This window comes from Solanum dulcamara, chromosome 2, assembly GCF_947179165.1.
Source record: "Solanum dulcamara chromosome 2, daSolDulc1.2, whole genome shotgun sequence".
Classification (NCBI taxonomy): domain Eukaryota; kingdom Viridiplantae; phylum Streptophyta; class Magnoliopsida; order Solanales; family Solanaceae; genus Solanum; species Solanum dulcamara.
Window position 1 is genome coordinate 69,743,320 of NC_077238.1, and position 144,179 is coordinate 69,887,498.

The 144,179-nt window shown below is 35.5% G+C and overlaps 4 protein-coding genes and 2 pseudogenes across 9 annotated transcripts; 3 read left to right on the forward strand and 3 right to left on the reverse strand.

Moving 5' to 3' along the window:
• Positions 1–28,087: 28,087 nt before the first annotated feature.
• LOC129880663 (tRNA-specific adenosine deaminase TAD1) lies at positions 28,088–46,111 on the forward strand. 6 transcript variants are annotated; one of them, XR_008765470.1, is made up of 12 exons: positions 28,088–28,313; positions 28,421–28,541; positions 32,541–32,717; positions 32,809–32,954; positions 41,453–41,566; positions 44,106–44,275; positions 44,360–44,436; positions 44,523–44,642; positions 44,935–45,022; positions 45,334–45,448; positions 45,588–45,809; positions 45,890–46,111. XR_008765470.1 is itself a non-coding variant. In XM_055954797.1 (11 exons), exons 1-10 carry the CDS (start codon positions 28,145–28,147, stop codon positions 45,445–45,447), a joined length of 1,296 nt encoding a protein of 431 aa, XP_055810772.1. In that variant the 5' UTR covers positions 28,088–28,144; the 3' UTR covers position 45,448; positions 45,578–46,111. The 6 variants fall into 6 exon arrangements, 4 of the variants coding, with proteins under 4 accessions (XP_055810772.1, XP_055810771.1, XP_055810773.1 ...); XR_008765471.1 differs by having other exon boundaries at positions 45,588–45,804; XM_055954797.1 differs by having other exon boundaries at positions 45,578–46,111.
• Positions 46,112–50,827: 4,716 nt separating this feature from the next.
• LOC129880662 (uncharacterized) lies at positions 50,828–57,227 on the forward strand. Its single transcript, XM_055954795.1, has 6 exons — positions 50,828–51,004; positions 52,160–52,698; positions 53,310–53,502; positions 54,967–55,031; positions 55,123–55,333; positions 56,780–57,227. Exons 1-6 carry the CDS (start codon positions 50,828–50,830, stop codon positions 57,140–57,142), a joined length of 1,548 nt encoding a protein of 515 aa, XP_055810770.1. The 3' UTR covers positions 57,143–57,227.
• A 978-nt stretch (positions 57,228–58,205) lies between these two features.
• LOC129872583 (uncharacterized) lies at positions 58,206–62,994 on the reverse strand (annotated as a pseudogene).
• Positions 59,581–61,972, forward strand: LOC129876595 (actin-depolymerizing factor 10-like). The gene is made up of 3 exons (XM_055952075.1): positions 59,581–59,823; positions 60,530–60,795; positions 61,668–61,972. Exons 1-3 carry the CDS (start codon positions 59,821–59,823, stop codon positions 61,675–61,677), a joined length of 279 nt encoding a protein of 92 aa, XP_055808050.1. The 5' UTR covers positions 59,581–59,820; the 3' UTR covers positions 61,678–61,972.
• Positions 62,995–65,296: 2,302 nt separating the features above from the next.
• LOC129880665 (putative threonine aspartase) lies at positions 65,297–88,081 on the reverse strand. Its single transcript, XM_055954800.1, has 11 exons — positions 87,878–88,081; positions 87,583–87,633; positions 80,255–80,375; positions 80,001–80,085; positions 79,383–79,464; positions 70,938–71,064; positions 69,507–69,676; positions 67,792–67,955; positions 66,744–66,864; positions 66,534–66,638; positions 65,297–65,768 (listed from the first exon to the last, which is right to left on the reverse strand). The coding sequence occupies exons 1-11, from the start codon at positions 88,028–88,030 to the stop codon at positions 65,679–65,681; spliced, it is 1,269 nt and encodes a 422-aa protein (XP_055810775.1). The 5' UTR covers positions 88,031–88,081; the 3' UTR covers positions 65,297–65,678.
• A 16,842-nt stretch (positions 88,082–104,923) lies between these two features.
• LOC129872590 (uncharacterized) lies at positions 104,924–112,091 on the reverse strand (annotated as a pseudogene).
• Between the last annotated feature and the right edge of the window lie 32,088 nt (positions 112,092–144,179).

Here is a 144,179-nt window from a genome sequence, read left to right on the forward strand (position 1 = left end):
CGATTAAGACTCCTTTCATAATGTTAATGCATATGGGACATATATATATATATAATTGTTGATTTGATAATATGTCCAATTGTACCGTTTAATTATAGTTCTCTTGGGAATTTTATTTTTATTTTGGTAAGTTAATATATAGGACACATATAAATAATTTATTATTAATATCTTGTTATTAATTATATTAATCTTTTATTGGTACATGAGAAAATTATAAATTTCAATAATTGGTCTCTTTTATTTATAATATTGATTTAACTTTATTTGTTTGTACCATCTCGCATTTAAGTAGATAAAAATCAATATATACATATATAATTCATAATTAAATAAATAATTTAATTATATTGTATTTCTTACTTTAGCTATTAAAATAGAGCATTGCAATCATTTTTTCTCCCTACCTAAATCATTATTGATATGTTCATCATTCACAAAAGCTCAAAGTTTTGTAATAAGATTAACAATTCAGGACTAAAGTGTGACTACAACATTAATGTGTATAATTTCTACGGTATGTCGTTGCTATCAATATGATCGACACTTATAACTGTTGACTTCCAATTTTGTCCCTCCACAATTTAGTTACTTTTTAAGCTTCTTTACTTTCCAATGATTTGAAATAATTATTTTTAAAAATCAAAAATATTTTTGAGATCGTTTTCATGACAATTTTGCCATTTTTCCAATAAAATATATCTCTATATATTTATTAATTTATGTATTTATTAGTTTTAATAAAATTTGGAATTATCCCTTTACCAAAAATAAAGTTTAAGTTAATTATGCATTTTATTTTATTTCGTTTAAAACTATCTAATTAATAAATAATTTTTTATTTCGAAATAATTATTTTGTGTTGTCGAAGTTAAGAAGCTTAAATAATTAATTAAGTTTAAGTTTGTCGCAATTCCGTTTTATCAAATTATTTTAAACCAGATCATTTTTAATTGTCGAAGAGGAAAAGGACCAGGTCCCTTAACCCCTTTATTTTCATAATCATTTCAACTAAAGTAGCCCAATTTCCTAGCCCAAAATTACCTCAGACCCGACGCAATCTCCTTATTTCCAAATCAAAAATCCTATTTACTCCTCTATTCTCTTCCTCCTTCATTCAACAACAAACAACACCAACAACTCTTTCCCTAAAAAAATCCCCCAAAATCCGTAGGATTCCAAGGTCGTCCATCTCCCTCAAGTCAATATAGGAGCAGGTAATCCCATCCCTTTGTCATCCTTATCCTCCTACTTTTCTTAATTTGTGGAATTTTGAATTCAAACAAGATCTTAAAGAAGATTTCCCCCCTCTCTCAAACTGATTTTTTGAATTTCAAGCACTATTTTTTGGCTATAAATTGTCACTTATTTCCATTGAGTAGAGGGGGGCACAAGATTTTTACCATAAAAATAGGTTTTTAGGACGGGATTTGGAGGTCTAGAACAGAGAACACCCCGTAAAGTTTGGGAGTTCTTAGTCTAATAGCTAAAACCTCTTTGATTTGCAGCTATTTCAAGTCGAAGTTGATGGTGGAATCGTCTTCTCAACTCGTCGTTCCGGTTCGCTGCCCAGAACCAGGTAACCTTCTTGTCATTTTATCATTTTTTTTCAAATTATTCTTCTGTTATTTAGTTTTTTTTGTTTGGTAAGCTATTTTGGTTTATATGAATTATTTTTTTTGTCTTGTATTCTTCAGGATGTGTGTTTTCTTCTCAGTTCTTTCTAGTAGCAATGTTCACCTTATTTTCTCTGTTGTTGCATAGTCTGTTGTAGCAATTTTCACCAATATATAATAGTCACTGCTTACAATTAGAAAGTTTAGATATCGTTCTCATTTGATGCGTGAATTCATGTTTCAAAATACTATATTTCTTCTCACGTGCTCATGCTCTTATATCATTTATAAATCCAATTGGTAACTTTTTGTTTGAAATGGTCTTAAGCATGATTAAATGTATTTCTTTAGAATTTAAAGTTTAGTTATGAACTATGGAATTATTTATGATTTTATTTTCATTTTTCGTAAAATGAGTTGACATGAATGGTTCTTTACTTTTGTGGTTGAAGATAACTTCTAGTACCTAATTTTGTTTAGTAAGTAGTAAGGGTTATTGTTATTCTACAATCTGAATGTTGTTCATATCTTTTCTTGGTTTCAACTCGCAATATTTTGGTTAAGGCTTATCTCATCCCAGTCCTATGCCTCTATTTGTAACCTTATTATTAAGATTTCTTACTCATTCTATGCCTCTGCTTGTAAGATCATAATTAATTAAGAAGAGATTTTATTTGATGGATGAAAATCTTTACAACTTGTTTCTAAAATGGGTCTCGAGTCCTATGCATTTTGGTTCGATAACATGACTATGCGTAATACTAGTTTCCAACCCATTTGTTTGTTTTCTCTTTTGTCATATATGAGAAATCTTATTCGGAATTTCTGATAAGAAGCTGCTAGTGTCTCAAAGGATGCTTTATTCATAAATATGTTCTTGTTTTGTCTTTGTTTCTGTCATGAGTTACTGTGTCTAGTGTCTCATGTGATTTATTGGTCGTCATGCATCCAATGGTTGTCGTGAGTTCCAACCTAAGTTGTCTGCTTGGTTTACTGGTCTTTCAAAAGCCACTCTAGTTTACCTAGGTTAGAGCTAAGCCAAGTCCATCATTTAGGTGCATTTGCCTAAGTTGGCCCAATACCCAAGGCGTATTGGGTTTATTAGAAGACCACATTGAGTCTAAATGGCCCACGGCCGAAAACGACGATCATCCAACTATTTGGTAATTTGAAGGATATGATATGTATGTCGATTTGTACGTACCATGGTCCCTTGGATTGGGTTTTTATTTTTATATATAGTTTCTTTTGTTGTAGCAAAGGAAGACCTTCATTCAAAGTATGCTCGGAAGCGTAGTAGAAGCTCAAGAATAAAAACTTCATATGGAAACTTAGTTTATAATTTGCTATTGTAACCCTGCGTGGGACTAATGTTTTCCCCCTTTCCCTTATGTGTATCCCCATTTGGCTTATTCGTAAAGTTTGTATAAATTTATTTTTTGGGGGGCAATGGAACGTATCGCAAATGATATACACATCCTTCATACGTTAGGCTTACCTTTGGCATAAAAGGTCACATATATAATACGACGCGTTATATATTATTTATGTGCTAAATGCTACATAATTTGCTTTGTCCGTGTTGTTTGACTTGTGTGTTCATATACATTTATTTTTCTTTAAATATGATTGGTCCATTTTTCGACTCCAAAGTCTTAGAACGTTACTAGACATACAAATTTAAATTTTGAGTTTTTCTAAAAGTACTCTTTGAGTGTATTGTCAAAATATGTTTAAAATTACTGAAGTGCTATGATCAAATAAACTCTAAAAATTATTTAGTCATCACTCAAGTTCACGTTGACCACATTATTCTTAAAAATATTTTAGCCAACGTTGCCAAAATACACCATCAAATCAAATTGTACAAATCCGTTCTTCTCAATTTATCCTTTCAAAAAATCAAATGGTGAACATTTGAACCTTTAAAATTCGCGTGGTTTAATTTCCTTATTTTTAAAATTTCAGTCCACAAAATGGTCAAATTTCTATTCATATGTGGGATTTCACTGGGTTGTTGTTGTTGTTGTTGTTGTTGGTTTCCCTTTTTTAAAGTCTTGTTTTCTTCGAATTATGGACCAATCTTGTTTTAAGAAAAATAAATATTATTTCTTTTATATGTTACTTTGATTAATTATTATAATTAATGGACTAACTCGTTTACCTTTTGAGATTTGCTTTTCTTTTTCAGATAGAGAGACTGATTTGTGTTGGTTTGCTCACTTTACATAAGACTAAAGAAAAACCGTTTCAAGTATCCGCTGGCAGAACATTCGTATTTTACACGGTCTAAAGTGAAGAAAGTTGCTACGGACTCATCACTCCTTACTTGGACTACTAAGAGGACTCGTTCAAAAATGGACTCCAGTTTGATCAACGCAGTGGTTTCATTTGAACCAATTCCCACTTCATCTGTCATGTTCAATCCTAGTTCCTCTACCGGAACAGAATCATACTTGGAAGTCATTGCTCGTTTAGAGAAACAAATTGATGAAATGAGTCTCATGGGAATACAATAACAAGCTTCTTTTCAAAACCTACCCCTTAATGCTCGCCAGAAGCGACCCATTCCAACTTCAAGTGAGTTTGAGCAAAGAGACCATTTCACTACTTCTTGGCAAACTCAAAGAGCTTCTCTCGTTCGTCCAACTCAAGATGCTCCTTGTGTACACATTTGCTCCTCCAAGAGCTCCAATGGTGTCACTGTCACATCATGCTCCAACAACGTACACTTATTTTACTACTACACCTGTTACCAAGACTCAGGGATTATATTGTCAGGATGTTGATCACTACGTTGATATTGAAAATGATACAAAATCAGTTGATGTTGAAATGAGAATAAGAAGATGAAAATCTTAGAAGATGCTATGAGAGGTCTTCGCGGGTTTGATAGTAACCACAGTGTGAAATATGAAGAGTTGTGCACATTTCTTGAGGTTGAGCTGCCACCTTACTACAAGATTTCGAAGTTTGAAAAGTTTAGTGGATCAAGAAATACTTTCTTCCATTTGAAAATTTATTATGAAAAATTGATTGGTGTTGGAAACAATGAAGGAATAAGAATCAAATTATTCAATCAAAGTTTGACCGGAAAAGCATTGGAATGGTACTCCAAGAAGGATGTGACTAAATGGCGTACTTTGGATGATTTAGCGAATGCTTTCATGGATCACTACAAGTTTCATATTGAGATCGCTCCTGACAAAATCTCTATTACAAAGCTAAAACAAAAGTCAACGGAATGTTTTCGAGAATATGCAATACGTTAGAGGGAAGAAGCGTCTAGGCTACACCCACCTATGGAGGAATCAGAGATGATTACCTACTTCATTCAAGCCCAAGATTCAGAATACTACAAATGAATGGTGACAATGGAAAGACATTTGCTGAAATTATCAAAGCTGGAGAAATGATTGAAGATGGTCTCAAGACTGGGAGGATAACGAGTATGACCACATCTCAATTCACGAACAGAGCCTTCCAAACTAGTCCTTTTGGAGGTGGAAAGAAAAAAGAGAAAGAAGTTATGATGACAACAACTTGGGGATCTACCTCATATAACCGTCAACCACCTCCAGGTTATTCTGCTTCACAATATCATGTCTATAATACACACGCAACTTATCATGCTCCACGACTGATGCAAAATTTTTGCAACAATGCACCTCGTCCAAACTTCGAGAGAAACCCTCCTCGAGTCTTCACTCCATTGGCAAAATCACTAACTCACCTTTTTGAGCGGTTGAAAGAGGCAGAAATATTTCATCCAATAGAAGTTAAGAATGTGAATACTTCAGATGATTAGTATGACCTAAGTAAACGTTGTGCCTATCACTCAGGAGTCGTTGGACATGATACCGAGAAGTGTATGACACTCAAGCGCAAAATTCAAGACTTGATTGACAATAAGGTCATTAAACTTGCAGAAGCTCCACCAAATGTGAACAATAACCCGTTGCCCAAGCACAATGAGTAGTCGTTGGTATAACCAGTCGCAAAGAAGAATGAAGTTTTCTAGGAGTCGCACTTTTGACGTCTTCAAATTAAGCATTTAGAGTTTGTTGCTTTCTTTCCTTGTAATCGCACTTTATCGCTTTGTTTCATTTGTAATCGCACTTCTTTGTTTGTATTTGAACTACGTTTGACCTGAATTCTCAAGAATGAGATACGTAGGCGATCTATGTCAGCCTCGGTCATATCCTTATCAAAAATTCCTATTTTTTTTACCTCTCGAGGGGAACTACGTTTGACTTGATTCCTGCCTCAACAGGATACGTAGGCGCCACACCGGCTCGGTCATATTTCCCAAAAGATTTTCATTTCCCTTTATAACGAAACCTGGGGAACAATTTTGAGAGGATCTCCAAAATTCTAGAAAAGATGGATTTCTTCAACATGTCAGAATCAGAGATCTTATCGAAATTGCAACTAGGGCAAACTTTTTGAGATTCTCTCAAAAATTCAATCAGAAACTACGAAAAAGTTCAAGAATTTTCATATATCTAAATTGGGGCAGAACTTTTGAGGAGGGTCCTCAAAATTTCTATCAAGCCTACACTTTGAGACCATACAAGCTTACAAGACAAATGCCAGAGCAGCATCAGGATGGCAAAGCAAAGCCAACATGAATCAGTTTCTCAAAAACTAAGAATTTTTCTTTGGATGCAGGAACTATAAAGTCACAAGGGATCGTTAGACCCACAATGGCCTAGTCATAATTCAGATGATTTCTACTCGTTATCATCTTCTAGATTTATTTCTATTACTTTATTGAGATTTATAATACATTCTTTGAATGTTGGAGGTAAAATAGTCCAACACAATGACTAAAATGACAAGATACCATCCAGATCGATATTGTCACGCCCCGGGAGGGTACCCTAGACGTAACCGGCACCCGAAGGCCATTTCTAACCTCCGAGCGAACCACCTGGTCCAGTCACTCATTCATTCATTCATATTCTCTTAGCGGAACTCAATTAATGAAATACTTTTCATACTATAAGGGCCGAAGGCTAAACATTTACAACCCAACAAGAATAGTAAATTAAGACTCCTCAAGATAACAGTTCAATCCTCCCCACACTCCAGCCTATGAAGCCTCTATTCAAGTCTAAAAGGTGCCAATGACAAGCCCATGGCTACCAACAATCTAAATAAAAGAAGAGACAACAAAACTGTACAAGAAGGCCCAATATCCTTCGGGAACTAGGAGGACTCACCGACTGGCTGGAAGTGTATGTGGATCTTCAACGGAGCGCCGGTTAATGATCTCTAGTACTTGTCTCTGCATCATGAAACGATGCAGGCCAAATGGCGTCAGTACATGGAATGTACGAGTATGTAAAATGGCCGAATGAAACCACATTAAGAAAACATCAATATCAACTCAGGACCTCAACTCATACATGTATACATCACAACTCACTCAATGTCCTAAGTCCAACAAGAATAGTTTAGATAGGACTAACTCATAAGCCACTTAACTCAACTGACTCGGAGCACTAACAAGGCCTAAATGGGAGTTTCTCTTAACCGACAACCATCACCTATGAGCCGGTGATAGTACAATAATCCGACGTTGTTGCCACGTCCGTCCATACCGTGCCAGGGTATGAACGCCTCTCTAATCATGAGTACCATCGATTAGTCAAGTCCTATCATTTCAGGACAATACAAATGGGAAACATCCAACTTTAACGGTTCGATCCCACGGGAAGCATCCGACTTTAACGGTTCCAATCCCTCGAGAAGCATCTGACTTTAACGGTTCCATCCCTACCTACGTTGGCGGCGTAGTTTCTGGGGTTCGAGTATGGACTATATTCTCACCCGTTTCGGTGCTCGATACTCCTCCCATGACTCTATGCTCATAAGACTCCTCAAATCATCTTAAACAAGCCCTCACGACTAGTTTTATGTGGTACAATACCACCTTATCAACTCGGTTCTCATTTGCAATTCAATGGAGGCACAATGACAAGTCTCATTTAGGACCTTGTCCACTTGTTAATTCCTTCCTCATATCAACTCAATCAAGCCTCCTCTATATGAACATTTATGACATCTCCTCAAGATTTAACACAACTCTATGACTTCAACTCAACCATTCAAATAGAATAACACATTTAAGGAAATTGACTTAAACAACATATTCACATGGCTAAAGAGGTCAACAAAACATAAGAACAATTCATCTCCATCAATTCATACTAATCATAAAGGAATTTTAAGGACTTCTTGGCTCAACAACATCAACACATATAACATTATATAAATAGGAGACAAAGTTCATATAGACATACACCATACCAAGAACTCTATTTTTCATGAATATCTAACCTCAAGAAATAATAGGGCACATGGGTGAACTTAGCCCATATTTTGGATAGCCTTACATACCTTGTTTGAAGACTTTGAAGAAACTTTGATGTTGGGTCTTCAATGGGGGACTCAAATCTTGAAGCTCTTGGACTCTTTTTGTTGGAAATGGAGAAGATGAAGAAGAGAGCGAGAGAAGCTCCTAGGGCTTTTTAGAGAGAGAGTGGGGGCTGCAAAATGGGTTCCCAAAAGACCAAGGGTTACATATATATAATTTGGGTAAGTTCCCAAATTGCCCCTCCTCAAAAGTTCTGAAAATAGGCTAAAACGCCCTTGGCGCGATAGTGGCGCGTCGCGCCCTTACAGCGCCAAGGCCAATCACGCCTAAAACCTGCACAACTTTTAGTGGCGCATCACGCCAGGGACCAAACTACTGAGGCATGTTTCTGGCGCGATAGTGGCGCGTCGCGCCTTTATAGCGCCAAGCCCATTGTTCCGAATTCTGGGAATTTAGCCTGAAAAACCCTGCATAACTTTTAGTGGCGCGTCGCGCCAGGGACCAAACTACTGAGGCATGTTTCTGGCGCGATAGTGGCGCGTCGCGCCCTTACAGCGCCAAGTCCATTTCCCCAGCAGTTGCAACTCAGGCCAAAAAATGAAATTCCTATCGTGCTAGTTCATCTTAGGATCGTCATATCTTTTGACTCTGTACTCCAAAATTTACATTCTTGGTGGCGTTGGAAAGAAGACTCTACGACCTTTAATTTGATAGGTCGTGGGCCATCCAGATTGACGCCTTTCAAAAGATAGGGTCGTTAAAAGTCGACCCTTACATGAACTCGTCCTAAACTTAGCCACAACGGATCTCTTGGACTTAACTCGGTCCAAGGGGTCCTCAATGACCCCACATCACCTCCAACGCTCCTAATTTCTTAGGGACTCATCTTAACTTAAGCACATACTTCGAAATAAATACGATAGGCCCCACAAGTATACAAAGAAGGCCCGAATCTTAGGGAAAATTTTGAGGGGTATCACATTATCTCCCCCTTGGGATCATTCGTCCTCGAATGACGGGTAACCAAGAATGGACTCGGGTTACAAATCATAATCAAAACTCAGTCATTCAATCAATCAAATTCTCAATCAATTATTAATCAAGACTCAAAATGCACAAATGAATTCAATATTAAGAAAAGGGACATTACCTTCGACATCCTCCTCGGTAGGCATGAATAGATGTGGATATTTAGATTTCATGGCTTCCTCCGCTTCTTATGTGGCTTCCTCAACAAGTTGATTCCTCCATAGGACCTTGACTGAGGCGACTTCTTTGTTCCTCAATTTGCAGATTTGGCGATCAAGAATTTGGACTGTGACCTCTTCATAAGACAAGTTATCCTTAATTCCAACGCTGTCAATGGGGACTACCAACGAGGGATCGCCCAAGCACTTTTTCAACATTGAAACGTGGAACACCGGATGAATAGAAGCTAGCTCTGAGGGTAAGTCCAACTCATAAACAACACTCCCGATCCACCTCAAAATTTGGTACGGACCAATGTATCGGGGACTAAGTTTCCTCTTCTTTCCAAACCTCATGACTCCCTTCATGGGTGACACTTTCAAATACACTCAATCATCCACCTCAAACTCTAAGTCTCTCCTCCTCACATCGGTGTAAGATTTTTGGCGACTTTAGGCTGTCTTTAGCCTCTTTCGGATAATTCGTACCTTCTCTATGGCTTGGTGAACGAGGTCAGGTCCAATCAACTCGGATTCACCAACTTCAAACCACCCAATGGGCGATCTACACCTCCTCCCATACAAGGCTTCATAAGGAGCCATTTGAATGCTTGCATGATAGCTATTGTTATATGCAAACTCTATGAGAGGTAAGTGATCATCCCAATTTCCCTTGAAGTCAAGCACACACGCCCTCAATATATCTTCCAATATCTGAATTGTGCGCTCTGCTTGGCCATCTGTCTGGGGATGGAAGGTTGTACTCAAGTTCACCCTCGAACCTAATCCCTTCTAAAAGGATTTCCAAAATTAGAAAGTGAATTGAGCTCCTCTATCTGAGATAATAGACAAGGGGACCCCATGCAATCTGACAATCTCCTGTATATACAACTTTGCATAATCTTCTGCGGTGTCAGTAGTCTTAACCGCCAAGAAGTGAGCTGATTTCGTCATTCTATCCATAATCACCCAAATGGAATCATGTTGCTTTCGGGACTTCGGCAAGCCTGTAATAAAGTCTATGTTGATCATCTCCCACTTCCATTCTGGAATTTATATGTTTTGGGCTAGACCACATGGCCTTTGATGCTCAACCTTCACCTGTTGGCAATTCGGGCACTTGGAAACAAATTCCGCAATATCCTTCTTCATCCCACTCCACAAATAGATTTCCTTCAAGTCATGATACATTTTCGTGGAGCCTGGATGAATGGAGTACCTAGAACTATGCGCTTCGGCCGTAATCCTCTCTCGAACATCATTGACATCCGGCACACATAATCTATTTTGGTACCTTAACATACCATCTCCCCCTTTGGTGAAAACCATTACCTCTTGTTTGTGAACAATTCCCTTCAATTGGAGAAGGATGGGATCTTGGTCTTGCTTCTCCTTTACCTCTGCCACAAGTGAGGACGTAGACCCATCCTGAATAGTAATTCTGCCTTCATTGTTCTCTTCCAGATGAACTCCCAATCAGGCTAATCTGTGTACCTCTTTCGCCAATTCTCTCCTTCCTTCCTCCACGTGGGCAGTGCTACCCATAAACAATCTGCTAAGAGCATCAGCAACAACATTAGCTTTACCTGGGTGGTAGAGGATGCTCATATCATAGTCCTTGAGTAGCTCAAGCCATCTCTTTTGCCTTAGGTTGAGTTCCCTCTGGCTAAAGACGTATTGCAAACTCTTGTGATCGGTGAATACATCGATATGCACTCCATACAGGTAGTGGCGCCAGATTTTAAGCGCAAACACCACAGTCGCCAGCTCAAGGTCATGAGTTGGGTAATTCCTCTCGTGAACCTTAAGCTGTCTTGAAGTATAGGCTATCACCTTCCCCCTTTGCATCAACACACAACCCAAACCAATTCTGGATGCATCACAATAGATCACAAAACCCTCTGTACCATCGGGCAAGGTTAGAACAGGGGCAGTGGTTAGCTTAGTCTTCAATTTCTGGAAACTCTCCTCACAAGCCTCGGACCATTGGAACTTAGCCTTCTTGTGAGTCAGCTTAGTCAATGGTGATGATATGGAGGAGAATCCCTCTACGAACCTTCGATAATAGCCAGCCAAACCCAAGAAGCTCCTTATCTCTGTCGGGGATATGGGTCTGGGTCAACTCTTCACTGCCTCAATTTTCTGAGCATCAACCTGAATACCATCTCCAGATATAATGTGGCCTAGGAAGGCCACTGATGCAAGCCAAAATTCACATTTGGAGAACTTTGCATACAATACCTGGTCTCTCAAAGTTTGCAAGACGACTCTAAGATGATGGGCATGCTCCTCCTCATTCTTGGAGTATACCAGTATATCATCTATGAACACAATCACAAACATATCAAGATATGGCTTGAATACTCGGTTCATGAGACCCATAAAAGCGGCGGGGGCATTAGTCAACCCAAAGGACATGACCAATAATTCAAAGTGGCCATAACGAGTCCGGAAAGTAGTCTTTGGAATATCGCATTCTCTTACCTTCAACTGGTGGTAACCGGATCTCAAGTCTATCTTTGAGAAGCACGTGGCACCCTGAAGCTGATCAAATAAATCATCTATTCTGGGGAGAGGGTATTTGTTCTTTATGGTGACCTTATTCAGCTGCCTGTAGTCAATACACATTCTAAGGGACCTATCTTTCTTTCGAACAAATAGGACCGGAGCTCCCCATGGTGAGACACTCGGCCTAATAAATCCCTTATCTAATAAGTCTTTCAACTGCTCCTTCAACTCTCTCAACTCGGATGGGGCCATTCTATAAGGAGGAATTGAGATAGGCTGGGTATCAGGAAGAACATCAATCGCGAAGTCGATCTCTCTATCAGGAGGGACTCCAGGCAGATCTTTAGGAAAGACATCTGGAAACTCGTTGACAATTAGAACCGACTCAAGGGATGGAGACTCAATATTGTCACCTTTCACTCGGACAATGTGATAAACACACCCTTTTGAGATTAGCTTCCTGGCCCTAAGGTATGAAATAAACTTACCCTTAGGAGCAATCGGACTACCCTTCCACTCTATGACAGCCTCATTCGGGAATTTGAACGTGACAATCTGAGTTCTACAATCAATAGAGGCATAACAGACATAGAGTCAGTCCATGCCAATGATCACATCAAAGTCAACCATGTCCAACTCAACTAGGTCGGCCAAGGTATCCTTGTGATAAATGGACACAGTGCAATCTCTATAGACTCTCTCAGCTAAGATAGAATCACCGACAGGAGTGGCCATACTAAAAGGCTCAAGAAGACGTTCAGGCATTTTATCAAATTTACTAGCCACATAAGGAGTCACAAAAGATAGGGTGTCACCCAGATCCATCAATACATAACAATCAAAAGAAGAGACTCGAATCATACCCGTCACGACGTTTGGAGAGTTCTCCTGATCTTGGCGACAACCCATGGCATATAGGCGGTTGGTAACTCCGTTGGTGCCTAAAGTAGTGCCCCTCTAGTTACCTCTAGCCGGCGGTGCGGTGATAGAATGCTGGGCTCTATTTCCCCCTGTTGGACACTCCCTCTGAAAATGGCCCATTTGGCCGCATTTATAACAACCAACCCTTCCCGCTCTGCATTCTCCAAAGTGGAGCCTACCACACTTACTGCATGATGGCTTCTCCCTCGCACCTTGACTTGCACTGACCTGGGATTGAGAACCTTGGGGTCTGAAACTCTAACGACTCTGTTTCTTCCTATCATACTTGTTCTACGGCATCGGTGCACTGGCGGTAGATGAGGCATAGTTGGAAGGCCTCTTCTGGAAGAAGGACCTGCTGCCCTTGCTTTGCCTCTGCTCATTCTCATGCCCAAATGACCTTTCCTTTTTGCTCAGGTGCTCTTCTCTGTCTTTTCTTTTCTCCTCCTCTACCTGTTGAGCATACACCATTAATCTGGAAAGATCCATATCCGAGATCAACAATGCTGCCTTGCACTCCTTCTTCACATGCCTCCCTAATCCGGAGACGAACTTCCTCATCTTTGTCCTCACATCAGGAATCTTTCTGGAGCATACCTGGACAGATGGATGAACTTTAGGCCATACTCCTTAACCGACATACCTTCCTATTTCAGATTAACAAATTCCTCCACCTTCGCTTCCCTCAATTCTCGGGGAAAGAAGTGGTCATCCCACCTAGCAGGTTCAGCATCCTCACCCCTACTCTGCTCCCATTGGTTATACCAAATATTTGCCACGTCTTTGAGTTGATAAGACACCAACTCGACCCCCTCAATTTCCGTAGCATGCATAGCTTTCAGAATCTTCCACATTTCATCAATAAAGTTCTGGGGGTCTTCATCAACCTTAGAACCCGTAAATGCCGGTGGATTCATCCTCAGAAAGTCTCTAATTCTAATGACAGCAGATGGCTCCTGGGAACTAGAGTTGAGAGTCGGCGAACTCTGGTTACCATTTCGGGCAGCCATTAGTTGCGTGAGCATTGCAATTGCCCCTTGAAATTCAGCCTCTGATGTGGGTGCAGGTGGGGTAGACGGAACTTGGGGTGCTTCCGCATATCTCGCGGGTCGGTCTCTAGCCCTTGTTGGGCGGGCCTTTGACTGTGGCATCCCTGCATTATCAACATTCCTCTGACTAACAGTACGTTTTGGAGGCATTATCTGTAACGTATAAACGCACGAATTAGAAGGGAAGTTTCATAGAGTTTAACTCCATCGCACGAATTCAGAGTATGAAAGAAGTGAAACAATTTCTAATGTCCTATAGCCTCCTGCTTATAAGTGTGGTGCACAACACACCCATAAGCAAGACTCTACTAGACACGGCTTCATAGACTCCCTAGGACACTTGAACTCTGTGCTCTGATACCATGTTTGTCACGCCCCGGGAGGGTACCCTAGATGTAACCGGCACCCGAAGGCCATTTTTGACCTCCGAGCGAACCACCTGGTCCAGTCACTCATTCATTCATTCACATTCTCTTAGCGGTACTCAATTAATAAAATACTTTTCATACTATAAGGGCCGAAGGCTAAACATTTACAACCCAACAAGAATAGTACATTAAGACTCCTCAAGATAACAGTTCAATCCTCCCCACACTCCAGTCTACGAAGCCTCTATTCAAGTCTAAAAGGTGCCAATGACAAGCCCATGACTACCAACAATCTAAATAAAAGAAGAGACAACAAAACTGTACAAGAAGGCCCAATATCCTCCGGGAACTAGGAGGACTCACCGACTGGCTGAAAGTGTATGTGGATCTTCAATGGAGCGCCGATTAATGATCTCTAGTACTTGTCTCTGCATCATGGAACGATGCAGGCCAAATGGCGTCAGTACATGGAATGTACGAGTATGTAAAATGGCCGAATGAAACCACATTAAGAAAACATCAATATCAACTCAGGACCTCAACTCATACATGTATATATCACAACTCACTCAATGTCCTAAGTCCAACAAGAATAGTTTAGATAGGACTAACTCATAAGCCACTTAACTCAACTGACTCGGAGCACTAACAAGGCCTAAATGGGAGTTTCTCTTAACCGACAACCATCACCTATGAGCCGGTGATAGTACAATAATCCGACGTTGTTGCCACGTCCGTCCATACCATGCCAGGGTATGAACGCCTCTCTAATCATGAGTACCATCGATTAGTCAAGTCCTATCATTTCAGGACAATACAAATGGGAAACATCCAACTTTAACGGTTCGATCTCACGGGAAGCATTCGACTTTAACGGTTCCAATCCCTCGAGAAGCATCTGACTTTAACGGTTCCATCCCTACCTACGTTGGCGGCGTAGTTTCTGGGGTTCGAGTATGGACTATATTCTCACCCGTTTCGGTGCTCGATACTCCTCCCATGACTCTATGCTCATAAGACTCCTCAAATCATCTCAAACAAGCCCTCACGACTAGTTTTATGTGGTACAATACCACCTTATCAACTCGGTTCTCATTTGCAATTCAATGGAGGCACAATGACAAGTCTCATTTAGGACCTTGTCCACTTGTTAATTCCTTCCTCATATCAACTCAATCAAGCCTCCTCTATATGAACATTTATGACATCTCCTCAAGATTTAACACAACTCTATGACTTCAACTCAACCATTCAAATAGAATAACACATTTAAGGAAATTGACTTAAACAACATATTCACATGGCTAAAGAGGTCAACAAAACATAAGAACAATTCATCTCCATCAATTCATACTAATCATAAAGGAATTTTAAGGACTTCTTGGCTCAACAACATCAACACATATAACATTATATAAATAGGAGACAAAGTTCATATAGACATACACCATACCAAGAACTCTATTTTTCATGAATATCTAACCTCAAGAAAGAATAGGGCACATGGGTGAACTTAGCCCATGTTTTGGATAGGCTTACATACCTTGTTTGAAGACTTTGAAGAAACCTTGATATTGGGTCTTCAATGGGGGACTCAAATCTTGAAGCTCTTAGACTCTTTTTGTTGGAAATGGAGAAGATGAAGAAGAGAGCGAGAGAAGCTCCTAGGGCTTTTTAGAGAGAGAGTGGGGGCTGCAAAATGGGTTCCCAAAAGACCAAGGGTTACATATATATAATTTGGGTAAGTTCCCAAATTGCCCCTCCTCAAAAGTTCTGAAAATAGGCTAAAACGCCCTTGGCGCGATAGTGGCGCGTCGCGCCCTTACAGCGCCAAGGCCAATAACGCCTAAAACCTGCACAACTTTTAGTGGCGCGTCGTGCCAGGGACCAAACTACTGAGGCATGTTTCTGGCGCGATAGTGTCGCGTCGCGCCCTTATAGCGCCAAGCCCATTGTTCCGAATTCTGGGAATTTGGCCTGAAAAACCCTGCATAACTTTTAGTGGCGCGTCGCGCCAGGGACCAAACTACTGAGGCGTGTTTCTGGCGCGATAGTGGCGCGTCGCGCCCTTACAGCGCCAAGGCCATTTCCCCAGCAGTTGCAACTCTAGCCAAAAAATGAAATTCCTGTCGTGATAGTTCATCTTAGGATCGTTATATCTTTTGACTCCGATTTCCAAAATTTACGTTCTTGGTGGCGTTGGAAAGAAGACTCGACGACCTTTAATTTGATAGGTCGTGGGCCACCCAGATTGACGCCTTTCAAAATATAGGGTCATTAAAAGTCGACCCTTACATGAACTCATCCTAAACTTAGCCACAACGGATCTCTTGGACTTAACTCGGTCCTAGGGGTCCTCAATGACCCCACATCACCTCCAACGCTCCTAATTTCTCAGGGACTCATCTTAACTCAAGCACATACTTCGAAATAAATACGATGGGCCCCACACGTATACAAAGAAGACCCGAATCTTAAGGAAAATTTTGAAGGGTGTCACAGATATAAGCTGAACGACTTCATTTTTTAAAATTATCATCTGTTATACCATTTATTCTTATAATTTTATTATTCCTTACGTTTGAACTTCACATGTGTCGTTGTTATAATTGTAGACTAAATTTCAAAGATCCTCCCAAAAAATTTGAAGAATTAAGCAAGACGTTCTTCCAGAATCTTACGTTCTTCTCGGTTACCAGATCACCATGACATGTTTTAAATGTTTTGACATATGTTAAATTCTTTGTTTTCAAAAATAACAAATTCTTTGTGAGCGAAGGGATGACAAATTCTTTAATTACAACCAGGTATGTTACCGACTTCTCAAACTACGAGAAGAAATATTGTGTTCGGATTGTCTCCCATTCTTTTTAAAAAAAATTAAAACTCTCTTGTTTATTAATAATTAATAAGAACTACAAGAGAGGGGGACATAAGGCTAAACACCTCTTCACATGTAACACCAAAAGGAAACAACTAAGCTAGGCTAAGTTCTATAACTAGGAGTTTCCATAGAGACATATTAAGCCGTCACCTCGACATGTTAAATTATTACCAGAGCGTCACTTTCTTCAATGTGACACGTTATATTATTGGAGTATCACTTCTTTCAATGTGACACATCATATCACATTGGGACGTCACCTCCCCAAAAAGTGACACATTGGGATGTCACATCCCTAAAATGTGATACATTGGGACGTCACCTTCCTAAAAAGTGATACATTGGGATGTCACCTCCCTAAAAAGTGATACATTGGGACGCCACCTCCCTAAAAGTGACATATTGGGACGTAACCTCCCTAAAACGTGACACGTGGGGACGTCACATTCTTAAAAAGTGATATATTGGGACGTCATCTCCTTAAAAAGTGACACGTTGGGACATCACCTCCTAAAAAAGTGACATTGGGAAGTCGCCTCCCTAAAAAATGGCACACTGGAATGTCAGCTCCCTAAAAAGTGACATAGTGGGAAGACACCTTCCTAAGTGTGACACATTACGTTATGTTCAATTGATGCATCACTTTGGATCACCATTTCCTTCAAGAGCAGTATACTTGAAGTTGGATCGTCATCTCCTTCAGTAAAACATGTTAAACCAGGTTTGCACAAATTATATTTGTATTTGTATTTCATTTGCTACTAACAAGTTTTTTTCAGATTTTGCACTACATAATGTGGACTATGTCAAAAATGACGCAACACAATGTGAAACTTTTTCTTAGCAGCGAACTGGGACATAGATCGAAGAGGAATATCAAACTCTTTGGATGCGAGTTGAGGATCGACTTCCACCATAATCAAACGTGTGGGTATTTCTTGGAGCTTAAAAAGTTTCAGTTTCGCATCTAGTGAAATTTTCAAACTCTCACTAGAAGCAAAATTTTTGAATTCGAGTGACAATACATCAAGAGCTTTGGAAGTTATGTCCATGTCAGTTCTTACCTATGGTTGTGAAGGGCCCCACATTCATAGTTGAGATGTTTATAAGACTTTTTTCCACGCTCAGCTTATTTGTCATTCATCCTTAAGTTAAAGGTTATTCCCGCATAAGAGATTTCCTTTTCAACCGATTGAGTCGAACTACAAGTAGTTTGGCTTCCATGTATAAAAATATATAGGCGTGCTCTATGTTTAAAACTCGTCTGTTCTCCAACAAACCTCTCCTTCTTCCATTTCCTAGCTTTTCGATCTCTCCATAATTCAACATCGGAATAGCTTTTGAAATATTTCAGAATCATGCTTAAAATCAAGAGTTTTCGAACTACAAGTGGCCTGAGTTCTCAGGTAACCTAAGATATATAGGAGACCCAATACTAGGGTTCGACCATACGTCCTTAGAATCCTTATCATTCACTATTCGAACGAGATGAATTAGTGGATGGACAAAATTGGATTTGCCAAGTTCATTTGCCTCAGATCTCTTTCATCGACCCAAGCCAAATGAGGGGAAGTTGTTGACACCCAATTTTGGCCCTCCACAATTTAGTTACTTTTTAAACTTCTTTAATTTCCAACAATTTGAAATAATTATTTTTAAAAATCAAAAATACTTTTGAGGTCATTTTCAAGACAATTTTGCCATTTTCCTATAAAATATATCTCTATATATTTATTAATTTATGTATTTATTAGTTTTAATAAAATTTGGAATTATTGTTTTACCAAAAATAAAGTTTAAGTTAATTATGCATTTTATTTTATTTCATTTAAAACTATCTAATTAATAAATAATCTTTTATTTTGAAATAATTATTTTGTGTTGTCGAAGTTAAGAAGCTTAAATAATTTATTGGGTTTAAGTTTGTCGCATTTCCATTTTATCAAATCATTTTAAACCAGATCATTTTTAATTGTCGAAGAGAAAAAGGACCAGGTCCCTTAACCCTTTATTTTCATCAACATTTCAACTAAAGTAGCCCAAAATTACCTCAGACCCGGCCCAATCTCCTTATTCCTAAATCCAAAATCCTTTGTACTCCTATTCTCTTCTTCCTTCATTCAACAACAAACAACACCAACAACTCTTTCCCTATAAAATTCCTCGAAATCCACAGGATTTCAAGGTCATCTATCTCCCTCAAGTCAATATAGGAGCAGGTAATTCCATCCCTTTGTTAGCCTTTTCCCCTACTCTTCTTAATCTGTGGAATTTTGAATTCAAACAAGATTTTAAAGGAGATTTTCCCCCTCTCTCAAATGGCTTTTTTGAATTTCAATCACTATTTTTGGCTATAAATTGTTCACTTATTTCCATTGAGTAGAGGGCGGGGGGGGGGGGAGGGGTACAAGATTTTTACCATAAAAATAGGTTTTTAGGATGGGATTTGGAGGTCTAGAACAAAGAACACCCCGTAAAGTTTAGGAGTTCTTAGTAGCTGAAACCTCTTTGATTTGCGGCTATTTCGAGTTGAAGTCGACGGTGAAATCGTCTTCTCAACTCGTCGTTCTGGTTCACTTCCCAGAACCAGGTAACCTTCTTATCATTTTATCATTTTTTCGAATTATTCTTCTGTTATTTAGTTTTTTTTGTTTGGTTATTAGCTGCTTTGGTTTATATGAATTTTTTTGTTTTGCATTCTTTAGGATGTGTGTTTTCTTCACTGTTTTGTCCAGTAGCAATGTTCAGCTTATATTCTCTATTGTTTCATAGTCTGTTGTAGCAATTTTCACCAGTATATAATAGTCACTACTTACTACTGAAAAGTTTAGATATCGTTTTTATTTGATGCGTGAATTCATGTTTCAAAAACTATATTTCCTCTCACGTGCTCATGCTCTTATATCATTTATAATTCTAATTGGTAACTTTCTATTTGAAATGGTCTTAAGCATGATTAAATGTATTTCTTTAGAATTTAAAGTTTAGTTATGAACTATGGAATTATTTATGAATTTATTTTTATTTTTCGTATAATGTGTTGAGATGAATGGTTCTTTACTTTCGTGGTTGAAGATAACTTCTCGTCCCTAATCTTGCTTAGTAACTAGTATGTGTTATTGTTCTTCTACAATCTGAATGTTGTTCATATCTCTTTTTGGTTTCAACTCACGATATTATGGTTAAGGCTTATCTCATCATAGTCCTATACCTCTATTTGTAACCTTATTATTAAGATTTCTTACTCATTCTATGCCTCTGTTTGTAAGATCATAATTAATTAAGAAGAGATTTCACTTGATGGATGAAAGTCTTTTCAACATGTTTCTAAAATGGGTCTTGAGTCCCATGCATTTTGGTTCGATAACATGATCATGTGTAATACTACTTTCCAACTCATTTTTTTGTTTTCTCTTTTGTTATATAGGAGAAATCTTATTCGAAATTTCTGATAAGAAGCTGCTAATGTCTCAAAGGATGCTTTATTCATAAATATGTTCTTGTTTTGTCTTTGTTGCTATCATGAGTTACTGTGATTTAATCATATCTATTTATTTTGTTCATTTGGTGATTTGTTCTCTCCATAAAGGTTCTTTCTCAGTAAAGTTAAGATTATCTCATTTGCACTTCTTAGTTGCATTCTCTGGATTGATACAGTTGGATACTCTTAAATCTGATACTTTAAAATATCATTATGTGTTTCATTAATTAGCTTTGAATGAGCAAGGTTCTTATATGATTTTATCTTTTCTTTTACATGTGACACCGATCCGAGTCCCTTTTTGACTCAATCTCACCCTTGCATTACCAAATGGACCATGGAGGCCATATCATCGTTTTTTTGAGTCTGCCTCTTCATAATTGAATCGACGTAAAGTGGAAAGGGAAGCTAATACAAAAGAGAAGCTACTATTATTGGGTACCCATGAGCAAGGCAGCAACAAGTGCAGGGACCAAAAATGACTAATTTTAGTCTTAAAAGCCCAACTTTAGTATATTATTTGATTTTCATATTGTTGGTTTCGTTTCTTTGTTGTGTTACTGTGATTACTTCCTTTTGTTAACTTAGATGAATCCTCAACGTTTTGGGTTTTAAATGGTTATTTCAGTTTCTCATTATTCATGTTATTTATGTAGTCATTTTTAATGTAAGTTTTCTAAAATTTAATTTAGTTTGACTTTTTAGACGAACTTTGGGACTTTGTAAGAATAACGAATTTTCTATATCCTTTCATAGTTGTTGAGCAAGGTTCTTTTAATCTACATTTATGAGTTTGAACTAATAATTTAGTTCAAAAGCTTAACTATGGATGAAATTGTTAAATTAGAATTATTTTAAGACTTTACAAGTGTCAAAAGAATTTAAATTATTTCTAAATAAAAAAAAGTTTTTTCTTTTTAGTAATTTAAATTTTCTTTAAAATTAGCCAAACTTTTAAATCCGCCGGTCAACAACATGTTAGCAGATCCTTTAAGGTGCCGTAAAACCTTCCTTAGAGGATTGCTTGAACCCTAACCCGACTTTGGTTTATTTAAAGGTTTCTTTTCAAAATTCCTTTTTAAATGGTTTCTTAATTTTCCTAAAATTAAGTGGCGACTCACTTTTATTTATTTTCAAAAATAATAAATAACCAAGTTATGAAACAATTTTGAAACTTGATTTTCGAAATTGGATCATAACAATAACTATATAATTTTTTTTTAATATTTCTACGGTATGTCGTTGTGTATCGTGTAAAAGTGTTTTGAGTTTGACAGTTTTTATTGTAATATTTTAAATTTTTTTAAAAATATGTAGTTAAATTTATTTAAACATAATAATTAATAAAATTACATATAGAGAAATATAGGTAATGAATCGAAGGTTATCAAATCGGTGTAACATAGGGACAAAAGACTATAATGTTAATGTGTGACTCTTTTGGATTATTTTAAGTAAGGTCGACACTTATCCACTATATGAATTTTATGATTCGTACAATATATTGATGTCTATCATGTGTAAAATGTTTTGAGTTTTGACTGTTTTTATTGAAATATTCTCAAATTATATTTAATTCTTTTTAAATATGTAGTATAAATTTATTTTTACATAATAATTAATAAAATTATTTAATTAGAGATCATATTAATTGTAAATATAAGTAGTGATTCACAAGTTATTAAATCGGTGTAATATAAGGGCACATGATTAGAACATTGATGCGTGACTCTCTTCTATTGTTGTTAATTCGGATCGACAGTTATGAATATTATGTTTTTTTTGTTATTATATTTCTATAACGTATCGATATCTACCATATTTAAAGTGTTTTGAATTTTAACTATCGTTATTGAAATATTATCAAAGTATATTTAAAATTTATTTAAATATATAATTTAAATTTGCTTAAACATAATAATTAATAAAATACTTAATTAAATGACATACTAATAACAAATATAAGTAATGATTCGTAAGTTATCAAATCGAGGAAGACTACAACATTGTGCAACTTTCTTGAATTGCTATTAGCTAAAATTGACACTTATAGAGTATAATTCATAATGACAATCGAAGGTTACTTGAAATAACTATTATCTGGATTTTTAAATGATAGTTATTTCAATTATTCAATTGATCCCCATATTATGTTTCGCAATATGGAAAATGATTTCTGAAAGACTGTTTTGACATAGACCATCGTGACATAGGAAAGAAGTACACTATGATTATAGCTCAGTTTCTTTTATATGACTTGTCATCAGGATTACGCTATTGAGTCTCTATAAATGTTTTTATATTTTAAATTGCATTTAGTTTCTCATTACTCTACTCGTGCATACTGTAACCATTCCTTCACTGAGCCTGGACCAGGATACGTTATCAGCACGAGGCTCTGGCTATTTGTTTTTGAAGGTAACAAAAAGCGATAAGAATTTTATTTAATTTTCTTTTCATAAAATGGCAAATATTTCAAAAATTAAATTTGTTGCTTTGGATATCTCTGGAAAAGATTACTCCTCATGGGCACTAGATGCCGAAATTCATCTTGAATCGATGGGTCTGGCAGACACCATCAAAGATGATAACACGGCATCTAGTCAAGACCGTGCAAAAGCTATGATTTTCCTCCGCCACCATCTTGACGAGGGTCTTAAATTACAATATCTTACATTAAAAGATCCCTTGAAATTGTGGAAAAATTTAAAAGAAAGGTATGACCACCTGAAGTTGGTCATGCTTCTACAAGCACGTTATGACTGGTTAAATCTGAGACTGATGGACTTTAAAAATATAACTGAATATAATTCTGCTTTATTTAGAATTATAACTCAGTTAACTTTATGCGGAGATGAAATCACGGAACAAGATAAACTTGAAAAAAACGTACTCCACATTTCCACCCGCGAATATGCTCCTGTAGCAGCAATATCGCGAAAAAGGCTTTAAAAAATATTCTGAATTACTTTCTCACCTTCTTATTGCTGAAAGACATAATGAACTATTAATGAAAAATCATGATAGTCGGTCAGTTGGTTCTTTGCCACTCCCTGAAGTGAATCAGGCAAATTCTAACCAACGAGAAAGAGGCCATGGCCCCAGTCGTGGTCGTGGTCGTGGTCGTAGTCAAAGAAGAAATTTTAATTATGATGCTCGGCTGGCACCGAGAAATAACCAGCAATATAAAAGGTAGGGTAAAAAGCCAGAAGCTTTACCGAAGAATAATTCAGAAACAATATGTCATAGATGTGGAGGTGTGGGGCACTGGTCGCGGATTTGCCGGTCATAAAAACGCTTGGTTCAGCTATATCAGGCATCGTTAAAGAGGGCAGAAAATAATCCAGAGACAAATTTTATCTCTGAAGACAATATTGAGCCCATGCATCTAGATGTAGCTGATTTCTTTAATTTTTCAGAAGTAAATATGAATGTTGATAAGCCCGATAATATTTAAACAATTCTCTTTGTTGTTGTATGTATTAAATATTATGTTTGTATTTTTCTAGATTCATGTAATAAAATAAAATTTTGTATAATAAATTATGTATTAATTATAATATTTACTTTCTTTCTTTGTGAAGAAAATATGGAAATGCCTCAAATCTTGTTTGGATCAATGATAAATCACGAGGATATTTGTGTAATTGATAGTGGAACAACCCATGCTATATTTAAAGACGAGAAATATTTTTCCAATTTACTTAGAAGAAAAGCTAATATTACTACAATTTCTGGTAATTCAAAAATGATAGAAGGCTCCGAAAGAGCTACTATAATTCTGCCTAAGGGAACAAAAATTGTTATAGAAGATGCACTATTTTCTTCTAAATCCTCACGAAACTTGTTAAGTTTTAAAGATATCCGCAGAAATGGATATCATGTTGAGACACTAAATGAAATGAATATTGAATATCTTGGTATAACCAAGAGTGTCTCAGGCCAGAAATATATTTTGGAAAAATTACCAACTCTGTCATCTGGCCTATATTATGCAAAAATTAGTGCAATTGAAGCAAATATGATCGTAAACCAGAAGTTTACTGATCCAAATATATTTGTGCTATGGCATGATCGAATAGGTCATCCTGGATCAATAATGATGAGACGAATTCTTGAAAATTCAACTGGACATCCGTTAAAGAACCAGAAGATTCTTACAAATGATCAATTTTCATGTGCTGCTTGTTATCAAGGCAAATTAATTGCCAGACCATCGACCCTGAAGGTTGGCATCGAATCTCCTGGCTTTTTAGAGCGTATACATGGAGATATATGTGGACCTATTCATCCACCTAGTGGATTGTTTAGATATTTTATGGTCCTAATAGATGCATCATCTAGATGGTCTCATGTGTGCTTATTATCATCTCGCAACCTGGCGTTTGCGAAATTGTTAGCACAAATAATAAGATTGAGAGCGCAATTCCCAGATTATTCAATTAAGGCCATTCGCCTTGATAATGCTGGAGAATTTACATCCCAAGCATTTAATGATTATTGTTTATCAATTGGGATAAAAATTGAAATCATGTTGCTCATGTTCATACTCAAAATGGCCTTGCAGAGTCATTTATTAAGCGCCTACAATTAATAGCAAGACCTCTACTAATGAAAACAAAATTGCCAATTACTGTTTGGGGTCATGCTATCTTACATGCAGCAGCACTTGTACGTCTCAGACTGACTCATTATAATAAATACTCTCCGTCACAATTAGTATTTGGTTATGAACCAAATATAGCCCATTTAAGAATTTTTGGTTGTGCGGTATACGTGCCTGTAGCACCACCACAACGTACAAAAATGGGCCCTCAACGAAGGTTGGGCATATATGTTGGGTTTGACTCACCCTCCATAATTCGATACCTTGAACCGTTGACTGGAGATTTATTCACTGCTCGATTTGCAGATTGTCGGTTTGATGAAACAATTTTCCCGCCATTAGGGGGAGAGAAAAAAGAACCCGAAAAAGAAAAAGAAATTGCGTGGAAAGTTTCATCACTATCACATTTTGATCCACGCACCCGCACATGTGAGTAGGAGGTCCAGAAGATCATCCACTTACAGAAAATAGCAAATCAAATGCCAGATGCATTTACTGATTTGAAACGGATAACTAAGTCACATATCCCTGCAGTGAATGTACCTATCCGAATTGATGTCCCAAAAGGACCATCTACAAGTATCATAGCTTCTGAATCTCAAACACGCCAGAAGCGTGGTAAACCGTTGGGTTCAAAGGATAAAAATCCTAGAAAAAGAAGCGTAAGAAATAATAAAGATGATACTACACAGGAACTTCCTGAAGAAGGTCAAGGTTTGAGTAATCCTAATATTCCTGAAGAAATCAGTGAACCCGATACTCAAGTGAATGAAGAACTTTCAATAAGTTCTACCGGTGATGAGATAAATTTAGATCGATCAAAAATTACGGTGGATAATGTTTTTGCATATAATGTTGCAATTAACCTCATGCAAGATAGTGAAAGTCTTGAACCTAAATCCGTCGAAGATTGTCGACGTAGATGTGATTGGCCAGAATGGCAAAAGGCAATTCAATCAGAATTAGACTCACTTGCTAAACGTGAGGTTTTTGGACCTGTAGTCCAAACCCCTGAAGGTGTAAAACCAGTTGGTTATAAATGGATTTTTGTTAGAAAACGAAATGAGAGAAATGAAATTGTAAGATATAAGGCACGCCTTGTTGCACAAGGATTCTCTCAAAGACCCGGAGTCAACTATGAAGAAACATATTCACCGGTTATGGATGGAATAACATTTCGATATCTCATCAGTTTAGCTGTACATAAAAATCTTGAAATACACCTAATGGATGTGGTTACAGCTTACCTTTATGGTTTACTTGATAATGAAATTTACATGAAAATCCCAGAAGGATTAAAATTGCCTGAAGCATGTAAAAAGTCTCGGGAAGTATACTCAATAAAACTTGAAAGATCATTATATGGTCTGAAACAATCAGGGCGTATGTGGTATAATCGCCTAAGTGAGTACTTAATAAATGAAGGTTATATTAATGATGTTATTTGTCCATGTGTTTTTATTAAGAAAACGGAATCAGAGTTTGTTATACTCGCCGTTTATGTTGATGACATAAATCTCATTGGAACCCCTGAAGAGGTCCAAAAGGCAATTGAATATCTAAAGAAAAAATTTGAAATGAAAGACCTTGGAAAGACAAAACTTTGTCTAGGTCTACAAATTGAACATTTAGCAGACGGAGTTTTTGTCCATCAATCTGCCTACACTGAGAAAATCTTAAAAAGATTTTACATGGACAAAGCACATCCATTAAGTACTCCAATGGTTGTTCGATCACTTGAAGTAGAAAAAGATCAATTTCGACCTCCAGAAGAGGATGAAGAAATTCTTGGTCCTGAAGTACCATATCTCAGTGCTATTGGTGCACTTATGTATCTTGCTAACGCAACTAGGCCTGATATAACATTTTCTGTTAATTTGCTAGCAAGGTATAGTTCTTCCCCAACGCGAAGGCATTGGAACGGTATCAAACACATTTTGCGATACCTGAAGGGTACGATTGATATGAGTTTGTTTTATACTAACAAAGGTTGCGCAGACCTTATTGGTTATGCAGATGCAGGTTATTTATCGGACCCACATAAAGCCCGATCTCAAACAGGCTATCTATTTACACACGGAGGAACTGCTATATCATGGCGATCTACAAAGCAGTCCATTGTTGCTACTTCTTCAAACCATGCTGAAATAATAGCAATTCACGAAGCAAGTGGAGAATGTGTGTGGTTGAGATCGATGATACAGTTCATCAAAGAAAGATGTGGCTTAGAAAATAATGTTAAAATACCCACAATTATATTCGAAGACAATGCCGCGTGCATAGCTCAATTGAAAGGTGGTTTCATAAAAGGAGACAGAACGAAACATATTTCACCAAAATTATTCTTCACACATGATCTTCAGAATAATGGTGATATTGATGTACAACAAGTTCGTTCAAGTGATAATCTTGCAGATTTATTCACAAAGGCATTACCTACATCAACTTTTGAGAAATTAAGATATAAAGTTGGAATGCGCCGTCTCCAAAATATCAAATGAAGCTTTCATCAGGAGGAGTAAAATACGCGCTGCACTCTTTTTTCCTTAACCAAGGTTTTGTCCCACTGGGTTTTCCTGGTAAGGTTTTTAATGAGGCAGCATTCAAGGCGTATTACCATATGTGTGTATTTTTTTCCTTCACTAGGTTTTTTTTTCCCACTGGGTTTTTCCTAGGAAGGTTTTTAACGAGACACAATAACTATGTATTTTATTTCTTGTAAAGTTTTTTTTTATAGAGGCACATTACACGTGGACATCCAAGGGGGAGTGTTAAGTAAGTGGAATGTCCACTTATATTTTTAAATGAAGTGGGGCCCACTGAAAGTGGGCATCCCACTAAATTAACTCCTATATAAACATGCCATATTGGCATGAACGGATGTAGAGAAAAAACAATTTTCTGCTTCGTTATATTTCTTCCTTGTTTTCCCTTTCTCTGTTTCCCTTCCGTTTCCTTATTCTCTCCGTTAAAATTTGTTCAGATATAGAATATTTTATAACAAGAAAAGGATTTTCCCATTATTTTATTTTTTTATCATAAGAGAGAGAAATTTATGGAATGCAAATGCAATGGTTACAACAGCTTTTTGGACTTATCTTTTTTCCTTTTAATTCAGTCTACTTCTCGCTTCACTGAAACTATGGAGACAGCCGGAGAAACGGCTCCGGCTCCGGCACCGGTGAAACCGTGGGGAGAGATAGTATCAGAAGCAGTGCTCTCAGTCTATCGCCGTCTACCGAAGAAGGGAAAACCTCAGGGCCGTGAAGTCACTGTTTTGTCTGCTTTTCTTGCATCTTCACCTTCACAAGGTCCCATAATGGAACAAACTTCTCTTTGTTTTAAAATTGGAAAGACCTTTTGCCAATTTCTATTCGCAATTTTGCTGAAGAAACCATAACTGTTTGTTATTTTGCAGAACTGAAAGTGATTTCGCTGGGAACGGGGACAAAATGCATAGGGCGTTCGCGAAGGAGTTTGAAAGGTGATGTTGTGAATGATTCTCATGCTGAAATTATCGCAAGAAGAGCTCTACTAAGGTCCTCTTTTGTTTTTTTTGCTGATTTTCCCTTTGCTGAATTAGAGGAAAATAAATGTTACTTTCTCTATCTTATTAAGAATAATCTTCAAAGCAGGAAGATCAAAATATCTAATTGAACTGGATTCTTCAAAAATTTTAATAAATCTACATATTTAAAATTATAAAATTACATTTTGATTTAGAGAGTAAACCTGCAAATATGTTGCAGCTTCAACATTGTTAAAATTGACTGATAAATTGGAGATGGTGTTTTTCCACATGTTAAATTTGCATGTTGAAGTTGTGTGCAAGCAAACTGTTTCAATCATGAATGAGGACTTGTGTAGTAGTACCAAATCTTTCTTATTTTCACATGAGATCATCATGAACTTATTATACTTTGGCAAACTGTTATCGTAAAGTTGACAGACTATATTACTGTCTTGTTTTAACAACTAATAAAGATCGGAATTTTATTGTCTTGTTCAAGAAAGATGGGACTAATATCTTTCCCCTCATCTTGTCTGGTAATATTGGATGGGGCTGAAAACCCAAAGATGGAGGCATTCCGATTTTCCTTCTAAACAATTTCAAGAAATGAACCTTGGCCCTCCTACCGTCTACCCTTCACCTTAAGCAGAAACTGGTTTTTCGTTCTATTCATAGGAAGTTGGTTTTCGGGCAAGTCGAGGTATAAGAATGGAGTAGGGATCTTAGTAGATAGCGAGCTTAGAGATCAGGTGGTAGAGGTTAGGAGGATCAATGATAGGATGATGACGATTAAGTTAGTCGTTGGAGGGCTCACCTTGAACATTATTAGTGCCTATGCGCCGCAAGTGGGGTTGGATGAGGAGACAAAAAGGCGGTTTTGGGAGGACTTGGACGAAGTGGTGGTCATTATACCGCCTACTGAGAAGCTATTCATAGGAGGAGATTTCAATGGGCACATTGGGTTTGTTTCGACGGGCTATGACGAGGTGCATGGAGGATTTGTCTTCGGGTGCAGGAATGGTGGAGGAGCCTCACTCCTGAATTTCGCAAAAGCTTTTGGTTTAATGGTGGCCAACTCGAGTTTCCCAAAAAAGGAGGAGCACTTGGTAACCTTTCGTAGCTCGAGGGCGGCGACGCAAATAGACTTTTGGCTCCTTAGAAAAGATGATAAAGCCTCTGTAAGGACTGCAAGGTCATACCAAGTGAGAATCTTACGACCCAACATAAACTATTGGTCATGGACTTGGAGATAAGAAGGAAGAAGAAGAAGAGGGTCGTGGATGACCGACCGAGGATTAGGTGGGGTCGTTTGACTCCGTCTAGTGCCCTAGAGATGGGGGAGAAGCTGATGGCTATGGGGGCGTGGGATAGTACGGGGGATGCGAGCAGTATTTGGGATAGGACGGCCAGCTGCATTAGGGAAACAGCCATGATGGGCACCGAGGGGATTGGTGGTGGAATGGAGAAGTCCAGGGAAAGGTAGAAGCAAAGAAGCATGCATATGTAAAGTTGGTAGATAGCAAGGATGATGAAGAGAAGCGAACGAACAAGGAAAAGTATAAGATGGCGAATAAGGAGGCGAAGATGGCAGTTTCGGCGGCTAAAACGGCAGCCTTTGAATGCCTTTATGCAGAACTAGAGGACAGAGGCGGGGATAAGAATCTATTTAAGCTTGCCAAGGCGAGAGAGAGGAAGGCACGCGACTTGGATCAAGTGAAGTACATCAAGGACGAGGATGGTCAAGTACTGGTACAGGAATCCCGCATTAGACAGAGATGGCAGTCATACTTTCACGAACTCTTGAGCGAAGGAGGGGACAAAGACTTTGTGTTGGGAGACTTGGAGCACTTGGATAGGCGTCGCGACTTTGGGTATTGTAGGAGAATAAAAGTTGAGGAGGTTAAGGGAGCTATTCGTAGGATGAGCAGGGGAAAAGCGACCGGACCTGACGAGATCCCTGGGAAATTTTGGAAGAATGCAGGTAGGGTAGGATTGGAGTGGCTGACTGCGTTGTTTAATGTCATTTTCAGGACATCGAAGATGTCGGAAGAATGGAGGTGGAGTACAATCATTCCCGTGTACAAGAACAAGGGAGACAATCAAAGCTGCACCAACTATAGAGGTATCAAGCTGCTAAGTCACACTATGAAAGTGTGGGAAAGGGTGATGGAAATGAGGGTGAGGAGTAGTGTGTCTATTTCAGAGAACCAGTTTGGATTCATGCTAGGGCGCTCAACTACAGAAGCCATTCATATTGTAAGGAGATTGGTGGAGCAGTATAGGGAGCGAAAAAGGGACTTACACATGATATTCATTGACCTAGAAAAGGCCTATGACAAAGTTCCAAGAGAGGTCCTATGGAGATGCTTGGAGGCGAAATGTATACCTGTGGCGTACATTAGAGCGATTAAAGACATGTATGATGGAGCTAAGACCAGGGTAAGGACGGTAGGAGGGGACTCGGAGCACTTTCCTGTTACGATGGGGTTGCACCAGGGATCGACTCTTAGCCCATTTCTATTCACCCTGGTGATGGATCAATTGACAAGACAAATACAAGGTGGGGTGCCTTGGTGTCTGTTGTTCGCGGATGACATAGTCCTGATTGACGAGACTCGCAACGGAGTTAACGACAAGCTGGAGGGCTGGAGACAGACATTGGAGTCTAAAGGATTTAAATTGAGTAGGACCAAGACAGAATACTTGGAGTGCAGGTTCAGTGGCCTGCCGCGTGAGGCTGACGGGGAAGTGAGGCTTGGTACCCAGGCCATTCAAAAGAATAGAAGCTTCAAGTATCTTGGGTCTATTATATAGGAAGATGGGGATATCGACGACGATGTTTCACACCGTATCGGTGCAAGGTGGATGAAATGGAGGCTCACCTCCGGAGTGCTGTGTGACAAGAAAGTGCCACCAAAACTCAAAGGCAAGTTCTACAAAGTGGTGGTTAGACCGACTCTATTGTACGGGGTGGAGTGTTGGCCAATCAAGAAACTTCATGTTCAGAAGATAAAAGTCGCGGAAATGCGAATGCTGCGGTGGATGTGTGGGCACACTAGGATGAATAGAATTAGGAATGAAGATATTCGAGATAAGGTGGGAGTGGCATCGGTGGAGGACAAGATGCGGAAAGCGAGACTGAGATGGTTTGGGCATGTGAAGAGGAGAGACACAGATGCTCCAGTGCGGAGGTGCGAGAGGTTGGCTATGGACGGATTCAGGAGGGGCAAAGGGAGGCCGAAGAAGTATTGGGAAGAGGTGATTAGACATGATATGACACAGTTGCAGCTCACCGAGGACATGACCTTGGATAGGAGGTTGTGGAGGACTCAGACTAAAATAGTGGGCTAGGTGGCTTATCTTTTCTCCATAGTAGTCGCAGTTGTGCTCATTTGTTTATTAACATTTGATTTTTGCATGTGATTACTGCTTATATTTGTTGGTCCGGTTTACTTTGGGTATCCTATTTATCTATAGTAGTTAATGCTCCTTTCTCCCCGATCTTTACTAGCCTGACTTTATCGCTCTCATTATTCATATTTTTATATTGTTTTCTATATGCTTGGCTCTACTGACCTATGTCTTGTTTTCCTTGTTTTCCTTGTTTCTCCTCCCTTGTTCTTTTCTCTTAAGCCGAGGATCTTTCAGAAACAGCCGCCCTACCTTTCAAGGTGGGGGTTAGGTCTGCGTACACTCTACCCTCCCCAGACCTCACATGGTGGGACTATACTGGGCTTCTTGTTGTTGTTGTTTTCATAGGAAGTGATAGACCTTCCTATTAAACCTTAATGCATGATATTTCTGGAGTGAAGAGAGACTACTCAAATTGGGCAATGGAAGTACTTTTTTTTCTGAAATTTTACGAGTGTCGTACCTATGCTGCAGTGCTAGTGTCTCTTTTTTGGGTGTTTTATACTTAGTGTATCAAGGATATGTCTTGGTGTACATGGATGAGGTATGTCCTATTGTTGGTTACATGAAAATGACTTTTATCAATATCCTTGAAGATGTTCTTTGATTACACCAGGTACTTGTATTCAGAGATTCAAGAGCTTTACAATACTCATGTCCATAGCAATGGAAGTGTGTTACGTGATGTGGAAAACTCCATGTTCCATTTGGAGAGTGACGGTTTAGGACCAAAAAGATTGAAAATGAAGCATGGGTGGCAGTTACATTTGTACATCTCACAATTACCCTGTAGGTAGTTGTAGTCTGTTATACTTCTTTAAACCTTTTCTTCAATTAATGTAAGAGTAGAACTCTCTGGTTTTACAATTTAGTTATTCTACTAGCTTCTTTGCAGGTGGAGTTGCCTCACCTGGTTCAGAGCTTGCTTTATTGCATAATAGTCCTGCAAAGAAAGGGGACATGATGTGCTCATCTATGCAACTTAGTTATTCAAAAGGGGAGTCGTCGGGATATACTGCAATGAATGATGGTATGACCATATTAGTAACAATGGACATAACGAGTTCCTTTAATGCCTTTCTTGAACCCTTTATTGTCATGTAGGATCTTTTGAGTCTTTTGATACTAGAATTTGTTGGCGAAGTTATGTTTAAAGTGATCCCAGGTGGGGGTAAAATTTTCATTTATTTAGATCTTTTCTTCTAGAGTGTTTAAAGCTAGCTCTGTTCACCGGCCAGGCCTAGTTGGTTAAGATAAGAGTACCAAGGTGGATTCCTGGTCCAAGCAGCACAATTCCAATCTGGCCAACTGCGAGCACTCAGTTTATATTTTTTGGGATTTTCTTTTCGTCACTGTTTGGCTATTCAAGCTCAATTGTAGGGCTCAATATCTAGTCTAAGTCCCTTCACTTAGCACACTGTCTTGATTCTTGATGGGTTAGTGGGGCCTCTGACCTTTGAATAATCCTATTGAGTGTGTGTGCAAGTCTAGAGTGGTAGTAAAATTACTCGATTGAAAAGAAGATAAATTAAGCACAATTTAGGAGAAAAGATCTAGTGTGGTTTCATCATCAAGATCTAGTGCATTACCTAAACTACAGTATGCGATTTTCTGGAAGGATGCTTGGAAGGAGCAAAGTCCAGTAATGGATATTTTCCCAGACCTGTTTATTCTAAGCAACAACCCAGATGGTACCATTTATGATACCTAGAGTGCACAGGGATGGAACTTGTCCGTCAGGAGATTGCTAAATACTGGGAGATTGATAGAGTGGTTAATCTGCTAAGTAGGATTGATGATTTCAGTGGCACTACTGCTGAACCAGATACATTAAGATGGAAACACAATATTGATGGCAATTCTCTGTTAAAAGAGTTTATAGAATGGAAGGAAGGGTACATTATAGAGGGCAAACAAAAATATGGAAAAACTTATGGAAGTCCAGCTCGAACCAAGGTAAAATGCTTTACTTGGTTAGTTGTTAAAAGAATATGCCTGACGCAAGAAGTTTTGAAGAAAAACGGGGCCACCATAGTTTCCAGGTGCTTCTTATGCAATGAGAAAGATGAAACAAATAGTCATCTGTTTTGATAATTCTCAAACTACACTTCTTACGATTCAGAGTGTAGGCGATCGTTAGCAATATAAACCCAACGTGTGAGGTCGGGGTCGAATCCCACAAGGAACGGTTAAGAGTAGACTTCAATTACGAAGTAAGAATGTGTTCTAGACCTTTGTAGTATAAAAACAAGTAAATTGTAACATAAACTAAATCTATAAATTTCATCATCAAAATTCTGAAAGCTAACAAGATTCGAGATCAACACGATTACACCAATTTGAGTTGTAACAAGTTAACAAAGGTTTCTAGGGGAGGTGCAAAGTTAAAACTGATGTTCTATTAAGGGTAAATGTGCAGCTCAACATCGTTAATCCTCAATGGATAGGCAAAGGCTACTCAATCGTACGAGATAACATCTATCGATTGCTATTCGCCTATACATGCAAGCACTTTCGAACCTAAACATGCGACCTAACAAAACTAACTCGATCCTTAGCAAAACCTCCTCTCACGAGAGAGGTTACAATTGATAAACACGAATCAACGACTATTTGCTAATTTGGTCACTTTACATTACCATTTCAAGCTAATAATGAAGATCTAACTTAGAAATATGTTTGCAACCATAATTCATAATTGATTCCATACCAAATTAACAAAACCCATCTCAAATTAACAATTTATGAGCTGTAACAAAAACCCAAGGGTAGAACAACAATTTAATTCAATAACACTCCCCTAGAAGTAGGGGTTTTAGCCACACATTACAGAAATTAAAGGAATTATACCAAAGTAATTATCCTCCATTTGATTCAGCCAAGTTTGAAATCCAAAATCCAAAGCCCAAAGCCAAAATCTCCAAAACAAAAATCAAAACCCCAAGATAGCTTCAAGGTTCTTGTCTCTGAGTCTTAGTAGTAAAAAAATGTGTCTCATTTGCCTTTGAAAACTCTATTTATACGAGTGCAAAACGTTAGGCAAAGATATCTCTTGGAACCACTTCGGCGACGTTAGTCGCGCCAGCCGAAGTGGTCGGCGGATCGCCGATTAGTTCTCTTCCTCTCCTTCTAGACCTTTTCTCCTTCAGTTCATGATCTCTAATTAGGCGAGCTCGATCTCTCTCTCCGATGCGTTCGGCGAGTTGCCCTTTTTGCATCTTGTATAGTTCTTCAGCCGCTTTCTTTTCTTGAGGCTCTAATATATTGGGTGAATTAAGACAAGCTCACCTTTCCTATTCGCGATTCGCCTAGTTCCTCACCCGCTCGCCTTTCTGATGTTCCTTTGATGCTTTTCTTTCGATGGCATTTAGGAGATCGCGACGCCACTCGCCCTTCTTGACTCAGCGTTTCGCCGAATTTCATTCTCCTCGCCAAACTACTCATGCTGTTAGCCTTGAGTTCTGATTCGAATTGCGAGCTGTTGACGCCTTTGGCGATTCGCCAACATATCTTTGCGGGTTTCAACTTTCATTTTGCTCAAGTTTGTCCCTTTTTAGTTCTTTTCTTCAATATTTAGCTCATGATTGATCCTCAACACCCTGCATGTGCAAGTGATCACTTTAGAGTCCGTTTTGGACATAACAAAGGCAAAGAGGACACTAATTTCTTGCGTTTTGAGCTATAAATGAGTCCAAATTCCCGACTCATCAACACCCCAACTTAAAACATTTGCTTGTCCTCAAGTAAATCAAGTAGCCAATCTGTTAACCAAAGACTACAAATAGTGCTCAATGAGACTCAACACAAAAAGTGCAAACGAGGTCCAAATTAGCATGCAATGTTCAATCGTGTACTCGAGGCTTCAAATGATGACTAATCAATTCCCAATGCGAGTTCATGCTTTCAGATGTTTGCTCCAACGTGCAAATTTATGCCCAATGCTCATATTAGAATGCCCTCACGAGTCACGTCAAAGAACTGATTCCATTCCACACTGTCAATATGTCAATCACATGTTATAGCATCGGAATCACACACTACTCTCGCACTCAAAATGACAAAAATATCCATAATTCCACTCATAGGCTTGCCCTTATTTTCCAATCAATCAATTAATCAGATCATGTAAGATCAAAAAGAACTTTTAAGGCTTGTAATGGGGCTGAGTGCAATGTATGATCATTCTGGTTTTAGTGACTTAGCTTCCTAGGAGCATGGATCAATTTTAAACATCTCCCTCCTTCCTTTCTTTTCCTCTTTTGAAATCACGGATCACCCTTTTTCATTCATGTCACATTCGTATTTTTGCCTTATTCATTTGGACCCCTCCCTTTGTATTACTCATTTGAAAAGATCAACACTTTGCCTCATTTATTTCTCTTTTTTTATTTTTTTTATTTTTTTATGGAGGTGTATATGGAGATGTTCCATTTCCTTCTATTGATCATCCAAGGTTAATCTTTCACACACTACTTTACCATCTTCCTTCTCAATCTTACCACACCCCCAACATAGGCTTTTGGCCTAAGTTGGTTATTCAACATATCTAATGCTCCAAGGAGTTTATGGGTAGGTAGAAATAAAGGATTTCAAAGGTTGATTTTGCTGTCGAGGTATGAGTTGTATGCAAGGAAAAGGTTAGGCTCAAATGGTGCCAAGTTGGGTTCACACGCTTCAAGAGGAATCACAAGAGATTAAGGCAAATTTATGGAAAGAGTCTTGAAGACCGAGAGGAACTTTTGAAACTTGATATCCTCGTCTTTCTTTTTCAAACGTTGAGGGAAAGGAGGTTTTACATTTGGTAGCGGCTTTGTAGAAACCACTGGTGAGACAACGCCCACATTGAACTTTGGAGATGCAACAGAATCAATCTCCGTTGGTGCATCTTTCACTTGATCGGACTGATCATTATTGAGTTCTTCGGCTAGCTCATCACTTTCGAATAACTTGGTCTTCCCTTTGGCTGAACTTGTAGCTTCATTAGTTTCCACTTCCTCACCAACAACTTTGCCGCTTCTTGTCAAAATAGCCATGCATTGTGCGTTGTCATTCTTAGGATTAGCAGTGGTATCACTTGGGAGACCTCCTTTGACCTTGGGTTAAGATGAGCTGAGATTTGACCCATTTGAGCTTCCAATTGCTTAATTGACACTGAATGCGAGGTGGCTGTTTGATTTAAAGAAGAGAAATCAGATTTCATCTCCTTCATCACCTTATCCGACCCTTCGACTTTGTTCAAAATTCTAGCAAGCATATCCTCCGTACGAAAACTTTCCGAATCAGCACTCGCCTCTTTAGGCTTTTGATGAGGAGGAACATATCTATCACGATCACCATGACCATCCCTCCAAGCATTTCCTTTGTCTCGCCAATCCGTATCTCTCCAACAGTTTTCGCGCTCTTTGTTCCAACCTTGGTTCCCACCCGGCCTTGAATAGGTCGGTCGGGAACCCCCCGACTGATTTGCTAGGAATTGTACCTCCTCAATATACATAACGTCGAACTTGGTGTCTTTCGGGTTTACTCCAACATTTACATCCACTGCTTTCACCGCTTTGTAACCTCCCCCCCATAACATGTTTTGATAACAAATCTAGTTGGGTCATCATTTTAGCCATGTTCTTATCCCTTGCATGGTCCTTCCCAAGCTGCTCTTTAGTCATTCCAACATGAAGAGGAGATACATGATCTTCTCGGGTGTGCCAAGCACGATTAATCTTTGTCATTTCGTCAAGCAAAGCTGAGGCAATACCAAAAGGTTGGCGCATAAGGCCGCCCCTAACAAGCTTATCCGCTACCCCTTTGTTTACCATGTTAAGACTACGGTAAAAATATTGTAATAGCACATTGTCAGGCAGCCCATGTGTTGGGCATTGCAGCAGCAACTTCTGAAACCTGAGCCATGTTTCATATAGTGGTTCCCCATCAATCCTTTTGAAGTTCTGAATACTATCTCTCAGTTTCAACATCTTAGACGGTGGGAAAAATCGCTCATAGAATGCTGCAGTGAGTTCATCCCATGAGGTAATCGAATCCCGGGTAACTCTGCTAGCTATTTGGTTGCCTCCCCTATAAGAGAAAAGGGGAACAACCGTAATCGGATAGACTCTTGTGATATATTTTTCAATGAGAAGGGGCTGCATACATCCATAAAATTCCGGATATGATCATGAGGATCCTCGTGAGCGAGGCTTCCAAAGAATCCTTTCATTTGCAGTAGCTGCAACATAGTACCAGTGACATGAAAGATAGCGTTACCCACTGTAGGGCGTAATCTTATAGCTCCAACACTACCCATTTGATCAACATTCACATCGTGCAAGTTTCCAATGTCATCTTTCACGTTTGCAACATTACTTCCATTAACACTTATTTCTTCACCTACCAAAGACAAAACAAACAAAAGATAGTAAAGTAGTCCTTCTACAAATAACCAGATCACAAACCACTTCACTAAAAGAAATCTAATCACCGTTCCCCGGCAACGGTGCCATTTTTGATAACACTCAAGCGTGTTCTTACGATTCGGAGTTTAGGAGATCGTTAGCAATATAAACCCAACGTGTGAGGTCGGGGTCAAATCCCACAACGAACGGCTAAGAATAGACTTCAATTACGACGTAAGAACGTGTTCTAGACCTTTGTAGTATAAAAACAAGTAAATTGTAACATAAATTAAATCTATAAATTTCATCATCAAAATTCTGAGAGTTAACAAGATTCGAGATCAACACGATTACACCAATTTGAGTTGTAACAAGTTAACAAAGGCTTCTAGGGGAGGTGCAAAGTTAAAACTGATGTTCTAATAAGGGTAAATGTGCAGCTCAACATCGTTAATCCTCAATGGATAGGCAAAGCTACTCAATCGTACGAGATAGCATGTATCGATCACTATTCGTCTATACATGCAAGCACTTTTGAACCTAAACATGCGATCTAACAAAACTAACCCGATCCTTAGCAAAACCTTCCCTCACGAAGGAGGTTACAATTGCTAAACATGAATCAACGGCTATTTGCTAATTTGGTCCCTTCACATTACCATTTCAAGCTAATAATGAAGATCTAACATAGAAATATGTTTGCAACCATAATTCATAATTGATTCCATACCAAATTAACAAAACCCATCTCAAATTAACAATTTATGAGCTGTAACAAAAACCCAAATCTAGAACAACAATTTAACTCAATAGCACCCCTTAAAAGTATGGGTTTTTAGCCACACATTACATAAATTAAAGGAATTATACCAAAGTAATTATCCTTCATTTGATTCAGCAAAGTTTGAAATCCAAAATCCAAAGCCCAAAGCCAAACTCTCCAAAACAAAATCAAAACCCCAAGATAGCTTCAAGGTTCTTGTTTCTGAGTCTTAGTAGTCAAAAAACGTGCCTCATTTGCCTTTGAAAACTCTATTTATACGAGTGCAAAACGTTAGGCAAAATTGTCACTTAGAACCACTTGAGCGATGTTAGTCGCTCCCGCTGAAGTGGTCGGCGAATCGCTGATTAGTTTTCTTCCTCGCCTTCTGGAGCTTTTCTCCTTCAGTTCAAGGTCTCTGATTAGGCAAGCTCGATCTCTCTTGCTTACACGTTCGGCGAGTGGCCCTTTTTGTATATTTCATAGTTCTTCAGTCGCTTTCTTTCTCTAAGGCTCTTATATTTTGTGCAAACTCAGATAAGCTCGCCTTTCCTATTCGTGAATCGCCTAGTTCCTCACTCTCTCACCTTTCTGATGTTCCTTTGATGCTTTTCTTCCAATGGTATTTAGGCGATCACGATGCCTCTCGTCCTTCTCGACTCAGTGTATCGCCGAATTTCATTCTCCTCGCCAAACTAGCCTTGAGTTCTGATTCGAATTGCGAGTTGTAGACACCTTTGGCGACTCGCCAACATCTCTTTGCGGGCTTCAGCTTCCATTTTGCTAAATTTTGTCCCTTTTTAGTTCTTTTCTTCAATATTTAGCTCAAGACTGATCCTCAACACCCTGCATCTGCAAATGATCACTTTAGAGTTAGTTTTGGACATAACAAAGGCAAAGAGGACACTAATTTCTTGCGTTTTGAGCTATAAATGAGTCCAAATTCCCGACTCATCATTTTTCAGTGCACTCTTTACAGCACAGCTTTAGTCTCTATTTCTCAACATAACAAAGACAAGTTGGATTATGCATAAGCATACTGCAGACTTGCTTAGCTGCTGGATGAAAAGAGGAGGTAGCAAAAGTCAAAAGAAGTGGCGGAGGATCATACCACAATGCATCTGGTGGACAATTTGGAGAGAGAGAAAGAGGAGGTGGTTTGAAGATAGATCCAATTCCATTCAGAAAGTTAAATGGAATTGTATATTATCTTTCTACTTTTGGTGTAAAGAAGTAGGTTTAGAGGATACAGATCATTTTGTAGATTTGTTAACATCTCTGTAAGTATTTTCTTTTCTATCTGTTTTTTGTTTTTTTCTAATCCAACACTTTTGGATGGTGTCCAGCATGTCCTCAATGCTGTGGAATACACATTTACCAGTTTAAAAAAAAAACACAAAATAATTGTAAGCACATGTCACATCAGCAGTTAACTGACTTGGGGACCAAATTATAGCTTTTTGAAAAAAGGATTGATCATGATGTCTATGCAATGCACTCTAATAAATTGGAAGTGTTGTCCTTTCTGCGTCTTCTACATTACGATGTCTTCTGAAGGATGTTAGCCTTTCTGCATCTTCTACATTATGATGTCTTCTGAAGGAGTTCCTTAGTTATGACTTTTGAAATTACCCAAGCAACAGTTCATTGTGCAAAAGGCAGATCAAATCATATGGATTTGGAATATTAGTTTGTAGTAGTTGTTATGAACAGTTGCTAGGCATAACATAATTTACTGCAAAGTTGACAGTTGTATAGAGGTTGCTGATTAGGGTAGAAAGTTAGTAGGTAGTTGAGCGTTGTCATGCTTTTCGGTGGATTAGGCTTGGTGTCCGGAGAACTGTGTATGTCGTAGTATTAGCCTTATTCATGTAATTTCTTGCTTTTTGATATCTACCATATGGCATTGTTATTGTTCCTTTTTTGTATTCTTCGTATTGTTTTCGGTATTAGTTGCCATGTTTTCTTCATTGTTGTATTTCCTTGTTCATAACTATTTTGATTTGATACACTTGAGCCGAGGGTCTTTCCAAAACGGAAGCAACCTATCTACCTCCATGAGGTAGGGGTAAGATCTGCGTGCACTCTGTCCTTTTCAGACCCCGACACCATTCCCAAACCCCATTTGTGGAGTTACACTGGGTATGTTGTTGTTGTTGTACCAAAGTTGACAATTGATGTTGGCTCACTTTAAGATTTTTTTCACCAAGTCCTATTTAGTGGTTGATGTCTTGTAAGAAAAAATGGTTTTAGGAAATCCAAAGTGCCATCTCCCCCTGATAATTTAGAGGAGGAAAGAGATATAATTTAGGAATCAAAAACTCATGCTCTCATATCTGTTTAATTTTGCTTAAGAATAACTTCTGATTTTTATCTTTTCAGGTTGTTTTCTCATGCCCTTTGGCACAGTCAAGCGAAAACCTGGTCGTGGAGATACAACTTTGTCAGTCAGCTGCTCTGATAAAATTGCCCGTTGGAACGTGGTTGGTTTACAAGGTTCCTTATATTTCTAGTTGTTACATATGCTTTCAGTAATATAATATCCAAAAGCAATGGAAGAAACCTTTAGAACTAAGGACCAACATATATGAATGGTATAAAAACTTTTACCTTTCTCAAAATATATGAATAATATAGAAGCTGTTGCAGCACATGTCCTTTATCTTTTTTTTTGATAAAGTTAACATTTTACAGACATCAATACACCAAAGGTGTAGTTCAGTAGTAATTACATCAGGAGTATACAGTAAGCAAAACCAAACGATCAATCTTCTATACCCTTCCTAAACTATCTAAAAAGTGAGTAATAGCCTCCACCTCTTTGGGGAGGACATGGTTACACCAAAAATAAATGGTTATAACTTATAAGACAGTTCAACTTCAAACTCTGGAAAGGGATGCTCTTGTTTTCAAAGCATCTCTGGTTCCTTTCCTTCCAAATTGTCCAACAAATGCAAACAGGGACAATCTTCCCTCTCTCCTTATGACCGGACATATTCCCTTCTCTATTCCAGCATGCTAGGAAATCTGAGGTGTGTCTTGGCATGGATCAGCTGATACCCCTCAAATTCCAAAAGATCTGCCATAAGTTTGCTGTCACTCTGCAATGGAGGAAAAGATGGTTTGTTGTCTCTGTTTCTATTTCACACACACAAAAAAGCACCTGGAGCATAATTGCCTTCCCCTTTTCATTAGATTGTCCTGAGCTAGTACTGCTTCCCTGGCAACCAACCAGGTGAAACAAGCTACCTTGTGAGGTACATTAATTTTCCACATCATCTTCCAAGGCCATGGTAGAAGCATTTCAGCTGGCCTGTCAAGATGTCTGTAAGCTGATTTTACTGAGAACTTCCCATTGTTGGCCCTCACCCATTGTAAACTATCCTCATTTGTGTTAAGTTTGTTTGCCTGCTCCAAAGACTTGAAATCTAATAATTTGTCTATTTCCCAGTCAGTCAACATTCTCCTAAAAGATAGATTCCATCCTTGGTTGTCTCTGACTTCTGCTACTGTTGCTTCCTTCTGTTGGTTCATATTATAGATCACAGGATGCAAATGTTTCAGGGAGTGTTGTCCAACCCACACATCATTCCAGAAGGATGTCTTCCTTGCATTTCCTATAACAATTTGTGAATTTCTCCATATTTAAGGCCACAAACTCCTGATTGTTCTCCATAATCCTACCCCATAGGGGCTTCTGACTTCCTTAGTAATCCATAAGTCCCCAATGTCATATCTGGAGATTATAACATCTTTCCATAGACCTTGTTCTACAGAAGCAAACCTTGTTCTACAGAAGCAAACCTCCATAGCCACTTCAAGAGAAGACTCTGGTTTTGAACTTCGAGATTCTTTATGCCCATTCCCCCTTCTTTTTTGTTGTTTAACACCACATCCCATTTCACCAGATGATATTTCTTTTCCCCCTCTCCATTCCCTTGCCATAAAAAGTTTCTTCATTTACTAGTTTTTTTGTTTTTATATTCTACACTGTTTTAAAATGCATTTATGATGTTTGACGACCACAATTTATTTATGTGGTGATAAGTAGTTTCTCTTGATCTACTAAAATGATATTTTGAATCAATCTTTCATTTCATTCAATTAATTGAGTTTAGCAGTTATATAAAATTATCGAATGCTTTACCAGATTGTTAATCTTCTTTTGTAAATGTTCATCTTTCGCGGAGTTTATATTCTTATCGTGAATTCCCATTTAATGTCAGCATGTTAGTAAGCCGTCCAAAAGTCATTTCAAAAAAACACATGGTTGGTCTGTTGTTTGGTTCATGGGATTGTGAAGTATTCCTTGAGTTCAAATTTTTGTGTCTTACTTCATTTCTAGTCTATTTTAAAAAGAAGCCACTTTCTATATTTAGCAGCTCTTTAATTCAATCATCTCATCTAGCATGTTGAAGTCCACAAGATGCAAACGGCATTTTGGTACAGTCTACACATCTTTACTTTAAAACCATAAGATTCGAAAGACCTCCTTATTTTCTTAAACTGCATGCTCAGTCAAACTAAGACACATAAAATGTAATGGAGGGAGTAGTTTGTGATGTATCATCATATGACTTTTTGAGGAAAAAGAATCCTGGTGCGTAGACTTTTAAATTGCTGAGGAGATTTTCTTATGAAATGGAACCTGTGAACACTGCTCTTATTTGTTGCTCGGACTCTTCAAAAATATAGATGGGTGCATGTCAGATACTCCAAAATTTTGGAGGATCCGACACGGGTGTGGCAACTTTTTTGGAGAGTCCGAGCAACATACCTGCTCTGGTAGGTGTTATTTTATCAACTTTGTGAAGACTTCCTCTATAGCGTGCTTCCAAGATGTGTTGTAATGAAATTTTCTGTGGTTGTTAAGGTGCTTTCTGGTGGTTATCATTGTTTTTACTTGAAGCCAATCACTATTGGCAGGAGCTTTGCTTTTACTTATTGCTTTGATCTTTCAGTATTTACCGGAAGTTCTGTGTTGTTTCTAATTTCAGTCAGTACCGTTCTTATTGCAGTACTGTTCTTATTGCAGGAGCTCTACTTTCTTATTTCTTGGAGCCAATTTATATTTTTTCTTTGACCATTGGACAATCCAATATAGCTTCTAAAACCTCCATTATTGAAGATGATGTGATGAGAGCTATACACGAGCGTATCTTACCATTGTCCAACAAGTTAATGGAGCCATTTCAAGTGAACAAGGTTTCTACAATATTTCCTAGCCATGCTCCTTCATCTTATCCTCACTGTCTGTATGTTATAATTTTTCCCTTTTGCCTTTGGTAGCCACTTGTCTTTGTTGCGCCAATTCCACCCGAAGAGTTTCAACATTCTGAAACTGCTCTGAATACTTTAACATGTGGGTAGGTGGCATAATATTCCTTAATCTAGATGAGTAATTTGTTGGCACTTCTTTTATCGACTTCAAAGAGCGCGCTCTGATGTCAAGGTACTCCATATGCTGGAACAACTCTGGATTGCATGAAGTCATTCTTGGAACCACTGGCAGGAAGCAGGGCACTTCTGCAAAGGGCGCTATGTCTCCTTCCACTGAATCTTCTCTATGCAAGTAAGCTCATCATTTAGAAATAGATTTTAGAAAATTTTATAGCATTGTTAATGCTATGATTCTTCATTTCAGTGGGGTAAAATTTTAGAAAATTTAGTCTGATGCTTAGTGATAAGTCCCACGATTTTGTTATTTTAACTTATTAATGTGCATTCCACTCCCTCAACTAGTTAATAAAATGTGCTTTCGTACTTTATCCTTTCGGATATGTAAAAGTTTACATAGGTTTAGCCATGGTATGTGGAAATATCTTGTAAATATTTGGGAATGACATATACTATGATCATTTCAGGAAGCGCTTTTTGGAGTCGTCCTTATCACTATCACGTAACTGCTTAGGTGAACATGCTTTTGTTGGGAACTCTTATCGAGAACTAAAGGTGACATGCAGTTCTCTGTGTACAATTGTTTGCGTCTTCACTATTAATATTGGTATATGCATTCCTGTGTGATAACTTTCTTCTTTTCATTTTGGGTGACCTAAAGAGGCACTAATATTTTCATAGCAATAAAGGTGACATGTAGTCCGTGGATACAAGTATATGCATATTTTATTCAATAAAGTATTGATATTTACATTCTTATGTGATAATTTTTACTGCTCACTTTAGCTGAACTGAAGAGAGACTAATATTTTCAAGGTCAATTTGTGGAAACAGATTGTTTGACCTCTTTTTATCATCTTTTGCAGGATAAGTCGCAAGAATATAATTTAGCTTCAGAAATCTTCAAAGGTAGTTCAAATTTCAAGAACTGGTTTCTGAAACCTCAAGATTTTGAGGCCTTCTCATTCATGGCTCCGTGAGGTGAGTTGCTGCTGAAGATAGATTGCATGACTGAGAAATGACTATAACATTGGCATTATGTTAATTACGTAAGTTTATTGCAAGTGATTCAGAAGATATAGTGTGGAAACACTAAAAAGAGCGAGATAGTGCCTTGCAGGGACGATGGTGGATCTGTGAATGTATTTGACGGTTGAAGTGCTGAACATGGCCCATGGGTTGTGGCTCATTTTGCGGCAGAGCCTGATAATTCGAGCCCTTTCTGGGCTAACTTCGTTGAATTGCCAGGGGAATTACTCAAATCATGTGATTCATATATCTTGCCCTGTTGTTGAGAATTAAAAATCTGAGCCATGATGCATTATGCATACAAAAGGGTATTGTAAGTTGTCACTCTTGCTGTATGACTTCATTGCACACTGCTTAGAGGAAGGCCTGACATTTTATTGTGTTGCAATGCAGAACGTCACAATAGCATTCACAAGATATTCATGGCCATTTAGGAAAAGTAGATGATTAAAAGAACTTTGATAGAGCTAGGTAATATTTAAAAACCATCCCTTTTTGCCTCTTTTTAACTCTTTTTGAGAGTAGTTTCTTGTGTTAGTGAAGTGTAATTTGTTTGCACATGAATGAAGGATTAGTCTGTAATATCAGCTCATTAAAATGATGTTATGGCTTTGACTCTATGCTTTGAATAAGGTTAGTTTTCTCAACCTGAAAAAAGAAGATAGTTCAGTGTACAAAGTATTTCGCATTCACGCAGAGTTCAGTGTACAATGTATTCGCATTCACGCAGAGTTCAGTGTACAAAGTATTCGCATTCACGCGGAGTCTGGGAGATCGCACGCAAGGTCAGTTTTCTCAACTTTTAGTGGAAAAATCATCACCATGTGTACCAAGAAAGCATATGAGGATTCTTTTTCCAGCGCAAGCTTTGTTTAATAAAATCGCCATAATGTCAGAAGTAGGGGTGTACATGGATCGGGTTGGTTTGGATTTTTTACAAACCAAACCAAACCATTTGTGTCGGGTTATTAAATCTATAAACCAAACCAAACCAATAAAAGTCGGGTTTTTCGATATCAATTTTTCTCGGATTTTTTTGTGGTTTTCGGATTTTTTATAGTATCTAATAAAAAGTACAGAGCAGTGCTTTTTAAAAAGAGTTCTAGTACAAAATATCAACATATAAGATGGAGACAAAACACTGTTTGAAGTTTTAACTTTATAATATAACTTTATAAGATGAACTTTTTTTGTATATTATTTAGATGAGCTTCTCAAGTCCAAACCTAAATATAAGAAAGAAAACAAAAATTATGAAAAATTTTAAAAATATATTTATAAATTACGTTTTAATAAATATTTTTATGTATAACATAATTTAAAAGTAGTATATCTATAATCGGGTCGGTTTGGGTTCGGTTTGACTTTTTTTAGTTAAAATCAAACCAACCCTATAATGGTCGGATTTTTTTTTTCAAACACCAAACTAAGTCAAATCAAATCACTAGTCGGGTTTTTTTTTCCGATTTGGTGCGGTTTATCGGTTTGCCCTGTACAACCCTAGTCAAAAGTTTGATTCTTATCGGATGTGTTCATTACGATGAAAAATGTTTAAATGAAAATTGTTATATAAGAAAAATAAGTGGAATTTTTTTGCTTATTTTCTTGTTTTCGGTATGCAAGCAAAAAGTATTATCTAAAAGCATTTGTATATAATGACAATTTGTTTATAATGACAAATACTATGGGAGCTGAAGGCGGAGGGTAGGGGTGGTGGGGTTGGGGGCTATGTGAAGGTGAAGATAAAGTGTGTTGGAAGGTAAGGAGGATACCATTAATGTAAAATGTTATTTGCATAGCTTGTTTTTTCATACTTCGATTAAGGACGTTACTTTCCTTGTTTAAAAGAATTTGTTTTAGATAAAATAATTTAAATTTTTTTGATCAATCGAACATAAAAAAAAAAGAGAAGTTTACAGAACACACCCCTGGAGTTAGGTTTTTCTGAGTTTTATGTGTAGTACAGCTACGTGAAAGGGGAGAAAAAGGGTCTTAAAATGTATTACGACTATGGTTCTACTTCCAGACTAGTACATAATAAATTGATTAGATCTCTAGGTAGTAAATGCATTTGTTGGGGAACTTTAATAGTTCAGTAGGATGACTATTTGAATTTTTATGTTATTGGTGAAGTTTGTTTTTTATTTTATTATTATTATTATTTTATCCGATACTCGGTATCTATTTTGGAATCTGACTAAAGTTAGATTCTCGTTGGAAAGTCCCATATTGGGGATAAAGCGCTTTCTAACAAAGGCGATTCTGTATCCAAGGAGACTCGAAATCGAGACCACCACTCCACCACAATCCTTATTGGTGTTATTGGTGAAGGTTTAATTTACTATCTTGTAATTATCTCTATTTTTTCTTTTGGGATAAAAGTAAATTTATTTGTTTTCTTTTTTCCCTTTGAAAATCACTTACGTTGGATGGTGTGATTCATTTAGATTTTATAAGCGTACTCAAATTTGAAGTTTTAATTAAAATCAGTGTTTGTTTTTAGTAGTTAACCAAAATTTCAATTTTAGTTTGGAATTCACAAATTCTTTTAAACGGTAGGCTTTTAATTTTAGATTTTTAAAATTTGAAATTTGTCCCATAAATTTATACTTTACAAAAAAATAGTTATATTAAATTTTATAGAAGAGAATAAATGCTTGACGTAAAAAGATTGTTCCTACAATATGTGAGGATTATATTAAAGGATAATTAATTATCATTATTGTTGATTTATTTGTATCAGTGGTTTTTTATAAAATTATGTGTATTTGAAAGTTAATACTATAATATGTAATCGCATAATTTATTTATGAAAGAAACATACAAATAAACAAGTTATTGATATGGTGTCTTAGGATATTGTGATACATTGTTTATGAATTATAATTTGTTCATTCAGTAAAATTGTATAAGAATTAAATTTTTTTTATATACTTTTCACAAATTATGAAGTTTTTATATTTATAAGACAAAATGTAATTTTTGAGATCAAATTTATATACCATTAGTGAAGCATTTTATAATTTTATTCCAAATATAATTGTGAGTATTCCATTTTATCTCATTTAACTTGATATTATTTTATCCCACATTTTAAGTGAGATAAATGAATTAAAAAATTATAATTTCATAATTTAGTTTGCAAATCAAACCGCATCGAGTCATACACGTCCAATCAATTTTGTACGTGAGATAAAGTTGAAACGCTGAAAATTATTCCAATTAGAGAATGAACAGTAAAACATGTGGAATTTTATTCTACAGAAAATTAATTACTTACCTAATTAAAGGTAAATAGAGTTTGGACATAACTTGATCTAGCAGTGCTAGTACTCTATATGTAATTCAAGAAATTAATTAACAACTTATCACCAAATATTGAATCAACTTATGGAAATATTAACTTAGAAATTTGAATGTCTTAATATATATATATATATATATATATATATATATATATATATATATATATACTCTTGGTTCTCAATAACTTGTGAATTCAAATCGGTATGTTGTGAATTCAAATCCGGTATGTTGTTATTGTTCATAAAATTAAAGTAAAAAGAGAAATGTGAAATTAAGTGGATTGGACTAAATTTTTTCAATTCATTTAGAAACGAGCCTTTTTAACCCAACTTTATTTGGCCTGCTAGCTTTATAGGCTCAGTCTGTCAGCCTCAGAAATCAGTCTGTGGGTCGTGAATTTAAAAAATATTTATTATATATATATTTTAACTAGTGCTTTATTTTGTCAAATCTTCAGCAACTAGACAATTGAAGTTATTATAACTATGAATCTTTGACCTCTTTTACTTTTGTGTTTATGCCTAATTTTCCATTTCTCCTTTCTTGTCTAGTTTATGAAAAAAATAATCATGTAATGTATGTTGTTCTGATGAATCATATGAATATTGACTATTGTATCTTGCCTATTCTATTGTTCTGTACGTATTTCACTAAAGTGTGTATAACTCATGGGCATGTGAATTTTTGACGTATTGATGTACATGTTGTGTTCATTAATGTTGAATAGTCTTTTTAAGAGGTCAATGCTGTCCATTTTTTTATTGAAGGGTCAATCCGTTCCAATCCGTAGCCTGCTTAAGACTGGATTGGATTGTTATTTTATAGGTCCTTTAGTTAAAAGGGTCAGTCCATCTTAACTCATTTAACTCGCTAACGCTTTAGGATTGAGTTGAGTTGGATTGAACCAACCCATTTAGACAGCTCCAGAGAAATGTGAAAATTGAGTTTCCCTTTTTTATTTTCTTGAAATAGCAATTAGGAATAATTCCAGAAATATCCCCTTGGATTTAGCCTTATAACACTAATTTTCCTTCAGGTTTCAGATATTATATTCACCTCCCTTGTTTTGAATTTTTGTAAGGAAACTTGTTTTAATGATGAAAATTGTCTAATGTTTCAAAGTTACCCTTTATGAAATTAATTATTAATACAAATTTCAAGACAAAATTCTTCAAGTATATAACTTTAAGACTTAATAATATTATATCTACCGTGCTCCACTCCGTATTTATTTATTTTCTTGTATATTACATAACTAGTTGCTACTACACAGACATAACTTTGATAATTTTTTACGATACGTATTAAAATTTTAAGTTCAAAAAAAATGTTTATAATTTATTATAAATACTTCTTAGCATCAAAGAAATAGAATATTGTTTGAGACATATGTTATGAACATATAATTTTTATATAAGAAGATGATTTAGTCTTTTATTCTTTAAGTCCAAAAATTTATCAAACTAAACAAATTATCTCATGATAGATGGAAAAAAAATGCTTATATAAATATTTGTAGCTCAAGTACGAAGTACATTTTCTATAAAAATAATGACTTAAAAATCAGTTTATATATACTTATCATTTCTTGTGATTTCTTTAGATTTTGAAATATAAATTCATTTTTCCATACGTTGGCTGGTCTTGTGAATCAAACTTAGAGTTAAAGGAAATTGAACATGGTATTAGAAATTAAATTTGAATGAAATATTGTGTAGATCACCAATTTTGTAGGAGTTTTTAATAATTAATGCCACAAAAAAAGACATTTTCGAAATCTACTTGAAAGATTATCATTTGAACAAGTTTGATTACAATAAATTCAAAATAAGGGAAATAAATGTAATTGTCAAAACTACAAAGAAGATGAATGCTATAAAGTTAAATTTGAAAGAAAATCTCTGAAATTATTTTTAAAATATTGAAACAAAAAAGAATACTTTTCCAAGTCAAGTTTCCCCCACCCTCCGCCTATATAAATAACAAATAACAGTAAACTTGAGAGTAGCATTTTATAGGAAAGAGATGAAGAAGGAGTTGTTGAATGCCTTTTGGGATAAAAGTAATGATATTATATCAATTGTGGGAGCAAAATGGAAATATTTGAAGAGAGTCACAACAACTTCTTATGTGACATTGTTGCTATTCTTATTTCTCCTTATCACAGTTTCAGCCTTGTCCTTTGTTGGATGGATTGATCTTGTAAGTCAATATATATATATTTCCATACTCTTTTTTTCTTTTTTGTATTATCAGGTCGCTTATAAGATAATTCTATATATTATCATAAATTAAAATTCGTTGCTAAGTTAATTGGCTAAAAGAGACATCGGATTAATTGTTTCGATCAAAATAGCGGAATGAAAGGCAATAAAAGAATAAAATAATATTCCTTTTGTTTCAAATTTCGATTGATTTCTAGATGGCCTAGCATAAATCATTGATAAATTAAATGTGAACAAGTAGGGGCAGAGTCACATAGAGCCAAGAGTATCCATCGATCCGACTTTTCTTTGATAGAAAATTACAATATTTATATATAATTATATATATGTTAAACCTTCGCCTCCTCGGAAATTCTTGGTGTTAATTTTTATATTTTGAACTCATTTGTGAAAATTTTCACTCAACCACTAGGGTCAAATATTATTCAATTAGATGAAATTTTAATGGCCCCTTCATTTAGATTTTGTTTGTCACTTCTCAAGAACATATAGTAGATGAAAACTTATTGACATCTTGTTTACTAGTTGAGTATGCATTTTGTTTTCTTTTTAAGAAAATATTAATTAAGTGTTTATTTTACCAAATTGTCTCTATTTACTAGATTTTGAAAATCTAAATTTGATTACAAATTAAAGTAGTCAAACCAATAGGTTTAAGAAAGTAATGGTTACTTAACAATAAAGGTAAAGTGAAGAAAAGTAATTAAATCTATTTTGATTTATTAATGGACAAGTAAAATAATAAAAAATTATTTTTGATATACTTGATAAGTAAATGTGAATAAATAGAAAAATAAATAATTATTCCACAAAAAAATTATAAAAACCTTGGGTCGAAAAACGTATAACCACAAAATTTTTGGACTAAATAGTTGCATACTCAAACTATTGCTAAAATGAAAGGATAATATAACAATTATCTTTTAAATTTGTCGGTAAATTTTATTTTGATACTCAAACTATTGCTAGTTCCGATTGTGCAGAACACTTGATAAAATATTTCTATGAGATATTTTATTATCAAATTTTGGAAAACGTTTTATGTATGTTCTCAAGCCACTATTAGATAAATGAATTAATTTTATTTTCATTTTTAATTAATTTCTTTTTTTTTTGTTAAAAAATTGTGCAGGCAAAGTACTCAAGACATTTTTATAAAATACAAGAAAATACACCTGTGAGACCTCAAATTCTTGAATACTCATTGGATTGTAATGCATGGAACAATACCAATATGTGTCCAACAACTTATCCAATGTCTTATAAACCCTTAAACCCTAACAACTCAACATGTCCTGAGTATTTTAGATGGATTCATGAAGATTTAAGACATTGGAAGAACACTGGAATTACTCGAGAAATGCTCGAAAAATCGAAAAGATATGCACATTTCAGATTAATAATATTGGATGGGAGGATTTACATTGAACGTTACGCGAAATACTCTATAGAAACTAGACATTTGTTCACTATGTATGGTATTGTACAACTCCTAAGGTTTTATCCTGGAAAATTGCCTAATTTGGAGATCATGTTTGATACCGATGATCGGCCGGTCATCCCGGAGAGAGATTTTCGGCAACCTAATTCCGGTCCACCACCGTTGTTCCGGTACTGTTCAGATTGGCGGAGTATGGATATTGTTTTCCCAGATTGGTCATTTTGGGGCTGGTAATTAATCTTCTATTACACGCTTAATATTTTGGTACTAATTAACTTGCATTTTATTATATTTTATTGAGATAGTTACTTATTTTATATTTAAAAATATATGACTATGCATCGCACGAGACTTGTCTAGTACGATTTAATTATTTATATATCAAATGTCAAGGAAATAAACCTTCTTAAAATTACTTTGTGATCTTTATTTATTAATTTTTTTTAAAAAATAAATTAAAAAGACTATAAACCCTTTATGGGTTCTAATTTATTTATTTATTTGGTTTTAGTTAGTCACGAAATCCTTGCTATGTATTTTAAAATTTTATTCTAATTTTTACAAGTCTCATAAAATTCTAGTTAACTTATTTATAATTATAATATAAGTCTTATTTACGATGACTTAGTTCAAAGATCTATTTTTATTCTTAAAAATATATAACTATCATCGCACGAGACTTTTCTAGTACGATTTATTTTTTTGTTAATTGTGATTCACACTTTACAGGCTATTATATTAGAGTGAATTTATATATCTTGTATGCATCTAAAAAATAGCGACGACAAATTCCTTGTCAACAAAAACATATATTTTTTTTCCTAATTTTGATTGTTTATAGGGGAGAGACAAATATAAGACCATGGAGAAGTATGTTAAAGAAGATAAAAGAAGGGAATAAGAGAAGCAATTGGAGAGATAGGATACCCTTTGCTTATTGGAGGGGAAATCCACTTGTTTCTCCAGTTAGAAAAGATCTTATCAAGTGTAATGTTACTGACAAACAAAATTGGGATACTCTATTATATGCTCAGGTATATTTCCTCAACTTTCTAGATCATGGCTTCATTTCTTTTTGTTTTTTTTACTGGTGTTTGATATTTATTTTGGGGTTTCGATTAATAGTTATTGCGATTCAAATTTTGAGACTTTTGGTTAGGGTTTGAGGGATCCTAGATTCCTATCCACAACCCTAATGGTACTTTTTAGGTGATGTTATATTGCCACATTGTGTTTAGGGATGGAAAAATCAAACCATTCCATCCAATTCGTTTATGTTTGACCCGTCCATTTATAAGTTCAACTCATTGAAAATTGGATTGATATGTAACCCGAATTGACTCAAGAGAAATCTTGTCAATTTTTTTTAAAAAAAGTTGATATGTTATATATAGTCATAATAAAGAAAAAATAATTTTATTAGGTACTAAAATATTGTAAAAGAACAAATAAAATAATTAACTTAGTAAACTTGGGTTGGGTTGGGTCTTGACCCATTTTATTATCCATTATCCAATCCATTTTGACCCAACTAGTTTTGATCCAAGCAAATTTGTATTGGGTTGGGTGTTGATCCGTTTGTTGTGTTGATCCATTATGATCCGCCCAAATTTGACTCAAACTGCCCAATTGCCAAACCTAATTGTGTTTAACAAGTTTAAAATTTGAAAAACGAAATTTCCTTTTGACTAAAAATGAAAAAGTGTCGCATTCTTTTCTTTTCTTTTGGTTTTTTGACTTGAGTTTGATATTTATTTTGGGAGTTCGATTAATTGAAATTTTGTTGAAATTTGAATTTAAGATTTTTGGTTAAGGATCGAGAAATCCTACCCACAACCCTTATGGTACTTTCTAGGGAAAATTACGCGAATAAGCAAATATATACTAGTTAATTAGTTAACATAGCTATAGTTTAGCTAATTTATAATTCGCCACTAACATTTAACATTAATTATGGTTCGAGTTTGTATAATTCGCACGTTTGTATAATATAATTTGTATAACTGTCTAAACTTCAGATGTTTGTATTTGTATAAATTTGTTATTTTGAGTTTATACAAAACTAGTTCAATTATCCATTATACAAACCCGCGAATTATACAAACGAAACTATAGCTACATCCCATAAATATACAAATTATAGCTAAAAAGCCTAATTAAGTTTATTATAGTGGTTATTTGCGAAATTTCCCCTAATTAGGCATTGTGTTTGAGTACATGTTCAAAATTTGAAAAACAAAATTTTCTCTAATAATATTTTTTCTTTCAGATTTTAAAATATTAGGAAAACTTATAATGTATTGTACTTATTATTTATGCATCTTTTTAAATAGCATTTCTTTTTTTTGTGAAAAGAAGGTGTAGATCTATCTAGCCATTAATTCTCATACATATAATTTTACCAATTGACATGATTAGATTGAATTACCACTAATTTATTTCTTAGCATATTACATAATAACATGATCTTTTGTCTTTTTTTCAAATGACAATCTCAGGATTGGAAAAATCAATCTAAAATGGGGTACAAGGAATCAAATATTGAAGACCAATGCACACACAGGTTAATATATATTACTATATTGTTCCAAATTAAAGATTTAATTTTGTTGTATTACTAATTATTAAAATTTGAAAACTTTTATATTATATAGATTCAAAATATATGTAGAAGGATGGGCATGGTCAGTTAGTGAGAAGTACATATTTGCATGTGATTCACCAACATTGTACATTGAGTCTCACTTCTATGATTTCTTCATAAGAGGAATGATCCCACAGCAGCATTATTGGCCCATTAGTGACACTGACAAGTGCAAATCTCTCAAGTTTGCTGTTCAATGGGGAAATAATCACACACACAAGGTACACTATATTTTTTAATTTATTTTAATTTCCACGACTATAAAATTATTACACCCTGACAATTATATTCAATTATCTGCTGACCAAGTAATTACATGGCCAACTAAACATGTTGTTATTCCGGCCAGTGTAGTTACATGAAACTCCACCAAATTCAATTACCACAAGAGATTTTCCCTTCACAAATGCAGCTTGATTTTCCGTCATAATAAAACATATAGCCTCTTTTAGTCTAACACATATCATCTTTGAAATAATCTTGTATGAGACATTACAACAAGACATAGACCTATACTAGGTACTAGGTAGCATATTCTGGATCATCAACTTTAGGAATCAGTGTAATATTAGTGATATTTAGCTTGCCATTTTGAAGAAATTGCAAGATAGCAACAATAATATCATTCCCCACAATTGTCCAAGCAGCCTTGAAAAAACCACTACTATAAGTCTATAACCATCAGGACTAGGGGTCTTAATGTTATTAAGAAAAAACAAAGCAAACTTCACTTTCTTCTCAAAGTAGGGGGCTAGCAAAGCACTTTGATGCACCTCAGAGAGTGGAGGTCCCTGCCCAGTGAAGCTGGCAATGGCACCAACTCTATTAGTCACACTTTGCCCAAGCAAATCTTCATAATATCTGAAAAACAGACTAGCTATAATGTCAGGATCATTCTGCCATACACCTTGATCATCCTTGAGTTGAGTGGTGAATTGCTTTAGTTTCATGTGTTTAATTACATAGTAGAAATATTTAGTGTTGTCATCACCAATTTAATCCATGTAGCCTTTGCCTTTTGTTGAAGAAACAGTTCATCTTGGAAACAACTATGTCTAAACTTCATATATCTTCCCCTCTCTGTTTGTTGCAGCACAAGTTTAAATTTCAAAGGTAAAACTTCATATGATAATGTCCTGGAGTCTAATTTCACCTATGAATTTTGAAATCTCATGTAAGTGAAATTTTAATATGGGGCCTAAAATTCTGAACGAGAATTGGGATGAGTCTGCTCTGATGTTATGAAAAAAAAATGAATTGTGGCCTAACTCAACTCCAAAAGTTAGCTCAAGAATACGATTGTCCAAGTCACTCATCCCATAATTGACTGATGTTGTACTTCTTCAACATTCTCCGTCAAAAGTATATTTGATGTTTGATTGGACACAAAATTTAAAGAATAAAAAAGAGATTTTTGATGCATAGCTTTAAAACAAGTCGTATATATTTGTTTGACTACAAATTATTTCACTAATGGCATAATAAAAAGTTTAAAGTTAAATTATTTCTAAATAAGGAACTGTGACAATTTTTTCTTCTGAGATCAGAAAGAAAAGCGCACCATACATATTTAGACAGATAAAATATATGCCGTTTCAATTCAATTTGTTTATAATGCTTCTATAATTTAACAAAACTTTTTGGGAATTTGCTTGGAGAATTTTCAGGCAGAAGCCATAGGGAAGGCAGGAAGTGAATTCATTCATGAAGACATGAAGATGGAACGTGTCTTTGATTACATATACCATCTATTGAATGAATATGCAAAGTTGCAAAAATTTGATCCAATTGTTCCTCCAGATGCTACTGAAATATGTTCAGAATCATTGGCATGTCCTTTAGATGGTGTATGGAGGAAGTTCATGGAAGAAGCTTTAGAGAAATCTCCAAGTTATACTGATCCTTGCATACTTCCACCACCTTATGAGCCTCAACAACTTAAGGCATTTGTTGAACACAAAGTTAATGCCACAAAGCAAGTAGAGGCATGGGAGAGTGAGTATTGGTCTAGTTTAAAAAAGAAGCATTAGGACATTTTTTGTTAAATTCCATTTGCTTATTGTATCCTTATGTACAATATCTCATCTATTTGTCATGGAATATTTGCACCAGCAATCTTGATTTTGGTGATTTTGTTTACAAAATAATATCTTTTCAAGACTCATTTTTTTTGGGATAAAAAATATACAACTCAACGTAAAATATTATGTCAAGTAGCTCAATATACAATATTATATCTAGTGTGTGTGGTTGGGGGGGAGGGGGACATTATACATAATGTATTAATTTTGTGTAAAAGTGTATAATAGTATATGAAAGGTGTTTATACACAACTATGGGCTAAACCAAGTAACAAACTCAAAATATGGGCTATGTGGCATAAGTATTTTCTCCCACTAGACATAGAGGTAATTTTTGTCTTTTCCCCTCTCCTTTAGGCATTAGGCTATGAACCGACTATTTTGATATGGCTATTTTGCGGTAAAACTAGCTCTCTATCAAGAAATTCTTCATTCTCCAGATTCGAATTCAAGCCCTCGGATAATTAAGGATGAATATGCTATGGTCAAGGCCCAACTGTCAGGTATTGGACTCTCTAACCCAACCTTTGGGGCCTTGCGAATTAGTCCCTTGGGCTTTAACCCAAAAGGTGCTTCAACAGTTAAATCCTGAACCCGGCCTTATATAGCTCCTAACATCCTGATTTAGAATTTGCCTAAGTCAAGTTTCACAACGAACCTCCTTTTGAGTTCAACCGAATCAGCATTGTTTAAAGAGTGGCTTTTATAGAGTGAGAAACAGAGTCCATGGGTAAAGGTCAAAATAAATAATCTTCTCATAAATAGAGAAAAAAAGTAGTTAATCAAGCTTGAATATTAATGTAAGAAAACAAATATTTGTAATTTGACTGTTAATTAGTCACTTTAGAGCTTCAACAAGTTACACAACCATGAATATAGTAAATGTTTTGGTATCAAGTGAATATAATAAAGTTACACAACCATGACTACAATTTGATTCATGAATATCATACATTAACTTGAGGCTGGTATAGAAATCAATAAATTTCAAACTCTGGATCCACCTCTATATCTATTCATCGAACCATGTTATGTCCAACTCACCCCATTCGTTCATAGGCACACGTAAGGCTCTCCAAACGCCTTGTGAAGCGATAACAATGTTATTTTGACATGGTGGTTCATAGTCATGTTTCTCATCACAACCCATAGTTGAATCACATTCATCCACAACCATGGCCTTTACACTTGTTCCATTATTACCATTTATTGTAATGTTGCTAAGACATCTCCCTCCTCCATTGTACCAACCAGTGGAAAGAGCTACAACATATGTATCATCAGAATGATATTTGTTGTCACATTTTGATGGTCCGTATCCGTCTCCACCCTTTTCGAAACTATTCAATGTGAGAGTTGCTTTGGTCTTGCTAGACACTGGTGGTGAACATTTGTAAGTTGTGTATATTTTGTCTTTGATGCAACATATGTCATCATCTTCGATGTTACAATGCCCGGTGGGCGGCTTTTTGGCCTTAATCTTGCCATTAGGCTTGCAGATTTGCAATCTTGACTCAAACGAACTACAAATAGTTGAAAGAATGAGCAACACAATAAGAGATGTAGTACACAATCTAATTTTCTTCATTATCAATCTTTCTCTTAATTACAATATCTTTGATTTTTGATAGTATATTGGGAAGCAGGTTTATTAGTCTATATAAAGTTTGGTCACATAAAACTCCAAGCTTGTGTTCAAATTCCAATATATTCTTCTAAGCTTGTATATTTGTTGGGTTCCCTTTTCACTTGTCACGATTTTCTTTTTGAGAGTCAAATGGTATGAACTTTGACTTAACATTTTAAGATATATTTTTTCATCATATTCACATAACAAAAATTGTACTTTGTAGTATTTTTAGTATAGTTATTGAATATCTATTTTTTTTTAATAAAATATCAAATTAATGTAATCTAATTTAACTTTGAAAGTTAGTCAAATTAACTCTTGAAAAACGTAATGTGACAACTAAAAAAGAACAGAAAGAGAGTATATGTTAAACAACGTGACCCTTAAATAATTTATGTCTTCATTATTATAACTCGTTTTGTGTTGCAGCCGTATAAAGATTCCTATTGGCATATGAATTTTCTCATGTCAAAAAAGACAAACAAAATTTGATCCAAAAACAAATTTGGAACCAAATATAGTCTCAATCAGCTTAACTAAGACGCCACGCTAATACAAATTTGCCACCAACCATGTTTGATGTAAGATAAAATTGCGGAGCAAAAACAACAAATTGTGTAGCTTAACGCAACAATTCAATTTACGTGTCCTTTAAACCACGTTACAAATTCAATTGTACCCATTTTAGGTAACCATATAGGAGAGAAAATGGAAATATGAAATATGAATTTCAATTGATTAGAAAACCACCCAACCTTTACTTTTTTAGTAATTACATTATCTCAAACATAACCTTGTTTTATGAATAAAAAAAATAAAAAATCTCCGTGAAAAAGCTCTCAGCCCTTTGAACATTTGTTAGGCACTTTACCAAAACTTCAATGTAACTATCCAAAATCAAGGATCCTTCTCTTTCTTTATGTTTTCTTCTCTTTGTTTTGCAAATTTTGCTTTGTTTCTATTGTTTTAGAAGCTTCATTACTCACCACTTACCCAAATGGTATGTTAAACTCTCTTCTTATATTGCATTGATTTATGCAATATATGTATTTGTTCATTTATTCCATCATCTCTTTTTTTCCCTTCCTTTTTTTTAATTAGTTGTGTGTGAGTTACATTTGGAGTCATTTTATGTTTTAATGATGGCACACATTGATTATTTTTTTTGATATCTACTGTCTCTCATGAGCACATGTATCTAGTAAATAGTGAAGGAACATGATTTTGTATAAGGGGACTATATTTGCAAAAGATACTAAAATGTCAAAGTAGGGATTCAAACTTGTGACCTAAAATAATTTTTGAACCGCTTTTATAACTATATCCGAATTTTCTATGTCAAGAAATTCAACAGTTTATACATTATCAAATAATTAATTTTTGCCCTATTTGCAAAGTATAATTTTTCAATGAAAGGAATTCAATCAAACACTTTTTGTCTTCTTAGTTCCATCCCATTAAAGAGGCTTACATAGATAGGAAGAATTCACCTAATGTTTTTTTGTCTCTATTGGAATTTGAATTTGAGACCTCATGATTCTTGTTTCTCTTCATTGATCACGAGGCCACATTGTTGAATACGAGGTACATTTCCGGTGCATATTGAACTTGAATAGGGAGGCAAACATGTTCATACATTATAGCACTATATATACCATAACTTGAGAAATTTTATTTTCTTGTCTAATCTTGTGGCATTTGCATAGGCGAATTCAGCTTCTGGGATAGCAGTGAGTGATGAATGCAAGCTGAAATTTTCGGAGTTGAAAACGAAAAGGAACCACAGATATATAGTGTTCAAGATTGATGATTCAATGCATCAAGTTGTGGTTGAGAAAGTTGGGAGACATGATGAGACTCATGAAGATTTTGCCAACAATTTACCTGTCGATGAGTGTGGCTATGCAGCTTTTGATTATGACTTCACTACAAATGAGAATGTCCAGAAAAGCAAGATCTTTTTTGTTGCTTGGTAACACCTCTATCCGTAATTCCATCTAATATTGTGCTACTCATTTCATAATGTTGATCTCTGTATATCAACATGTGTATTACATAGCTATAAATATCAACAACGTAAAGATTTTCCTTTTTTACAATAATCAGTGTAATTTTAACATCTAATAGCAGGTTAGTTATCATTATTACTAGGTTACTTCTATCGTTTAACGCCTTTTCAACTATCTCAAATAGGGCACGATTGCTTTGACTTCCATCATTTCATTCATTGTTATGAATTAAGATCAATCTGTATTGAGTGACTGCTTCCATTATATTGTTGTGCCATCAATTAGAGCCCAAGGCCAGCAATATAGTCTTGAAAATTCTCCTTGAACAGGAACATCATTTTGAGTTCTTTGAACATATTCAAGGGTTCACTTATAATGAAGATTTAGTGACCTGAATCGAAAAATATTCCTTTTACACTGCCAATGCATAAAACAACTCTAATTCAACTTTTGATAGTAAGATAGTAGTACCATTTTTACCAAGCTACTTCTATTACTAAACCCCTTCTCAACTATCTCAAATAGTGCACGACTTCTTTCACTTTCATTGTTAAGATCAATCTATACTGAGTGACTACCTTCATTATATTATTGTGTGCCATCAGTTTGGAGCCCGGGGCCAACAGTATAATTTTGCAAAATCCTCCCCGGGACTGGAATATCATTTCGAGATCTTTGAACATATTCAAGGGTTCACTTATAATGAATTCTTATAGTTACCTTATGAGTGACCTGATACATAAATATGTTTTTTACACTATCATTATCATAACTTAAGCTCATATTTGTATGGATATAACTAAAGCATGTTAAATTTTACATGGTTGGATTGTAGGGCACCATAAACAGCAAGAGTAAGGAGTAAGATGCTGTATGCAAGCTCTAAAGACAGATTCCGGAGAGAATTAGACGGTGTTCAAGTTGAGTTGCAGGCTACCGATGCTAGTGAGATGAGCTTGGACACATTCATCGGAAGAGCTCGTTGAAGATAATGTCTCTGTCTTCCCTAATATTTTTTGGCCTTTATTCATTGGAAAATTGTATTTCCTACAGGCCTTTGTCATTTGTCATTTCTTCAACTATGGGTGTTCAATTTTGTCTATGTATGTAGGCTACTAATATGATGATCTTGTGACGATTTAAGCCTCAACATCCATTTGAATTTTATAGCTATTATATTGCAACTCTGTTTATCATTCTTTAAAGGCCCAAGTAATTTGTTAGCCCCCCTAGTTTAGTCTACCAATGTTATACGCATGGCATTTAGACGATTATTCCTCCACTTTCTCATTTTAGTAGTAGTAAGAAGTTATTTCCTCGTTATTATATCGATGGTGAATCCACCAATGTTGTATTTAAAAGTAATTTGAATATAATGCAATGGAAAGATAAGCAGGAATTTATTTCAGTTTTTGAAGACTTTAACTCAAGAGATTGAAAGTTCTCTTTTAACGAACCAATACCATAGGTTGTAGGAGGAAAACATTTGATTTCATCTTCCAACGTCCCATAACTAGATCCATATCAGGGGACCGTCTTTTATTTGCTTGTTTTTTCTTAGTTCAATAAGCTTTATTCATATGTAGATCTAAAGTCAAGCAGCAACATCAGACCAGAATATATCAAGTTGTCCCCGTTGCTTCTTAGGCACTCCTAATGCCTTCCAAACAGCTTTGGACGCGTCGACAATGTTGTTGTCACAAGGTGGTTGATAATCATGATCATCATCACACTCATCCACGACCATAGCATTCCCTTGCCTTCCGTTCCCATAAATTGCTATATTCTTCATACACCTCTTTTCGCGACTAAACCAACCTGTTGAGAGTGCAACCACAGGTGTGTTGTTTGAATGGTATTTGTTGTCACATTCGGATTTTCCACCACCATCACCACCTTTTTGGAATCTGTTGATAGTTAAAACAGCTTTCGTCTTGCCAGAAATAGGAATGCGAGCACTTGTAAGTAATGTATGACTTTCCAGGCTTGCAACATTCTGATTGATAGCCTATTTTGCATTCCCCTGGTGGTGGTTTTATGCCTTCAATCTTCCCGCTGGGGTTGCAAGACGACGGTAGTGCCATGGCACATGAAATTAGTGTACTCACAAGAATTATTGTGAGGATGAGAATGGAAAATTTTGGACTAGAGCCCTTCTTCATTTTCTTTGTTTGAGTTGTGTTGGTCAGGAGGTAAGCAAAGTGTAAAAAACAGAACTATTTATAATGTCAAAAATGTTGTTGTGTATGGATAAATTTAATGATGGTTATTTTGTGATCTCCCTAGAGAACTTTTACCTGTTTTATTGAAGATACTTGGTTTTAACCTAACAAGATAACGACAATTGAATTTGTGTGGAATACTTTTTGGCATGAGATATAAACAGACACTTAAATTTGGCTTTAGCGGGCAAATAAACAATCAAACTTTCAATATGCACATCTATACACATCAACTCATTTGTACTGAACACTTTTAACTTATAAAACAATCATCTAGATACCTTCAAAATTTATAAGACACATCAGCGTTGGGTGTCCACGAGACAGACTTAGCTTGTCAAGTCCCTATGGCGGACGACAGCACAAGACAACAGCCACTAAATGCCGTGGAGCATCTTAGTTAACCTGATGGAGACCATCTTTCGTTCCAACAATTTTTCTTTTCGATCAAATTTTATTCTTTTTGTCATAAGAAAATTGAGTCCTGCAGGAATATTTGGAACGGCAGCACAAGAGAAGTTATAATCTTGAAGAAAATGATGGAGACATCAATTTTACAAGGGCAATTTTTTTTAACATACAACAAATTTAATTTTAGAAGATATTGGAACTTATAAAACAACCTCGGAGTTTCAATGTCCGGTATGTATAGTATTGAGCTCCGATATATTAAATTTGGAGGAAGTTTTATATTGGGGTGAAACGACTCCTAATAAAAGTAACTTAGTATTCAATAAGACTTAAGAATTTGAAACCTTTAATTAAGGACGAAAGAATACTCGGTGCTTATCACAATCTTAATTGGTGATGACAAATGTTGCATCAAAGGAAAAACATACAATAATTAGAAATGCTATCATTTCCATTGTCTAACAAGCACTTCTTACATTGAGTAGTTTCGAAAAGGGTGGAGATGGATATGGACATGAAAATGTCATTTGGAAAATCAATTTAAGACGTGCCTTTGTAAATTCTGAATTCATAAATTAAAGTTCAAAAAATTATTACCACGTTCAATCTGGGTTACCTTCTTTCCCAACATTAAGTTTATCGTTCTTCTAAGTTACACTAGGTATGTTGTTATATGTCGTTGGGGTCTTGCAAGCTTAAACGTACAAAACAACTAACACCCTTGTCAAAGATTGAAGAAGAAAAACTAAGGTTCTTTTCTTGGGTTGAATTTTTTTTTTTTTTTTTTTTTTATGGGAACAGACCCTACACGAGGCTCCCACCTCTCGTGCACAGTCAGGGGTTAAGCAACACCCCCAAGCCTTAACATAAATAATCAAAAATAAAAATACAAGGAGGGGGACATAAACCTTACCTCCGATCCTATGGTGGTTCATAAGTCGGCTAACCTATTAAGGTCGGCTAACTCATCCCCGATACAAAAAAGAGACTAACTATAACTAGAAAGCATTAAACCTGTGAGAGGACTCCTCCCGGTACAATTCAACTATGAAAGCGTAAATGAGGGAGACTCTCCCCTTCCATGAGAAAAAAGAAAAGTAACCTACACTAGTCCTATTCCAACTATGCTACGTACCAGACATAGCTACATTGAAGAAGAACAAGTATACGAAACTTCTATCTCGCATGGGATGGGAAATTCTTTTCATCTTTGCTCTTTTTAGTCTTGTCGTACCAAGTAAATCCCGGTGAAATATGCCTTTGTATCATTATCATGATTACCAGCTATGGGGGCTGAAAGGATAGGAAGTATATGGAGTTATAGTAGCCAACAGCCTTTGATTTGTTGTGGAAGAAAGTGTAGCTGCATTCGAACACCTGCATGGTGGTCCAAATGTATGGTTGGTGCAGACCTGTACCTGCACAGATAGACAAAACCAGAAACATACACAAGCAACCAAGTTTGGAGGTTGCTGTACATGGGTGTATTGGTTTTGGCATCTGTTGTTGCTGAAGCTGTTGAACTTCATCTTTCAATTCCGCACTTTCAGCTTCAGCTCTTTTACAGCTGCTCATGATATTGTTGTTGGTTCTTGGATGTTGTCTATGAGGGTGTTGGAGTTCCTTCTGGGCTGTATCTCTTGGGTTGAATTTTGACTTTTATATGTAGGGGCCTTTGTGTAAGTTAAAAAAAAAAAACTTCTACCACTTTAATTATTTTTTCTTTCGGCCTTCAATAATTATTACTTCAAACTTCTTCTTCCTGTCAAACCAATGCCCCTTATTTGGCAAATTTGCTCTCTATTTGCAACACATAACCAGAGTACAAATGTCAAATCAAGTACGAATTTTTTTCCTGAAATTTTTAAGCATATTGTGTTAATGACACTATATATAATTCTTATACGTATTTGCTTTTAAATGAGGCAAACCTCATTAACTCTTCATCCCAAAAGAGACCCCTTTCCATATGAAAAGAAAAACTTCAGTTATTCTCTCTTAGCTTATTAAAATCAAGTTTAGTCGGTCATGTCTGCACCAATCTCTTAGCTAATAATCCTTTGAATCCATGATACCTTTTGGCTCAACTACGTTTATAACGTTCCTTCAGCTGCAAGTTTATCGGTCTCAGCAGTATCTTGGATGATTAGTTTAACTGATGATACCATTGAAATGGGGAAGTCTTTTGTCTGATTGCCACGCCTGCTGCAACACTACCGTTCCTTGGAGACTAGATTAATTCGTGCAGCAAACTCATCAATTCCAGGTTTATTTTGCTGTTTTTTACTCCTAAGCACTGAAACCTGTAGAAGATCACAATGAGAACTACACTGATGGTCAAAGTTAATGTTGAATGCTAACTTGTGCTGTGACATTTTGCAGCAACAGCAGTCAAAAATAGTCTCTCTGCGAAAGTTGTGTCAGATATGCAAAATTGAAAGCCTTCTCCTCAACATATCAATGCAAAGCTAGATTTAAGCAATGCCTACGGTTCCTTTTAATAAAGCAATTGTAATAATTTGTAGACGATCATTATATGGTTAGTGCACAAACAGGTTATTATCATCTTTGAACCTCATCACCAAGTGTTAAGGCTCGATATTTAGTTTTCTAAGTTCAAATTGATTAAGCTCGAAGATTGGCTGCTCATCTTATTAGTAACAAATTTTGACTAAAGCCAAATGTATTGTATAACTCAAAAAAGTATATATGAATAATAAATGTCTCGTGTTTTCCAATAATTAAGCAGATTTCTGTCTAATGGATGGGATTCTCCATAGAAAGAAACAAGAATATAAACAATGACAGTTAAAAAAAAATAAAAATCCAAGATGAAGCTATCAATATTTTCAGTGATCAACTTTGACTATAAGTCAACTTGCTCCAAGTTAATCTATCATTAAAGCAACATAACCTATTATCATACAGATGCTCCTGCCTTTGCTCAACTCATCCCTCCCAAACACACACAGAGAAGAGAGAATTATTTAACTAGGGGGGCCATCAGTTTAAACACAGAAATCATCGGTATTTTGCATAAAATGTGAGAAAAAGCAGATTTATGATACCTTGGGCATATCCATAGAGCTACCAAAATAACCTATTCCAAAAGATGAGGAAGAATAAACAGCTGCAATCTCAACAGCTTCCAGCTTAGCCAAACTGGCCTCAACCTATGGACAATGATTGCCAGCCAATGTGGAAGTTCCTTTAATTTCTTTCCTTTGGATAAAAGCATGAGAAAAGAGAAAGATAAGGAAACACTGGAACGGTCTTACCAGTCTTGGAGGCTCTGCTTGAACTAGAAGGAATCCAGCACTTCGGTCGACCCCACAATGGCTGTTTTCTTGAATAGTTTGCAAAACCTTTTTACAGGCAGGAGATGGACCAGCTTGAGACCTACAGAAAGTAACAGGCAAGTATCAAAATTCAAGCGCGAAAAGCGAAATGGAATATGTGTTTGTTCAAGTTCACAAATTTAACAATGAGCATTAATGTTCAGCAAACTCCATGGATCTTGCAGGTAAAATTTTCTCCACATTATAGGAATTCAACAAATCATATTGGCCATAGCTAATAATAGGGAGAAAAGCAATGTGGATAAATGGGAAAGCAGGTATTTCAGATACGTGGTAAATAGAGGTATGCATTCGGTTTTTCGGTTTGTTTTTGTGTTGTTCGGTTTCGATTTTTCGGTTTTCGGTTTTGAAAAAGTGTAATCCAATTTAAACCAAAAAAAATTGGTTTTTGATTCGGTTTTTCTCTTTTCGGTTTGGCTATTCGGTTATGTCAATAATTAATAGCATACAAAGTTATATTTGCATGCTTAAAAAATAAAAATTACATACAAGGATGAGTAATAATATTAAATCTTTTAAATATACTTTCTAATATAAGTCACGAGTAAAACTTTAAAACACAATAACTTAAATTATACCAATAGATGTCCAAACATAAATTCTAAACTAAATCATAATGAAACTTTCAATGAAACTAACTCTAGTTTAAAAATGTTATAACCTAATACCTATAATTTAGGAAAGTAAGAATGGCCGGTGGATTGAGCTTAGTCCTAGTACGGTAAATTACTAACCCTAATAAAAATAATCTAATTAAAAAAATGGGGATGAAAGTGGTTAATTATAACTTTAATTCTTAACCTATATATATATATATATATATATATTTGGTTTTTTTTATTTTTCGGTTTTTATTTTTCTAAATCCGAAACCAAACCAAAAAACCAATCCAAATTAAAATTCGATTTAATTTGGTTTGGTTTTTCAGTTTAATCCAAATAATGCACACCCCTAGTGGCAAACATACAGTGATGATGAAATACAGCATTCCCGAGCAGAAAATCCTTTCATTAGGTACTCTCCAGCACCACTAACACAGCATCCCACTTTAAATGGAGCTCCAAAAGCTCCCCTTGATGATGCCCAACAACCGGAACCATACATTGCTGCTAGACCCACACGCCCACTTACCTGTTATAAGCTTAACGATTAAAGAAATAAGCAATCCAAAGAAATTATTAACTCAATATAAGAAAGAAGAAAGGACTTCTGCTCGTGCAAATACAAAAAAAAATTAAAACCAGGGAAAGTTTCACAAAAATTTAGGAGGCTAAAGGAAATAATAGACATTGAAAGCAAGAAAACTGTACACTACAAGTAGATTATATGAATACTTCAAGGAAAAGAGAAACTTGAAGCTCAACCAGAAGCAAATATCTTGGACAAAACCAAAACTGTGATACAACTTCCGCTTCCTTCAATAATATAGTAGTTTTTCAACACACTTAATGGTAATTGTAAAGTTGAAGTATGATATTAGCCATTCGAGCAGTCTGTCATGACCAGAGAATCAAGTGTAGGAAAAGGATATACAGAAGAAAATGCAGAAGAAATGAAATGAGGGTAAGAGAAAACGATCTGATCATTTAAAGGATGAACATGATAAAGCCAACTGGTCATATCAAACCAAAAGGAAGAATTCAGGCCACAAACAATTGAGCATAGTAAATCTTCTCAATATCCAGCGAAATGACAAGGCTAATTTATACACAGTAATAACTTCTAAACAATACCAAGAAGTTTAATAGAAGCAGCAGAGGTATAGAAGATGGGAAGATATGCGTATATTATACGTGTTCCAACAGCAATGTCTGCACTTTATACACATTAATAACTTCTAAACAATAGAAGCAATGGAGGTATAGAAGATGGGAAAATATGTGTATACTATCTAGATACAAATAAAGAACTTCAAGGATCTCAGTGTTGTTAGCACTTGCTTGCATGACCCCTATGCTCACTATCCACCACTGTCAACTCTTATCTATTAACAAGTGTGAGTTATATCTTTCTTCCTTTTTCTAGAGGGTACACCAATTAGCTTGAGGTTGGGGCATTGTAGATGTTGTTTAGCCAAAAAATGTATTTGTTCTTTGATGAAAGTCCTCAGAAATTCCTTAGAAAAACAAGACCTTTAAAAATCAACACAGAAGGAGAAGAGACTGCCTGAAAATGTTTATCAACAGACAATTTCTGTCTTGTTAGAATTACCAAGAAAATCAATATGGATTACTGGTTTTTTTCCCAAAAGGCATATGCATTGACAAATGCTACCCCCCTTTTCAAGAACTACAGTTGTGCTCAATAATGAACTTCCACTTATATTATGACAGAATGAGAATTTTCTACTTTCCAGGTCCGAACAACAGTGTCAGCCATATTCAGGCTCTAATTACAACTTAAGATAATCTTACTGATAAAAGAACTGAAGATAATCTTAAATTCATAATCTTCATCACATATATTTAAAGCCTGAATTCAGGACACCTACCACCACCCAGATAAAACTGCACAGTCACAATCCTTCTGATTTTGAAACCTTCAAGTATTCATTCACAACATGCACATACATGGGTATACCATTAAAAAGCATAAGTTGGGCAGAGAAACACCTACTGCAAAACCTTCAAGTTTATTAATTTTTTTTAGAAAGAAGTTTATAATCATTTCTAGATTCACCACCTTCAGTGCTATCCCACCACTAGAGCTTCCACAAGCCATATGTCCTTCTGGATCGAGACAGATAACCCCAACAGTGTCTGAAATTAAGTCTGCATCCAATGCATCAAGCGAGGAGATTTGGTCACCCACTCCATTTCCCCTCAATTGATCAGATGCTTGGCTCTCTACTTCTAAAAAAATGGCACATGTATGAGATACGCATACACAGTGAAGAGGGAGAGGGTAACAAGCAAATTAACAATATACTAATATTTTCCTCACTATGAAAAATTACTGGAAAACCAAGATGGTCCAGCCAATAAGAAAATATTGTTTATACAAGAAAAACATACCTAGTGTATTCCCACAAGTGGAGTTTGGGAAGGGCGGTGTGTATGCAGCCTTACCCCTACCTTGTGAAGGTAGAGAGGTTGTTTCCGATAGACCCTCGACTCAAGTAAAACATATCAAAATCAAGTACTGAAAAAGAAAATACAAGAGTGAAGAAAACATGCTAAAAACAAAATGAGAAGAGAATAATAGCGTTAACAAAATAATACGGTAATCGAAACAAAGGACACAACAAGGTAATAATACAATTGAAAAATTAAATAGTAGGACTAAGACAGAGTACTTAGGAGTTAATCAAGAAATACTTTGATGACATAGTGTTGATTGACAGAGTACGTAGGGCCTAACACATAGTATTGATTGACAAGACACACAACGGAGTTAACAGTAGGTTGGAGATAAGTGATGTTGAGATTAGTTTGATGATTCCATAGAGGATATCGTTTAGACTCTGCAAATTGTATAGCAAGGGAATATTTCATATACTAAAAAGATACAACCTTGTAAATGAGCACAAAGGAACAGCTTCTAAGGATACTACTTATCAGAGGGTTTAAGATTCGCCTAATGTCCTTTTCAAAAGAACAAATTAAAAAAAGATTCACCTAATGTTAACTAAATGCAAAAAATGAGATACTTGAGATCTCAGAATATGAATATAAGAACTCAAAATAGTACTCCCTCCGTTTCAGTTTATGTCACTTTTCTTTTTACTCTGTTGCAAAAAGAATGACACTTCTAAATTTGGGAACACCGTATTCTACACTTCTCATTTACCTTAAATGAGAAGCTTCTATAACCACATAAATGTTATGACATGTTTAAAGCCACAAGTTTTAAAAGTTTTATAGCCACATATATGCAATAACATATTCTAGACCACAAGTTTCAAAAGTCTGCATTTCTATCGTAAAAACTCTGTGCCATTCAAACTATGTCACATAAATTGAAACATATGAAGTAATTTTGTCCACTTGTCAGCCTTCCCCACATCATGATAAACAGTCCCATTAAGCAAATCCGAGAAAAATCTTAAACATAGAGAATATGGTAGCCTTATCAAAGTCGAAAGACCTTGGATAACAATATGCTACAACTTACCAGACAATGTATTACTCTCCTTAGCATTGATCATCTTTATGTCAGGAGCATCATTAATAACTTTGGCATCATCAAGCATTGCTTTGTATCTTTTCCATTGGGTTCTTGCCTTCTCAGTAACAAGCCACTGTCTCCATATCACAAATAAATAGTTTACTTCAAGCCAAAATCTAGGAAGGATACTGATCAACGGAAAATATAATATTAAGATAAACCACCCATCTAGTTGACTGAAATTGAAGAGACCTCTCTTTTAGCTTAAAAGGGGCTAAGCACTTCCCACTGTTAAAGTGTCATTCACACCCTCAAATTTGGAGTACTGGCGGACGAATGCCTATCAATATTTTAGCCTTAAAATGCAATTATCATGACCCGACAAGTCTATATTTGAAGACAACTTTCAAGCATAGTTTAAAAAATCATAGTAGGAAGTTGTTGAGAATATGATTAAATAAATCTAACAGCTTAAGCCTTTTAATGAGATGATCACACACTTCAACATGGCAATAGGTAAAGATCATGGGTTCAAGTCTTACCATCATCCTTTATCAAAAAAGAATTTTCACGTGTTTGACTTTTAAAAAAAAATCAAGCCCGCACGTGCAGGGGTGTGTTGTCATGTTGTGCATAGAATTAAATAAACAAAAAATGTGCTCTCTCTAACCGTTTAAGCTTTCCAAAGAGATGATGATACACTTCAACAGAAGCAATTAAAATTAAAAATTAGGGAAGTGGAATGTGATGGATAACCAGTTTAGCTCCACAAATAGTTGAAGTGAGTAGTGGAAACTTGTGATAAAGTTAGTTTTGAACTTTCTAAGAGAGACCAAAGGTAGTACTCTAGGGTGTTGTAATTTTTAAAGTTAAGTTTTTTCAACTATATCTAGATGTCACAATGAAAGGAGAAAGAATTGGTTGATAAAGGTAGTAGATTAGATAAACCAAGCTTAAGGCATAGGACAGGATGAACTTCATCCACACTTTAAGATTTTGGCTATGTCCTTTGAAGAAACCAGGCTTAAGGCGTAGTACAGAATGAATTTCATCCACACTATAAGATTTTGATTATGTCAGTTGAATAACCAGGCTTAGGGCATTACATAGGATGATTTACATCCTGGTTTTAAGATTTTGGTTATGTCCTAGGCTAAGCCATATTACAGGATGAATTTCTTCCGCGCTTTAAGATTTTGGTTATGTCCTTTGAAGAACCCAGGCTTAAGACATAGTACATGATGAATTTCATCTGCGCTTTAAGATTTTGGCTATGTCCTTTGAAGAAATCAGACTTGAGGCGTAGTACAAGATGAATTTCATCAGTGCTTTAAGATTTTAGTTATGCATTTGAAGAAACCAGGCTTAAGGCATTGTACAGGATGAATTTCATCCAGGCTTTAAGATTTTGGTTATGAATTTGAAGCAACTAAGCTTTAGTATAGGATGATCCGCGCTTTCAGATTTTGGTTATCTCAGGAGACTTCTTACCACATGAAGACTTAACAAATGTGAAGACCTCGACTTGAAGACTTGGTGAGTCCGACTTGAAAAATTGGAGGTTTTGAAGACATGGTAGATTTGAGGTTTTAATTTGTAGACTCAGTGGATTTGAAAACTTTAACTTAAAACATTAAGATTTTGGTTATGAATTTGAAGCAACTAAACTTAAGGCTTAGTATAGGATGAATCCGCGCTTTCAGATTTTGGTTATCTTAGGAGACTTCTAACCACATGAAGACTTAACAAATGTGAAGACCTCGACTAGAAGACTTGATGAGTCAGACTTGAAAATTTAGAGGTTTTGAAGACTTCAACTTGAAGACATGGTAGATTTGAGGCTTTAATTTGTAGATTCAGTGGATTTGAAAACTTCAACTTAAAACAACAATAGACCTAGTGAAATCCCACAAGTGAGGTCTGGGAGGGTAGAATGTACGCAGACCTTACCACTACCTACCCTCGGCTCAAGTGCAACAAATCCCGATACAAAGAAGTAGAAGACAATGAAGAGAATCGAAAAAAGGAACAGTGCAAAAGTAGCAAAAACAACAATAAAATCATGTGATAATCAAAATACCATAAACAATATACTAGGATAGATTATTGTTTAAGAACAATAATAAACAAGGATAAAAATAAAAAAACACGGACTAAAATAATACAACTAGTACTATCGCAAACACCAACCACCCTAAGCAAGACAACATTACACTACGTACTATCGTTCTACCCTCATACGTGTCCTCCAGACCCTTCTATCTAGGGTCGTGTCCCTGGTAACCTGAAGTTGTGTCATATCATGTCTTATCACTTCTCTCCAATACTTCTTCGGCCTACCCCGGCCTCTCTTCATACCCTCTATAGCCAACCTCTCGCACCTTCTCACTGGTGTGCCTATGCATCTCTTCTTCACATGTCCAAACCATTTTACTCTCGCTTCTCCTATCTTGTCCACCACATAGGCCACACCTATCTTATCCCGAATAATCTCTTTTCTAATCTTATCGTTCCTAGTATGACCATACATTCACCTCAACATCCTCATCTCCACAACATGCACCTTCTGGACATGGGAGTTCTTGAATGGACAACACTCGAGTCATATACAACAATGTTGGTCTAACTACTACTATGTAGAACTTACCTTTGAGTTTAGAAAAGCCTCCACTTCATCCACGTCACACCAATACGGTGTGTGATATCATCGTCGATGTCTCCACTCCTCTGGATTATAAACCCAAGATCCTTGAATCTATCTCTCTGGGATTTATAAAGGGATATCCTAGGACAACTTTCTTCTACGCTAGAGCAGTGTTCTAGTGCTACACATATTTATGTTGTTCCATTAGGGACTATGGATCCCTTAGCATGTCATAGTCAGTACCGTCAACCACGTGGCACTTTTTCTTCTTCACAATCCTTACCTCCATTACGCCACGCTTTCCTACCTACACATATTATGCCTCGACCATAGCCCTAATCATCTGGTATTTCATCTCCCACAACTACATCTGCTCACCTATCAGGCCTGAGACTTAGAGATTCCAATATTGAGTTGGATGCTATGGATGGGACTCTTCTATTGACTCAGCGTTATGTACATCCTGGAGTATCACTTGCACCTTCACCTGGTGCTACACCCGATGAGGAGTAGGATACGCTTGAGCTAGCAACTGGACAAAGGGACAAGCTTGGTAGAGTGGTGATTAAGCCTGATGGATCATCATAAGTTTGTTTTGTTATCTATTAATTTCTTTATTTTATTTATTTCTTCTACATAAATTATTCATGAACTAACATGTTTATTATGTGTTTTGTAGGTGGCATCCTTCGAAGGATGTTGTTAGGGCTCTACAGGAGAGTGTTAGGAGACTTTATACGGAGCCTTATCACTCTTGATGCGAGATTGCAGAGAGGATATGTCAGGCAATGTTTAATGAATTTAAGGTGTATATATGTATTCGAGTTTCCCAAAGAAGGAAGACCACTTGGTAACATTCCATAGTTCGGTGGCTAAGACTCAGATAGACTTTTTACTCCTGAGAAAGGTCGATAGAGGTCTGTGCAAAGACTGTAAGGTCATTCCGATAGACAACCTTACAACCCGACATAAGCTTTTGGTGATGGATTTAGGGATCAAGATGATGAGGAATAAGAGGGTCGGGGATGATCGATCTAGGATCAGATGGAGGAGTTTGACCACTGCAAATGCCCTGGAGATGGGAGAGAAGTTGAAGGCCATGGGGGCCTGGGATAGTAATGGGGATGCGACCAGTATGTGGGATAGGACGGCTAGTTGTATTAGGACTGTGGCAAGGGAAGTGTTGGGAGTCTCGACTGGTAGTCGTAGTCGGCATCGAGGAGACTGGTGGTGGAATGGAGAAGTGCAAGAAAAGGTGGAAGCAAAGAAGATGGCGTACGCAAAGTTGATAGAAAGCACAGATGAGGTGGAGAAGTGGACGAATAGGGAACTTTATAAAATAGCGAGAAAGGAGGCGAAGTCGGCAGTTTCGACGGCAAAAACAACAGCTTTTGAACGCCTTTATGCTGAACTAGAAGAGAAAGGTGGGGATAGAAAATTGTTCAGGCTAGCCAGGGCGCGGGAGAGAAGGGCACGCGATGTGGACCTAGTGAAGTGCATTAAGGACGAGCATGGAAAAGTATTGGTAGACGAGACCCTCATTAAACAGAGATGGCAGTCCTATTTCCATAAACTCTTGAATGAGGAAGGGGACAGAGACTTTGTGTTGGGAGATTTAGAACATACAGAGAGGCGTTGCGATTTTGGGTATTGTAGGAGTATTAAGGTCGAGGAGGTTAAGAGTGTCGTTCGTAGGATGCGCTCGGGAAGAGCAACCGGACCTGACGAGATTCCTGGGGAATTTTGGAAGAGCACGAGTTCGGTAGGTTTGGAGTGGTTGACTAGGTTATTTAATGTCATCTTTAAAACGGCAACGATGCCCGAAGAATGGAGGTCGAGCATAATGATCCCTCTATACAAAAATAAAGGGGATATCCAGAGTTGCAACAACTATAGAGGTATTAAGCTACTAAGCCATACTATGAAACTGTGGGAAAGAGTGGTAGAGATGAGGGTGAGGAGAGACGTGTCTATTTCAGAGAACCAGTTTGGATTTATGCCGGGACGCTCAACTACAGAAGCCATCCATCTTATGAGGAGACTGGTGGAGCAGCATAGGGAGAGGAAGAGGGACTTGCATATGGTATTCATCGACCTAGAAAAGGCTTATGATAAAGTCCCAAGAGAAATACTATGGACATGTTTGAAGGCTAAAGGTGTACCTATGGCATACATTAGGGTGATCAAGGACATGTACGAGGGAGCCAAAACCAGGGTAAGGACAGTAGGAGGGGACTCAGAGCACTTCCCAGTGGTGATGGGGTTGCATCAAGGATCAGCTCTTAGTCCTTTTTTATTTGCCTTGGTGATAGATGGATTGACGCGACAAATTCAAGGTGCGGTGCCATGGTGTATGCTTTTCGCGGATGACATAGTCCTGATCGATGAGACTCGCCACGGAGTTAACGCTAAGCTGGAGGATTGGAGACATACCTTGGAGTCTAAAGGGTTTAAGTTGAGTAGGACAAAGACAGAGTACTTAGAGTGCAAGTTCAGTGAGACACCTCAGGAGGTTGATGTTGAAGTTAGGCTTGGTGCTCAGGTCATCCAAAAGAGAAGTAGTTGCAAGTATCTTGGGTCTATCATGCAAGGCAGCGGGGAGATTGACGATGATGTCACACATCGTATTGGGGTAGGGTGGATGAAATGGAGGCTCGCTTCCGGAGTGCTATGTGACAAGAATGTGCCACCAAAACTTAAGGGCAAGTTCTACAAAGTGGTGGTTAGACCGGCTATGCTGTATGGGGCGGAGTGTTGGCCAGTTAAGACTTCTCACATTCAAAAGATGAAAGTTGCTGAGATGAGAATGCTGAGATGGATGTGTGGGCACACCAGGAGCGACAGGATTAGAAATGAGGCTATTCGGGACAAGGTAGGAGTGGCCTCGGTGGAAGACAAGATGCGGGAAATACGACTGAGATGGTATGGACATGTGAAGAGGAGAGACACAGATGCCCCAGTGCGGAGGTGTGAGAGGCTGGCCATGGATGGTTACAGAAGAGGTAGGGGTAGACCGAAGAAGTATTGGGGAGAGGTGATTAGACAGGACATGACGCAGTTACAGCTTACGGAGGACATGACCTTAGATAGGAGGGTGTGGAGGACCCACATTAGGATAGAAGGCTAGTTCATAGTCTCGTTATTCTTCTCTATTCATAGGTGTAGTAGTGCATTACGATCTCTTGCGCTTTGACTTCTGATTTCTGTTATTTCTGTTATTATTTATTACTTTCTATGCTTTGATTACTCAATTTTACCTGTGACGCTTTCATTATTTATTTAAGCGTTATTTGTTATTAGTCTTTATTTATTTGTATTTATTTGTCATCTATTCGTTATTTGTTTGTTGTTTTTCTCATAAAGCTTTTAATTTTCTATTCTTATCTAACATTTTTTTATGCTTTTACTGAGCCGAGGGTCTCCAGGAAACAGCCGTCCTACCTTGGTAGGAGTAAGGTCTGCGTACATTCTACCCTCCCCAGACCCCATGTTGTGGGATTTCACTGGGTTGTTGTTGTTGTTGTATATGTAATTAGTTATATATTTTTTAGTTAAGTTAAATATTTTTTTGGATATACTTTAATTTATTAATTATCTAACGCTACTCCCTTTTTTTCAGACTATGTGTACTTGGAAGCTGAAATAAAATATGGTCATTGCGACCACATTTGAGAGGAAGGCCTGGCGAGACTGTCTAGCTGGATAAAGAAAGCCCGAAATGCAAAGACACCTGGAACTTGGCCCTTGCCAAATGTCTTTGAGGAGTTGTGTCAGTATTGGGACACAGATGAATTCAAGGCTTTGTCTGAACAAGCCAAAAAAGCTAGAAATAGTCTTGGCATTGACTCGTTGCACAACAGAGGAGCAAAGACCATTGGAACAATTACAAGGAAGATGGTAACTTTCCTAAATTTTAACTTTTAATTCATATTTTTAAATAAAGTTGATTAAATATTATTTGATTAATATCATCTGAAATTGTATCTTTATTTATAGGAAAAAACATTGAAGCACACTCCTCTTCGTAATGAGGTTTTCAAGAGGACTCATGTGAAAAGAAACTTAATGAGTTGAATCTAGATAAGTGGGTGGCGGAAAGGATAGAACAAACTTATGTAAGTTATTTACAACAACAACAACAACCCAGTGAAATCCCATCACGTGGGTCTGGGGAGGGTAAAGTGTACGCAGACCTTACTCCTACCAAGGTAGGACGATTGTTTCCGAAAGACTCTCAGCTCAATAAAAGATAAACTTATGTAAGTTATTTAATTTAAAATTTTAAGATAAATAGTGCATATATTATATATATATAATTTTGATGCTAACTTTTATTTTTAATATGCAGAGGGAGTATGAGCAATACTTGCTTGAGATGGGCGATCACGTCTAGCTCACACCTGAAGAATCCACTCAACTGTGGAAGGAGAAATTTGTAGGGGGGACACATAAAGGCAGAATCTATGGGATGGGCTTTCGAAACGATGTACGACGACTCCAATCAGGTCTAGAAGGTATTGAATTGTCACGTGAAGCCGACGCACTTGACAGTGTTCAAATAGCTGCTGTGTTAGAGTAAATCACACAGCTTACACGTACATTGGCAGCGTCTGAGGCAAAAAGAGTTGTTGAACAAAAAAGCATGAAAAATATCGTCGAGCAAATCAAAGAGCAAGTGCTCAACCTCGCTTGTCGGCTTACTGCATCCCGTTTTTCAAGAAGGTCTTCTCCTACAGAGAACACCGAGAGTGATAAAGAAGATGAATACATAGACTCCACCCCATAGCATCCCTTAGTGAACATTTCAGATTTTTGTAACTAATTTTGAAAGACTTTATAAGTCTTTAAATAATGAATTTAGTGTTTTTCAATGTTTAATGAAGTTTGTTATTATATTATGTGTATTATGTTTCTTGTTTGGTTTGTTATGAATGGCTGAACAGAATTGAATTGAATTAAATTGTAATGTATTTGCAGGTGGGTAGCAAAAAATGGTCAGTTTCTGCTGTCTAAAAAATTGCAGAAAAGCGACGGACAAAGCCCTTGTCCTTCGCTTTTATGGAAAAAAATTTTAAAAATTCCAAAAAAGCTACGTAGTGAGTCGCTTTGTTCTTCATTGTTCTTCAATATGAAGAACATGTATTGAAGAACAGAGCGACGGGCTGCGTCGCTTCTTTAAAAAAAATGTCAGTCGATTATTCAAAAAAAATCATAAAAAATAACATAAACCATGCAATCCGTCATTTCGAAACGACACCGTCCGTCGCTTTTTGAAAAGCATAAAGGAAAAAAGCGATGAAAGTGACTGCGTCGCTTTCCATCAATTTTGATTAAAAAAATGACGCAGTTCGTCGCTTTTGGCCGTTGTTTTTCAGTATTTTTTAAAGTAGTGTCACCTCATGAGCTAGTGAACCCAAAATAGGCCATGGACTTGGATTTACCAAATGATAAGAATGCCTCTAGTTTTAGAGTTGGATTAGGTTTAAGGTCCATTTCTTTAACATAGTAGCAGAGCACACAAAGGTCCTAGATTTGAATCTAACGGGCACCCATTATTAAAAAGCAATTCCACGTGCTTGGCTCATCATACGAGGGACCGTGTTGAAGATATAATTAAGTAAACAAAAGGGTGTTCTCTCTAATAGCTTAAACTTTTAGATGAGATGGTCGTTTTATTTATTTTTTTGAAACCGGTAACATTTTGGATGAAATGATCATACATTTCAACATATTGTATATAATGTAACTACTACTTGTGTTGAACACATAAGTAAAAACAAATCTACATTAAGACGAGTGTATTCTACCTCGTCAGCCTCTGTTATAGTTGATGGTAAAACAACACCTTTGGACTTTGCCCATGTACGGGCACCTTCACCAACTAAAAACCTAGACCAAAGGCCAGAAAAGTTTCATTAGAATATAATGTTGGAAGAAGAAGCACGTCAAACCAAGAGACAAAGAAATGGACTTCTATTTATGAATAAATTTTGAAAAGGAAGGATGCAATGTGTAGAACAAGAGTTGTAAAAACAACTATTTCAATCATTAATTAGTGTTTATGTCCCCTAAAATTCAAAAAGAAAATAATTCAGCCAATGGAATCAAAGTAGTCAACCTTGATAAATAACATAGAACATTGAACATTTTTTTATCATATAGATGAACAATGAGTAATTTACAACAACAGAAGCATCAAATTGAATGACACAACTCTCAACTATTTAATTATTTTTTCAGTCCACATAAGTTTATGGGACCCGCTTCCTTTTTTAGCAAAATTCCAATTTCTTTGAATTCTTAGACAGATATGTTTTGCCAATGAAGTATTCATATTGCACAAAAATTATAAGAAAGGATGATGATATATCAAAAAAAAAAAAAAAGCACCATTTAACGGTTAGTCAAAAGAAGAGTCATCATACATTGGAGATATTCGTCCAAGCAGTGAAGAACCAGAGATCTGTTCCTTGGCCAACAAAGCAGCAATCTCAATGGCATTTCTGACACCTGGTAATGGTTGACTTCACAGAAGATGTAGCGAGAGTAAACAAAATGGATGCCACAAATTCTAGAAGTATTAACTCTAAAGCAATAACGACAAACTTTAGAATACACCGCTAATGCATGATCTCTACTTTCTGCAATAAAAGTACAAGATCATTGGCTCTGAGAATACCTGGCACTGCACCTACAGCACCAAATACTCCAGAATCACCATCCATAATACTTGCATCACACTCCACATGACCATCCTCTGTCAAATTTGAACCCCGTCCAGCATTTGTATTTGGATCATCCTGCAAGGATATAACTTCACCTACATTCCGTGCTAGAAGAGGATTTTAAGACTTCGGGAATGACACTTTTTTGTGCAAAAAGTTTTTTTTGAGAAGTTATAACAAACTTTAATAAAATTTGAACATTTACAAGCTCATATAACAGCAGAAAAAAACTTGACCCAAGTGACTCATCAAGCAATATGCACTTTTCACCCCATTGTTCGGTAATTGAATAGCTTCTCTTTTTTTTTTTTGATAACTGAATAATTGAACACCTTCTTCAATCAACTATGACAAAGATTGCAACTAACTTATATAATATTACATTTCAATACAAGGTAAGCTTACAAGTAAATTTTGTTACTACTCTGGTGCCTCTGTCCCAAATGTTATATCCAACTTTTTCTAGAGCTACTCAAAGTAATATGGTTTCACCGAAAGAGGTACTTTCTAGGCTATACAACTAGAAACTTGTATAGACACACTTTCTCTTCCAAAAACCAGTTCATCCTTAATCTATTCTTTAAAGATCAAAAGTAACTACTGCCTCCACATGCACCTCATCTAACTAAAATGGTACTCTTGTTGTTGTTTTTTTTTTTGATGAAGTAAGTGAGATTTCATTAGGGCATCCAGTGGATGCAAAAACACAAAAGAGGGATCTGACGCACAGTAAGAACAAATAACTTCTAGAGCTAAGGAGCTGACAAAATCCAGGTAGTGATCTAAATTATTTACAGGGGAAAAGTTAGCTTAACTAAAAAGGTTAACCAAACAACTACCCCTGAGCTTACAAATTGGAGTTAAATCTCCATCGAAAAATCTCTTGTTTCTTTCATTCCAAATAACCCAAAAACTACAAGCTGGAGTCATGATCCAGATTTTCCTAATTGATTTTCTAACTTCCATAGAGCTCCAACTAGTGTAGGCATCTCTGACATTGAAGGGCATGGACCAACTTATAACAAAAAGCGCTAGGAACGTGTTCCAAAAGTGCGTTGCAAAAGGGCAGTGAAGCATCAGGTGGTTGATTCTTTCTGAAGTTGACTGACACATGTAAAACCTATTGATCAGTTGAAATCTTCTTCTCATAAGATTGTCTTGAGTGAGACATGCTTCTTTTAAGGCTGTCCAAGTAAAACACGAGACTTTAGGGGGGGAGTTTAGTTTTCCAGACTAAAACAGGGCCATAGATCAATCATCATCTTATTGGAGCCCAAGTGCTCATATCCTGCCTTGACTGTGTATAAATCTTTCCTGTTGAAGTCCCATTTTAACTTATCACTGCTCTGTATGGTAATGTTGCAGTTCTCTAAGCTTTTGAGCAGATCCATTAACTCTTCAAATTCCCAATCTTGCAAATTTCTTCTTAGGTTGAAGTTCCAAGAGTTGTCATTCCTGTACTGGGCAATATGATAATTAGGATGTTTGGCGATGTTAAATATATTTGTGAAGGCTTCTTTCAAAGTGGAGTGTCCTGTCCATTTGTCTAGCCAGAATCTGATATGGTTTCCATTCCCTACCTCAAAGTGAGTTTGTTTGAATAAAATCATCCCACAAGGTATTAATGGCTTTCCATAATCCAGTTCCGAGGGAAGTGTGGATTGTTTTGTACACCATTGGGTGTTGTTGCCATGCTTAGCCACAATTACCTTTTTCCACAGACCAGCATCCTCCTCCTGAATGAACCTACAATACCATTTCATAAGCATACACTTGCTATGAATAGCGATCTTCGATACCAAAGCCACCAAGATGTTTAGGGAGAGTGACTTTTGGCCAATTCACAAGGTGTAATTTGTGAGATTCATTGTTGCCTTCCCATAAAAAGTCTCTTCTGATTTTATTTAGATGCTTCAAGACTTTGTCGGGGATTGGGAAGAGAGACATGAAATATGTTGGGATGCTATCCAAAACACTGTTTATTAGAATCAATCTTCCTCCTAGAGAAAGGTACTACTTTTGCCATTTGGCCAGTCGTTTCTCAAATTTCTCAATAACACCATTCCATATTTCAATTGCTTTGTGTTTTGCCTCAAAGGTAGTCCCAAAAAAAGTTGGGAAATTGCCAATAGTTCACCCCATAATATCAACCAGCTTCACCAAATTTGGCACTACATTAACAGGATAAATAACACTCTTCGACGTGTTAATATGAAAGCCTGACAATGCTTCAAAAATCATGAGGGTGAGGTTAAGCTAAGAACTTGTGATTTTTCAGCACCACAAAAAATAAGTGTGTCATCTGCAAATAATTGGTGTGAGATAGACACATGAGTCTCACTATTGGTTACAACCCTGAAACCCTCCAGCCACAGTCTCTGTTTGGCTTTCTCAAGCATGCAACTAAGACCCTCCATAACAAGGATGAAGAAAAATGGAGAAAGAGGATGATCCCTCTCATGGGAGAAAAGAATCCCACTTGACCACTATAAATAAGACTGGTTTATTTCACAGTAGACATGTTGTATCTTATCAATCTGATCCATTTTTCCCCTAACCCCATCTTTTTGAGAATTGAGATTAGGAATGCCCAGTTTATTCTGTCAAAAGCTTTTTCTACATCAAGCTTAAAAAGGAGGCCCGCATCCCAATCTTCTGCTTTCAGTCCATAATTTCATTAGCAATGAGTGTAGCGTCTGTGATTTGCCTGCCTTTAATAAAAGCATTTTGATATCCTGAAATCAGCTTTCCAATCACCTTTTCGCGTCTTTCAGCCAGCACCTTAGCTATGATTTTATAGAAGCTACCAACAAGACTAATGGGTCTGTAGTCAGTTAGCGCCATAACTCTTTTTCTTTTTGGTATGCGGGCAATGAAAGATGCATTAAAAGGCTTCACCATAAGACAGTTGTGATGGAAGTGATTGAGAGCTCCAAGTACGTCATTCCTAATTGTATCCCAATTCTTATGATAGAAGGCCATTGTAAAGCCATCCGGTCAAGGGCTTTATCGGGGGCACAAGATGTGACTGCAGCTAGCACTTCTTCCTCGCCAAAAGTTGCTTCCAAACCATCTTTTTCTTCTGTTGTTAGGCATCCCATCCCTTCAAAGGAGGTTGTGGGTCTTCGGTTTTCTTCCTCATGTATAGAGGTTTTGATAGAAGTTGAGTATTTCTTCCTTTATAAGCTCTTTATCTTCAATAATCTCTTCCTCCACTAGTAGTTTGTCTATTCTGTTGTATCTTCTGTTGGCATTTGCAACCCTTTGGAAGAATTTAGTATTCTGATCAACTTCTTTCAACCACAAACATCTGGACTTTTATCTCCACGAGGCCCCTCTGCTTTGGCCAATCTCTGAATTTCCAGTTTGCTATTCAAAATCTAATATTTTTCCTCTGAGTCTTTATTCTACCTTCAGTTTCCCGCTCAGGTATTAGAGTTTCATTCAACGCTTTGCTTGCCCTGACTTCCACTTTGCCATATTCCTCTTTATTTCATTAGCTGATATCCCTTTTCAAGTATTTCAGTTTTTGAGCTAGTATGTAATCTGGGTAACCATTAACATTATAGCTCTGCCACCATTCTGACTTTCTCAGTGTAACCATCATGTTGTAACCACATATTCTCAAATTTAAAGTATGACGGATTAGCAGACCAGTCACCCATCTCCAATACTACGGGTCTATGCAGAAGTTATTTTTGGGAGGGCAAGCTGATTCACAACTCCAAAGTTGTCACTCCATTCGGTAGAAATCAGAAATCTATCTATTCAGGAGGCTTGAGTTGAGTCCTCACCCCTGTACCAAGTGTAATGAGCACCCTGAAGAGGTAAGTCAATCAACTCCAAGTCCTGAATAAGATCTAAAAAGCTCCTCATTGCTCTTGATCTTCTAATGCAATTAAACCTTTCATGTTCGAATCTACAGACATTAAAGTCTCCTCCAACTATCCAGTGATCAGTCCATAGCCCTCTAATATCAGCTAATTCATCCCAAAAATCTGTTCTTTCCCAATTTGAATATGGCCCATATACACCAGTAAAGCACCATCTGATATCTCCCTGTAACCCTTCAAACATTGCAGTAATGGAGTATGTGCCTCTCAGAAAATCTAGGTGATTCCATTGCCTCTTATCCCAGAATATTGTGATACCCCCACACCTTCCATATGATTTTAGTTCCACCCAGTCGACCCATCTAGATCCCCAAATCTGTGTTGCAATAACAGTAAACCATTCTTCTATTTTTGTTTCCTATGGACATAAAACATTTGGCTTCCACTTCTTGACCAATGATTTAATGGTGTCTTTTTTTGTTGTCGTTAAGCCACCGCACATTCCAACTTATGATTTTCACTTTCATTCGGACAGTGCTTTGAGTTTCCTACCCTTCATGATTCTTTCTCCCTCATTATGGACCCCTTTGTCATAGTTGACTGAGCAAATCAACTTTCACCTCGCCATCCCCCTTTTTCTTAAATTATTTTGCATCTTTCTGTTTCTCCCTTTGTTGCTGAAGTTGTAATTTTCTCTTCTGCTCCATACATAAGATCATCTACAGGATCTCATGTTCAAACCCATTTATACTCACCCCAAAGACCTTGCATGCTTTAGCCATAACAATCTTTGTCCACTGTGTCATCTTAATTTCAACAATGTTATCCAGCAACTGCTGGATTTGAGAGCTTTCTTCATGCCAGGGGAGAGAGAAAATTCCCATTTGAGGAAATAGAGAAATCAGAATCTGAGGCACTAACTTTGTTTGATTCTGGTAATAAAGAGGAATTTATGAGGAGAGATATGTTTTGAAAGTTCTCTACTTCATCATTAGCTTCTCTGTTTGTTTCCCCTGTACTCCTACTCCATGTTCTGGATGTGATTCAGAAATTAATTCTGAGAACTGGTTGGGCTTCAGGGTGTCCTTCATTGGAGACATTCTAGAATTATTGACTGGCCCAATAGCTCTCCAAATCTTGTGTTGTTTGGCCCTCTGTTTCCCTTTCCTTTTAAAATGATTTGGGCCCAGATCATAATACCTGATCTGCATTTATTAAAGGTCCCTGCTCCTTATTTATGGCTTGACCCACTGTTTTAAAAAAGTTTGACTTCTGTCGACCCACGTGGTTGTTCACGTGTTGCCTTCTAGGATTGGGGAAAACAGGCGCAGCTATCGGTATAGCTACAGGGGTCATGAAAGTGGAGCATTCTGTGGACTGCTGGGTAAAGACCTCATGCCTGACTTTACCGATGACAACATGGGAATCGGAGATAATGGAGATTTTAAATTTCCACACCTCAACCGTTAAATCCACCTTCCTTGGAAATTCCATGTCGGAGTGATGAACACAGATGCGAACCCAATAAAGTTGATTTATGTTCTTTGTGTCTTCATCAATGTCTACATATCCCCCGCACTGATCTCCTATTTTCTTGAAATTTTCGATCGTCCAGGCATGCAAGGGGATCCCAAACATCTTCACTCATCTCTGACCTGCGTCTCTGTGTGTTACTTCAAATTCAGCAGTCGGTGACCACCAATCGAGAGTTAGCCTCCTTCCGTTCCAAAACCAATCACCGTTTTTTACTCTTATAGCTTCCTGCTTGGAGGGTAGCTCGAAGAGAAATTTGTTGTGATTTATGGGAGTGACTCTAAGCCCTGCACTGATTTGCCATCTGTTGAGAAACCATTTTTGAATTATTTCTCGATTAGGGCTAATATTAAAAGAGTCATTGAACATCTCAATTAGACACTTTGCAAGATAAATCTCCTTTTCTATTGCCTGGGACTGTGAAGCATTCTCAGAATTGGTTGGCCAATTAGTAATTTTTGCTGCTTGAAAATATGATTTTTACCATTGAATCTGCGAGCTGAAATCGTGGATTTACAGCCTTCCTCAGAAATTTTTTGATCTTCCCTGCTATATCTTCCCACCACCAATTGTAGTCATTCTCCGGGATAATCTTTTCTCCCCAAGCAAAGTTTCTATTCTCACGTACCGGCCATAGATGTTGAAATTTTGGACTACCCTATATGAGTAGGATTGGATCTTTCTCGCCCACCTTCTGCATCGATTTCCCCTTCCCTGAGAAGCTTTAAGGAGAGCTTCACACACCCAACACAGATTTGCTTCATCGATTCTGATGCTGCTAGTAAACCTCCTCCCATGTTCAATCAGAGTGAACCATCGATCATAATCTTCACTAATGTTTAATAACTCGAAAGATTTGTCGCCTGCAATAAAAAAACATTTTCTCTCCCATATCTTGAAAAGAGAGAAGTCATCGGAGAAAGTTGACGGCAAACTTTAGGAGAGAGAAGATTGAGAGGATAATTTTGGCACATTTCCCAAGTCAAAGAACATTTTTCCTTTTTACTATTCAATCTGTGAATATCTTCCACAATCGAACATTGAACCTTATGGTACTCTTGTTAACCATTTCAATGACAAAGCAACTTTAAAATAGGACATTCAATTAGATACCAACATGCTAATCTTGGCAATACTGAAGTTACTTTGAATGGAGGAACAGTTTTTGTGACGGTACTCCCAAATTTCAACATGTCCCTACATGATCCGTATCTCATGGAGGCATTAAAAATTCATGTCCAAATCCTAGGAGCCCCACTTTCCAAGGATGCCATCCAAGCAACTCTTTACTATCAAATTGCTGGGAGAGATGAAAATAACGGCATGAATCTCTCTCTTCCCGGTGAATGTAATGCTTTGCTTATTAATGTCGATGCCACCAAAGGTTACCAATGCACCCATATCCCGAGACAAATTTCAAAAGAAGAACTTGTAAAAAATATTTGAGATTCGTGGGTGACAAATTATGAAAAATTGAGAGAACCCAATGAACCCCTTTTAACTTAAAAAGCTTATTCTCCAATTTATTGACATCTCAAGCTAGTTATTAACCAGGATATGACCACAGATATTACAATCAATGTCAAGACAATTTCAACCTATTTTATGTGAAGATAGGAATTTTGCACTTGTCTGACCATCCTTTCTTCTTTTTTTTGAGGATGGTAACATTCACTTGTCTGACCATCTTTCCACCAGAATTTATTTATCCTACAAGCACCATATTTTAATCCAAATTTCTTCACCTCTTAAGAAATTGACTAACAGAAAACATCCTTCCGATCTAATGCATCACAAATTTGACTGTTGTGCATAATTCTACCAAGATTCTATAACACATTCATTTCGTGTTGAGATGTCCAAACCAGATTCCACTATAAGGTTTTCAGAAAAAAAGTATGAAGTTATTGAAGTACCTCCAATACTTGAATTGCGGCTGTAACAGCATCTATACATCCACCAGCGCCCTGAAAGTAAACCAGCCACAATATGAAAGAGGCAGATCCAAAATTTTAAGCTAGTTGTTTCACAGCTGATTTAAAATAGACAAAAAGAAATAAAAAAATCGAAAACATATATAATTGAAATCGAATACACGGATCAATTTGCATACAGAATTAACAATAAAAACTTGCAAAGTTTTTATTTCTTCTTTTCTCACTTCTCAATCCAGATAAGGATGAAGCTATTTATTTATATTTGGAGAGAGACCTTTCGGAGAACGGAAGCGGCAGCGAGACACGCTCGTTTCATGGCGAAACGGAGAGCTTTCTCATTCGACGGTGCGTGATATCCAGCGCCGACGTGTACGGCGACGAAGAATGTCGGAGTTGAGAGAGTCCGATTGGTTACCTCAGTTGCCATAACTCTTTTCTCTGCTCGCCGGTGTAGACAATAGTCAGTTAATTTAAGCAAACGAAAGGAAGGAAATTGGAAGTAAAAAGCCTTGAGAAAATTATCGAAATAGTCCTTAATGTATAGGGGCTGGATCATTTTAGTCCCTTATATCTTGTTTTTCTCTCATCTTTGGTTTATCTTATGAAAAACTAACTAATTATACAAATATTTCTATATTTATTAATTCTTCCTATAATTTGAAATAATTTTGTTTCATTAATTAATAATTTTATACAAAATTTCAAGTCATATACACCTAGATATATGTATTTTTTACTATCAGATACACTCTAAAATAATACATAGGGTGAAATGCGAGTGAAAGAGGGAGAGAGGCGAGCAATATAGGAGGGAGGCGAGTGACAGAGCCAGTGTATTTTAGATACATGCGAATTACAATAGATATATTTACCTGAGATACCAAATACAAACTGAAATATAGATACCTAGGGAGAAAGGCGAGTGAGAGAGTCAATATTTGCAAATTAACACATGAAAAATCTTGTCAAAATATTTTTAATTTGATACGTTAAATATAGTCATTATAAAGAAAAAATAAATTTATTAGGCTAAAATATTTTAAAATAATAAATAAAACAATTTAAAACTTAGTAAAATTGGACGAGTTAGGTTATGACCAATAAATGATCCATTTTGACCCAAACAAATTTGAATTGGGTTGGATCTTGACATGTTATGACTCGTCTAAATTTAATATTTTTTCCACCACTCGTCTAATTTAATCCAACTTGTCCAATTATCACCCTAGTTTATCTCACCTTTTTTTGGCTCTATGCGCTTTACAATTTAAACTCATATTTCTTTCTTTAATTTATGCAAAAGATTTCAATTGCTATAAAGATATTGCAATTTGTTAACTTATCTTGACTATTTCGATTCTAAACCCCAAAAATAATCATACAAATTTTAAAATAATAAACTTAGTGTCTGTTTGACTGAACTTATTCAAAGCAGTTTATAAGATAAAAGCAGCTTATTTTTTTTTACCCAACTTATTTTTTTTGGTTTATAAGTTATTTTCAACCTACAAATTATTTTAGATAAGCTAAGTCAAATAAATCCAATTATTTTTTTGAGCTTATTTTAAGCACAAAATGATTTTAAGTTGACCAACCAAATACTAAAAAAAATGAAAACAGCTTATCAGCAACTTATAAACCAATTCAAACAGGCTTTTAGTAGACTTCTTGTTGCTTTTTAACAAAAACACTCTTTGCTAGCTTATCCCCGCAACAACAACAATCTCAATTTCAAATTACTTTTTGCACCCCTCCTCCACTTTTGTACAAATGAGAATAATCATACGCTAACAATTTTCTTTTTAAGAATTTATCGCCTTTCTTTTATTTTGGACATTAAGATGCTTATGAAAAACATGTTTTTCTACCCTATGTAGACCACACAAGCTATGAAATTGTAGGGTTAAAATAATATTTTTTTGATGAGTGATAGAGTTTTCAGACCATTTTGATGCCTCTTTTTTCCCCCTAAAATACCTTTTTCAAACTTTTCGATTACATGGGGTAAAGAAATAATCTGATCGGAAAGCACGACAAGAATTAAAGATACACATATTGTGAGTAAACTACGAGGGGTACCACTAAATTATATAGATAGATACCAAGTAAAAGTTCTCTTTTTCTTTATTTTTCCTTATAATGAGTTTTTAAAATATTTGTATAAGATTGTGTTTTTTGAAATATTTGCAATCATTATATGTATTGATAGAGATGATTAATGTCCATGATATTTCTTAGTTTAAGTGTGCATTTCTTCATTTAAATCCCTCCTTCAATTTGCATTTCTAAATTCAATTAAGGACCTTTATTCTATGAATTTGAACTTTAGATGAAATAGTTATATTATATTCAGATCTCAACAAAGGATGAGGAATATGACAAACAAACAGGAACTGATAGGAGCTTTATGGTGGGAGGTCGATTACATTTGAAATTACAACCTTAGAGACAGATTTGTATGGCCACTACCATTTAACAAGTTAGCAACTAAGTATTATAAGCCATATTGATTGTGGCAAAAGTGGTGTGAGGGTCACGACGCGGGGTTCGTGTTGGACTCCAACCTTCTTCTTCATGCATTGCAAAATAATCTCAAGAAAATTAAGCCTTTAAATCTCAATTCCTATGTAAGTGTGGCGCGAGGCCCAATGCCAGGTAGGCCACCTAGCACCACAGACTCCTCTTCTGCAGCCGCTTTGGTTGCATTTTAGTTTGAGACAATTGGATTTGCTCTTCAATCCGTCTTTTGGGTCTTTTCTTGATGTTTTGACATCAACTCATTCTAATCATATCTAGTAGCTCATCACAACAATATTCAATAAACACAGAATATTCATAAGTAAGCTAAATCATGGGTAAATATGGTGTTTGGATGCGTAAATATACCTTTAAGCTAAATCATGGGTAAATATGGTGTTTGGATGCGTAAATATACCCTAGAGCACCTTTTAATAAGCAACATTAAGCATGCCACTTCTAAACTTTATGAATGTTCCTCTACAAAGGAGAATGATTAAGAAGTTTGCCGCAAAGAAGCAGATAATTCAACATTTGATCTATGTTGTTTGGATTCTTCAACAATATTGTGGAGTATGTGTCGGATCCTTTAAAAAATTAATTTTTGCAATCACATCAGTGTGACTATTGAGTACTGAATATGCAACTCATTATTCTAGAAGATCTTGAACTTAAAGACCCAATAATGAAGTTTTTGCTACTTTCTTCATGCGTGTGTGTGAGAGAGAGAAGCGAGAGAGAAGAGAGGGAAAACAACAGAAACATAGGTTTCTATTTCATTGGAGAAGAAGTAGAAGTTGAATTCTCTGGAGAAGAGGAGACTTAGCGCTAAAGTTCCTACTATTAAACTTGAAGATACAATATATCGTCACTTTGTTGTAAAATCCAATTTATCGTTTAATGGGTCAAATTTGACTCATTAAATAACAATAAGGTCATTTTTGGATCAAAATATTGACGGCAAAAGCATTTTTGGACCAAACTATAAACAAAAAACATTTTTATTCATTTCAAATAGTTTAAAGACATTTTTGACCATTTTTCCTTTTTAAAAAGTCTCTCTACGAATGGTAAATAAAGGTCATATGTTTGCCCTATCTAGTAATTCTTTGAATTCCAGCATACACTGCTAGAGTTTTTTTTTACAAAATCATCTTTTAGCTGTAGGCGTTTTTGTTTCAAATCGGCATACAAAATGACTAAGTATTTTCCAGTGGAGAACGCATTTTCGTCTTTTTAACATTATAAGTCCAACAAACGTGGGTTTAGCCCAAATGTATTTGGATGAAATCCTTAAATAGCCATAATGGCAATTAGGGATGGCAAAATCAAACCCAAATCGTCTAATTTAATCCAATTCATTTAAGTTTGGGTTAGTTTTTGATCTGCCTATTCATTAGCTCAACTCATTTAACTCAATTAATTAAAAATTGAGTTGATATGTAACCGAATTGGCTTATGAGAAATCTTGTTAAAATATTTTTAATTTTTTATCTTTTCAATTTGATATGTTATATATAGCCATAGTAAAGAAAAAATAATTTTATTAGGTACTAAAATAGTTTAAAATATGGTTGGGAATAAATACCGAAATACCAAATCGAACCGAAATTTTTTGGTTTTTCGATTTTGATACTTCGATTTTCGGTCCAATTTTTTATAAGTTTGATTTTTTGGTTCGTTTTTCAGTAGCACATTTTGTTGTATTCGGTATTTCGGTTAACCGAAATTAGTACATACTAGTACTATATTAGATATTTAATTATTAAATAATTTTTATAATTATTTCCTATTTTCCTTTTCTACCCTTAGCCTAGGTTTTCAATTTTGTTTCCTTACTCCTTAGGCAGCCTTCATTGATATAGATCTTTGAGAGACTGAGACAGTGAGACTCATCGAGACTTCTCACTTATCAGAGCCTTCGACGACCAAGCCTTCATCGACCAATGACGACCAAGTGTTCAACCAACGTAGTGCGTACATCGACCAGCGATGACCAACAAACAACAAACAGGCCTCCATCGACCAGGAAACAACAAACATGTTCAGGGGAGGAAGCACCATAACTAAAGTTTGATATGATGAAAATAATAAAAATAAATTAGACACGAGAATTTTTTGTGGAAACCACTCAAACAGATAAAGGGGAAAAACCACGGGGTAGAAGGATCTCACTATTAAAATATGGAGTACACTGCTCTCAAAGACAAGGAGAAAACAACAATTAACACTTCTTTCTTGTAAAAGGAACAACTACTAAAGTGGACACTCAAGACTACAATATTTATCTTAGTGTATAACTCTCTTTGTTTTGTTACTCTCTCTTTTTAGGATGATATAAATGAGGGCAAGAGGCCCTCTATTTATAGGAGATAAAAACGCGTTTCTGTCAAAAAGAGAAAACGCGTTTTCTACGCGTTAATTTGTCAATAGGCAGAAAAAATGTGTTTTTTGCTAAAAAGTCAAATGGTGGCAACCTCATTTTAACGTTTTTCTGCCAACCTAACCCTGCAGTTGCCAACATAGCTCTTGTCCGTTCCAACAAGGTTCTGTTTGTCCACTCTGTTACTCCATTTTGTTGTCGAGTACATGACATCGTGAATTACCTTTTAATCCCTTCTTGTTTACAGAAGTTATCAAATTCATCACCTGTGTATTCTCCTCCATTATCTGTCCTCAAACACTTGATCTTTTTCTCAGATTCAAGTTTCACCCGCGTTTTGAACTCTTTGAAAACTGAAAAAAACATCTGTCTTTCTCTTGATTGGATACACCCAACTTCTTTTGGAGTAATTGTCGATAAATGACACAAAATATTTCGCATCTCCTAGGGACTCCACCGGTGCTTGCCAGACATCAGAGTGGACCAGATCTAGTATTTCCTTACTTTTAGCAGATGAATTGTTAAACTTCAGTCTATTTTGCTTACTGGTAACACAATGCTCACAAAAGGATAGTGAAACCTTTTTGAGTCCTGGAAGAAGCTTTTGCTCTACAAGAATCTTCAAACTTCGTTCCGACATATGACCAAGTTTACGATGTCATATCATCGTTGATTCTTCAAATAAACTTGCTGACGCAGTTGATGCTTCTCCTTCTTGATCTGTTTCACCTTTAAGCACATATAAGTTTGCAGCAAGTTTTTCCACTTTCATCACTACAAGCGTTCCTTTGGATATTCTCATGACTCCACCATTAGTCTTATATGAACATCCATTATCATCTAGTTGTCCTAAAGACAATAGATTCTTTTTCAAGTCTTTTACATGTCGTACCTCTTGGATGGTGCGTACCGTGCCATCATACATCTTTATTTTGATGAACCCAATACCAATAACATCTAAAGCATGATCGTTTCCCATGAACACAGACCCTTCTGAGATAGGATTATATTGATGGAACCATTCTCTCCTCGAAGTCATGTGCCATGTTGCTCCTGTGTCCATGATCCAGACATCAGCGAAATATTTTCTGCCTTCATTATTTAATATTGCCTCACTAAATAAAATATCGCCATCATCTGAGGTACATGCAACATTCTCTTGAGCATTTGATGGCTCAGGGTGTTCACTCTTCTTTTTGAACCGACAATCTTTATTGAAGTGCCCTTTCTTGCCACAGTTGTAGCACTTGATATTCTTCTTACTTCTTAATTGAGATCTGCCATGATTGTGACTCCCACTGGGGCCACGTTCCGTTGGTCTTTCTCTCACCATCATCAAAGCTTCAGCTTGCTCCGAACTTGTTTGTCTGTCTTTCTTATTTTTGCATCGATTTTCTTCTTCCAAGACAGCGGCTGCAATTTCATCGAAAACTAGACTGTCTGTATTGTTCGTCAGATTGATGATGAGTTGATCATACGAGTCAGACAGACTTTGAAGTAAAAGCTTCGCACGTTCAGTTCCTTCTATTTTGCAACCCATTGTTGTAAATTACGAAAATAGAGTATTCAAAGTATTGATGTGTTCAGTAACCGACATGGACTCTGCCATTCAAAGAGTATACAATCTTCTTTTTAAAAAGATTTTATTATGCAAACACTTGACTTCGTATAATTCCGTAAGAGTATCTCATATTTCCTTCGCAGTCCATTTTTCAGCCACACTAGATAACACTTGATCAGCTAGTGTCAAGTGTAGATCAGCAACTGCATTGTTGTCTATGTCGTTCCACTTGCTATCATCAGTAAAGTCTGTGGGTCTGCCTTCAATTGCAGCTAGGCAATTGTCCTTTCTCAATATCGTTTTTATTTTCATTTTCCACAATGAGAAATTAGTCTCATTGAATTTCTCAACGTCAAACTTTTTGTACTCGACATTGTTATTTGCTTCACACCCTTATAGATCATTTTTGAATATTTTTGCGAACAATCATAACAAACTGTACCGTCACTAAAATTTACTATTCACATAAATAGTACTATTCACTGAATTTACTATTCACAAAAATTTACTATTCATGAATAGTATCTTCGCATAAAACAGACAGAATAACTGAGGGTTCTGATACCACTATTCGGGGGAGGAAGCACCACAACTAAAGTTTGATATGATGAAAATAATGAAAATAAATTAGACACAAGAATTTTACGTGGAAATACCTCAAACAGATAGAGGAAAAAACCACGGGGTAGAAGAATCTCACTATTAAAATATGGAGTACACTACTCTCAAAGACAAGGATAAAACAACAATTAATACTTCTCTCTTGTAAAAGGAACAACTACTAAAGAGGACATTCAAGACTACAATATTTATCTTAGTGTATAACTCTCTTTGTTTTGTTACTCTCTCTTTTTGGGATAATCTAAATGAGGGCAAGAGGCCCTCTATTTATAGGAAACAAAAATGCGTTTCTGTCAAAAAGAGAAAACGCATTTTCTACGCGCTAATTTGTCAATAGGCAGAAAAAATGTGTTTTCTGCCAAAAAGTCAAAAGGTGGCATCCTTATTTTAACATTTTTCTACCAACCCAACACATTTTTCTGCCAACCCTTTTTACTTTTAGTAAGCCACCATTTTTGACATTTTGACATCTTTGTTTCAAAATAGACCAGCGTATGTTTTTTCTTCTTCCATTTCTTCTTCGACCAGCAAATAGCAAACAGGCCCATAATGGAAAAACTGAATTTAATAAACCGAATCGAACCGAACTGAATTATTTCGTTATTCGATTCAATAATTACACAAATCGAAAATTGAAATAAAAAAAACCAAACCGAATCGAATAATAGAATGCCCATCCTTAAAAGAACAAATAAAACAATTAAGCTTAATAAAAATTGGGTTGGGTTGGGTCTTGACCCGTTATATAACTCATTACCTAACTATTTTGACTCAACCCGTTTTGACCAAAACTAATTTAAATTAGGTTTGATCTTGACCAATTGCTATCTTAACCCATTATGACCGTCCAAACTTGATCCAACCCACCTAATTGACACCCTTAATGCCAATTAAGTTTTGGCCAACTTATTAAAACTATTCAATAATTATCAGAAATAGTACTAATCGAGTTTTAGGATCCTTATTTAGAGTTAAGCTAATTTTTAAAATATTTAGTCAAATTTTACAATTTTTAAACTACGACTATTAGTACTGCTATCACTGTCTTTGCAACACTTTTTATACGTATAAGTACACCAATAGATCTTTTTAAGGTTATTATTTAAAGTATATTTAATATTTCTAATATAGTTTAAATGTAACAAGATAAGTAAATTCTGAATGTCCTATGTCACCCCTTACAGTTTGTATAAACCATGTTTAAAACATATTTGATATAGTTAAATGTAGTCACATAAGCAAATTCCAAATATTTTCTGTCTATCCTTTTTAGTTTGTATAATCATGCATACAAGCAAATCTGTAGATCTAACAAATCTCTTTCATTTCCTTTTGCTTTCTTTTATTGATAACTTGATTCTCCCTCCTCCCTCGAAGTAATCTTTTTCATTAATAGTTTCAGACTTGATCTACGCCACTACAAGTATTTTGAAATATTTTAAAGAGAAACATATAATAAGAAAACATCAAGACGATAAAAAGATCATTATATATGTAAGGAGATGGTACTAAACATTAATTATAATATTAATATCAAATGATTTGAGGTTATAAAACATAGAAATGACACTAGGTAGACATTTATGCCTTGTTGCACACATATTTAGATATATTCAATTTTAAAAGGTGAAATGGTCTAATGAACCCCTTTACTTGTATGAGTTTTTATTCTGAACCTTTCTAATTAACCACTTATCAACTGATTCCTTAACTGAGTAAAACGTAATATGTCAAATCCCTCTGACCATTGACCAAGCTTACGTGGCATTAAGATAGTTGAGTTGGCAAGAGAATGTAACTACATGCATGTAGAGACAAGTGAATATCATATTCAACTTTAAAAAAATATTAAAATTATAAAAAATAATAAATAGAAAAAACAAAACAAAACTTTCTTCTCCCAACCCACCTTCTTTTTCAGCCATCCCAACTCCCTTCCCTCCCCAACAATCTTCCAGCCTTCCCTACCCCCATTCCCGCCCCAACAATCTTCTTCACCCATCCCTGCCCCAACCATCCTCTTTACCCATCACCGCCCCCATCCCTGCTCTTCAGCCAGTCCCCACCTCTATCTCCGCCCAAATCTTTCTTCTTTCGCCATCTCTACCCAATCCTTGTCCCAACCTTCTTCTCCAGCCATCCCCACCCCCATCTCTGCCCAAATTCTTTTTTCTTCCTTCTATTTGCCCAATTGCCCCAATCTTTTTTCATCCTTCTCCTCACCCCCATTTCTCTCCTTTTCCCCTTCCTAGCCCTCTCCCAAAACAATTTCTCTTTTTTTTTCATATTTTCTTTCTTTCCAAAGAAACAAAAATGTGTTTGTTGTTGTAGATCTATTTTTTTGATAATTTACAACCCATAAGGTGACAAAGACTCAATAATCTTGTAGGATGAAAAGTGATTGTTGGATGTATTTATGAAATTAGGTAAAATGTGTTATGTAAAATTGTGTACAAATATTAGGATATATTGAGATATTTAATGGTGATTTATTGGCAACAATGGAGAAAAGAATTAGGGGAATGAAGATGGTGTTAATGGTGGTTGTGGATTGAGGGAGGTGGAGGAAAGGTGAGAGAAATAACTATTTTGTTTTATTTTTTAAAAATACAAAACTTATTATTTTTGTCTTTTATGAAGTAAAAAAATTGGTTAATAGTTATGAAATAGTTAATAAAAAAGTTATGAAATAAATATGACATGACATTAATATATCTGATGTGGCTATGACATGTCATTTATGTAACGGAGAGTGAGCTACACTCATGGTTGAAGGGGTTTAAAAGTCTCATTTTAATTGAGTATAAGAGTTCAATTGACAAATGATTAAGTAGAAGGGTCCAGAATACAAACTCATACAAGTACGAGGGTGGTCCATCAGACCATTTCGCCATTTTAAAAAAACTATCTAACTTCTTTTCTCTCTCTCTCTCTTCGTCTTCCTCTTTTTTCCTCGTCTTCTTTTTCTTCATCTCCCTCCTCTTCTTATTCCTCATCCTTTTTTACTTCTTCATCTTCCTTTTTTTGTTTTGTCTCCTCCCCTTCTTCCTCTTCCTCCTCCACCTCCTCCTTGTCTTCATCGATTTTGTTAACTATATCATTAAGAAACGACTCTGACACATCATTCTCAATTTTATTTTATTTTTTTGTTCTCCATTAAGAACATCATCAGGAACCTTAAAGGAATAACTTATGAAATTATAACTAATTGGCATTTGAGGTTTGTAAGAAATTTAGAGCAAAATCGATGGGTTGTGTATCTTATGTTTGCAACGGATTTATTTTGCTACGGGTTTCCAAAGTCTCTCTTTGAATCACTAGAAAACAAAATTTGATTAACAAACTAAATGTATATTTGTATTTAAATCGTTTGTTGATCATCAGACAGAAAGAATTTTCCTTTTCCTCTGTTTTTATTGTTCACGTTGTCTGTTTTCCCCTATTTTTGTTGTTCACGTTGTCTGTTTTCCCTTTTTCTTTGTAAATGAATCAATTCTATTTATAAAGAAGGGTTGAAAAGTTTATCAGTTACAAGGTAACTGGTCCCCCCCCCCACTCATTTTTTCAAAATGAGAGATAATTGGATCTTATCTCTTCTCAGAAACTTCTTGGATCGAGTAGGATTAGGTCGGTTTTATGAGCCTCACATAGGAATCCACTCACATGCGTAAGTAATTCACTACTTATATGAGAATACTTTTACTCAAAATACCCCAGACTTCGTTCACTACTTCAGTAGTTACTTATTTGATCCCTCATCCTCTTGAAAAGGTAAACTTGAGTTCATGTTTAGCTTTATATACACAACTAGTGTACTCATCCACGCTTCGCACAGTAATAAAAAATTTAAAAATTAATGTTAAAAATTAATTTTTAATAATTTTTTGTTGGAAAAAAATTAAATTTGAATTTGTAAAAAAAAAATTAAATGTGAACAACTCGTTTAAATTAGTACAAAATTCTCTAATTAGTTTTTTAACATGATTTAGTGACACTTGTATTTTCCAAGTTATTAGTGTAAGATAAAATTAAAGAGATTGATATTTATAAATTATAAAAAATCCAGAGATGAATAGTATATTTTATGAGGAGCTTAATACAAAAGCTTGAGAACAAAAGATTTACATTGACTTTAAAAACAAATTGTAATTGTTATACCCTATTTTAACTCGAGGTCAAACGATGTACAACACATTGATGATTCCTAAATTATTCAATTTTAAGGAGTCGCCACCTAATTATTTTTAAGGTAAATTAGGATACCTAAATGATCAACTAATTTTACTGCTGAAAACTGAATTCCGATTAGTAGTCTACTTAGCTTATGAGATTCTAGGTAAGGGTTCTAGTTATCCTAAAGGGAAGGGGTTAAGCATCCTTTAAGATTCATTAAAAATGATTACCGGCCAAACTTAGGTTAAATAATTAAACTAGAAAAAAGGTTGCTCAAATTTTGAAAACAAAGCTAAATAATTTAAAAAAGATTTTCGAACTTAAAATTAATATACGAATATTGTTTTACGCAAAAATAAGTGTGTTTAAATAAAAATGATTTTACTAGTAGCCTGGCCTAAAAATATTACTCTCTTTTATATATAAAAATGGAAGGTTGTCATTATAATGACCTATTTTAATTAGAGGTACTCAAACCCAAACAATGTATATAATGTTAACTATTGCATTCAAGAGTGAGAACATATTCAAATCATATATGCAAGTTTAATATGTAATAGCAATAATAGTACTAATAATAGTAGCAGTAGTAATAATAATAATAATAACAATAATAATAATAATAATAATAATAATAACGATAATAATAATGATAATGATAATAACAATAATAATAATAATAATAATAATAATAATAATAATAATAACGACAATAATAGAGATAATAATATTAATAATGGCAGTAAATATTATTATTGTCAATAATAATAGTAACACTAAATAATACTATTAACGAAAATAATAATAATAATAATAATAACAGTAAATAAAATACCAATGATAATAATGATAAAGAAAATAATACTAATAATAATAATAATAACACTAACAGTAAATAAATATACTAATAATAATGAAAATAATAATAATAATACTAACAGTAAAAAAAATAAAAAATATAACTCCAACTACTAGTAATGTTAATAATAAAAATAATAATAATAATACTAACAGTAAAAAATAAAAAAATATAACTCCAACTACTAATAATGTTAATAACGAAAATAATAATAATAATAATAATAATAATAATGGTAAAAAAAATACTAATAATAACAACGAAAAATAATAGTAATAATAATAATAATAATAATAATAATAATAATAATAATAATAATAATAATAATAATAATAGTAATACTAATACTAACAATAAAATAAATATACTACTACTTCTGTTAATAATATTAATAGCGAAAATAATAATAATAATAATAATAATGATAATAGCAGTAAATAAAATATACTAATAATAATGATAATAATAAGGATAATAATAATAACGAAAATACTAATAATAACAGTAAATAAATATACTACTACTACTACTACTAACAATACTAATAATAATAATAATAATAATAATAATGAAACAGAAAGAAAAAATAAAAAAAATAACAACAATAATGATAAAAACAGTAGCAGCAATAATAACAACAATAACCATAACAACAATAATAAATAATAAAAATGCTAAAAATATAAGCAAGCGGAATTGGATCCGAGTGAGATCATCTTGTTTTATTTGCTATTCGAGAGGTCTAAGATATCGGTTCCATGTGAGGGAAGTGATGATTTCATCGAGTCTTAAGGACTCGAATTTCTTAAAGTCCCAAATCAAGACTCCATTTTTGCTCCCAAAGTGTTCATGCAAATAAAAAAAATGACAAAATTAGCAAGATAATATTTTAGTACAACATTTTTTATCATAATAACAACGAAAAATAAAAGAAAAATGGAGTAAATATTACCTGTTGCTGGGCAGTGAACGGAAATGCTTTGATCACCGAATCTACACTCAAACTCGACTTACTTATAACTCAAACATGCAAAAGAAAATAAACACTAGATATTTCTAAGAGAAAGCGGGGTGTTTCAGACAACTCTTGTTGTATATTGATGGCTGAAAATTGATCAAAAAATCCTCTCTTCAATGAGCACAAAATGTTGGTATTTATAGAGGCTGAACTAGGAACTCAAAAGGGTTTTTTTTTCAAAGTTGCTATAATGTCCTCCTTTTTAAAAAAAATTTGAGGGAGGGTATTATAGTAATAAAAAAATAGAATGTCTAAAAAATAAAATCAAATCAAGGAGCATTGCTGTGTATGTATGGATATATTATAAAGAAAAGAAAAAGTGTAGTGGGATCTTGTCAACATTTGAAATTGTCGGGGAACATCTCCTAGTGGGTATATGGGTTTTTTTGTTTTTAGTTTAGTGGAATGTGCAGTAGATTGGTTAGTGTGGAGAAGATAAAAACTATTCTTGTGAGGGTCACAAATATTATATGGCAGACAATACTGGATGATATTTTATTCAAATAATAATAACTAATTAAAAATACAAGTTATCTTGAACATGAAGATGCATTCTTGTCATTATCAAAAAATAAAATAAAATAATAATAATAAAAAAATATATAAATTAAACTAGAAAGTAAATGCAAAGCATTTGATTACTAGAAAAATAAATGCATGAATACGAATGAGAAAATAAAATAAAATAAAATATTTTTTATTATTGTATAGTCTTTAAAGGTTATATATGAAATATGCATATATGTGTAAATATATATATATATATATATATATATATATATATATATATATATATATATATATAAAGGGAACAAAAGGTGATGGGTATTGTTGATGGGATGGGTATATTAATAGTAGCAGTTTTTACCTAGGGGACAAGTGGTATATAATTATATATATATATAAATAAATAAAATAATGAAATAATAAGCAAATATTTTCATACTGTCTTCTCATTGTTCGATATTTTCTTGTGCATGTGCAATTTGAAAAGCTAAAGTGTGCCTACTAAATTGTCGTAGATGACAAAGATAAAGAGTGGAAGAATTTTAGATGACCAATTTTAGAACAAGCTCAATTCAATTCTTAAAGTGACTTTTTACATTATGTAGTCTTAAAATATTATACGGCAAGAATAAGAAAAATAAATTAAAATACTACTAATTATAGAAAAAATAAAGACAAGAGTTTGCATACACATAAACAAGGGTAGTAGAAAATTATAGGATTTAAATTTCTATAAAAAACATGATAATTATTTTCAATTACTTAAGTTTGAGTAGATAATACTACTCAATATTTATGCCTGGTGAGAAAAAGATAGAACTCTCATATTTTATAAAATAATGAAGATCTAAATTGATTTGGACACTACAATGAAATAATAACACACTAAGCATAATTATACAAGCGTGATTTGAAAACAATAAAATATACGAAAGTTTGTTCCTACATTTTGGAGGGCCAAAATTGTCTGTCAACAGATGTCCCTCTTTGACCGGAGACGATGAAAAAGTTTTTGGGCAAAGAAATTGACGTAATAGCCAATTTTGTCCCGACCATCAATGCTGAAATGAAGTTCATAAAAATACGGAAATAAGAAAAAATTGTGAAAAATTATGATTTAACTTTGTTTCTGAATTGCCAACAAGTTTCGAGTTGCGCGAGAGTCAAGCTAAATGCAGTTATGAAGTTATGCCAGAATAAGCTGGAGTGAACTTGTAAATGCCCTAATTTATAAAATTGTGTCGGTATTAGTGAATGATAATAAAGACCGCCAAGGAAAAGATTAAAATTGAAAAAGTGAAGAGTTATTGAGAAAAAAAAATGAAGTGAAGTAAAAATGGACATTTAAGATGGTAAAACAAATGAAGTTGAAATTCGGAATCAACAAAGGTGAGAATAATAGGGGAGAATGAAGTAAGACCTAACCAAAAGAAATTATCTCAATAATGAGCTATGGCGAGACTGGATTTTAAAACTTGAATTATGGGAAGTAGGCCGAGTAGAGTTTGAGAGTAGATTTATGACCGTCGTTGGTGAGTTTAACTTTCCAACAAATATCCCCCGTTCACTGCTTAGAAATAGTTCCACGTTATGCTGCGGTTTCTGCAAAACTTAAACTTGATAAGATAATTAGTAAATATTAAATATAAAGCAATGTGCAATAAGCTTCATGGGAATGACACCTCTAGGGTGTGAGTATATGAAAATGCGGCCTTGCAAACAGTAATAACTTAATAAAATCAAAGCGTATGAAAAATAGAGTTGGCCAATGATTCATGAAAATGATGCCTTTCAGCAATGATTAATGAAATGAGGCCTTAACCCAAATAATTTATGGAGAATGCGACTTTTAAGTCTACAATTTATGAAAATGATGTTGTTGTTTTTTGAGTCAATGATTCATGAAAATGACGTCTTTGCAAATATTGCACTTTTGCAAGCATTTTGTGCAATTGTGTTTAAAGCGTTTGTGCAGTTCATTTGATAATATTTAAAAGCGTTTGTACAGTGCATTTGAATATATTAGAAAGCATTTGTGCAGTGCATTTGATAATATTTGAAAGCATTTGTGCAGTGCATTTGAATATACCGGAAAGCATTAGTGCAGTGCATTTGATAATATTTGAAAGCATTTGTGCAGTGCATTTGAATATATATTAGAAAGTATTTGTGCAGTGTATTTGAATATATACGAAAGCATTAGTGCGATGCATTTAGATATATTGGAAAGAATTTGTGCAATGCATTTGAATAAACTAAAAAGCATTAGTGTAATGTATTTGATAATATTTGAAAGCATTTGTGCAGTGCATTTGAATATATTGGAAAGCATTAGTGCGGTGCACTTGAATATATAAGAAAGCAATTATGCAGTGCATTCGACAATATCTGAAAGCATTTGTGCAATACATTTGAATATATTGAAAAGCATTAATACGGTGCATTTTAATATATAAGAAAGCATTTGTGTAGTACATTTGAATATATTAAAAAGCATTAGTGCAGTGCATTTAATAATATTTTAAAGCATTAATACAGTGTATTTGATAATATTTGAAAGTATTTGTGCAATGTATTTGAAAATATTTTAAGGCATTTGTGCAATGTGTTTGAAGATATCTGAAAGCATTTGTATAGCGCATTTAAAATTATTGGAAAATATTAGTGCGGTGCATTTGAGAATATTCATGCGGAGCATTTTAATATCATAGGTAGTGCAACTAAAAATATTTGTGTATCAAAAATATTTGGAATTTTCAAGAAGCTTGATTTAAAACATAAATTTATAAGTAATTCAAACCATTCGACATATGATCCTTTCGAGGCTATGAATATGTTGACCCCTTTGTTGGCCGATAATTCAGACAAGCCTGCATTCAAAAAAAAATTATGAGTTTTGGGGGAGGTTGATTCGCATTGACTTTGAAGCTTTGGCTCTTCATACTCCTTCTTTCTTCAACTTAGTTTGGACTTGCAATCCCCATCTATTCTAAATCTTGGCTAATACACAACAGGAAAATATTTGGTGAAAAGGTTCATATTAAAAGTAATAAGATAAATTATATATATATATATATATATATATATATATATATATATATATAATAGTAAAGAATTTCTGCAAAATTTTAGATTGCGACATGTCGTGAAACGAAGCAAACGTCCTTTTTCTGGAGTCTTTCTTCAACCTGATTATTCTATTTCCCATATACTCTTCAATTTTCTTGATGTCTTCTTGTAATGTTGCCCACAAAACTGTCCCAGTTTTGGTAAAGAGAGATAATGATATTTCATCATGATAACGAAAAGACCAAACCATACGTAATCCGTGAATACATTCCTTGAGAATTGAAACAAAGGAGCCGAGTCCTTTACTGGTTGCCTATGTATCCAATATGAACTAAACTATACGTAATTATCATATACGAAATAATAATAAGAAGGAGGGAAATGAAAATTTTCTCATAATGTGACCGAAGCCGATACAGGCCGCCTACGTATCCCACCAAGGAAATCAGGCCAGGCGTAGTTCATAGTACATAACAATGGGATCTTCTTTATAATTTCTTCTAAGTGACCAGACCCGATATGGGTTTCCTACGTATCCCGCCAAGGGAATCAGGTCGGAACATAGTTCTTCAATATTACATGAAATATTACATGAAAACAATATAAAGGCTCCTAGACATAGTATTTCTTAATCGCATCTGAATTGATGGCTTTCGGCCATATCTTTCCGTCCATTTCTGCTAGAATCACCGCTCCTCCAGTCAACACTCTGTGAACCACATAAGGCCCATGCCAATTAGGCGCAAACTTCCCCTTAGCTTCTTCTTGGTGCGGGAATATCCGTTTTAACACCAATTGTCCCAGCTTGAACTGTCTCAGTCTTACCTTTTTATTGAAAGCTTTGGCCATCCTATGTTGATAAAGTTGTCCGTGACAAACTGCATTCATTCTCTTTTCATCAATGAGCATCAACTGTTCATATCGGCTTTGTATCCATTTAGCATCACTCAACTCAGCTTCTTGGATTATCCTCAGGGATGGTATCTCAACTTTCATTGGTAATACTGCTTCTGTTCCATAAACCAAAAGATAAGGTGTTGCCCCAGTCGAAGTCCTAATCGTGGTGCGATAGCCGAGGAGGGCAAACGGCAAATTTTCATGCCAATGCTTATAATTATCAATCATCTTTCGCAATATTCTTTTGATATTCTTGTTGGCTGCCTCAACTGCTCCATTCATCTGTGGTCGATAAGGAGTAGAATTGCGGTGAACGATTTTGAACTTATCACATATCTCATGCATCAAACCGCTATTGAGATTAGCCCCATTATCTGTTATAATCGAATGGGGGATGCCAAATCTACAAACTATGTTATTGCGAACAAATCTGTCACCACCTTCTTTGTCACAGACTTATGTGAGGATGCTTCTACCCATTTTGTGAAGTAGTCGATAGCTACCAAAATGAACCTGTGTCTATTTGATGCGGCTGGCTCAATAGGACCAATGACATCCATGCCCCAGGCTACGAACGGCCAAGGAGAACTCGTCACATTGAGTTCATTCGGTGGAACTCGGATCAAATCACCATGAATCTGACATTGATGACATTTCCTCACGAAGCAAATGCAGTCTGTTTCCATAGTCATCCAGAAATATCCGGCCCGCACAATCTTCTTTGCCAAAGTAAAACCATTCATGTGTGGCCCGCAAGTACCCCCATGTATTTCTTCAATCAACTTGCCCGCCTCTTGGGAGTCAACACACCTTAATAAACCTAAATCTGGAGTCCTCCTATAAAGGATTTCTCCACTTAAGAAAAAGTGATTTGCAAGCCTCCGCAGTATTCTCTTTTGAATATTGCTTATGCCTTCTGGATAATCTCCTTCTTTGAGATACCTCACAATATCATAGTACCATGGTTCTCCATCCATTTCTTCATCTACATGGAAACAATAGGCTGGTTGATCCTGCACATTGATTTTGATTGGATCTATGTAATTCTTGTCTGGATGTTGAATCATAGAAGACATGGTTGCCAAGGCATCTGTGAATTCATTTTGAGCTCTAGGAATATGCCTGAACTCTATCTTGATAAATTTCTTGCATATTTCCTTCACACATTGCAAATAGGGGAGTATCTTCATATTCTTGGTGCTCCATTCGCCTTGTACCTGGTGAATCAATAAGTCCGAGTCACCTATAACCAACAATTCTTGTATATTCATATCAACAGCCATTCTGAGTCCAAGAATACAAGCTTCATACTCCGCCATATTGTTAGTGCATAGAAACTTGAATTTCGCTGAGACTGGATAATGATGACCTGATTCTGAGACAAGCACTGCCCCAGCACCGACTCCTTTAGAATTTGCAGCACCATCAAAGAACATCCTCCACCCATGATATTCTTCTAAAATATCCTCTCCAATAAATAACACCTCTTCATCAGGGAAATAAGTTTTAAGAGGTTCGTACTCTTCATCCACAGGGTTTTCAGCAAGATGATCAGCAAGCGCTTGTCCCTTGATGGCCTTCTGAGTGACATAAATAATATCGAATTCACTTAGTAAAATTTGCCATTTTGCTAACTTCCCCGTTGGCATAGGCTTCTGAAATATGTATTTGAGTGGATCCATCCTTGAGATGAGAAAAGTGGTATACGCGCATAAGTAATGTCTTAACTTTTGTGCAACCCAAGTCAAGGCACAACAAGTGCGTTCCAATAAGGTATACCGGGCTTCATAAGGCGTGAATTTCTTGCTCAAGTAGTATATAGCCTGTTCTTTCCTTCCAGTTTCATCATGTTGTCCCAACACACATCCAAATTCATTATTCGATACCGACATATATAGTAGCAATGGTCTCCCCGATTTTGGAGGTACCAAGACGGGTGGACTAGACAAGTACTCCTTGATTCTGTCAAAAGCTTGTTGACAATCTTCAGTCCATTTAATAGCAGCATCTTTCCTCAACAACTTGAAAATTGGTTCACAAATTATAGTTGACTGTGCAATGAATCGACTAATGTAATTCAGTCGACCAAGAAAACTCATTACATCCTTTCGACTTTTTGGAGGGGGCAAGTCTTGAATAGCCTTTATCTTTGAAGGATCCAATTCTATGCCCTTCCTACTCACAATGAAACCCAACAATTTTCCAGCAGGGACACCAAATGAACACTTCGCAGGATTTAATTTCAGATTATACCGCCTCAACCTATCAAAGAACTTCTTCAAATCTGTGAGGTGATTTGAGCTCTTTTGTGACTTGATAATGACATCATCTACATAGACTTCAATCTCCTTATGGATCATGTCATGAAAAATGGTAGTCATAGCTCTCATGTATGTTGCTCCTGCATTCTTGAGTCCGAAAGGCATTACTCGATAACAATACACTCCCCAAGGTGTGATGAATGCCGTTTTATCAGCGTCTTCTTCATCCATTAGAATCTGATGGTAGCCTGCAAAGCAATCAACAAATGACTGCAACTCATGCTTTGCACAATTATCAATAAGTATGTGAATGTTTGGAAGTGGAAAATCATCTTTCGGGCTGGCCTTATTGAGGTCTCGATAGTCTACACATACTCTGATTTTTCCATCTTTCTTTGGCACTGGCACTATGTTAGCTAACCATGTAGGATACTTTGTGACTCGAATGACGTTGGCATCGATTTGCTTAGAAACTTCTTCCTTAACTCTTAAACTCAGATCAGGCTTGATCTTCCTTGGCTTTTGCTTGACTGGGGGACAAGATGGATCAGTCGGCAACTTATGTGAAACAATGTTTGTGCTTAGACCCGGCATATCATCATAAGACCATGCAAATACATCCATATATTATCGCAAAATATCAATAAGTTCCTTTCTTTGAGACGGAGTCAAATGGATGCTAATTCTTATTTCTTTCATTACTTCTGAATCTCCCAAATTTACCGTCTCAGTTTCATCCAAATTTGGCTTTATTTTATTCTCAAAATGTTCAAAATCTTCAGTCAACTCTTCAGGCTGCACCTCTTCTTCATATTCCGCAAAGGATTGCTTGGTATTTGAGATTTGTTTGCTCGTTTCATTATATGTCACATTCTCGGTATTGGCAGATTCATGTATTTGCTCGCTGAAAGGGAGTAAAAATAAATAAATAAAATTTATAATTAAGTACAAAATTTTGAAATTTAAAGCAAAAAATATGGCTTAGACGTGGCATTTAAGATTTCAAAAGTGGAGGCAAAAAATTTAAAGATTCTTAAACATGATTCAGGCCTCAATTTTGAATCATGTTATTTCATTAATTCTAGTACAAATATCTACCAAGATTTCTGAGGAAACGGGGATGGGTTACAAGTCCAATTGTTCAAAGCATCTCCAGGCTCCACATCCCATATGGTCGGAATCTCGGTACAATCCTCCAAGATCATGTTGCATTCCACTTCTTCCATAAATAAGTTTTTGAGTCCTTCCACGAGGGTGTCTTCAGCATCTTCTTCTGATTCCTTTATAATATATGCCTTGGAAAATGACTGATTCAAGTGTGGGATGGGATGGGGAAATGAAATGTCACTTTTCCTTTTGAGATCGGCCAATGAGACTTCTTCAGGAGTAGGCTTGTATCCTAAACCAAAGGTGTATTTCTGGCCCGACAATTGAATTGGTTCCACTATTCCACCCAAGTTCACTCTAAGACCTCGACCAGGCATGAAACTATTCTTCAATATTTCCCAAGCCACCATCACAAGCACACGTGGTAATTTTACCCTTTCGGTTTGATGGACACACATAATCTCTTTAGTATAGAACACAGACCCATCCAGTTCTTCCATACTTTCAACAACAGGGATTGAATTGCCAGGATACATGGAATTACTACCTTCTCCATGAACAATAATCTCGTGGTGGTTCCAAACAAATTTCAAATTTTGGTGCAGGATAGAAGGGACCGCACCAGCCATATGGATCCAAGGCCTCCCAAGCAATAAATTGTAACTAGCAGGTATGTCCAATACTTGAAATTCTACCACGAACTCCTCGGGTCCAATTTGCAGTGGCAAATTAATTTCGCCAACGACTCCCCTTTGTGTCCCATCAAAACCTCTAACCTTCACATGACTTTCACGAATTTTCCCGATATCAATTCCCAAAGCTCGAAGGGTAATGAAAGGACAGATATTGACGACTGAACCATTATCAATCAGAACTCTAGAAATAAACTTGTCCCTGCACCTGACAGTAATGTTCAATGCTTTGTTATGTCCCAAACCTTCTGATGGTAATTCCTCTTCATGAAAACAGACTTTGTTTGCTTCCAAAACCTATCCTACCATGGCTGAAAGATTCTCACTTGTGATCTCGGCTGGAATATAAGCTTCACTTAGAACTTTCACCAAAGTGCTCCTGTGAGTTTCAGAACTCATCAATAATGACATCAAGGAAATTTGGGCGGGAGTCTTCTTCAACTGTTCAACAACAGAATATTCTTTTGTTGGCATTTTCCTCCAAAAATCCTCTATTTCAGCTTCTATCACGACCCTCTTTTGGTTACCTTCCTTATTTGGTCCGACTCGTGCAATACCTTCAGGGGCATAACATCGCCCCGATCTTGTCATTCCGGCAGCAACAACTTCTACAACTATCTTTCCTTTCCCTTTGTCCTTTGTGTTAGTTGAGTAACTCCAGGGAACTGCTTTAGTATCAAAATGAGTTGATTGAGCAACCAAAACTGTAATCGTAGGTTTAGGAACCAAAACTTCTACTTCAAATGGCGCTCGCGCCTGGATTGTGATAATGGGAGCAATAAAGGCTGATGCCATGACATTCTTCTCTTCTTTGATTGGCAAAATGGTCCCTTCCAAACTGCATTCTTCATCAATGGTGATCATGTTCACATTCCCATGATCTGGCAGAGGATTGTTATTTACATTGGGGGCAGCACCTCTGAGTTGAATAACTCCTTCTTTGATTAATGCCTCAATCTTATCCTTGAGAGTAAGATAGTTTTCGGTGTCATGTCCAGCAGCTCCAGAGTGATAGACGCAATGCTTAGTGTCATCATACCATCCGGGAAGGGGGTTGGGAATTCGTGCCTGGATTGGTTGGAGTATCCCTGCAGTTCTCAACCTTTCGTATAGTTGGGATAAAGGTTCGGCTAAAGGTGTATAGGTTTTGGGTGGTCTTCTTTCAAAGTTTGGGCGGGGCCTAGGTGGATTTGATGGGCGATTTTATGTTTGATAATGGGATTGAGGTGGGTATGTAGGTCGGTATTGTGAGGGATTTGGATAAGTAGGCGCTCTGGATGGATAATATATTGGCTGAGTGGTGTAAACTGGATAAGGGGCGACAGAAGGCTGGTAATATGTCTGAGGGACTTGGGTATACTGACTATGGTATGAAGGTTGGGGTAAAGGGTTTTGGTATGTTCACATTTGGTTTGGCCTACGTTCTTGGATGGTCATGACAGCGGACACTCCGTCCTTCTTCTTCTTAAAGGCTCCTCCAGTTGAATCTGACTGAATTGCTTTACTTGTTGCTTGCAAGGCTGCCAAATTAGTGATTCTCCCAGTTTTAATACCTTCTTCAATGAATTCTCCCATCCTTACAACTTTAAAGAACTTTTGTCCTACCACGCTTATCATCTTTTCATAATACGTTGCATCCTTTTGAGATTGTATAAAAAGAGAGGTCATCTCACTTTCTGTCATCGGAGGTTGAACTTTTGCAGCATCTGCTCTCCATCTCATGGCATATTCTCTAAAAGACTCTGTCGACTTTTTTTCTAATTTCATCAAATAGAATCTATCTGGTATAGCCTCAGTGTTGAACTTGAACCTATCCATGAAATCCTGTGCCATGATACTCCAACTATGCCATTTCTTCGGATCTTGACTTGTATACCAATCCAGTGCTTCTCCTATCAAACTCCTTATGAATAATTTCATTCTAATGGCCTCATCTTTCCCCACTCCAACTAGCTTGTCACAATACGATCTTAAATGAGCTCGTGGATTTCCCTTCCCATCAAACACATCAAATTTTGGTACTTTATATCCTGCAGGCAACTCGACATCAGGATGAACACATAAATCCTCATACTCAAACCCTTCGCACTCCTTGTGAAGTTGGATACTTTTGAATGCTTCTTTCAAATTATAAATCTCCCTAGCTACATTTTCATCTATTTTTGATCTAGCCTTTCTCTCCATCTCCTCATATGGATCGACTTCTGGCACGGTTGGCATTGGAGTAACAAAAGGCTGAGCTTTTGTTACATATACTTGTGGCACATATTGCATGTTAGGAGTTGTAGTATGTGTCACAGGTATATGTTGGATCGTTTGGTATTTTTGGATGAGTGGGTTGGTTTGGGTGAGTGGGGCTTTTTGGGTAGGTGGGTTAGTTTCGGTGAGTGGATCTTGGGTAAGTGTAGTTTGGAGGACTGGAGTTTGGGAAATATAAGGGGTAGTGAAAGGTAGTGGATTGGTTTGTTGTGAGTTGATATTTGCGAAATTGACTTGTGGTTGGTTGACGGGTTGTTTAGGAGCAGTCATATTGGTTTTGAAAGGGGAAGGATTTGGAGGGAAGTCTTGGGGCGAGGGAGAGTCAACAGGTGGAATAGTTGCATCTGCCCCATGTTCATGAAGTGGTGTATTTAGGCTAATGGATAAATTGGTAAGGTTTCGAAGTCGATCGATCTCTCTTTGCATATTGGCCATTTGTTGCATCAGGTTAGCAATATGTTCATTATAAGGAATAGGATCCCTTCCCCCTGAAGCCTCAGGTTCATCTCTTGGGATAGTGACAAGTCCTAAACCATCTTGATCGGATGCACTTGAACCAGTCATATCGGCGGGTGATCGGCCTTTTGATCTAGTGAAGTATGGATGATCCGCCAGTTCGTAGTCAACACGAATCAACCTTTGGGGAAATAAATTAGAAAGAAAAAAGAAACCTCTGTGAAACAAAAAGAAAAGAAATATATTAGTATAAATCGAATAATCAATTAGGCAAATAGTGTTGGCAAATAAGGGAACATGTACCGCATAGCAAATAAATCACATAGTAAGAAGAGAAATTAATAGTACAAATGCGACCTAATATGCACGGGACCTCTTTTATGCCAAAGGTGGGCCTAAATGCCAAATAACGAGATTTATGATAGGTTGATCCAAGCCATTAACTTGAGATAATTTGAGTTCGGAAGACAAAAGATCCAATTTTCATTAAACAATAATAAAAGGGTACAATAACAACAAAATACATGAAAAGATGACAAAAAATGGAAACAAAGACTTAGCCTAATTCTTGCTCTTAATCAAAATGGTGAAGTGGATGAAGATGATGCTCCAACAATGTTAGATCCTGCTCTCGCATTATCCAGAATCTGTATTATATTCACCATTTGAGCCCACATTTCTGGTGTAACTATTTTGGTTCCAAGATGACAGTGTCGTATCCAAATCGTCGTCCTAATATCCTCAAAGCCCTGTTCACCTTCCGGGCTTATGCTATTGCGATCTTCTTGAAGCCATGCCTGATATTCTGGAGTTCTTCTTGCTGGTCCATCTCCTACCTCTAGCGTGATGATATTATCCCATTCATGAAGAATCTTATCAACTCTAGGGACTCTAAAGTCTGATTCGAAGGAAATTTTAGAAGATTTCATAGTTGCTTGTAGAGGAATCATTTGTGCTTGACCGAACTGTTGAAGCACGCATATTGGGGCATATGGTTGGATACCTTCCAATCCAATGAGCTCGATGTAGTAAAATCCTCTACACCTTATGAATGCAATAGGACATGAGAGTAGTGGGTATTTCCATTGAATTTGGTCACTAGTGCGGGAAATCAAGAACGCATACCAATCATCAGTACCAACTGGACACACAAATCTTTTCATTCTATCATAAAAACTGTTAATATGATTTGCATTACTGAAACATATGTCTACCATATCATCACGTTGGTAAAAATGTTCCATCGCCCACATTTGCAAAAGAAGATTGCAACCTTCAAAGAAGCTTGTTTCTCTTCTTTTACACTTTCCTAAAGCTCGAAATATTTCAGCCAAAATCATAGGAACCAAAGTGATTTCCTTTCCGTCGACTCCTTTGAAAAGTGCTTTAGCCACATAACATATACAAGTGCTAATCTTCCCATGTTCTTGTGGAAATACCAAGGTTCCTAGTAAAGCCACAGCAAATGCAATAGGATGGTTAACTTGCCAATGGGTAGAGGTGCAAGAGAATTCTTTTCTGAATAACTTGTAACTGTCCGAACATCCATACCGCCCATATAAGTAATCCAAGGAAACCCAATTGTGTTTGAAACACCCTAGTTTCCTAGTGTTTTTCAATCCTAAGTATCGAAGAAATTTCTTCCCTGATTGACCATGTGGGATAATTTGACTTCTTCCCCGATACTTCAAACTAGTGAAATAGTAGATTTCCTCCAATGTGGGTGTTAACTCAAAGTCTTTGAATGCGAACACAACACGATCTGGATCCCAAAATGAAAGTAATGCGCTAACCACATGATTATCCGGGGAGACCTTGAATAGCATAGGGAGGAAGCCCAATTTTTTCGTAATTGTTGATTTCTCTATGGGGCTAAAATTTTCCCACCATTTCTTCAATTTGTACGGGACACCCTCGACCATCCTAATTTTGGGTATTTGGGGAGTTGAATCCATCCTACAATACAAATTAATAAAATGAGGACACATTTTCCAAACTCATTATGTCAAAATTGGCTTGGATCAGTCTATCATTATCACGTTCCATAAAATATGCTTATTGGTCATTGGGTCATGAAACCCGTCGACGTATGGGTGGTTTCTTAAATGTGGAATTGACACCTTGGGTCAATCCACCTAAGGCGTATGCATGCATGACTTAGATCGAAGGGAAGCACAGCTCTATCTTATGTTTTCTAAGATTTGGCTTACTAGACAAAAGGTTCCCGAGTGGACAACTCGAGTGAGAAGGCTACGCGGCCACACGGAAAAAGATCCGGACACCCCGCGCATACGCCAACTCTCCTAAATTTTGGGATTTTTTGAAAAAAACTTTGTGGGTGCGTAAAACACACCTCACGTGTACGTGTGATAGTGTCAATTTTCCAGAATTGGAGGAAGTATGAACGGAATGACAGTTTATATAAAGCAGTAACAAATATTCAAATATATAAAGCAACAAAATAATTGCAAACATACATTAATATCAAGCAATAGCAAATAAATAATAATAACATAAATCATCAAACAATTAAAAAAAAATATATAAAGAAATTCAAATTATTAACCTAAGTCTGTTATGGTTTAGAACCTACAATCCCCAGCGGAGTCGCCAAGCTGTTATACCCTATTTTAACTCGAGGTCAAACGATGTACAACACATTGATGATTCCTAAATTATTCAATTTTAAGGAGTCGTCACCTAATTATTTTTAAGGTAAATTAGGATACCTAAATGATCAACTAATTTTACTGCTGAAAACTGAATTCCGATTAGTAGTCTACTTAACTTATGAGATTCTAGGTAAGGGTTCTAGTTATCCTAAAGGGAAGGGGTTAAGCATCCTTTAAGATTCATTAAAAATGATTACCGGCCAAACTTAGGTTAAATAATTAAACTAGAAAAAAGGTTGCTCAAATTTTGAAAACAAAGCTAAATAATTTAAAAAAGATTTTCGAACTTAAAATTAATATACGAATATTGTTTTACGCAAAAATAAGTGTGTTTAAATAAAAATGATTTTACTAGTAGCCTGGCCTAAAAATATTACTCTCTTTTATATATAAAAATGGAAGGTTGTCATTATAATGACCTATTTTAATTAGAGGTACTCAAACCCAAACAATGTATATAATGTTAACTATTGCATTCAAGAGTGAGAACATATTCAAATCATATATGCAAGTTTAATATGTAATAGCAATAATAGTACTAATAATAGTAGCAGTAGTAATAATACTAATAATAACAATAATAATAATAATAATAATAATAATAATAATAATAATAATAATAATAATAATAACGATAATAATAATGATAATGATAATAACAATAATAATAATAATAATAATAACGACAATAATAGAGATAATAATATTAATAATGGCAGTAAATATTATTATTGTCAATAATAATAGTAACACTAAATAATACTATTAACGAAAATAATAATAATAATAATAATAACAGTAAATAAAATACCAATGATAATAATGATAAAGAAAATAATACTAATAATAATAATAATAACACTAACAGTAAATAAATATACTAATAATAATGAAAATAATAATAATAATACTAACAGTAAAAAAAATAAAAAATATAACTCCAACTACTAGTAATGTTAATAATAAAAATAATAAAAATAATAATAATAATACTAACAGTAAAAAATAAAAAAATATAACTCCAACTACTAATAATGTTAATAACGAAAATAATAATAATAATAATAATAATAATAATAATAATGGTAAAAAAAATACTAATAATAACAACGAAAAATAATAGTAATAATAATAATAATAATAATAATAATAATAATAATAATAATAATAGTAATACTAATACTAACAATAAAATAAATATACTACTACTTCTGTTAATAATATTAATAGCGAAAATAATAATAATAATAATAATGATAATAGCAGTAAATAAAATATACTAATAATAATGATAATAATAAGGATAATAATAATAACAAAAATACTAATAATAACAGTAAATAAATATACTACTACTACTACTACTAACAATACTAATAATAATAATAATAATAATAATGAAACAGAAAGAAAAAATAAAAAAAATAACAACAATAATGATAAAAACAGTAGCAGCAATAATAACGACAATAACCATAACAACAATAATAAATAATAAAAATGCTAAAAATATAAGCAAGCGGAATTGGATCCGAGTGAGATCATCTTGTTTTATTTGCTATTCGAGAGGTCTAAGATATCGGTTCCATGTGAGGGAAGTGATGATTTCATCGAGTCTTAAGGACTCGAATTTCTTAAAGTCCCAAATCAAGACTCCATTTTTGCTCCCAAAGTGTTCATGCAAATAAAAAAAATGACAAAATTAGCAAGATAATATTTTAGTACAACATTTTTTATCATAATAACAACGAAAAATAAAAGAAAAATGGAGTAAATATTACCTGTTGCTGGGCAGTGAACGGAAATGCTTTGATCACCGAATCTACACTCAAACTCGACTTACTTATAACTCAAACATGCAAAAGAAAATAAACACTAGATATTTCTAAGAGAAAGCGGGGTGTTTCAGACAACTCTTGTTGTATATTGATGGCTGAAAATTGATCAAAAAATCCTCTCTTCAATGAGCACAAAATGTTGGTATTTATAGAGGCTGAACTAGGAACTCAAAAGGGTTTTTTTTTTCAAAGTTGCTATAATGTCCTCCTTTTTAAAAAAAATTTGAGGGAGGGTATTATAGTAATAAAAAAATAGAATGTCTAAAAAATAAAATCAAATCAAGGAGCGTTGCTGTGTATGTACGGATATATTATAAAGAAAAGAAAAAGTGTAGTGGGATCTTGTCAACATTTGAAATTGTCGGGGAACATCTCCTAGTGGGTATATGGGTTTTTTTGTTTTTAGTTTATTGGAATGTGCAGTAGATTGGTTAGTGTGGAGAAGATAAAAACTATTCTTGTGAGGGTCACAAATATTATATGGCAGACAATACTTGATGATATTTTATTCAAATAATAATAACTAATTAAAAATACAAGTTATCTTGAACATGAAGATGCATTCTTGTCATTATCAAAAAATAAAATAAAATAATAATAATAAAAAAATATATAAATTAAACTAGAAAGTAAATGCAAAGCATTTGATTACTAGAAAAATAAATGCATGAATACGAATGAGAAAATAAAATAAAATAAAATATTTTTTATTATTGTATAGTCTTTAAAGGTTATATATGAAATATGCATATATGTGTAAATATATATATATATATATATAATTATTATTAATTTGAATAAATATGGCGGATAAATAAATATATATATATATATATATATATAAAGGGAACAAAAGGTGATGGGTATTGTTGATGGGATGGGTATATTAATAGTAGCAGTTTTTACCTAGGGGACAAGTGGTATATAATTATATATATATATAAATAAATAAAATAATGAAATAATAAGCAAATATTTTCATACTGTCTTCTCATTGTTCGATATTTTCTTGTGCATGTGCAATTTGAAAAGCTAAAGTGTGCCTACTAAATTGTCGTAGATGACAAAGATAAAGAGTGGAAGAATTTTAGATGACCAATTTTAGAACAAGCTCAATTCAATTCTTAAAGTGACTTTTTACATTATGTAGTCTTAAAATATTATACGGCAAGAATAAGAAAAATAAATTAAAATACTACTAATTATAGAAAAAATAAAGACAAGAGTTTGCATACACATAAACAAGGGTAGTAGAAAATTATAGGATTTAAATTTCTATAAAAAACATGATAATTATTTTCAATTACTTAAGTTTGAGTAGATAATACTACTCAATATTTATGCCTGGTGAGAAAAAGATAGAACTCTCATATTTTATAAAATAATGAAGATCTAAATTGATTTGGACACTACAATGAAATAATAACACACTAAGCATAATTATACAAGCGTGATTTGAAAACAATAAAATATACGAAAGTTTGTTCCTACATTTTGGAGGGCCAAAATTGTCTGTCAACAGTAATGTTTGTAAGTCTGCTATTTTATTTTGAATCAGTTTGTGGACAATTAAATTTTAAAAGATAACATCTCTATCTTCTCAAAGATAGAAGTAAGATCTGCTTACATTTTTCCTCTTTTCAAATCGCATTATGAAATCACATCGAGTTTATTAATGTTGTTGTTCTTTAGAAATCATTTTAAAGGAAGAAAAGAATTCTTCTGATAAATTAATAAAGAGAGTAATTAATTATCACTTTTAATAGGACTTTAAGACAAATAATTATCAATTTTATTTTCTTCCATATGTCCTAATCAAAAAAAGTTATTACTGATTATGTTGAATGTTTGTATGGGGCAGAGTATTAGCCAGTTAAGGTCTCTCACGTTCAAAAGATGAAAGTAGCCGAGATGAAAATGTTGAGATGGATATGTGGGAATACTAGGAGCGACAAGATTAGAAGTGAGACTATTCGGGACAAGGTAGGAGTGGCCTCGGTGGAAGATAAGATGCGGAAAATGCGACTGAGATGGTTTGGGCATGTGAAGAGGAGAGACACAGATGCCCTAGTGCGGAGGTGTGAGAGGCTTGCCATGGATGGTTTTAGAAGAGGTAGGGGTAGGCCGAAGAAATATTGGAGAGAGGTGATTAGACAGGACATGATGTAGTTACAGCTTACCGAGGACATGACCTTAGATAGGAGGGTGTGGAGGACCCATATTAGGGTAGAAGGCTAGTACATAGTCTCGTTGTTATTCCGTATTAGTAGGCGCATTAGCGCACAATAATTTCATGTGCTCTGACTTCTGTTATTATCTTTCTATCACTTTCTGCACTTTGATTACTCTATTTTATCTATGTTGCTCTTGTTATTTGCGTTATTCGTTATTTGCTTTCTCATAACGCTTTGAACTTCTTAGCCTTATCTGACCTCTTTTTATGCTTCTTTTGAGCCGAGGGTCTCTCGGAAACAGTCGTCCTACCTTGGTAGGAGTAAGGTCTACGTACACTTTATCCTCCCCAGACCCCACGTTGTGGGATTTCACTGGGTTGTTGTTGTTATGTTGAATGTTTGTTAAGACAAATAAAAATCAGAAAAAGGGAAACTTTATGTTACGGAACTATTCATTTTTTCTTTACAATTTTCGTTGTCTTTTTTTAAAAAAAATTTGTTAATTATACATCAAAAGAATTAAAAATAAGCATAAAAAAGAGGAAAAAAGATAAAAATATAAGTTTGCTTTATAATATTATTATATTGCATAATAAATGATCACTAAAATATTAAATTAATGACAATGACTTTTGGGCTTTCTAAACTTAAAAGGGGATGGATAATTAAAAGAATGAAATTAAGAAATAATTTTTGAAATTTCTAATATATCATATAAATAGGATAAATAAAAGAAAATACCAAAATATTGAAAAAGATTTGTCATTTTTGACTTTAGAGGCATGCCACATCACCTCTCCTAAGTCTAGCTTTTTTAAAAATAATAATAATAATAATAATAATAATAATAATAATAATAATTTTTTTTTTATTATTATTATTATTATTATTATTATAGTTTTCGGCAAATATTTTGAGGATAATAGAAAATAAAGAAATTAAAAATATTGACAACAAAATAAAATAAAGAGCAATATTGGTAGAGAGGTGCCACAAAAATGATGAATTTTTGGCCAAAGAATTATGTCACACCATCATGCTATATATATAAAATATTTATAGGGTAAAAAGTTATACATCGAAATACCAATAAGTTTATGTTAACAACAAAATAATTAATTTTATATTACAAATTTATCCCTTGATACATAGAATGTAACACTTTGTAATAGAGTATATTTTGTATTTGAAGTAATTAATTGAGAATACTAAAAGAAGCAACAAAAAGTGTATCTATATATATACATTTTTGTAATTCATTCAAATTTCCATTTTACCAAACTAATCTAACCATCTCTCTTGATGAATCTTTCAATATCATCAAACTTCCTTCTTCATCTTGATGAACTTGTACCAAACTAATGTGATCATCGTTTTAATAAATCTTATCATCAAACTTCCTTCTTCATCTTGATGAATTTGTACCAAACTAATATGATTATCCTTTTTAATGGATCTTAAACTGCCATTAAATTTCTTTCTTAATCTTGATGAACTTGTATTTTGCTATTATGACACATGAATTTTTTTTGAAGAATATATGTATGATCTTCATCAAAGTGATGAACATATTATCACATCACCTTTTCTACATCCTCTCTTTTGATGATTAAATACATGATCTATGAAAAAAATGAAGAAAGAACATCAAAAAAGAAGAAAAAAAATATACTACTAATAAAAAAGAAGAAGAAAAAGAAAATGGACATTCAACAACTCCATAGATGATTGTTATTTATAGATTGGTTAAGCCATTCAAAATAGGTAGAAGAAAGTTGAAGAGACATGCTATTTAAGTAGAGAATGTAAATAGGTGTAGGTTTTTTGTAACTCATAAAATATAATTAGATGTAGTAATTATATGGTAGAATTTATTTAATTATATTAAACAAATTGATTATTGAAAGAATGAAGGAAAAATTTCAAAAAAGGAGAAAAAAATAAATGCAAATGGAGGTCATAGAGAGGTGCCACATCACCCTGTCTATGTTTCTCCTTTATTATATATATTGATTACACTCGAGTGTAATAGCCGACTTGTGTATACAAGTTAAATTATTCATTTTAATCATCTTCTCTTTCTACTCTAATCTATCTGTTCCAAATCAATTGCTTTTCCAGACATGCACTGCATTTTCAAATCACTCTTGACTATTAGTAACATGCTAAAGTAGCAAGAACGATCGAAACTTCAAGAAACAATAAAAGGTCAAAGGGTATTCTAATGAAAAGTTAATTGAATTTTTTGAGGTCTCACACAATGAAAAAGTGGGGTACAATTCTTTCATTAACCCATTGCTCGCTTAGCACGAGTGGTATGAAACATATGCTAAGATATTTTCACCTTATACTGGTACATGTGTCTCATTCTTTTAATTATCAAACATCGTACAGATCTTGGTCTAAACACCTCTAGATGTCTAACCCGAGTTTCTCTCTTCAATGATCCTCAAAATCATTTTCTTAGAGAGAATCTTGTCTGGTATATAAAACAGGTCATATCATGGTAGTGAAAAACATCTCTTCACATTTTCTGATGTAAAAGGTGAGTGCTAATGTGAGAGAGCCAATCTCGCGACTTGTCCGATACATTTTATTTTTAAAAATATTATCACATGCATATGAGATATGAATATAAAATCAATAGTCTTATATTGATGAGAATATTATAACAACTAATTTGTTTTATAACACATACATATCATCATATGCTACGCAAACCTAGAGCCTTAAAATGTTTCTCAAACAAGTCTCTAGATATCTCTTTTGTAAAAGGATCAACTATCATTTCACGAGTAGGAATGTATCGTAAATTTGTTTCTCCCCTTGCTACTATGTCTCTCACAAAGTTATACTTGATGACAATGTGTTTTTTTAACTATGATAATTAGGATCCTTCGATTATGCAATAACCGCCTGACTGTCGCAATTTAAAATCATGGGACTCTTAAAATTCTTTGCAATATTCAAATGCTCAAAGAGTCTCTTTAACCAAACAACTTCTTGTACTGCAGATGCACAAGTTCAATTCCATGGTTGAAAGAGTTGTGCAAGTTTATTTCTTACTTTTTCATGAAATAACACCACCATTAAATAAGAAAGCATAACTGGAGGTTGATTTTTTATCATTCCGATCATAATCCAATCAGCATTTGTGTAACCTCTAAAGAATAAATCCACTATAGCAAAGTGAATAATCTACAGTTTCCTTCAGATATCGAAATATTCTCTTCACTTCCTTCCAGTGATCTCTTCCGAGATTATATTGATACTTGCTTACCATACCTATGACATAACAAATGTCTGGACGAGTACACATCATAACGTACACCAGACTCTCGATATCTAACACCCCAAAACTTTTCGCCAAGACTCAAACCATTCTTCATATGCATATAGACTCGAGCTCGATTAATTGTATATATGAGTTAGGATCAATTTCTAAGTATTTGAAGTGTATTAGAAGTGAATTATGGTCATAAAGAACCTCTAGTACTAAGTCGAGTTAAGATCTTATAAGGGTCAACTTCAAACGATCATAAATTTCAGAATATTAAGAGTTAGGTAGCCCATGATTGATCAAATTAAAGGTATTTGAATCCTTTTTCCAACGCCACTGAGTTTGCCTCATTCCGAATTTGGAGTAAAATGTTATGACCATTTTACCAAAGACTACCGCTGAAGTAGTTTGGGTGATGGAGCGACGCGTCACTATAGCGCCAATAGAGCGCCGAAAATAGCTACAGTAGTTTTGGCTCCGGCTCGGCGTGCCACTATCGCTCCTACAGGCCCTTGGACCCATTTTTCTTAAGGAAGGGCATTCCAGACTTCTGTCCACCCTTCCCAAACCTAACCTATTATGTTTTGAGACTAAAAATCTACCTCCTAGGGGTATTTTCTTTTCATTTACCCTTAGAATCTTGGAGAAAAGAGATTAGAGGAAAGAAGAAGAAGAGCTAGGTTTCAAGCCATTCCTTCAAGTCTTGATTTTTCATTCGATTTCTAGGTATGTAAGGCTAACACAACGTTGGACCAAGTTCGTCCACATGACCATTTATCTTTATTGATTCGAGTTGAGTTGAATTAAAGTTTTCAAGCTCTTTAAATTGAATTCTTGATTAATCTATTATCTTTTTGGGTTCCTTGTACTTATTTAAATACATATTGATGTTGTTCACGGGTTGAGTATTTGATTTGGATGCATGTTCATGTTTTCATTCAAATGAACCCTAATTGAGGATTATATTTGTTTTTGAGCCTTTATTTTATAAGAGTTTGAGTTTTCACATGAGTTGAGTCTGAGAAGTATCTGAAAGTTTTCATTATTTTGAACATAAATATTTTAAGCATAAATGATGATTTTGAGATGGAGTTTTAATAAATTGTGATTGATTTTGAATATATATTTTTCTGAAAGAACTTGATGATTTGAGCATGAGTCGAGCCCAAGTTGAATTGGAAAGAGTCTTTAAGATTATAACTGTGTTGTCATCCTGATTTTTCTATGCATTATATTGAGTCGAGATTGCATGTTTTTAAAGAGATTCAAAAGAGTTGAATATTTAATTTAAATGAGTGGATTTGATTAAATTGATTTGAAAGAGCATCATGATTAAGGATTTAGTCTAGAATCTTGAACTGTCAATGCATGATTGTGATTGGAATGTGAGCATGATGATAGTATTGATCGTGTTGACGAATTGATAGTCTTGGATGTTGTTATAAATGGTTGTCTAAAACGCCTCATAACTAAATTATTTGAGAACGATTGGGTAAATTGATTGGTTGAAAGGATTGATTTAATAGAACGAAGAAAAGGGTCCAAAGAGACCAGATGAGATAATTTGAATATCTTACTTGATAGGTATAAGCATATTGAGTATTAGGAGAAGTATTAAGCACCAAATTTGGTTAGAGAATAGTCCCTACTCGAATCCTATGAACTATGTGGCCAATGTAGGATGAAGGGTTAAACCTCTTAAGTCCCAAAATAGTAGACTTTGATAGATTGTGGATCCAATGATAGTGATTCGTCCCTTACTCTAGCAAAGTATTGGATGGGTGTGGCAACGACACCGCTTCGTTGTGCATCACTAGCTCATAGGTGATGATTATCATTAGAGAAATTCCTAAATTGAGTGGATTGTGCATGATTTGATTTGTTTGATTGAGATTGTAGATGATTGAGTCGATTTGAAAGGCATTGCTAAATTCTAATTTGCAAATCTATCGAGTTGAGTCCTCTGAGTCGACATGAGTATTTTCAGAGTTGATCCAGATTGGTCTTGATAGTACTCTAATGATTGGATTGGATTGGATTGTATATGATTGGTCTCTGTCTAAACCTTACTCTTGTTTTAGACTTATGATATCCTGATTGAGTTCCTTACACGTGACTGGGTTACTTGAGCTGATGTTATTCTACCTTATGCATGTTTCATTCTGCCATATTACATAATCGTACATTCAACGTACTGACGTCCATTTGGACCTCCATCATTTCATAATTCAGAGATAGATTTAAGAGATCATCAACAGGCGCACCATTTAGGATTTGTCCGTACTCAGCTTATTGGTGAGTCCTCCTCTACATTCGGAGGATATCACTTCTGTTCTTCTTGCATTGAGTTTAGTCTTTTCATTTTTTTTGAGGTAGCCATGAACCTGTCATTGACACCAGATAGATAATAGTGATAGAGGCTTTTTAGACTAGATAGTAATGGGTTGATTGAGTATTTTATTTGCTTGAATTATTCTTGTCTGACTATTTTAAAGACATAGATTGAAGTTCAATTTGTTGTCCCATGGCCTTTCTTCTTTGAGTTAGATTATTGATTGGAATTGACCACCTAATTATCTCTTTATCTTAAGTCTTCCACTTATTGATTGAATGAATGAATGTGTGATTAGGTTAAGTGATTTATTTGGGATCTAGTAATGGCTTTTGAGTGCCGGTCATGCCTAAGGTACCCTCCCGGGGCGTGACAAGCTTGGTATCAGAGTACAGAGTTCAAGAGTCCTAGGATGTCTATAAGATATTAGGAATTATTTCACTTGTTTCATATTCTAAGTTCGTGCGATAGAGCTTAACTCTATAAAAGTTCCCTTCTAATTTGTGTGTTTTTTAAATCCATTCGACTACCCCTCATACTCAAGGTGGTTGGAACAGTAAAACTCAGATCCTTATTGATGAGTTACTTTCATATAAAGTATTCAGAGAGTAATGAGACTGCTCGAGGGCTTGAAAAGAGCCCATTAGTATGCGTAAACTTATTGATTTGAAAAAGTGCATTCTTATTCATATGAATCTTGCATTGAGCCAAAGCAAGATGTACTCCCAGACTCTCTTCCTTAAACCATACTTCAGATGTTATTTTTGAGAGGAAAGTTATGTCTTTAAATGATTAGTGTCACCATCCAACGGAATTGATTTGAGACATGGTAAGCTATGATTTTTAGAATGATCCTAGAGCTAGAAAGATGAAGTTAGAGGAGTAGAAACCAAATAGTGAGAACGATAGTTGATTGAGGCAAGTACCTAGAGTTAGGTATCTATAAGGTAAGTAATGGGGTTAGAAGTCAAGTACCTTTGACTTTGACTAAAGATGTAGTAAGTATCGTTTAGCTTTCATGACAGGAGGTAGAGGAAGAGTTGATAGTTAAGATGAGATAGAGTACACTCAAATCATGAGCAAAGTTTTATGTTGAGGTGTCTTTGTGTTAGTAAAAGATCTGGTATAGGTGTTGAGTAGAAGGGAGGAGTAGTCATGAGATGATAGGTCTAAGCTAGGCTTATAATTTTGAAAAGAGAGCCCCATGTTATTTAGAGGGATATGAATATAACTAGATATTGAGGTGTAATGAATAGGTAAATGGTACTTAGGTTAAGAAAGGAGACGAGGTGATAAATTATAATTAGACAAACAGTGAGATGAGGATCGATTACTTGTCATGAGGTCTTAGTAGGAGAGTGTTTCTTAATTTCACCTAGTAGTTATTAGTTGGTATAGTATGTGAGAAGTGTGTGATGTGCGTGTTAGTACTAGACCCTAAGCTTGAATTTGAGATGAGTAGTGTGAAAAAAGAGGGGATATCATTACGCGTGTGATAGTGCAAGTTTTATGATTTGATTTAGTAGGCTTGACATGGCATATGCAAGAGATTAAGTTATTATCTTCCAAGAAGTGTGATTCTACGAGTGTGGTGTATGCGACCCTTAGATGTAAATAGTGAATTGAGGCTAAGTCATTTGGTAAAAAGAGGCCTAAGATGTATATCTGAGATAGTATAAAGTTGTATGAGACTCTAAGTTTATGAGTTGCTTTGGGTGACTAGTTAGTATTCTTTAGTTGCTGATGTGAAGAAGGCTGGATATGGGTTTTCTTTTATTTTGTATCTATAAGATTTGGTTCGAAGGGAGTTATATATAGATAATGATGAATCTCCTGTTATAGTTCATGTTTCCTTCAACTAAGTTAAGAATATGTGAACCTAGAAGATGAGTATTAGCAGGCTAAAGAGAAGAGGTTAGAATCATAAGAGTTAGAGAAAGCAGATGTGTACACCAAAAAGAGCAGCAAGTATGGAAGGATGCCTAAAAGATAGAAGGAAGTTAAGGGAAGTATCTTAAAATGAGGCCCTAGTAGCAGTTTCATATCTTGAGTATAGTGTAACAAGAGAGTTTAAGTGTTCTTATGGATAGGGATGACCTGACCGTGTGGAGAGTTGTTCTTATAACTTAGTAAAAAGAAAAAAAAATTGGTTTGTAGACTTAAAGAGGTGACCTTTGAGCTAAGGGAGAGATGATAAGGTAATAAACCAAAGTAAGTCTTGAGCTTTTGATAGTGATGAGTTGATTAGGATGAGACATTGATGTTTTTCCATCTCACATTTTTCTAACACTTTAGTCGAGGTTATACTATATTCCTTCCGTGTGTATGAGCACCATTCCCATGGCCTAGACCCATGCACTTCCCATGTTGATGCATAAGCATTATGAGTTCGAGGATGAGAATTGATAATTTTATTCAGCAATTCTAATTTTGTCTTATGAATCTAAGAGTTTCCAGCCCTATGTTACACGAGATATGACTTGAGTTTCACAATATATACAATTCCATGAACTCATGATAGACCCTGAAAGACTAGGGAGATCATATTAGTCATGGATGTTCCTAGATCAGAATTTCTTGAATAAATCGTGCTTATGACTTTTTGTTCTAAACTTTTTCAATGATTCTTCCTTTCTAGTCTTAATAGTGATGTGGATGATAGTAGACTGAGTTGAGTGAGAGTATATGGGGGAGAGTAAGTGTTTCCTGATTGTGATAGTTGTGTTGTACATATCTAGCTAAGGATAGAGGTATGGAAGAGGAGCGAGATGAGACCTTGTGATATGCAATATATAGGTAAGAGTATGTTAGTATGTCTCTAGGTAAGAGCTCATGCAATAATGAAGGTAGAAGTGTTAAAGTAGGCTTGACAATTCTTAGATATGGTTGAGCTGGTTAGAGTGATAGGCTTGAGTGTGTGGTTGTCATTATGAGAGTGATGGTAGCAGGCTATTGATGACTTTTGGGTGATGACTGTGAGTGTTTATATGAAGTGGTGAAGAGGAGTAGTATTCTATAAGTAAAAGGTTTCTATGGAAGTATAGAGAATGAATTCGAGGGTTAGATTTGTTTAGTATAATAATCTTAGGACTAGCACCTTAGCACTTAGATCTAGGGTTGAAATGGGTAAGAGGAATATTGATGGGAGATTCAAGGATGTATCTCTTCTCTTATCCCTGGTATGATGTCTTCTAGCAAGTGAGTTCCCTATCTTTGAGTGGGTTGGATTAAACTTAGTTCACCAAGTTATAGAGGAAGTGAAAAAATTACAGAGAGTGTGAAAATTGAGGTGAGAGGAAAGGACTTGGAGTTTGAGGTGAATGATTAGATGTACATGAAGGGCGTTATGAGTCTTGGAAAGAAGGGGAAGCTTGGGCATCGATATACTGGCCTTACCAAAGGATGAAAAAAATTGAAGATGTTAATCGTGAATTAGATATACTTTTTTAGTTTGTCATTATTCATCTGGTGCTTCATGTCTCGATGATCGAAATAGTTCTTGGGAGATCCTTTGTTGGTAGTTTCCATTGGTAGTGCTGAAATCAACGATAGTCCATCCTATGAGGATGATATGAAGACCAAATATCCATTTCTATTCGTTGCATCAACTATGATGTTGAAAGTAATGTCCTATTCTTGATATGAGTTGATGTTTTTTTTCTTGAGTTCGATGGTTGATGATTTAGATGTTTGAATGATTCGAATGATTGAGTTTCGATGTTCAATTCATGCCTAATAATGAGAATGATAAAGGTAATGTCCCTTCTCTTGACCTGAATTGATTATTCTATTCTTTAGTCTGAATAGTTGATTGTCTAGATTGATTGATTTTGTTGATTGGTTGATTTGATTGAGTCTCAATTGTTATTTATGCCTCGATTCCAACTCTGGTTGATCTTCATTCGAGGATGAATGATCCCAAGGGGGAGATAATGTAACATCCCACATTTTTTCTCCAAGACTCGAACCATTCTTCATATGCGTATAGACTCAAACTCGATGAATTCTAATTATATATGAGTTAGGATCAATTCCTAAATATTTGAAGTGTATTAGAAGTGAATTATGGTCATAAAGAATCTCTAATACTAAGTCAAGTTGAAAGATCCTTTATCGATTAAGTTTTTATAAAAGATTTTATAAGGGTCAACATCAAATGACCATAACTTTAAGAATATTTAGAGTTAGGTGGCCAATGACCTATCAAATTAAAGGTTTTGAATCCTCTATCCAACGCCACTAAGTTTGCCTCATTTTGAGTTTGGAGTAAAATGTTATGACAATTTTACCAAAGACTATCGCTATAGTAGTTTGGGTGATCATGCGGCGCGCCACTATCGCGCTTGCAGGCCCCTGAATCTGTTTTTCAGATATTTATTAAGGAAGGGCATTCCGTACTTTTCCCCACTCTTCCCAAACCTAACCTATTACGTTTTCAGACTAAAATTCTGCCTCCTAGGAGTATTTTCTTATCATTCACCCTTAGAACCTTGGAGAAAAGAGATAAGAGGGAAGAAGAAGAAGTGCTAGGTTTCAAGCAATTCCTTCAAGTCTTGATTTTTTCTTCGATTTCCAAGTATGTAAGGCTAACACAACGTTGGACCGAGTTCATCCACATGCTCTTTCATTTTTATTGATTCGAGTTGAGTTGAATTGGAGTTTTTGAGTTCTTTAAATTGAATTCTTGAGTTATCTATTGACTTTTTTGGATTCCTTGTACTTATTTAAATATGTATTGATGTTGTTCATGGGTTGTGTATTTAATTTGGATGCATGTTCATGTCTTCATTCATATGAACCCTAATTGAGGATTATATTTGATTTTGAGCCTTGATTTTACAATAGTTTGAGTTTTTACATGAGCTGAGTCTGAGAAGCCTTTGAAAGTTTTCACTATTTTGAACATGAATATTTTAAAGCATAAATGAGGTTTTGAGACATAGTTTTAATAAGTTGTGATTGATTTTGAAAATATATTTTTCTAAAAAAACTTGATAATTTGAGCATGAGCTGAGTCCGAGTTGAATTGGAAAGAGTCTTTAAGATTATAACTGCGTTGAGTATTTAATTTAAATGAGTGGATTTGATTGAATTTATTTGAAAGAGCATCATGATTAAGGATTTAGTCTAGAGTCTTGAACTGTGAATGCATGATTATGATTGGAATGTGAGCATGATGATAGTATTGATCGTGTTGACGAATTGATAGTTTTGGATATTGTCATAAATGATTGTCTAAAACCCCTCATAACTAAATTATTTGAGAACGATTGGGTAAATTGATTGGTTGAAAAGATTGATTTGATAGAACGAATGAGTTAAAAAAGGGTCCAAAGAGACCAGATGAGATGATTTGAATAGCTTACCTGATAGGTATGAGCATATTGAGTATTGGGAGGAGTATTGCGCATCGAATTTGGTAAGAGTATAGTCCCTACTCGAATCCTATGAACTACGTGGCCAGCGTAGGATGAAGGGTTAAACCTCATAAGTCCCAAAACGATGGACTTTGATAAATTGTGGATCCAATGGTAGTGATTCGTCCCTTACCCTGGCAAAGTATTGGATGGGTGTGGCAACGACACCACTTCGTTGTGCATCACTAGCTCATAGGTGATGATTGTCATTAGAGAAATTCCCAAATTGAGTGGATTGTGCATGATTTGATTTGTTTGATTGAGATTGTAGATGATTGAGTCGATTTGAAAGGCATTGCTAAATTCTAATTTGAAAATCTATCGAGTTGAGTCCTCTGAGTCGACATGAGTATTTTCAGAGTTGATCCAGATTGGTCTTGATAGTACTCTAATGATTGGATTGGATTGGATTGTATATGATTGGTCTCTGTCTAAACCTTACTCTTGTTTTAGACTTATGATATCCTGATTGAGTTCCTTACACGTGACTGGGTTACTTGAGCTGATTTTATTCTACCTTATGCATGTTTCATTCTGCCATATTACATAATCGTACATTCCACGTACTGACGTCCATTTGGACCTCCATCGTTTCATGATTCAGAGATAGATTTAAGAGATCATCAACAGGCGCACCATTTAGGATTTGTCCGTACTCAGCTTATTGGTGAGTCCTCCTCTACATTCGGAGGATATCATTTCTGTTCTTCTTGCGTTGAGTTTAGTCTTTTCATTCTTTTTTGAGGTAGCCATGAACCTATCATTGACACCAGATAGATAATAGTGATAGAGGCTTTTTAGACTAGATAGTGATGGGTTGATTGAGTATTTTATTTGCTTGAATTGTTCTTGTCTGATTATTTTAAGGACATAGATTGAAGTTCGATTTATTGTCCCATGGCCTTTCTTCCTTGAGTTAGATTATTGATTGGAATTGACCACCTAATTATCTCTTTATCTTAAGTGTTTCACTGATTGATTGAATGAATGAATCTGTGATCAGCCCAAGTTATTTTCTTGGGATCCAGCAATGGCTTCTGAGTGTCGGCCATGCCTAGGGTACCCTCTCGGGGCATGACAGTATAACACTAGAATATAAAACTTGAGACATGTCTTCCTTTTATTTTTCAGTCTTTGAACACATTTCAAGGCTCAAAGTTTCACCTCTTTCTATTGGAGTATCCATAGGCTTGCAACTATTCTTTCAAAAGCATTCAAAATTTTTCTTTATGTATATTTTTTGAGGTAGACTCAAAAACTTTTTGGAATGATCTTTTTGAATTATAACACCCAATATATAGTCTGCTTCACCCATATCTTTCATGAAAAATAAATTTTAAAGCCATGACTTAACAGTTTTTACATGCTCTAAATTATTTCCGGCTAATAAAATATCATCCACGTAAAGAGAGAATTACAAACTTTCAATTGGACTTTTTCACATAAATGCAATGGTTTCATCGATCATGGTTAAATCAAATGAAATCACCTCCTTATGAAATCTCAGGTACCACTGCCCTGAAGATTTCTTTAGGACATAAAGTGATCTTTTCAATTTACAAAGTCTCTTTTCTTGGCCTTTAACAACGAAACCTACAGATTGTTCTATGTAGATTTCCTCGTTTAGTTCTCCATTGAGAAAAATGGTCTTCACATCCATTTGGGGTAATTCTAGATCTAAACGTGCAACAATAGCCAAAGTAATCATATAGATGTAAACTTCACACCTGGTGAAAAGGTTTCCTCATAATCTATTTTAGCTTCTTGATTAAACTCTTTTTCACCAATTGTGCTTTATGTCTTTCTATTGACCCATCCCATTTGCGTTTAACTTTGAGAATCCATTATTCCCAATAGCTCTATGTCCTTGAGGAAGGTCAACTAAATTTCAGACTTTGTTATTCTTCTTTCATCACTTTTAACCACTAATCCTTTTTAGGGCTTGATAAAACCTTAGTCACAGAGTTAGGTTCATCCAATTCTGTTGGAGATACCAAGAAAACATAATCCTCAATCTCATAAGATCATTTAGGTACACCTTTTCTTGGAATCTTACGTAATTGAAGTTCAGATTCCTCTATAGGATTTTGGAATTCAAAACTCCCACTTGGACCAGGAACCATTTTTTGATCTATTGATCTATCAAGTATGTTCGATGACATTATCTAATCTTTTGAATTTAATATTTCGTAGAGAGGCTCACCTTCATTTATTTCACCTTTTTTGGGAAAATTATTTTCCAAAAATCTGACATCTCGTGATATAATTTTAGTAATACTTCCATCTTCCCATTCATCAATGAACACATACCCTTTGGAGTGTTCTGAGTATCTTATAAAGATACATTTCTTTCCTTTTGGACTTAGTTTACTAAATTCACCAAAATGATCTTTAATATATGTAGTACAACTCCAAGATCGTAGATCATTCAGGGTTATTTTATGACTAGTCCAAAGTTCATAAGGAGTGAAAGATAGATTTAGAAGACACTTTATTTAATATGTAGGCCGCAGTCAATAATACATCTCCATATAAAGAGATAGACAAATTTTCTTGTGCCATCATTAATCTTGACATGTCCAACAATGTTCTATTCCTTCTTTCAGCTATTGTTGAGGTGTATAAAGAGTAGTTAACTTCTTGATTTTCAGTACGTAATTCTTTCAAATTATTTTGGGAAATATTCATATCCTCTATCGGTTCTTAAAGCCTTTATTCTTTTTTCTAATTGATTTTCAACTTCATTCATATATATTTTAAAGCACTCAAGTGCTTCAGATTTATGGGAAATCAAATAGACATAACCAAAGCGCGTGAAATCATCAATAAATGTAATGAAATATGTGGTACCAGACCTAGACCTCACATTCATTGGACCACAAATATCAGGATGGATTAATTGAAGTGGAAACTCAATTCTTTTATCCTTTCTAAATGGTTTACGTGTAATCATTCCAGCAAGATAATTTTCACAAGCTGGCATATCAATTTTGGAGAAAGAGCCTAAATGTCCTTCCTTTGCCAACTTATTCATTCGATCTTGACCTATATGACCTCATCTTGCATGCCATGTAATAACATTAATATCATTGTTACTTGAACAATATGTCATTACACAACAATCAATATAATAGTCATAAGTTGAAGGATTACAATCTAAAACAATAAAACGATCATAACAAAGTCCAAAACTGTTACACCCCGCACTCTTGAGCTCGGAACGTCTTCTTAAGTTCCTTAGACACTATCATGTGAGCCGGATAAGCTACGACACTATCAAACAACTCTAAGAAAAGAAGATTGTGATACCTCGCGAGAAGGGAGGTTGGAGATAGAGTCATAAGAATCCGGAAAGAGTGGGAGGCTAAGAAACGAGTCGTAAGACTCAATTTACCTATGTAAGCCACTGAGTTAAGAGTCTTATACACTTAAGTTGCTTAAGGATATACCAAGCTTACGTAGTGTGGATTACATGAGCTCTTAAAGTAAGACGAGATTACGAACCCGAGAGGAAGGAAAAAAGACGACGTGTGGCAGCCAATGGAGGAGCGACATGTGGCAGCACCTCAAGCAAGAAGGTGATGCACCTACTTAGGGTCAAGTAGGTGATGCAGCTGCTTGGGGGAGGTGGACCCCGCTTCCACGTGGCAGCCCCTAATTGGCAGCATGACACGGTGGCCAATCATGGCTTGACACGTGTCATCCTAAAGGGATGACATGTGTCACCACCTAGGGACACCTAAATATATGTATATATGACTAATGTCTTCAGTTCTGATCCAAAAAATCAGCAGCAACAAGAGAAAACAAACCCTAAGCTAAGAGAGAAAAGGGTGACGGCTTTGGGAGAAAAATAAGGTAAGTCCCGATTTCGTTCCATAAATTAATTATATAGCGTATACCATGATGATATGGAAGTATTAGTAGTATAAAATTAGAGTTTGGTGCAGCAAAAAACGGACAGCAAGCTGCCACGACGTTACAGCACGCTGAAAAAAAGTTCCGAGGCGCGATTTTGGCGAGTTCTAGCAAATTTTGGGAAAGGTAAGTTCTTCCCCTCTAATTTGAAGTTTATGATGTTAAATTAGGGTGTATTACACACCTTAGGGTCTGCTGGAAGTTGGGTAAAAGGGTTGAAAAGTTCGGCGTTCGAAATTAACGAATTTGGAATCGCTATAGTTAAGTTGTTGTCGAAATAAGGTGTTGTGCGCGTGGGGGCTGCTGCTGGTTGTGTTGTGGCATGTTTAAGGGTCTAAAAGTTCTCTAAATAAGGTGTGGGAGCTTCTGGTTACAGCCACATGACCCTCCGCTGTGCAATTAAAGAATGCGCGAAAGAAAGATTAAAAACTCTAGTTTTGGTATCTTAGTTTCGAGTGAATTGTTGGGGGTTTATATTGTGTAATTTTGGTCGTAATATGTATATTGTTGGTATGAATTGATGCAGGTTGTTGTTGTTGGTTGGATTTAGGTCTTAGGGACCTAATTGGAAATTTGGATAGGGCACATTATAGGGGAGGTGTTGTCCAATTTTCGTCGACGCCTTAGCGAATAACAGAACTAGTCGAGGAAACGACTAAGGAAATATACTCCATTAATACTAAGGTGTAACTTAAGATGCTGGAAAGTTAAGAAGGGTTGATACTCATATTGCTTTTATGTTACTTAGGTTTAAAGGACAACGAGATGAATGGGATAAAAAGTAACCCGTAACAGGTATGTAAAGTTATTCCTTCTTTTGGCATGTTTTGGTATAAGTATGTAAAGCTAATGTTTCTTTCTTTTGGCATGTTTTGGCATACGTATGTAAGGCTTATACTTTCTTTTAGCATTTCTTTGACATAAGTATATAAAGCTAATATTCCTTTTCAGCATGGATTTTAAGAAACAAGTATATAACTTCATATGATTTTAAAGAAGTTCCTGTTCGTAAAGCCGCTAGAATGGCCGACTTCTCGACTTCCAAAAGATATTTTGTTATGCCTTGATATGTGTATATGATTCCCAAAAGTTCTATTTTGATGTAACCCATAGTAACTTTCAAAAGGTACTTGATATGACCCTTGTCTGGATTTTGAATGATAGCTTATTTTGATTATTCCACCGAGTCTCAAATATGATTTAAATTGCATTTGGTTTCTCACTACTCTACTCGTGGATAACTTAATGCTTCTTTCACCGAGCCCGGGCTAGGTTTTGTTATCGTGCGTACTTCTCTGCATTGTTTGCCATGCCCCGATGTGAGGGGGCAGGTACGACCTGTACATGGGTTTGATTTGTGGAGTTATGATGTGCCATGTACACCTATGATATGATATGATTTGATATGACCATCTGATATAATATGATCTGTTACGGAGATATTCCCTACTCTGGAGTTATGATGTGTTGTGGCTCCAGTGACGGGGCGGCGACCACATTTTGTATTTGTTCACCGAGTCCCATAATGAGACCGGATATGGCATATGTTTCTCTGCATACATTATCTGTGGTTATGAAAAGCATTTTGGTATTCTGGATAGTTTGCTCAGTTTTGCACATTCTGTTTTGGTAATGGCTTTACTAGTTACAGTCCGTGCTTTATATACTCAGTACATATATCGTACTGACCCCCCGTTCCCTGGGGGGCTGCGTTTCATGCCCGCAGGTATATGTGTTCATTTTGGAAGTCCGTCGGCTTAGGGTTTCCACTCAGCGATGTTGGGAGCGCTCCACTATTACTGAGCCTAACTTTTTATGTTGGTCGTTTGATATGTATATATTTATTTGTCTAGGGGTACGGCGGGGGCTCTGTCCGGCCATATGTTGCTATTACCATTCTTAGAGGTTTGTAGACATATATGTGTGGGTTGTTTAGGAGTTTATTTCGGTGATGCCTATGCGATATATTGTAAAAGCGATTATGTTATGGTAGCCTTATCGGCTGGCTTTCCCTTTCATTACATGATGCAAATGAAAAAGGCCATACGTGTATGAATATTTTATCACCCACTGGGTTCATGTGTTTGGTTCCTATATCTAGGAGACTATATGAACATGAAAAAGTTTTAACCCATTGAGGTTTTTGTGAGCAGTATTACGTTATACATAGTTCAATTTGACTGTAGTCGACAGTTACGTAAACGGGGGTCCAGGTTGGGCCCCAGTCGCGGCCCATGGGATTGGGTCGTGATAAAAACCATATAAAATATTATCTAGAGTTATTCTAATACCATTGCAACCAAAAAAATAAAACAAAACCTATATCTAGAAGAACAGACATAGATACTAAGTTTCGTCGAATCTTAGGAGCATATAGGACGTCATGCAATCAAAGATCAACCATCACGCAAGTCTACTTTTCAAGTGTCTATCCTTTTGACTTCAAGTCTAGCATTATTTCCTATATAGATCCACCTAGATCTAGATGAAGTTCAGCGAAACTCCAAAAACACTTCTCAATCACGACTCATGTATCGGTGGATCCTGAGTCTATAATCCACATAAGATAAGATTCGGTTAGTAAAGAAATGCTTGAAACATATGTAGCACTCAGAGATGCGTTTAGAAATACTATCTTTTTTGGATCGATATATTTACGAGCAAAATTCCCTGGAACTTGACAATTGTAGCACTTCATTTTGTTCTTGTCTCTCTTCTTAAAAAACTGTTTTCCCTTTTTGGAATTTTGGCTTCTTCCTTTTGTTAGAGAGTCTTCTCTAGTCTCTTTGTTCTTTCCATTTTTCTTTTGCTTGAAGTCTGAAGACTTTGTACCTCTTGACTCAGCCATAAAGGCATTAGAAGCAGTTTTAGCATCACCAAACCGCTCATCTTCAAGTTCAATATGTCGATCAACATCAGAGATAGTTTTGATACTATCATTATGGGTCAAGTTGACCTTCAAATGTTCCCAATTATTAGAAAGAGATTGGATCACTACTTGAACTTGTTGCTCATCTGAAAGAACATGATAAGCACTTTTGAGTTGGGCTATCATGTTTGATATCATCCTAAGGTGTTGTTTGACATTTTCATCATGATGCTTCTTGTTAGTGTCAAATTTGATAGTCAACTGTCGGAGGTGAGTCACAGACGTACCCCCATATGTTCATCTTAGATATGCCCACATAGTATGAGCAGTTTGAAATTCCTCCTATTCATGTATGAGGTCATCAACTACAGAACTAATTATTATTCCACATGCATTGGAATTAGCCTTTTTTCGAGCTTTATGAGCTTCAAGGTCTCTTTTGTATTGTACAGTGCTACCCTCTTTTGGTTGATTCAAAACATGGTTTATACCATTGAGAGCATTCTGCTCTTCCAGTACATATCATATTTTATGATTCCAGATGTCGTCATTATCACCGTTCAATTTTTCACCTTTGTTCAAATCAACAATTATACGTTTTGATGTCTGTAATTAAGAGACAATTACACAAGTATTTTTAATCAATTATGGATGTGACATACACATTCAAGCAAGGTAATTCTCATGAAAGGTTTCATATTTAGTGTAAAATCGAAAAGACAAGTAAGCATCCAATCATCATCTACGAACTAAATATTTAACCAAAATTAGAAACTAATTTCTTAATGTGTATTCTAATATGATGAAGACAATAATCACAAGAATTTTAATTCTAATAATTTACATCATATGATTATGCAAAATATCCTAAATACATATATTCATATAAAATATAATCAAAGGTATTCATTGCATTTTATGTAAAAACAAAACAAGATGCTAAACACTAGACTATGTTTCTATGGGATCACGCTGACCATCTAGCTTCAAGAGCCACTGTTCTTAAACTCATGATAGATGTCTGCTAGTTCATTCTTCCAATAACTTGATAATGAACTATACAAAATGCCTAATCCAACCCAATCCTCAACATAGATGTAACAGTCATAAATTTTATTAATTCTAATCCAAAACAGATTGAGAAAATTCGGTAATTGATCAAACGAGTCCATTTTAATATTTTTGAACTCTTCAAATAATCTTCTTCCTTCTCTTTTACATGCTCTTTTATCTCTGTTCAGATTTTTGCAGTATCCTTGAGTCATTTCTTATGACTTCATGCTCAAAATCTGAACTGTTATCGATTCTTATCTTTTTACGATGCACTCTTCTACAATTTTTTTTGTTCCTCTATCAATACCACTCTCACTTGGAGCAATCTTTTTTCTCCTCTATCAGTACCACTCCCACTTGAAGCAATTTGGGCATGTTCCCGTTCACTCATATTTAAAATGGGAACAAGAAATAAGAAATATAAAGGATCTTATTTAAAGGCTTATGACTAAGAGAATAAAAATAATTATTTCTATACCAATTTATTTTTATATCTGAACTATAATGAATGTACTCATATATTGACACATGACTATTATTAATAAAATAAAAGATATTAAAGCCAATATCTCAATTATTTTAGACCACATATAAAATTAATAATAAAATTGTCATGGTTATACTAAGTCATGTTATGCACACGTTTCTCAAAAAAAATATGTTGTCATTTATTTTAAAAAAATAATAAGATCACATCATGTTCTCCAAAAAAATGACAACTACTTAACAACTAGTAAACTTATACTATAAATATATACTACTGGCAATTAAACACCCATTTTAAAAAATACGAAATAAGAAAAATGTACAATATTATTACTAAAGTCAAAAAGCTGCATAGGTTACTTCACACAAATTATTAATGGGAGAGAACTAAATATCTCACACTTTCCTAAGAAAATAACCCGACATGGTTAATTAAAGAAAAGAAAGGTCTTTTAAAAAACTTTCTTCCTTTAATAAAGTACAATAGTACACATCACCATATTAGTGCTAGTTAGTTTGCTTTTCCATAAAAAATTCAAAGAGAATGAGAATGCACATATGCATATTCCTTTTTTTAAAAAAAAATTACATTTATGGATCCATACAAGTACTAAAAACTCTTCATTCTCTCCATTAACATATCTTCTCTCAATACATACAACAACAACAATCCAGTGAAGTCCCACATAGTGGGTCTGAGGAGGGTAAAATGTACGTAGACTTAACTTTTACCAAGGTAGGATAGTTATTTCCGAAAGATCCCCGGCTCAGTAAAATCATAAAAAGAAGTCAGATAAGGATAAGAAGTTCAAAGCGATATGGAAAAGCAAATAACGAAATCAATCCAGATAAAATATAACAATCAAAGTACAGAAAGTAATAGATAATAACAGAAATCAGACCACAAGGAATTATAGCGCGCTAATACGCCTACTAAAAAGGAAGAATAATGAGACTATGAACTAGCCTTCTACCCTAATGTGGGTCCTCCACACCCTCTTATCTAAGATCATGTTCTCGGTAAGTTGTAACTACGTCATTTCCTGTCTAATCACCTCTCCCCAATATTTCTTCGGCCTACCCCTACCTCTTCTGAAACCATCCATGGCCAACCTCTCACACCTCCGTACTGGGCATCTGTGTCTCTCCTCTTCACGTGCCCAAACAATCTCAGTCGCATACATAACTTCTCTCAATACATAACTTCTCAATATATGCATCTTCTTCAACCAAAAACATAATGAAGAAACGAAAAAAATACAGATTCAAATAAATTATTTTCTCATTTATTCATTTTCTTCAACCAAAAGAAAAAGGCGGAAGATGAAAAAAACAGATACAAATCTGAATATAGATACAAATTTGTTTGCATCTAATCTTTTCATTACTTCAAACATTTTTGTTCCTAACAGGTAATAGCAAATTGTACTCCTTCAATTTCAAGAATTTCACACTGATATTATTACCAAAAATAAAGTGTTGAAAATAAATTCAAGCAATTCGTTTCAAGTCATATTTCACAAACATGGAGCAATTAATCATGACTCTGATACCATATGTAAGAAATTTAGAGCAAAATCGACAGGTTGTGTACCTTGTGTTTGCAGCGAAAGTGTTGATTTTTCTACTCAAATGGGTTGCTCCAAAGTCTCTCTTTGAATCTCTAGGAAACAAATTTGATTCACAAATTAATTGTATATTTGTATTTAAATCATTTGTTGATATTTAAAAAGAAAGAATTTTTCCTTTTCCTCTATTTTTGTTGCTCATGTATTTTTTTCTTTGTAAAGAAATCAATTCTATTTGTAAAGAGGGGTTGGAAAGTTTATCAGTTATAAGGTAACAGTCCCGCCCTCTCCCTCCTTTTTTTTAAATAAAAGACATTTGAATCTTATATCTTCTCTGACAATTTCTTGAATCGGATAGGATTGGATTAGATCGGTCCATATGGACAACCCACTACCCAAAACTTAATTATAAGGTTTAGTCCGTTTGGGCACTTCACGTGTTTGTTGTTGTTGTTGGTTCAAGTGAGAAACAATAGGTGGTAATGTATGGGTAGGATAACAGGGACCTTGCGACATGTTTGATAAAGAAAATTTAGAAGTTGAAAGTTGTATGATACTTTAGTCTAATCTATTTATAGGAAAATGAAATTATTACTTAATTAGATTGGGATCAGATTCAAAGAATCGACGCCTAATATTTGAATTCCTTTGGCCCAAATTTTTCTTTTTTAAAATATGTTATGACTGGAATTTTAGGTAAACAAAAATAATTAGTCTTACGAATTCAATTTAGTAGTAACTATCTCTCTCTATATATATATATCTACCTATTAGTTTCCGGACACATGCATTGTACGTTTGTCCTTATAATTTATAAATTTTCACCACTCTAAGCGACTTTGACACATCATTCTCATTTTCTCTTCTGTTTATTTCTCCATCAAGAACATCATTAGGAACTTTAAACGAATAACAGATGAAACTATAACTAATTACATTCGAAGTTTAGTCTTTCTGGGCACTTCACATGTTTGTTGTTGTTGGTTCAAATGAGAAACTATATAAGATAATGTGCGGGTAGGGGAACAGGGACCTTGCGATGTGTTTGATAAAAAAAATTAGAAGTTGAGAGTCTAATCAATTTATAGGAAAATGAAATTATTACATAATTAGATTGGGAATGAGATTTGAAAAATCTACGCCTAATTTTTGAATTCCTTTCCCCAAAGTTTTCTCTTTTAAAATATGCTATGACTGGAATTTCAGGTAAACAAAAATAATTAGTCTTACGAATTCAATTTAGTATTATCTATATCTATAAATATCTACCTACTAGTTTCTGGACACATGCGTTGCACGTATGTTCTATATAAATTTTCACCAGTTTGAGTGACTCTGCCACATCATTCTCAATTTTTTTTGTAATTTCTCCATCAAGAACGTCATCAGGAACCTTAAACGAATAATAGATGAAATTATAATTGATTCACATTCAAGATTTAGTTCGTCTAGGCACTTCATGTGTTTGTTGTTGTTGTTGGTTCAAGTGAGAAACTACAGGTGGTAATGTATGGGTAGGGAAACAGGGACCTTGCGACATGTTTGATAAAGAAATTTTAGAAGTTGGGAATTGAATGATACTAGTGTTAGTTGTTGGGGAAGGAAGCACCACAACTAAATTTTGATATGATGAAAATAATGAAAATAAATTAGACACGAGACTTTTATGTGGAAACCCCTTAAACAGATAGAGGGGAAAAACCACGGGGTAAAGGATCTCACTATTAAAATATGGAGTACACTGCTCTCAAAGACAAGGAAAAAACAACAATTAACACTTCTCTCTTGTAAAAGGAATAACTACTAAAATGGACATTCAAGACTACAGTATTTATCTTAGTGTATAACTCTTTTTTTTGTTACTCTCTCTTTTTAGGATAATATAAATGAGGGCAAGAGGCCCTCTATTTATAGGAGACAAAAACGCGTTTCTGTCAAAAAGAGAAAATGCGTTTTCTACGTGTTAATTTGTCAATAGGCAAAAAAAATGTGTTTTCTGCCAAAAAGTCAAAAGGTGGCATCCTCATTTTAACGTTTTTCTGCCAACCCAACACATTTTTCTGCCAATCCTTTTTACTTTTGGTAAGCCATCTTTTTTGACATTTTGACATCTTTGTTTCATTCTCTCATTTGAAGATTTAATTGAGAATCAATTAAGTCTTCACACCATCCTTTCTACCTAACTACTGTAATGTTACGTTTCTGCTAGGCCAATAGAAGATCGACACCATATGAACTTGTTACTGTTGATCGGCTTCGTAAACCTATCTGCTAGGTTGTCATCAGTATGAATTTTCTGAATATCCACACTACCTTCTTCCACCTTCTCACGGACAAAGTGATATTGAACTCATATGTTCTTTGTCCTTGAATGAAATGCCGGATTCTTTGCAAGATGCAAAGCGCTTTGACTATCAAAAAACAAAATAACCTTCTCTTCTTTGTGCCCGAGCTCCTCCAGTAACATCTGCATCCATATTGCCTCTTTGATATCTTGTGTAGCTGCTACATATTCTGCTTCCGTCGTAGATGTAGCCACGATAGATTGCAGTTTGGAAACCCAGCTTACAGCTCCTCCAGCAAGAGTAAACACATAACCTGTGGTATACTTACTTTTATCAATATCACCTGCATAATCTGAATCAACATAACCTTTAATAGTAAAGTCTGATCCTCCATAACACATTGCAACATCTGAGGTACCCTTGATGTATCTTAGGATCCTCTTAACAGTATTCCAATGCTCTCTACCAGGATTAGCCATGTATCGACTAACCACTCCCACTGCTTGTGCAATGTCAGGTCTTGTACATACCATGGCAAACATTAAACTTCCCACTGCTGATACATACAGTACTCGAGACATCTCTATCCTCTCTGCTTCATTGCTAGGACTCATACTTGAGGATAACTTGAAATTAATAGGAAGTGGGGTAGAAATTGACTTACAGTCTTGCATCTTGAAGCGTCTCAAGATTTTCTTCAAGTAGTTCTTTTGAGAAAGCCAAATCTTCCTATTATTTCTATCTCGGTGAATTTGCATCCCTAGAATCTTGTTTGTTGGTTCCAAATCCTTCATTTCAAACTCCCTAGCCAATTGTGCCTTTAAATTTGTAAGACGATCTTTGTTGGGGACTGCTACCAACACGTCGTCAATAACAAAATCATTATCACCAAATATCTTGTAATAAACACAAGGATCTGAACTATGTCTGTTATATCCAAGGCTTATAATGAAGGAATCAAATCTCTTATACCAACATCTCGGCGCCTGTTTGAGGCTATATAGAGATTTGTTCAACTTGCAAACCAATTTCTCTTTTCCCTGTTCTTCAAAACTTCTGGTTGGAGCATGTAAATTTTTTCTTCAAGCTCTCCATGAAGAAATGCAGTTTTGACATCTAACTGCTCCAAGTACAAGTCAAATGTAGCACACATCGCTAGGACTACTCGAATTGTTGTGAGTCGAACTACTGGAGAAAATATCGCGTTGAAGTCTATACCTTCTTTCCGAGCGAATCCTTTCACCACCAATCTTGCACGATACTTCTCCACTTGATCATTACCATTGCGTTTGATCTTGTAGACCCATTTATTTCCAATGGCCTTCATTCCTTGTGGTAATTGAAAAAGATCCCATGTTTTATTTTTATGAAGATCTTCAATTTCTTCTTGCATTGCTGCCACCCACAGAGATGATTCTTTGCCTTTTATAGCCTCGTGAAAAGTTGAAAACTCTCCATCTTTTGTTAGTAGACAGTATGCAATATTACTCTTCATAGAATAATCTGAGTGCCAAGCTGGTTCTCTTCTCTCGCTAGTTGACCGTCGAACTTGTGGAGTTTCGATCTCAGCTTGCTCTTGTTCTTCGTGCTCTGGTATTGCTTCAAAAAAAACTGGTACTTCTTCTATTTCTTCAACTTCAACTATAGTAGTCTCTGATTTTTCTTTTGAAATGCTACCTTTTTTTGCTTGTTTCTTATTTTCAACAAATACAACATCCCTGCTGATTACTACCTTGCAGGCTGTGGGATCCCACAAGTGATACCCCTTAACTCTATGAGCATACCCTAAGAAAATGCATTCCCTAGATTTTGGATCCAATTTCAATTTTTCTTGGGTGTTGTACATAACATAAGCAGGACTTCCGAATATATGTAAGCGAGAATAATCAGCTAGTTTTCCTGTCTATATCTCCATTGGCGTTTTCAGATCAATTGCGGTTGATGGTGATCAATTGATCACATAACAGGCGGTTTTGACTGCTTCTTCCCAGAATGGTTTTCCAATCCTGCAGTTGCCAACATGGCTCTTTTCCGTTCCAACAACATTCTGTTCATCCGCTCTGCTACTCTATTTTGTTGTGGAGTATATGCCATCGTGAACTGCCATTTAATACCTTTTTATTTACAGAAGTTATTAAATTCATCATAGTGTATTATCCTCTATTATCTGTCCTCAAACACTTGATCTTTTTTCTCAGATTCAAGTTCCACCCGCGCTTTGAATTCTTTGAAAACTGAAAAAACATCTGCCTTCCTCTTGATTAGATACACCCAACTTCTCCTGGAGTAATTGTCGATGAATGA

What these genes read in the sequence shown, in the direction of transcription:
- LOC129880663 (XM_055954797.1), top strand. Translation starts at nt 28,145, where the DNA reads ATGGAGACAGCCGGAGAAACGGCTCCGGCTCCGGCACCGGTGAAACCG. An exon ending in ATATACTGCAATGAATGATG is followed by an intron (nt 32,955 to 41,452) that starts GTATGACCATAT and finishes TTATCTTTTCAG; the next exon opens with GTTGTTTTCTCATGCCCTTT. An exon ending in GAACGTGGTTGGTTTACAAG is followed by an intron (nt 41,567 to 44,105) that starts GTTCCTTATATT and finishes TTCTTATTGCAG; the next exon opens with GAGCTCTACTTTCTTATTTC.
- LOC129880662 (XM_055954795.1), top strand. Translation starts at nt 50,828, where the DNA reads ATGAAGAAGGAGTTGTTGAATGCCTTTTGGGATAAAAGTAATGATATT. An exon ending in GATTGGTCATTTTGGGGCTG is followed by an intron (nt 52,699 to 53,309) that starts GTAATTAATCTT and finishes GATTGTTTATAG; the next exon opens with GGGAGAGACAAATATAAGAC. An exon ending in GAAATAATCACACACACAAG is followed by an intron (nt 55,334 to 56,779) that starts GTACACTATATT and finishes GAGAATTTTCAG; the next exon opens with GCAGAAGCCATAGGGAAGGC.
- LOC129880665 (XM_055954800.1), bottom strand. Translation starts at nt 88,030, where the DNA reads ATGGCAACTGAGGTAACCAATCGGACTCTCTCAACTCCGACATTCTTC. An exon ending in TGCTGTAGGTGCAGTGCCAG is followed by an intron (nt 80,086 to 80,254) that starts GTATTCTCAGAG and finishes AACCATTACCAG; the next exon opens with GTGTCAGAAATGCCATTGAG. An exon ending in CTTGGACGAATATCTCCAAT is followed by an intron (nt 79,465 to 80,000) that starts GTATGATGACTC and finishes CCTTTGGTCTAG; the next exon opens with GTTTTTAGTTGGTGAAGGTG.